Source organism: Rhinatrema bivittatum, chromosome 14 (assembly GCF_901001135.1).
Source record: "Rhinatrema bivittatum chromosome 14, aRhiBiv1.1, whole genome shotgun sequence".
Lineage (NCBI taxonomy): Eukaryota > Metazoa > Chordata > Amphibia > Gymnophiona > Rhinatrematidae > Rhinatrema > Rhinatrema bivittatum.
In genome coordinates, this window is record NC_042628.1 from 40,281,575 (window position 1) to 40,415,614 (window position 134,040).

Genomic DNA, 134,040 nt, shown 5'->3' on the forward strand with positions numbered 1-134,040 from the left:
TTGAGCATGGGGCGCCAAATGAATTGTGAAATGACAACCCAGATTATTTGCTGGTGCGCTGTCCGTGTTACATGCATGTGATTGTAGGTTTTGTTCACTTTCTGTTATGTTTGCCATGCTGGGGTTTATGGGTTTCATTCTGCTCTTCTGTGTTGCTCATCCACATGTAGTCTTTGTAGTGTTGCTAGCTTATCTCTCCTCTCTTGCTAAATATTTGGATATGTTTGGTTGTAATTTTATATCTCCTCCAAACTTACTATAGCCCAGTCATTGTGGTGACAGTCCTTGCTCTGGAGCCATGCACCAGGTCTTTTTTTTTTAAATCCTGCAGCCACCAAATGCCGTCATTGTACAATGACCATGACTCCTTCCCAGGGCCAGATTTAGGCAGAGGCAACGTAGGCACCTGCCTGGGGCACCAGATTCTGAAGGTGCCCCCCAAACCTGGGACTCCTTCAGCTATTTTTTTTTTCTAGGGGTACAACCCCTTCGCCCCAGGCCTCTGCCTGTGGGCGCCCTACTATTAAATCCAGCCCTGCTCCTTCCCCAGCATGGGCTGTGTGAACACTGCCTCCACAGCAACCCTGGCTGACCCGGGAATCAGACCCCAGTCCCTCCACGCAGCAATGCACAGCGCTGCCACGGAGTCACCGAGCCAGTCCAAATGCTCTCATTTTTAAAGAAAAACAACCATTCTTGGAAGAATCTTTTACCCTTTCTGTTTTGTAAGTTTTTTAAGTAACCTCCCCCCACCCATTCTGCCCCAAATTCTTCCATCCCTCTGCCTAAAAGTTAAAAATATATATGCATATATAGCCAGAGATAGAGACCTGAGTTCTTTTCACTATACGGTATTTCTTCCTGACAATGTTGTATTCTTCTGCATTTCTGTGTTTGTGCATGGTTTGGAATCTTGATATATTTGTCCTAGCTTGATAGCCTCTTTTAAGTTACTGTGTGTAAAGTTTAAAAAAAAAAAAAAAAAAAAGCTTCTATTCTCTGGGTCTGGTGAGTCACAGGGCACTCCAGGGCGTCATCAAGAACTACTTGCAGGTCAAATCCACGAGTTTGTGGCCAGATAAATTGAATATTAATTTTCTAGCCATAATATAGATTGATTTCTTGCTGTCATTGTTCTGTTTTCTGCATTTCTGTGTTTGAGCATCATTTGAAATCTTGATATATTTGTCCTAGCTTGATGGTGTCCTTTAATTCTTTGCTAGTGTGTATTTAATTTGTTGTGTTTGTTAATTTAAAAAAAGGGGCTGGTATCTACAAAAGTTGATCTATCAAGTACTAGCCTGAAGGGACTGAATACTTATGCAAGCAGCATTTTCAGTTTTTCATTTTATTTTACAAAAAAAATGCAGAAAAATAATGAATTGTAACTTTGAAATTTTACTTTAAGATCATACTGTCTGGAGCAATCTATGTGTCATTTGTAATCCACACAAAGCTGCTGACTTTTTAGGGGTTTGAATACTTTTGCAAGCCACTGTATCAAGTCACAGACATCAACACCACCAATCCTAAATCAAATAACATCATGATATATTCAAACAGCATCCTGGGCGAAAATCATTGATGGCATCTCCCATGCCCCAGTAGTTGGCAATGAAGTAGCATGGCTGGGGGTATACACAAGCTTTATCTACAAGTGAGCAGAGGGGATGGTGCTCCTCCTCCCCAGTATCTGCATCACCCACCTCCTTACCACCCTTCTCCAGCATCTATCCCCTGCCTTTTACCCCCATCCAACAACCTCTCTCCTTTTACCCCCTCCCCTAGTATCTGCTTCTGCCTCTTACCCCTCCAGTCCCAGCATATTTCTCTCATCTCCTGCATCCATGCCTGTTTCTTAAACCCCATTCCCAGCCTTCTCTGCCCTATTAACCCCCCTCCTCTAACCTCAGCATTTGCCTCCTGACTTTCCCTTATTCTCACCCCTCCCATCTTGGCATCTGTGCCTGTTCCTTTTGCCTCCTCCCTAGGTGAAATGCATGTTTAGCAGCAGAGCTTCTGCTGCCTTCCACCCTGTCTGTGCTGGCACTGCAAGCACGTTCAAAACTCATGGGTTGGCACTTCCTGTATGTTCATCTCACAGCCAGTGGCATACCGAGGGGGACAGGAGGAGCCAATGCCCCTGGACGCAGGGCTATAGGATGGCCGACATAGGTAAGCCCAAGTGGCTGCCAGTGGACCTCATCCCACCGGCGGCTGAGCAGGGAAGCGTGCTGCTCCTATGCTGTGTGTTGGCTACTGTTTTCTCTAAGCTGTGCGTGTGCATGGCTATGCATGATTTTTCTCATAGCCGCGTACAGCAGGAAGAGTGGCGGGGCCATGATGGAGCTCATCCCACCATGGCTCGAAGAAAATAAGTCACCTCCAAATCTCCAAGTGCTTCTTCTCCTTCTTGCGGCCCTGGAAGAAAAATGTTACCAGAGCTGCGCAGGCAGGAAGGAGGATGAGCATTGGCCTGCATGCAGAAGATGTGCAGCGTTTGTGCTGACCCGAGAAAAGGAGGCCCGGAAGCAGATCCCACCTCTCAGTGGCCCGAGAAAATCCCGGCTGCTGCGCAGCCCATCCCGTGGCGACCCTTGAAGAGGAGGCCCAGAGGAGAGAGGGAGGCTGAGGCCTGTAGATTGTGTGTGTCTGAGAGAGAGAGTTGAGAGACTGTTTGTAGGAGTGAGAGCCTGTATGTTCGGAGAGACAGCATGTGAGAGCCTTTGTAGTGTGTGAGAGAGCCTGTGTGTTTGTGTGACAGCATGTGGTAGTGAGAAAGCCTGTATGAGTGAGATAGCATGTGAAAGAGAGAGCCACTATGCATGTATGAGATAGCATGTGAGAGTGAGAGCTGTGTGTGTAAGAGACAGCGTGTGACAATGAGAGCCTATGTATGTGTGTATATATGTGCAAAAGAGACAGTTTGTGAGAATGAGAGCCTCTGTGTGTGTGTGTGTGTGTGAGAGAGAGAGAGACACATGAGAATGAGACCCTGAGTGTGTGTTTGAGGGAGGAAGGGAAGAATAGAGGTGGAGAGAGAAGTGTTATTGTTTGTAAGGTTTTGGGTGGACCCTTGGACATTTTGGCAGCTGACCACGCCCACGGGGGGAGTCCCATGAGGGGCCACAGGTCAGGCTCGGCTTTGGGACACACAACACAGAGTTATATCTTTTATTAGACAGATTTGAGAAGCCACCAGAGGTGGCAGTAGTGAGTAGAGATGAAGCCCGGCTGGGCTAGGGTTCCTCAAGATACTGGAACAGCGATTCCCTCTATGGCTGTGCTGTAGTGGAGAAAACTGAGATAGTGAGTACAGTGGAGCATACACAGAGTTCTGGTATAGAGCCTCGTTGGTAAAGTTATTCACACAGCGGTTTCTCCCGGAAGGTGACACAGAAGCTGGAATAGAGGCAGGCCCTCGAGGAGCGAGTACCTGGTTCCAGGGAACAGCTCTGAGGAAATAAAATTGGTAACTCACTGATGATGTAGGCAGCGGCTTCTTCCAAGCAGAAGCGATAAGTTCAGGCAGCGAGTCAGGGAACATGGGCCCTCGAGGAGCGAGTACTGGTTCCTGATAGCGACCTGAAAGAAATGAGCGGGTACCCTGTTAGGATAAAGTCCAAAGGTTGGAGAGGCAAAGTAGCTAGGTAAGGAGAGCGAATCCCATCCGTAAGGAGATCCCTTGCTAACTCGATTAGCTAGCAAAAAGTGTAGGCTTTTGTATCCGGGATGCGTGATGTCATCACAGGGGGACGCCCCTGAGGTTTGCGCCAAAGAGAGAATAAGAAGCAGGGCCATGCGGTGCGCGCGCCCTATGGTACCTGGACAACATGGCGGGATGCAGTGCCCAAGGCAGACCGGGGACGCCGGAGTGGACGGCAGACAGACGCCGCGGCAGCCAGACGTCCATCAACCGCGGGAGGAGTCACAAAAAAAGGTAAGGTGGGCGGAGTGGAGACGTTGGGCAGCGACAGTCGTAACAAGAAGAAACAGAAAAAAAAGTCGTAACAAAAAGAAACAAAAAAAAAGGGAACTGGCAAAACACCAAGATAGGGAACGTGGAAAAAAAAAAGCCTGTGACCAACTGATTAGAAAACTAAAATCAGACAGCAAAGGTAAAAAAAAAGTGTGAATTTTTAGTGATTGGCATATGTTATCTTTGGGAATGTGTAAGAGTAGCACTTTCTCTATACTGATCTCGCAATGTATGAGATCAGCATGGAGGAACTGGAAGCCCTGCAAATTTTTAATTCCGCAGGGCCTGCAAAGAGGAGGCAACAGAATGGGCTTCAGTGTCAGTAGCAGCGATCGACGCCTCCCCAATAGCCACACGGCAGCAATGACAGTGGCAGCAGAGGAATGAGAGAGGTTCCGAGGTTGCTGGCAAAAGAAAGTGAGGGAGTCTGCCTTCAGTGTGTGCTTGTGTATGAATGGGACTCTGCCTGGGGGGGGGGGGGGTGTGAAGAAATGAATGCGTACCTGCCTGGGGGTCTGTGTGTGAGTGAGAATGAATGTGTGCATGCCTGGGGGGTGGAGAGGAGCAGTGTGAGAATGAATAGGAGCCTGCCTGGGGGTCTGTGTGTGAGAACGAATGGGAGCTTGCCTGAGTGTGTGTGTGTGTATATGTGAGGGAGCCAGTGAGAGTGAGAACAGTGTATGTGTATGAGAGAATCTGGGGAAGTAAGAGCTTGTGTGTAGGGGTTGGGGAGAGAGAGAGCCTGAGAGTGTGTCTGTGTCTGTAAGAGAGAGAGGTTGTGGTTGTGTATGAGAGCATGTATGTGGGAGAGAGAATGAACATGCGAGTATGTGTGAGAGAGGATAAAATTATGCACCCCCCGAACCCCCTAAACCTCGATAATCTCAGGGTGACTGGAAATCAAGATTTCCCAGGTATGGACAGCAGGGGCTTTTTTTTTTTTTTAATCCTTTATTAGTTTTAATTATTGGATGTTATTAGATATTTTTTCTGTTTTTAAATATTTTATTGGTGCTTGGGAAATTTTAAAAAAAGTAAATATGATTTTAATTTGTAGAAGTTATTCTCTATGTCAGTAGTTTAAAAATGTTCTTTTATTAGTATGGTTTTATTACTATAACTGATGCTTTATGTTTCTTGATTTTATTTGTTTATGAGGAATGGTGGTTCTGTTTTTCCATTGTTACACACAGTCTGACTTCTTGGGGTTTCCATTTCACTTTTTGTCTAGTTTGTGATCCTTTATTCTGTATTTAGTGAGGGTCTGTCTGCTCTGTGCATGTGGCCAAGATGAGAGATTCTGCTAGTGTGTAGTGTCTGTGTAGGGATCTATAGCAATCGGGTTTGTTTTGTTTCCCCAGTGTTGCGACCGTCGCTGCCCGACATTTCCACTCCGCCCACCTTACCTCTTTGGCGACTCCCTCTTCGCTTGTTGGATGTTTGGCTGCTGCGGCGTCATCTTGCCAACCTCCTCCGGCGTCCCTGGACCGGCTAGACGCTGCAATCCGCCATGTTTCCCAGAAGCCTAAGGGTGCACGCGCAGAGCGGCCCTGACTCAAGTACCAGCAGTGGCGCGAACCTCAGATGCGTCCCCCTGAGATGACGTCATCATCACCAGATATTTAAAGGTCTCTGAAATCGCTAACTATCGAGTTAGCAAGGGTTCGCTTCCTCCAGGGATCGTTGCGGATGGGATTCGCTCTCTGCATACCTTGCTACTCTGCCTCCTCGTACTTTACCAGGGGTACCCGCTCCTTGGGGACCTCACTTTCTCTTTTGCCTTTCAGGTCACAGTCTGGAACCGGTACTCGCTCTTCGAGGGCCCACATTCTCGGACCTGCTTCTGAATACTTCTGCCAGGAAGTCATCGCTGCCTACAACACCAGTGAGTTACCATCTCTCTCTCCGAGCCTTCCCTGAACCAGGTACTCGCTCCTCGAGGGCCTAATTCATTCCAGTTCCTGGGCTGCTTCTAAGAGACTATTATGTGAGTGTTACCATCCAGGTTCTGTTCCTGAACTCTGCATACCCTGCCTACTCACTATACTTAGTTTCTCTACAGCTCTGCCATCCTGGGATCACTGTTCCAGTATCTGAGGGACTACAGCCCAGCCGGGCGCATCCAGCTCACTACTGCCACCTCTGGTGGTTTAATAATAAAAGAGCTAGTGTATGCCTGTCTCCAAACTCTGTGCCTGACCTGTGGTCCCTCTCGGGATCTTCGCCCGGGGGCGGTGTCATCTGCCTCCGGCCCAAGAATCCACCCACAACTATCCCAAACAATAACACCCATTCCCTGTACGTACTAGGATCAGTCCAGACCGTGGGTTATGTCCCCCGTCCAGCAGATGGAGTCAGAGCAAACTTCCAAGGGTGCTGACATATAAGCCTGTGCACCTCCTAGGGATCCTCAGTATCTCTCTGACTCCAGCAGATGTGAGTGGGGGAACCTTTGCTTCCCCAGTGTGTGGCCTCTGCTACACTTTTTTCTATCATCTTTTCTTCTTTCGGGACAGGATCAAGCAGACCTGGGCTTCTAAATTAATAAATAGGCAAAAAAATAAAAAATAAATAAATTTTTCTTCTCACTTCAGTGAGGCTTGAGCCCCTGCCCGGGTCTCTCAGCCCTGGTTAGCTTGCCAGCGGGACTGGGTAATTTCTCTTACCTGCCCTTTTTTTTTCTCTCTTCTCCTCTCTTCCGGCGGTGAGTTTTGCTGTTGTTATCTTTCCTTCACAGTTTCGCCGTCGGACGGCTTAGGTGGATGCTGGTGGGGCCAGCCTCTCCCCTTCGGCGCGCCGCGATTCGAACCCCCTCCCCCTCGGCCCCGCAACGTTCCCATTCCCCGGGGCCGCGGCAGCAGGGAAGTCTCATTCCCCTGCTGCTCCTGAGGGGAGGGTTTGGTTGTTGGAGCCTGGGCGGACGAGCCCGCTCCTCCCGCGGCGCGCAGTGCTCGGCTCCGGCCTAGGGGCGGGCGCTGAGGGGACTCTTCTTCCCGGCCGCGCGCCATGCAGCGCCTTAAGGGGTCTCCCGGCGCCGACCCGGGGCAGGGCGGATCGCGAGACGTGTCCTCCGGGGTTGGTCTCCCCGGGGGAGAGATCGGACCAGCTTCCCCGCCGTTTTCGCCGTCAGGCTCGGATCGCCGCGGCTCCAGGGGAAGGGCCCCGCCCCCTTCTTTGGCGGGAGCGGCGGCCATTTTAGAGCTGGAGAGCGCGGCGGACTCGGAGGCGGAGGAGTCTCCACATGGTTTTTCGCCGCGTTTCAGGCCGATTCTAGCTCCATCGTCCCCCCCCATCGCTGCGGGCCCCCCCAAGGACCTCTCGCTCGCCGTTCCTCCACCAGCGGGGGGGTTCACGGCGGACTTTGTCCTTTTGATGCATCAGGCGTACCTCCAGAGCCTGCAGCCGGCGGGGGGGGGTCCCCAGGTGGTGCTCCAGCGAACCCCACGCCCGCGAAGATGCCTCGACTGGTGGGGGTGGGCCAATCCAGCGCCCTCAGGGGGCGGCCTATAAGACGCTCCTGGCTCTCCCACCCAGCGGAGTGGCTCCAACGCAGGATCCTGGGAGTGACCCGGCTTCGGCGGCTGACGATGATTCGCTCCTGGCAGCGCACCTGGAGTGTGACGACCCAAGGGTGCTCCGGATCTTCCGTAAGGAGGAGCTGTCTGACCTCATCCCACACGTCCTCCAGGAATTGGATCTCGATCTGCCCGTCGAACCGCCAGGGCCCCCAGCCCCCTCCGTAGCCTCAGCTAGCTCAAAAGGGGACCCTGTCCTGGCGGGCTTACGTCCCCTGGCGCGAACGTTCCCGATTCACGAGTCTTTCCTCCATCTTTTAGTGCGGGAGTGGGACACGCTGGAGGCATCTCTTAGAGTGGGCAGAGCGATGGACAAGCTCTACCCTCTCCCCGGCGATTTCTTGGACCTGCTTAAAGTACCCAAGGTCGACTCGGCAGTCTCTGCCGTCACTAAGAGGACCACGATTCCCGTGACAGGGGGAACGGCCCTCCGAGATGTACAGGACAGAAAGCTAGAAGTCTGCCTCAAAAAGATTTTCGAGGTCGCGGCGCTGGGGGTCCGTGCGGCTATTTGTGGCTCTCTTACCCAGCGAGCCGGTCTTCGGTGGGTGCAGCAGCTCCTCACTTCACAGCAACTACCACCGGAGGAAGCGGCGCAAGCGGACCGGCTGGAGGCCATCATTGCCTACGGGGCCGATGCCCTCCACGATTTACTGCGAGTCCTGGCAAGGACCATGGTTTCGGCTGTTTCCGCCAGGCGCCTGCTGTGGCTTCGAAATTGGGCGGCGGACGCCTCGTCCAAATCCAGCCTAGGGTCTCTACCTTTCAAGGGTAGGTTCCTCTTCGGTGAGGATCTTGACCAGATCATCAAATCCCTGGGGGAAAATTCCGTACATAGGTTGCCCGAGGACCGCCAGCGGTCTTATCGTCCGACTACTTCCTTCTCCAGGAATCGGTACCGCTCTCAACGGCGATTTCGGGGCTCCAGGTGTCAGGGTCCGAGAAACCCCTCGAACAGGTCTCAGTCATGGACCCGGTCCTTTCGGGGCCATAGACCACCCAGGGACTCTTCGGCGCAGGGCTCCTCCGGCAAGTCTACCCAATGATGTCAGGCCGGCTCACTCCTCCCTCCCGAGGATCGGAGGACGACTAGCCTGGTTTTACGAGGAGTGGGCCAACATCACCACGGACCAATGGGTCCTAGATATTCTAAGGCACGGCTACGCTTTGGATTTGCGGTATCTCCCCAAAGAAAGATTCGTCTTCTCACCCTGCGGGTCAAGTCACAAGCGTCTGGGAGTACAAAGCACACTGGACCGGCTCCTAGCCCTGGGGGCCATTTCACCCGTCCCCTCCGGAGAAGTGGGCTCGGGTCATTATTCCATTTACTTCGTGGTGCCCAAGAAGGATGGAGCCTTTCGTCCCATCTTAGACCTCAAGGAAGTCAACAAGGTCCTCCGGATACCCCGGTTCCGCATGGAAACCCTTCGCTCGGTCATCACGGCAGTTCATCAGGGGGAGTTCCTGGCCTCTCTGGATCTGACGGAGGCCTACTTACACATTCCGATACACCCGGACCATCACAGGCTCCTCCGCTTCAAGATACTGGGACAACACTTCCAGTTCCAGGCCCTCCCCTTCGGGTTGGCAACGGCACCCAGGACGTTCACCAAGATCATGGTGGTTGTGGCGGCCGCGCTCCGAAGAGAGGGGATTTTAGTACATCCATACCTGGACGACTGGCTCATCCGGGCGAAGACCTTCTCTCAAGGGCAGCAAGCAGTCGACAGGGTGGTCGAATTTCTTCAGTCTCTCGGCTGGGTTGTCAACTTCGGCAAGAGCAGTCTCCTCCCGTCGCGGCAGTTGGACTTCCTAGGAGCGCGCTTCGACACCGCTCAAGGCAAGGTCTTCTTGCGGCCGGACAAGGCCCAGTCGCTCAGGGAGCAGATTTGCCACTTTGCCTCTCTTCCAGTCCCAACAGCGAGGGATTATCTTCAGATCCTGGGATCGATGGCTTTCGCCATCAACCTAGTGCCGTGGGCCTTTGCACACCTGAGCCTCTACAGATGGCGCTACTCTCGCGATGGAAACCGGTCTCGCAGGACTATCAGGCGATACTACCTCTTCCGCCGGCGGCCAGACTCAGCCTTCGTTGGTGGCTAGACCCCAGGAACTTGGCACAGGGGTGTCCCCTGGAGTCGCCGGAGTGGATTGTGGTCACTACCGATGCCAGTTTGACTGGCTGGGGGGCCGTGTGTCTCCGAAGCTCGGCCCAGGGGCAGTGGACACAGGAAGAGACGGCCTGGTCGATCAACCGCCTGGAGACCAGGGCAGTACGTTTGGCGCTCATTCAATTCCTGCCCCTCATCCGACAACGGGCGGTCCGCGTTCTCTCGGACAATGCGACCACGGTAGCCTACATCAACCGTCAGGGAGGCACCAAGAGCCCGGGTGTGGCCATCGAAGCGGCCCGTCTCATGGCCTGGGTGGAGCGGTTCCTCGACCGCCTGGCGGCCTCCCACATCGCAGGCGTGGACAATATTCAGGCGGACTACCTGAGTCGGCAGACGCTGGACCCAGGGGAATGGACTCTCTCCGACGAGGCAATGTCGCTCATCACTCGGTGCTGGGGAACACCCGCCATGGACCTCATGGCAACGTCTTGCAATGCAAAGGATCCGCGGTTCTACAGTCGGAGAAGAGACCACGGGGCGGAAGGAGTGGACGCCCTGGTGCTACCCTGGCCCCCTCGTCTTCGGCTGTACGTCTTCCCTCCGTGGCCTCTGGTGGGCAAGGTGGTGCGGAAGATAGAAGATCATCCAGGGCAGGTCATCCTGGTGGCGCCAGAGTGGCTGCGGCGTCCGTGGTTTGCGGATCTACTCAACCTGGTAGTGGACGGACCTCTGCGATTGTCACACCTTCCGCGGCTGCTCCATCAGGGCCCGGTATTTTCGGACCAGGCGGAACACTTTTGTCTCGCGGCTTGGCTTTTGAAAGGCAGAGTCTCCTGCGCAAAGGATACGAAGTGACCGTGGTAGACACTCTTCTCAAGGCACGTAAGACCTCCACTTCAGTCGCCTATGTACGGGTCTGGAAGGTGTTTGAGGTCTGGTGTGCTGGGCGTGGAGCATCCGCGACCGCACCTTCGCTCCGTCAGGTCCTGGCCTTCCTCCAGGAGGGCTTGGAGAAGGGTCTCTCCTACAACTCCCTGCGTGTGCAAGTCTCTGCTCTAGCCTCCCTGGCTCGTACCACGGGAAATCCAGATCCTTCGTCACATCCGGACGTCTCGCGCTTCCTCAAGGGAGTCAAGCACCTGCGGCCGCCGGTGCGACACCCCTATCCCTCCTGGAATCTCAACCTGGTTCTCCGGCTCCTTGGTCAGGCTCCCTACGAACCACTGCGGCAGGCCTCCCTCAAGGACGTCACACTTAAGACGGTGTTCCTGGTTGCCATAGCCTCGGCGAGGCGCATCTCCGAGCTTCAGGCGCTCTCGTGCCGGGAACCGTTTCTACGCTTCACGGACTCGGGAGTTTCCATTCGTACGGTCCCTTCGTTCCTACCTAAAGTGGTGTCCTCCTTCCACTTGAACCAGTGGGTGGAGCTGCCGGCCTTCCCGTCGGATGCGCCCCAGGCCCTCCGGCGTCTCGACGTGAAGCGCTCTCTGCTACACTACTTGGAAATGACCAATGAGTTCCGGGCGTCCGACCATCTCTTTGTGCTTTGGTCCGGTAACAAGAAAGGACTGCAAGCGTCTAAGACGACTATCGCACGGTGGCTCAAGGAAGCGGTGTCCTCGGCCTACATCGGCGCCGGGAAGGCGCCCCCGGAGGGAGTCCGGGCTCATTCGTTGCGTGCCCTGGCCACGTCCCGGGCGGAGTCTCAACATGTTCCCATTCAGGAAATCTGTCGCGCGGCGACATGGAAGTCGCTGCACACCTTCTCGAAGCATTACCGGTTGCAACTACCGGTAGGTGATTCGGGTTCCTTTGGAGACAGGGTTCTCCGAGCAGGGTCTTCAGGGACCCACCCGGTTTAGGGAAGCTTTGGTACATCCCACGGTCTGGACTGATCCTAGTACGTACAGGGAAAAGAAAATTATTCCTTACCTGCTAATTTTCGTTCCTGTAGTACTTAGGATCAGTCCAGACGCCCACCCGGATTTGCTAAGTGCTGGTCAGACGCCTGCTCGTGTACGTTCTGTTCCCTGTCTCTCATACTTCTACATCCTGATGTTTGTGTTGTTGCTTAGTTCTTTCACAGTTCTCCTTGCAAGTTGCATTGGTTATTGGTTTTATGTGGTTACAATTTCATTGGTGCTTGATCCATCCTACTTTCCTGTCAAGTGTGTTGTCTCTGGGCTTTGATATTCTCGATACTGAGGATCCCTAGGGGGTGCACAGGCTTATATGTCAGCACCCTTGGAAGTTTGCTCTGACTCCATCTGCTGGACGGGGGACATAACCCACGGTCTGGACTGATCCTAAGTACTACAGGAACGAAAATTAGCAGGTAAGGAATAATTTTCTTGTAGGTGGTGTATTGGTATTCTGAGACCCAGTGTAATATTTGCCTGTGCTTTTTCACAGGTAGGGTTATTGTTGTTTGAGTCCTTGGTGTTACTAATGTTACATAATGATAGATCTGCATTGATTTTTGTCACCTTTTGATTTCGCTACACCACTTCGGACCTTTATCGGGTATATCTGAAAAATGTTTTGTCACCTTGCCTTACCTTTTTGGAAATCCTTTCTTCTGCCTGACTTCCTTTCTTTCTTTGTCTCCCTCAGTTTCACCAGATATTCTTCCCTTTGTTCCTCTTTTTGGGATCCTTTATATTTCTTGAACACTGACTTTTTGCTTTTATTTTATCAGCCACCTCCTTTGAGAACCAGATCGATTTCTTATTTCTCTTTGTTTTCTTTTCTAACATATAGATTTGTTGCCTTTGTAATAGCTCCTTTTAGTTTGGCCCACTGTTGTTCCACCTTTTCACATACCTCTCACATTTTCTCCCAGTCTTCTAGTTCTACTTCCAGGTATGTCCCCATTTCGACAAAGTCCGTATTTTCAAAATTCAAACCTCAGGTCTGTGTGTGACCTCTCTGTATCCTATTTGTAATATCAAACCATATCGTTTGATGATCACTGGTGCTCAGGAGGGCACCCACATGGACATTAGAGACATTCTCCCCATTAGTGAACACTAGGTTGAATATAGCTTCCTCCCTCATGGGTTCCATTACCATTTGTTTGAACAGAGACCATTGAAGGGCATCCACTATCTCTCTACTTCTGGTAGATTCCACAGAGGGGATTCTATAATCTACATCCGGCAGATTAAAATCTCCAGCAATCAACACTTCACCTTCTTAACCACCTTTTGGATATCTTTGACCAGATCTCTGACTTGTTCTGCCTTTTGAGTCCAAGGCCTGTAAACCACGCCAGTAAAAATGGATACACCATCATCCTTTTTTAGGACAGCCCATAATGCTTCTTCTCTACCCCACATTCCCTGCAATTCAGTTGCTTGGATATTGTTTTTGACATAAAGAGCTACTCCTGCCCCTTTTCTATTCTCTCTGTCCTTCCTTAACAAGTTATAGTCTGGTATGGCTCTATCCCAATCATGAGAATCCGTGAACCATGGTTCCATGACAGCAACAACGTCCAAGTCCGCCTCCACCATTAAGGCCTGCAGGTCTGGGATTTTATTGCCCAAACTATGAGCATTTGTAATCATTAGCTTTCCAGCTCATCTCCCTAGGTTTGCTGCCCTTCTTAGGCATCTTTTCTGCTTTTTTGAGCTAATTGATTTTGTTATTTTCTCCTCCCACTTCCTGTCTTGCTTGGGGATAACACGTCAATTCACTGGCCATCTCCTGCCTTCTAGTTTAAAAGCCTCATAGTATAATGCTCTGAATTTCTCACTTAGCATCCTCTTTCCAGTCAAGGACAAATGTAGACCTGGGTTTATGAATCCTGGATGTCTGACTTCTCTGTGGGAGTGGGGTTGGATTTTCAAGATGCTGCTGTTAGGGAAATTGGGTGTCGTATAGTCACACATCTTGTTCTACCAGAGCCCACTGTAAACCATTTATTCATGGGTTTCTTAATCCTCTATGGGAGCTGGGGGAGATAGTCTGGATGCTGCGAGGGAGAGAAGGTTTTCTGAAACTTGAGCAATTCCTTTTTCAGATATGTCAACTGCTTTTTCATTATAGACAGCTAAAAGCAAATTGGACTTCTCTTAAGTCTCCAAAAGTCAGGCCTTGGGACATAAGCACCACAATTATATCACTGAATTAAAGACATTCTGTTAATACTGACTAATATACAATTTATTAGATAGGTAAAGTTGTTAGATTTAAGTACCAAAGTCCTTGGATGAACTATTTAACAAGAAATCACCCTAGGGGTGGGAAGGAACAAACAACTGTTGTAGATACCCAGCCTTTTTAAATTAACAAACACAGCTAATCCAGACTAGCAATATCAAAACTTGGAAAAATAGAGATTTCAAAGCATGTAATACAGAAATTCAGAAGAGTATCACCAAGAAAGCAAGCTATAATATGGCTAACTTTATAATATGACTTGTTGCCGGCATTAGTTGCATGGGATTTATTTAATGTCTCCAACAGTGGATTGGCCACTGTTGGAGACAGGATGCTGGGCTTGATAGACCCTTGGTCTGATCCAGTATGGCATATCTTATGTTCACAGGGAACAGTGTGGGTAGTGATACCATGCTGTCGGCAACCGTTGTTGCAGAGTGTTCTGGAAGACTGTCCTCACTTTACCCAAAAATTGGTCCTGAGCCAAAACAATAATAAACATTTAGAACATGTTGTTGTGTTTCGCGGCCGCGGGCTGCCGTGGCAGCACCAGAGTAGCGGGGCCGTTCGTCTCCCGCACCCAGATGAAGCTTCCCGCGCTGGCTCATGGCAGGGGAGGCACCGCCAGGCTTCCTCTCGCGGCGTCGGGCCGCTCTGCACAGACTCCCGGATCCAAAATGGCTGCCCTGCCCTTAGGCGCAAGGCCGCGCCTCCTCTCTAGATTTAAAGGGCCCTCGCCCTCCTAATTGCCTGCACCTACTCCTATGGGCTAGGCACAGGGGAAGTATAAAGGGAGACTTTCTCCGCTCACTCTTCGACTTGGCAACATCGTTGTTCGAGGCTGCTTCCTTCGGTGAGTCTTCTGATGCTTCGGATTCTTGATTCCTGGTTCCTGCTTCTTCTTGGCGATTCCTCGGTGTGTAACTTCGGACTGGCAAGCGGTGATCTCTCGGCGTGTGACCTCGGACTGGTAAGTGACGACCCTCTGGTACTCAACCTCGGACTTTTTCCGGACCATCATCTCCAAGGGCCCACCTAAGTCCCAGCGGCCCGGGTCCCTACGGGCTCCTCCTGGGGGGGACCACGGGCTTCCAGTGGCGAAGATCCAGTCGGTCCTTGCACCGACCTCACGACTCCTCGACCTCTCAAAGGTCCACCTAAGTCCCAGCAGCCCGGGTCCCTACGGGTCCTCCCGGGGGGACCGCGGGCTTCCAGTGGCGAAGACCCAGTTGGCTTCTCCGATGTCACGACTCTTCGCTCTCTCAGCGGCCGTCTCAGTCTTCAGTGCCGAGGGTCAGCCAGTCCCATCTTCTGTTCCGCCTCGCCACCCGACGGGAGAACTTAAGGACCCACCTCCTAAGGTATACCTTCCTCCCGTCGGTCCAAGGGTTCACAAGCCTGATCATAACACATGTCTAATATATAGCTCTAAAATGTTTCATCAAATGTGGTGTTTGATATGAAGTTAGGAATGGAGGAGTAGCCTAGTGGTAGTGCAGACCAGGTTCAAGTCCCACTGTTGCTCCTTGTGACCTTAGGCAAGTCACTTTACCCTCCATTGCCTCAGATACAAACTTAGACTGTAAGCCCTCGGGGGAATTATTTACTTAAGGCTTTTTTTTACCGACATTCATCAGAGACATCATGCCGGTTTACAATGCAAAAACAGGGAGAAATAGAAAGAGAAATCAGTTACAAAATAATATGGATCCGCAGAATGGGAGAAGAGAGTGTTCAAAGGATAGAGAGATAGTGCTAGATGCATAGAGAGGTAGGAATAGATGCATACATAGGAGATCATAAATAACTAAAAAAACTAAGACAGCATTTTTACAGCAGCAGTAGAGTTATAACAGTATAATCAATATAACAATATAATAGTAGATAACTATTTACAAATCTTGTGTCAATGTCTTGGTTGGTGAATGGGAGAGGTAGGTGAAAATTTAGCTAGGGTGTTCAACACGTTATGTGTAAATAGATTGTAATGGGCAGGAAACATCCAGGGTGTGCAGGTGAGGTTGTGTGAAGATGATCCAACGGACATTAAGTTGCATGTGATTAGGGATAGGCTTCTTTGAATAACCATGTTTTGAGGTTTTTTTTTATTTCTGTGCACATTGCTCCAGTCTGAGTTCAGGTGGCAAGAAGTTCCAGGCATAGGGACCAGCTATGGATATGGCCCGCTCTTTGGTAGACTTGAGGTGCAAAAGATTTGGAGGAGTGTAAAGGGTACCTTTATATAATGATCTGGTAGGTCTATTGGAGGTGTGGAAGTGGATCGTATCTTTCAACCAGTGCATGTTCTGGTTGTGGAGTGTTTTATGTAAAATGGTGAGTGTTTTATAGGATATGCGGTGGTGGATAGGGAGCCAATGCAGATCTTTGAGGATCGGGATGATATGGTCGAATTTGCGTGAGTTGGTGAGTATTCTGGCAGTGGCATTCTGAAGGAGTTAAAGGGGTTTAATCATGGCTTTGGGTAGACCAAGTAGTAGGGAGTTGCAATAATCTATAGTATAGGGAAATACCTACAGTACCTGAATGTAATCCACTTTGAAGTGCTGAAAAAAAAAAGTGCAAAAAAATTTTTGTACCCTTGCTAATATTTCTCAAGAGCATGCTAGTGTGTAAAATGTTAAAATGTTTATTTAAACCATGCTAGTCCTTGCACGTGTCAAACATGCACCACAGATTTCCAATTAAATTACCTTAAATACAAGATCAGTACAGAAATAATGCACTGATTGAATCACATACAGTGAAGGGTGGCAGTGAGAAAAGAAAATAACGTTTACAGTGAACAGATACAGATTTGAATTTACTGCTTATACTGCTGTTTTAACATATTCCTCCTGAGGATCACTAAAACCAAAGCGTTTTAGTTTCTGGGTCTCTGGGTCTCCTCTCTTAACCCCTCGTAGATGCAACATCTGTAAGGAAGGCTACTAAACAAACCGTCCTACTCCCACCAATAAACTAACAGTTATTTGGTTTAATAAACTACCACCGCGAACTTCTGAATTATTTGAAACGCTGGGACGGTAGGAACAAGCCCTCTGACGTAATTGACCGCTAAAAGTTCCAACCAATGCCCTAGCTAGCTGGGACACGGCACTGCGGCTGCGCAGGAAAAATTTCACTTTACCGTGCGAGGGTCACGCCGCTCAAAAGCTCGTTGGGCTTCTTATAGCAATATTTCATTATAGGCCAAATCCAAACCATTTCAAGTGACTATGGAAAAAAAAGAGCTTTTTACAGCTACAAAGTAGGCTGGGGAGTAGTGGGTATAACTTCACTGTGATTCCTTGTAAGGACAGCTACGGCCACCAATAGAACAGACTGTCTATTCCCAGTTCAGACTCCGGCTTTTTTTTTTTTTTTTTAAAGGGCGCCTCTCCGTGTGCAAACGAGCCAATCCACAAGCACGCGTGTTTCGAATTCGTATCCAGCCGCCACCAATAGCGTCAAGCGCTCCAAATTCTAACGACCTCCCCTTCGCCTATTCTGTCTGACCGTCCCACTCCCACCTTTCCCGGCCCCTTTTCCCCCTCAGCCCCGCCTCTCCGTTGTCTAAACTAACCATTCACAGCCCGGGTTAAATTTAAAAAAGTGCGCGGGGCGGAGCGCGAGGACCAGAATTTGGAGGTAGTAGGGGCGTGGCTTGTGCTGGGCTATTTTATTTCGTCTTAGGTGGCTATCCCTCGCTTTTTTTCTTCCCTCTCTACCTCCGTACAGTTTAATATCAAATATCGAATATTATATTTTATAATAAAAAATAAGTACAGCTACCTAAACTCTATAAATTCCATCGACTTGGCCTGGAACTTGTCCTTCCTGGTCTTTAAAAGTTAAACCACCCTGAAGCGTGAGGAGCTTAAGTAAAAGATGAAAGGTGGTAAGTGTTCCATATTTCTAATTTTCTCTTTATTGGTTTTGTTTTCTGATGATATTTCTGGTTATTTTTTCGGCGGGATTTGTAACTAACTGGGAAGAGAGGACCCTGAGCTCGGTCGTGTGGCTTCCCTCCTAAACTCACTGACTTTATTTATAAATACTGTGGTGTTGGGAAATCAACAGGAAACATGATAACTTATTAAGATATGCTATTATTTGTCACTTAGATGTATTTAAACTGTTGGAAACGTTGCTCTACTTCTGGGACATTGCACGTTGTTAGCGCTGATCTAATAGGCTCTATAGGATCCTGGTCAATTTTTTTTAGCTATTAAAGATCTACCGCACAATCTAATATATAATGTATTAAATAGGTATATATATAAATACGTATTTTTTGAAAGCTGTATACATACAGCTTTGGTTCTGCTTGTAGCTTCCCTCCTTTAAGTAAATTTTTCCGCAGGTAATATGACTTGTTACACGGAGATTCAGTTAAGTATCTGTAGCGGTTAACTTCTTAAAGCCATGTCTTTAAAAGCATATTAAGATATTGGTTGCTAATGCTAAGTCTCTTTTTATCATGTTTTAGGAACATCGGCTTTACCTGTAGTTATTTATCGGTTCTCTATACGTTTTTATTGGAAGGGTCCACCTCGCCCCAAGAAAGGGATTACTGGTGCTCTGTAACGTGTCTGAAAAATGTTACAGTTTAAACTCTGTAATAGTTAAACGCAATAAAATAACCAGAGTAACATTCTTCTGATTGGGAGAAATTCTTGTCCTGGTTTTTTCTTGACTAGCCTTTTCAGATTTTTCCATCCATTTACTTCCGTTTCCCTTCCTTGGGTTTCTTTGCCTCCCCTCCCTCCTTTTAATAAACGTAACTTATATTTTTGGAGGTTAAGTAGGAAAGGAAGTTAGATGAAGTGCCAGCCACACAAGACTTGACTATGGTCATAGATGTACTTATTATTTTGTACATTTGAGTCTGGGGCAGATCTAATTTTTTTTTGTGTGTGTGTAAACTTATTAGGACTCAGTAAATTATAAATCATAGTTTTGATTCTGTTCCTGAACGATCTGACATAGTTTGAAGTGGTGTAAGAAACGAAAAGGTTTTATAACTTTGCATAATCTTAAATGATGCAAATGAGCGATGATAAATATTATTCTGTCAGTTTAAGCTGCAGGCTTATTTTGTGATAGCTTTCATGCAGTAGCTTAAAATGCATCCCATGTTCATTTGTTTTCTGGGCAGTAGGCCTTTTCAATAACATTCATGGCTTTTAGACCAGGAGTCCCCAAACTATGACCCAAGGGCTGGCTGTAGCTTTCAGCTGAATTTCATCATCACCAACAGAAGGAGCTTGATTTGGCCTGCAGTGGTGGTAACAGGAGGGTGTCTGCCACTGCCACGAGCTGAGTTGAAACTAGGGGGTGGGGCATACCAGTACAAGGCCAGCACTGATTGGTTGCCTCCTTCATTGCTGGAGTTAGCGCTGCTTACATGGCGGAGCCACTTGGGCTGATGAGGAGAGAGGCTGAGGTGTGGCCATCAGTAGTTTTCTGCCATTGTAGAGGGCAGTGCAGGCAATGGGGAGGAAGGCACTGGTGGTACTGAGCTGTGCGGTTACAGTGGACAGCCAGGTAAAGATGGTATTTCCTGGAATGTCCCATTGTGCTGCCATCTCTTTGGAGCTGGGTGAAGGGCATGGGCATTGCCCTCTAAAGATGCCAGCTTTGAAGGTGCACAGTGTAAAAATCCTCCCTGTAACCTAGATTCCAAGTTGGTGTCTTTCCCTCAATTGGGGGTTGATTTTGATCATATCACGAGCTGGGCATGTTGCAAGAGAGGAAAGGAGAGAGAGAAGGTGTGAGGGGAGAAGGGAGCAAGAGTGCACTATGCAGGCAAACAGGCCATCCACTCCTCCTAAGAGGACAATTATTGGGGAAGGCAAGAAAGCAAGGCGCAAGGTTTCTTTTGGGGGTATGGTAGTATTGACAACTTCTGGAGAAATCTAGAAATAATACCGACACTATATCTGCCACAGCCCTGCACCCTGGAAACTCTGCCCCTGCTTCCGCCCTTTCCCCAGCATTTTAAATTCCTGCAAAGGCCGGACATGGTCTCAACTCAGACCTTTCCCAGCAAACAACTCTAGGGGGGGGGGCTTTCCCCATCCTCCTCATCCTTCTCTCCCCTCTAGCTCAGCAAACTCAGTGAGGGGACTCACCCTGGCCCTTTAAACGTTCTTTGTAGCCCTTGAAAAGTTTGGGGACCCCAGGTTTACACCCTTGAAATATGACATTTTATTAAGATTCATTGCTCTCAGATTTTCTGTTGGCGTAAAACTTGTCTTCAGATGGTCACGTTTTAGTCCATGACTGTTTGGTTTGTCTCTGGGCCGTAATACTAATAGTCTAGTCTGTCTAGCCTAGCATTTTAAATGGCATGAAATCCTCTTCCTCCTCCTCCTCATTTTTGTGTGCAGTGCTGTAGAGAATCGCGTAAGACACCGACCCTGTTGTGTGGTGCTTATGATCTGGAGATAGTAAACTCTGGTAAAACCCTAAGTGAAAGCCTTGCTTAGATTTTGAAATGTTAATAAACTTTACTATGATCATTTGGACAGGTTTCATCTATTCTGCATCCTTTATATATTGGAGGGGTGTGCTTTGACCACTTGATTGTAAGCACAAAAGTCAATCTAGCGAATCCAGTCAAAATAAGTTTTCAGGAAAAATATTTGTTACAGTGAACATGGTTACAATTTGAAAAGGCTAAGATCTGGAAGACTCAAAGTTTGATTTGAAAGCACTCTCAGAAAAAATGGAATGGAGACTTGGGCCTCAGATTGGTTGCAGTTAGGGGAAAACATGGAAGGCATCTCATAAAACATTTGGGTTTTAGGAGGGTTGCATTAGTCATCAGGATATTACTTTGAACCTAAAGAACTTGGAATTTGTTGCCAGAGGGTTTGGACATACCTAGTTATTAACCTGGTGACTCAGGGAGACCCAGCACTTGTCGCACGGAGCGAGCAGCAAGAAACTGGATCTACTTTTTGGGATTGGCCACTCTGAGACAGGATGGGCTTGATGAATCTTTGATCTGAGCCAGCATGGCATTTCTTATGTAACTTCTATTTTTGTTAAATTTGATGCTGGGGCTTCTAAAATGTGTTGCTTGCCACCCCAATTTCAGGTATTTCCCATCCGCTCTGCTTCCTGGCCTAGCACCAATGACAAACCGGCACCTCCAAGTTGCTTTTCTTCCTATCTCCAGTGTTGGCATGTCTTCCGATTTCTGCCCTTGCGGATCAGTCAGCTGATTAATGTGAACTGTGCGAGAAGCACAGGCACTGGAAACAGGAAGAAGAGCAAGTTAAAAGCCTGATTTGGGGGATGGAGTTCTGCTCTATTCCCTGCCTGTGCTTGGGAAGCTGCCTACCCAAGCCTCCGCTGTGCACTTTGTGTGGCTCTGATCTAGCAGCCACTGATGCCGGAGGGTTGTTGCGGGAGGCTGAGGGATAAGTGGTGGAGGCAGCAGCTGCCCTCTTCTGGGCCCACCAGTGCAGCTTTTCCTTCTCCTGCAGCTGCTTCTGCATTTGGCAGCAGCTTCAGCCTGCACCTTCTTGGTGGTAGGAGCAGGGATCCAGGCCATGGCCACTTGTAAACCGGAGAACGTTTGAGTAGCTGCAGCCCAGGTGGGAACTTTACTGCAAGCTGTTAGTTGTATCTGCCGTCACCTAGTTCTGACACCAGGGTAACGTTACACCATGAGAACAGCACACCACTAATAACCCAGCGCCATACACAGAGCTTGGGGCTATTGATAAGCTAAAGCCTGTACTAGTATTATACCCAGCACACAGGGCAGAGGGACTCTGTAGTCCCCGCTAATCCACTTGCTTATCCCACCCACACTTGCCTGCCGCCGCAGTGCATGTGAATATTTTTTTACTCTGCCACCTTGTGTTATCTTAGAATCATTGCCTAGTTATATTCTCTACGTGTTGCATAGCTCTTTTTCTTTTTGGACATTGTTTGAAAGTAGCTGAACCCTTATTGGATATGTTCTGGTTTGCCCTCTTATTTCTCTCTGTTTGCTTTCTTCTCTTCCAGTCCTTTTGACTCAAAAAAAATCTGGTGTTGTCTAATTTCCTGCCAAGATTCCAGTTAGAATCGGGTTCTTGCAAGCTCTCCTTTCTCCTCTTCAAGCTCCTAGAAAGCCGCCATGCTTTCACCTCGCATTCTCACTATTTCCCTCGTGCTGCTAGTCTGCTTTATGTACTAGTAGCCACAACTTCTACTTGGGCTGCAGTGATCTTATTCTGATTGCTGAGTCCAGAAACTCATAACAGCCACCATCTGTACAGTTATTTTTCTCACCTTGCAAGTTATTGAAAGTGTTTTCATTCTAATAATTTGTCGTTTTCTGATAGCAAATTTTGAGGACCAATTGTGAGTTGGTGAGGGTTAGGAGAGTATAAAAAGATAGTGGGTAGGCAGGTGGGAAGTTTAGAGAAATAGGTGTTAGTGGTTGGGGGGGGGGGGGGGAGATGAGCTTAGCCTAGTGGGATGGGGACTGTCCTTGGGGATTGAGTAGATGGTTGGGGTTGGGGGGGCATGGTGAGTGGTGGGGGGAAGGCATGGAGAGAAAATAGGTGGGGATGGATTAGAGCAGAGCTTTCCAAACTTTTCATGTTGGTGACACACTTTTTAGACAAACATAATTTCGTGACACAGTAATTCAGTCTACCAGCAAACCAGAAGTTAAAGGTTAAACGAACAAAATGTATTTCAACAATTTATGTATGTTTCCTTAAATATGTACATAAATAAAATGTTTCACAACACAACCTATCTCATAATAAATATTTGCAGGCTTCCACTTCCTCCATGCTGATCTCGTACATTGTGAGATCGGCATAGAGAAAGTGCTACTCTTGCACATTCCCAAAGATTACATGTGCCAATCACTAAAAAGTAATTTTTTTTTTACCTTTGCTGTCTGATCTTAGTTTTCTAATTGGTTGGTCACAGGCTTTTTTTTCCACCTTTCCTTTCTTGTTTTTTTGCCAATTCCTTTTACAGGGTCTTTTTTTCTATTTCTTTTCTCTCCATCTGTCTTCCCTCAAACACACAATCAGGTTCTCATTCTCACACGCTATCTCACACATTCTCACACACACAGGCTCTCACTCACATGCAATCTCACACATCCACAGCTCTCACTCTCACATGCCTCTCTCTCATACATACATACATACATACATACATACTGTCTCTCTCGTGCACATGCTGTCTCACTCTCACACACACAGGCTCTCTCACTCCTACATGCTCTCTTGCTCAAGCACAGACTCTCACTGGCACATGCTGTCCCTCTGCACGGGTTGCCAAAGGATGGGCTCTTCAGAGGCCTTGATCTTCCCTGGCCGTGACATGGGATCTGCAGCGGCCCTGCTATCGGGTTTCCTCCTCTTCTCGGGCCGTCGCGACGTGGGATCCGCAACGGCCCATTAATGCTGCTCTTCTTCTGTATGCAGCAGATGCTCCTCCTCCTTCCTGCCCACGCGGCTCCGGCAACGTTTTTCTTCCAGGGCTGCACAGGCAGGAAGGAGTGAACGTGACCCTTTTCTTCGGGCCGTGGTGATGTAAGCTCCACCACTGCCCGCCGATCTTCCTGCTATAGTTCCCTGCTTCCGCCGGCCCTGTGGACCAGGCGACACACCTCCACACTACAGGCGACACACTAATGTGTCCAGACACACACTTTGGAAAGCTCTGGATTAGAGGGTGTGGGGGGTGACTCTGTCGGGTAGTCCTTAACGTAGGTGGGTGGTTGGCTGATCCTTTAGTTTTCATTCAGCAAACCTTATTGGCATGACAATTTTACATATGTTACCAAAATAAATTATAGAATGATTAGAATAAAGGATAAGAAAAGAGGGGAAAAAATGCATAATAAAATTACAAGTTACAGAAAATACAATATCAAGGACAAGCCTCAGGTTTTAGTGTTCTGTATTGTCCCTGGTCAGACTTCATTTCTGGCTTGGTGAAAGGATACAACACACTTTGCTGCTGTTTTTCCAGCTTCTTCCAGAGGTAGTTTTTTTCCTTTTGTGAGAAATTTTTTTTCTATTGATAAGCAGGCTGAATTAGCCATGCTGAATGGGTGACGTCATCTGGCGGCAGAGCATGGAGCTTTCTCTCGGTCTTAGTTTTTGTACACAGAGTGTGCTTGTGCATTCCCATGTGATTGTAGGTTCCAGAACTTCAGATTTGTTTTCATCCACATTGCGCACGGATGCAGGAGATTCACTTTCTCATCACTTGGTTCTTATTCTAATTTCATCACTATTAGAGAACCACCAAAAGCACTCTTCAGTGCTACCATGGCCTCTCGACCATCTGGCTTCAAATCTTGCTCATGTGGACATATAACGTCCATCATGGATGGCCATAATTATTGCTACATATACCTAGGCCCAGATCATGACCAGGCTAATTATAGGGATAGTGGCTGCATGTCCTCAAGACTCAGTGACAGAGTAAAGAAAATAACCTGATTCTGGATGGAGACCGAGCCCCCAACAGGTAGCAGCACCTCTGGCAGCAGCTGGAATACAGAGGAGAGAAGAGAAAATCCTCCCATATCTCCCTGACTGACAAGGATGACTCAGTCCCCAAGAAATGGCGCAATGAGCCTTCTGAATCATCAGGTAGGCTTCCGGTGCAGAAAGCGTTGCGCCCTCCTCAGAGCACCATGACACAGAAAAAGAAGCAAGCGCTGAAACAAAGTGCCAGGACAACGGCACATGCTGTGCAAAAGTGCAAGCCCGATGCACAGAAAAACTGCTTCTCCTGTGGCACTTCAAAATCCCATGGCACGCCCTCTATGTCACAGGGAGATTTTTCTGCAATGGCACACACAGGGCGCCACATGACAAGATGGCACCATGCAAAACTATGCAGGTGTCATTTGTCTCCAAGTTGGCAAGAGACAAGCAGTATGAAAGTCAAAGGATCACAGACACATCACATTGACCTTCCAGCTCAACCGACCTCTTCCCAATTGGGTAAGCGTCAGCCAATCCATCTCCCACAAAAGGATATGGAATCTGATATTTTACAAGCAGCATTGACTCCACCCAAGTTATCCACAAGTACCTATCAGGCATTTAACCCAATAAGGGGAATGGAACAACTCCCCTATGAGGAAAGTCTAAAGAGGTTAGGACTTTTCAGCTTGGAGAAGAGACAGCTGAGGGGGGATATGATAGAGATTTTAAAATCATGAGAGGTCTAGAACGGGTAGATGTGAATCTGTTATTTACTCTTTCAGATAGTAAGAACATAAGAAAATGCCATACTGGGTCAGACCAAGGGTCCATCAAGCCCAGCATCCTGTTTCCAACAGTGGCCAATCCAGGCCATAAGAACCTGGCAAGTACCCAAAAACTAAAGTCTATTCCATGTTACCATTGCTAATGGCAGTGGCTATTCACTAAGTGAACTTAATAGCAGGTAATGGACTTCTCCTCCAAGAACTTATCCAATCCTTTTTTAAACACAGCTATACTAACTGCACTAACCACATCCTCTGGCAACAAATTCCAGAGTTTAATTGTGCGTTGAGTAAAAAAGAACTTTCTCCGATTAGTTTTAAATGTGCCCCATGCTAACTTCATGGAGTGCCCCCTAGTCTTTCTACTATCCGAAAGAGTAAATAACAGATTCACATCTACCCGTTCTAGACCTCTCATGATTTTAAACACCTCTATCATATCCCCCCTCAGTCGTCTCTTCTCCAAGCTGAAAAGTCCTAACCTCTTTAGTCTTTCCTCATAGGGGAGTTGTTCCATTCCCCTTATCATTTTGATAGCCCTTCTCTGTACCTTCTCCATCGCAATTATATCTTTTTTGAGATGCGGCGACCAGAATTGTACACAGTATTCAAGGTGCAGTCTCACCATGGAGCAATACAGAGGCATTATGACATTTTCCGTTTTATACACCATTCCCTTTCTAATAATTCCCAACATTGTTTGTTTGCTTTTTTGACTGCCGCAGCACACTGAACTGACGATTTCAATGTGTTATCCACTATGACGCCTAGATCTCTTTCTTGGGTTGTAGCATCTAATATGGAACCCAACATTGTGTAATTATAGCATGGGTTACTTTTCCCTATATGCATAACCTTGCACTTATCCACATTAAATTTCATATCCCATTTGGATGCCCAATTTTCCAGTCTCACAAGGTCTTCCTGCAATTTATCACAATCTGCTTGTGATTTAACTACTCTGAACAATTTTGTGTCATCTGCAAATTTGATTATCTCACTCGTATTTCTTTCCAGATCATTTATAAATATATTGAAAAGTAGAAAGACTAGGGGGCACTCCATGAAGTTAGCATGGGGCACATTTAAAACTAATCGGAGAAAGTTCTTTTTTACTCAACGCACAATTAAACTCTGGAATTTGTTGCCAGAGGATGTGGTTAGTGCAGTTAGTATAGCTGTGTTTAAAAAAGGATTGGATAAGTTCTTGGAGGAGAAGTCCATTACCTGCTATTAAGTTCACTTAGTGAATAGCCACTGCCATTAGCAATGGTAACATGGAATAGACTTTAGTTTTTGGGTACTTGCCAGGTTCTTATGGCCTGGATTGGCCACTGTTGGAAACAGGATGCTGGGCTTGATGGACCCTTGGTCTGACCCAGTATGGCATTTTCTTATGTTATGTTCTCCCTGCTACCCATGCTCCCAGATCGATGCTAACCTCAGCCTTCAAGCCCCAGAATCAATCAGCTCAATTACTCCCATTACAAGACCTCCAGGTTTTGATCCAGACCAAATTTGATTCCTGAGGAAGATGCTTCTCAACTATCACTGGGGCAAAGATCACAAGAAGCAGTAGAGCAGATCATATTTTAGATTTTTCTGCAATCTCAGGTACCACCTGTTGGCGCTACCTCTGTTTCAGAGTTGAACAAATTCATACCAATACAAAATGATGCCAGTAAGACTCTCATCTGCCCAAGAGTCTTCACAAAATGTCTACCAGTGGCTGTGGCATCTCTATCGTATTGGGATATGCCTCTTTCCTTACCTTGATGATTGATTAATAGTGGCTCCAGATGAACACGCATTACATGCACATTCAGAGGTGACAGTTCACTGCCTAGAGGATTTGGGTTTCTCATCAACTATGAAAAATCGATGTTCAAACCAACGCAATAACTAATTGAGTTCCTTACCACACACTTAAACATCTCTAAACCAACCATAGTGCTAGGAGATTTTAATCTTCACATGGACGCCCACCCTTTAACAAATGCTTGCCAAACACTATTAGACGCTATGACAGCATTAGGCTTCTCACTAATAACTAACAAACCAACACATAAAGCTGGACATTCACTGGATCTCACCTTCATCAACCACAACTGTTTAGAACACTGTAAAACTGAATACACACAAATTCCATGGTATTCATTCCGATGTAAAATTCCTTAAACCTAAATTCAAACAAAATCATAAACCCATAGAATTTAAATACAGACCACCTTTTAATACTGAAAAACTAAACGACAAACTAGAGGAAAAACTAACTGATATTGACTAAAACAACTGTAGTTCTGCCACAGAAACATGGTTAGAAACAACCAAAAAAATAGCTGACGAAATAAACCCCATCAAATCAATACATGAAAAAGAAGCAAGACAAAATAACCCCTGGCATAATGTAAAAGTAAAAGATGCAAAAAGGACTCTCAGATCAATAGAAAAAAGATGGCGAAAACACAAAACAGATAACCTAACCAAATACAGAAAACATCTAGCTTTTTACAAACATTTAATACTCAATGCTAAGAGAGAATATTTCAGCAATAAAATAGAAAAGTTTGCGAACAATCCAAGAACACTATTCTCAATAGTTTCAAACCTTACCAGTGACGAGCAACAATCACCACAAAACCTACCAGAAGCAAAATGTAATGAAATCGCCAAATTTTTCAGTGACAAAATTACTAAATTAAGAGACAAACTTCCAAACGCTGCCAACCAAGAAATCAAAATGCAAAAAAGAGATGTCAACCAATGGACATCATTCACTGAGATATCTGAAATGGAAGTGGAACAAATGCTAAAAAATGTAAACCCCGCCCCACACAAAATTGACGCAATACCAACAATTGAACTTAAGAAATCAGCTAACAGTCACCCACACACTGACTAAAATCATAAACCTATCCCTTGAAGAAGGAACAATGCCAGATATACTGAAAGGAGCAATGATAAAACCAATCATTAAGAAAAAAAACAATGATCCCCTTATCCTGAATAATTACAGGCCAGTATCAAATCTTCCCTTATTAGCTAAACTAATTGAGAAAACAGTACAGAAACAGCTAGCTGAACACCTGGATGACAATAACATACTGATTCATCTCAACATGGATTTCGAAAACACTACAGCACAGAGACATTGCTCCTCTCTCTAACAGATAACATTCTAAGAGGTTTTGATAGGTCGAACATTATTAGAATATAGTGTTTACTGCTATCGGCAGCCTTAGACACAGTTAACCATAAAATACTACTAAATAGACTAGAAGAAATCTGACTACAAGGCAAAACATTAAACTGGGTCAGTTCATATCTAAAAAACAGCTTTTTCCAAGTTCAGATCAATAACACATTATCAGAAAAAATCAATCTCAAAACAGGAGTTCCGCAGGGATCAGCCCTGTCTGCGACCCTTTTTAACATATACATGCTGCCATTATGCCACTTACTGGCAGGACTAGGAATTATACATTACATTTATGCTGATGATATCCAACTAATTCTACCTATAGATGACACAATAGAGAAAACATTAAATCTAGCTAACATGTACCTAAGCATTATAAAACAGCTACTAACCCAAATGGAACTTGTAATTAATATTGATAAAACAGAATTTCTACACCTAGAACGGAAAAATACTGAAATCAGCCAAACCTCAATAAACCTCAAAGATAACCAGAAAATTGAACTAGCTAGAAAAGTACGTAACCTTGGAATAATAATGGACCCTGAAATCAATCTAAAACAGCACATATCACTAAAAGTAAAGAAAGGATATGCAAAACTCATGGTACTCAGAAAACTAAAACCACTACTAACTCAAAAGGACTTCCGAACAATTCTACAGGCACTAATTTTCTCCAGCACGGATTACTGTACTGCCCTGCTGCTAGGACTACCAAATACAACATTAAAAACAAAAAAAAACGTGGCTTTTTATGAAAGCATTTCCTGACCTAAACTGAACCTTAATCAGTCTTTGACTAATCACTCTGACTTTACCTTAACATAGCAATTAACTCCACAGCATTAGGGCAATTCGTTATTACTTCAAATGCATTGATAGGCATATATGTATCATATGTATCTAGTTAAAAAACCCCAGCTTCTTTTCTCTGTTCCAAGTTATATTACTACCTTTACTATACTATTACTATTTATATATTTATCTCTCTCTAATCGTTTCTTAGTTTAAACTCTGTACTGTCTTCCATTGCCCAGGTTTTATGCTCCCTGTTAAAGTAACTTTACTTTCTACCTTGATGTTAATTGGTTTCCCCTCAGTTACATTGTAAACCGGTACGATAAGACCTAGTCTTGAGCATCGGTATAGTAAAAGAAACTAAATAAATAAAATACCTTGTTTTATTGTAACTGCAACCCTTAACTTTCACTTGTATATTGTTTACTATTACTACTATGTTTATAATTTGTTATTTATTGTTATTTATGACCTCTTGTTACCTCTTCACTTGTTAATTGTAAACCGACATGATGCGATACCCATCGCGAATGCCGGTATAGAAAAACTTAAAATAAATAAATAAAAATAAATTAAGACCACTTCAGAACAGCTAGAATACTAACCGGAAAAAGGAGGAGGGACCATATAACCGAAACCCTAGCGGAACTACATTGGTTACCGATTGAACACAGAATTAAATACAAAACCCCATGTACCATCCATAAATTAATTCATGATGAGAAATCAGACTGGCTAAACACAGCATTAAGTGTACACGTCCCACACAGAAACCTTGGATCAGCAAATAAAGCACTCCTAACCATTCCTTCAGTAAAAACAGCAAGACTAACCCAAGTGAGGGAAAGGGCCTTATCATTGGCAGGACCCACAATATGGAACACAATGCCTCCAGAGATCAGATTACAAAGTGATCTCAAGGCATTTAAGAAAAGTTTAAAAACATGGCTTTTTAAACAAGCATTTTACAAAGAGACGGGAGAATAGAAATTATTCAGGAATAAGCAGATAAACACCGACACACAGTACTTAGGACGGTACAGTAGAGTAGTCCATGAACTACACATCACAATAAGCATATTGATAACACCATGTATGATAAATTTACCCGTGAAAATACCTTCGGTAAACTCTGTCATGACCCACTTCTCTAAAAATTATTTTGTCTAATGATATATTGTAACCGAACCTTTGATGGCACCTGTTAGAATGTACTATAGTACACATTTACCTACATTAAATATGTGCCTACATGTAAACCGTTGCGATGGTATATAACTTAGCGACAGTATAGAAAAGATTTTAAATAAATAACTCCAATTCATAGGAGCACAAATAAACTTCATCAGATCCAAGGCTTATTTCTCTCATGAAAAGACTCTCTTTAAAACTTCACATCATAGGGGAAGGATTTCTACAAAGCAAATCAATGACAGTTTGCTCTCTTCTAGTGATACTCAGTTATATGGCAGCTGCCATACATGTAGTTCCCTTAAAAAGACTCTACATGTGCCGCTTGCAGTTGGGCCTAAAAAGTCAGTGATGCCAATTCCTTTAACCACTATCAACATGAGTTCAAATAACTCAGTGGCACAGGTCATAAACTGGTTTCTATAAAGAAACATATTGGAAGAGGGTTGCCCTCACACCAGCTGATCCTAACCACAGATGCTTCTACACTGAGGCGGGGGCTCACCTCTAGTACAAGATGCAGGGCCTTTGGAATCGCGAAGAACGTTCCTACTCCATCAATCTAGCATTAATAAGCTTAACTGACACACAGTTTTTGACACTAAATTGTTAGTTCTATGATGGCACATGGTTAATTTGTAATCTATACCACTCATTTTTCGTTAACGTGCCTTTTTGTAAACATTTGTGATGGTTATCTAAACGGCAGTATAGAAGAGTTTTTAAATAAATAAATAAAATAAATCTACTGGAGCTTTGCTCACAGATGGGGCCAATACAGTAAAAGTCACGGGAGAGCGGGCGAGGCACACACAGGCCACTCTCCTGCGCGTGCAATTCTGTATTCAAATGAGGGCCTGCGGCAAAAAGAAGCGCTAGGAACACTAGCACGTCCCTAGCACCTCTTTTTGGACAGGAGTGGCGGCTTCAGCGGGTTTGACAGCCAACGCTCAATTTTGCCGGCGTCAGTTCTCAAACCCGCTGACAGCACGGGTTTGGAAACTGGACGCCGGCAAAATTGAGCGTCTGGTTTTCAAGCAATGGCCGATTTCAAATTTTTTTTTTGTTGTTGTTTTACTTTTTTTACTTTAACTTTCAGGATCTCCGACTTAATATCGCCATGATATTAAGTCGGAGGGTGCACAGAAAAGCAGTTTTTACTGCTTTTCTATGCACTTTCCCAGTGCCCGGAGAAATTAACGCCTACCTTTGGGTAGGCGCTAATTTATGAAAGTAAAATGTGCGGCTTGGCTGCACATTTTGCTTTCCGATGCGCGCGGGAATGACTAATAGGGCCATCAACATGCATTTGCATGTTGATGGCCCTATTAGGTTCGGGAGGGGGGGGGGATTGGACATGCGTTTTTGACGTGCTATTACCCCTTACTGAATAAGGGGTAAAGCTAGCGCGTCAAACGCGTGTCCAATCATGGGTTAAAAGTGCTCTCTGCCGGAGCACACTGTACTGTATCGGCCTGAGAATTATAAGTTTTACAGCAAGGAATCTACTATGGACAATTGGTAATGCACCACTCCGGCTGTTTTCGAAAACCTGCTTGAAAAGAGCTTTCTACCCACAAAGATTTTAAGGACATTGTATCCGCATGAGTGCTGCAAACACTGCTTTCATTATTTTTTTTTTCACTTTTATTATGAATTATATCCAAAACCATAGTGGAGTCAGAAACATCCAGAACATTGTATCAAACCGAACTAACATTGAGTGCCTGCCCTGTAACTCCAAATATCCCCCCCAACCCTCCCCTCCCTCCCCACCATCCATGAGCTCATTTAAGCTGAACCTTCAGCAACACTGAAAACAAATTGGGCACTTCCCTCTCACGGTTTCTAAATTGTCCATGAGTATATGCAGGTAGATGTCAGAAGTTGAGGGTTACTACAAATTGGCGTATTGATGCTCCCAGGTGATGAAAGGTGTCCATATCGCTTGAAACTTAGACTGTGAGTCGTGAGTCTCCCCTGCGATAGCTGCCATTTTGCAAAAGAAGTGTACTTTTTGTTGTACCAGGTGAATAGAGGGTGTTATAGCCAATTTCCAATGCTGTGCAATAGCCATCTTTGTCGCAATAAAGACCTGTTGACAAAACAACGTGTGTATTTTATTCATATGTGGGAGAGGGATATTAAGCAACATAAAAACCAATGTCACCGCTTTCATTATTTAACAGCCCCTGAATCAGCTCCAAATAAAGCGAAACTCGGCCTGAGTCTGGCTTTTTATGACTAATTACAATAATAAACTCCTTGGTGTTTACCGATCTTCTTCTTCTTCTCCTTCTCCTTCTCCTTCTCCTTCTCCTTCACCTTCACCTTCACCGTAAGTAGTGAAATAGGATGATAGGCAGTAGCAGCCAAGGCCCTACCAGGATCAGGGAAGACCATTACCTGCTATTAAGTTCACTTAGAATAGCCACTGCCATTAGCAACAGTATTTATGAAAGTGCATAGCAGTTGATTAACAGCCAATTTGGGTTCAATCTAGCTTAAGCTTTTGTTCTATAGACACTTAAGAACATAAGAAAATGCCATACTGGGTCAGACCAAGGGTCCATCAAGCCCAGCATCCTGTTTCCAACAGTGGCCAATCCAGGCCATAAGAACCTGGCAAGTACCCAAAAACTAAGTCTATGCCATGTTACCGTGGCTAATCTCTAGGTGAACTTAATAGCAGGTAATGGACTTCTCCTCCAAGAACTTATCCAATCCTTTTTTAAACACAGCTACACTAACTGCACTAACCACATCCTCTGGCAACAAATTCCAGAGTTTAATTGTGTGTTGAGTGAAAAAGAACTTTCTCCGATTAGTTTTAAATGTGCCACATGCTAACTTCATGGAGTGCCCCCTAGTCTATTATCTGGGTGGTGGAAACTGCCAGGTATGTGTTTATTGCACGGAAGGTCCTTGGGACTCTCTCTCTCTCTCTTTTTTTTTTTTTTTTTTGGGTGGGAGGAGAAAAGGGATCTTAATGATTGATAAGGGGAAACATAGGGGCATGGGGAGGGATGATTCTTCAAGCCACCATCCATCTGGTGCCATTATGCACACATTCCTCTCACACAGCACCTGTCTTATCTCCTGTCTCCTTCCTTCCTTGCCACTAATCTTCTGACAGAAGACAACATTAGTGCCTCAGGCTTCATCATCCTGAGCCACATGGCGGCACTAGTGCTGTGCTGTTCAAACCCCAAGTCATGTCTCTAGCAGCATAGGAGGACGCCGACACACTGTGGCACCACTGCACTCTTCCCACTGCTGAGTTAGTGAATGGTATGGGAAGTCCAGTTGTATTTCCTATTCATGGTCTGCCCCAGCCACTTCCTAGCACCCCTCATACCTGCCCCTGATCTCTTGCAGGGTACACGGCAGTTTGGCACTTACCATGGAACGCTGGAAGACCAAGGGTCCTGGCTATAATGCACAAACTTATTTATAACCCGCAATCCTGGTGTAATAGAACCGATTCCTTTTATAATACATAGTTTAAGAAAAGCCAGAGCCTTGTAAGGCCTGCCTTATTAAGCTGGCAAGGGCTTCATTTTATTCTAATTCCCTGGCCTGTCTTGTTGATTTATTAAGATGTCAAGAGCAATGTAGATTAATATCTATCTGCTGCTGTCTTCCTCTCTCTAAATTAAAGTGGAAATAATTGCTCAGGGGATAATGAGGAATTTGAGTGCTGTTACATACACAACTGCTCATTAATGTTTAAAATGCAAGTAGATCAGAGCTGGTTTCTGCTTGCTATCCAGCAATACTGTATGCAGGAAAGGCAAAAAATTTGACGGGCTAGGCTCTTAATAGCTCTCTTCGGTTTGTAATCTTGGCTCTGGACTGAAGTGGCATGTAGTAATTAAATAACGCACTTCAGGGTACAACATGAGTGATATTAGTACCAGATAATGTGATTGATCTGTGTGTAGCTTTACTTTTTAGTTTTTCAGTTGAATAACAATCTCCTTCAAAACACAATTTTGCCAAAGGCATAAACATTGGAGAAAACAGTTTATGTACAGCGATTTTTTTTTTTTTTTTTTTTTTTTTTTTTGAAAGAGAGAACATTCTAAATTTATCAGGTTTTGACTGCTGAGTTTACAATATAAAAAACAAAACCTCTCCTTTTTGACTTTAGTATTTAATTCTTGACGCGGTAGTGTCTGTGTGTGTGGGGGGGGGCTGTGGAGCTGATCCTTACTGGGATCCTAGGCAGACACCTCTAAAGTGCCCACTTCTCTTCCAAGACATGTGCAGGTCATAACTGAACTTGGAGCTGGACTGGATTTTTATGTGCACTAGATTGGAACTAAGGAACATTTTTGGAGGTGTACATAAGCCACTATTTGTTTCTGATTAAATATGGCTAGGGACCTTCGTTTTCAGTTTTTATCTTATTTTGTCAGGGATTTTCAATTTTATAACAGGAGAAAAATCAGTGGAAAAGAGTTGTGGTATTTTGGTTTTGTTTTTTTTTTTTGTTTCCCCTCCCCACTGATTTCGTTTTTGTTACTACATTGAAATTCCCAGGCAAAATTTAAAATAAAAACTGAAAACAAAGGTCCCTCCCTATCCATTGCCTGGAACCTGAGCCTGGATAAGTGATCTAAATATTTAGGAATAATATGCGTACAAATCTGTATGCCACTTGTCATATATCTTGTATGTACCAATAAAAAGGTTCTCTCCCACATCTTTTATATTAGTCAGAAGGATCTGGTAAGTTGTCAGTCTTGAGGCAAATACATAGTTTACTAGAAGGTTTCACTTGGCTTTTTCTCTCCAATTTTTTTATATTCCATCCTTGCGCTCTTGTCTCTATTTTCAAGTGGAGCCCACGTTTTCACATTAGCCAGTTCTTACAGAGCTGACGGGATAAGGAGGATAATGTATGGTGTAATATTGCATTGCTGCTAGTACCTTTTTGGAGATCTCTTTTCAGCAGTACTCTATATGATGATGCGTCTCGCCTGCATGATACTGCTACCAGACATCATATAGTGACACCTTCTGACATCCAAAAACTTTTGGATGTCAGATTCCTGCAGTTTTTTCCTGTCCCAAGATGCACAGGGGGCAGATCTATTGGCAATGACAGAAAATAGCTGTTTGTTCCCTTACCTGTGTCGTTGCAGGATTAAATCAGCTAGTGAACGAGGTCATCCGATGATGCCAACTTGAGCTTTCAGCTCAGAAGTGTGGCTGCTACCGCATGAGCCTTTCGGTCTTTCTTCATCAGAGTGCCTGCATGGAAAGATTACTTCTCTCTTTTTGGCTGCCTTTTTTCGGGGGAGGGGACCTGCCTCGACAGCACCTCCAAAAAGAACTTTTTAAGTATTACCTCTGGGAGGAAAAAAAATATCAAAATGGAAAAGTCTAAATCCAAGAAGACCTCAGCAGCTTCAAGGCTTGCGCATGTGGGTGCTGCCTCTTCATCGGACACCCAGGCCATCTGCTGCTGGGATCGGGACCCTGGGCTGTGGCATTGCCTCTCCTGCAGTGGCAGGGAGGCTTCCTGCTTCTTATAGCCCTAGTGCACTACGTTTTGCTTTCCTGTATCAGAAATGGTGCTGGTGCTGGGCCACCCACCACCTCTCCTGGTCTGGGTGGAGAAGAGGGAGGGTGTCTTGCTATTGCTGCACCCCTGGTGCACTGCCTTCTGCCCTATTTTTTTTTCTGAAAAAAATGGAGAACAGTACAAAAACAGGTTAAAAGTACACATCTGTTCTATGCAGCGTATTAATAGTAAATATAAAGAACATAAGAAATTGCCATGCTGGGTCAGACCAAGGGTCCATCAAGCCCAGCATCCTGTTTCCAACCGAGGCCAAACCAGGCCACAAGAACCTGGCAATTACCCAAACACTAAGAAGATCCCATGTCACTGATGCAATTAATAGCTGTGGCTATTCCCTAAGTAAATTTGATTAATAGCAGTTAATGGACTTCTCCTCCAAGAACTTATCCAAACCTTTTTTGAACCCAGCTACACTAACTGCACTAACCACATCCTCTGGCAACAAATTCCAGGGCTTTATTGTGCGTTGAGTGAAAAAGAATTTTCTCCGATTAGTCTTAAATGTGCTACTTGCTAACTTCATGGAATGCCCCCTAGTCCTATTATTTGAAAGTGTAAATAACCGATTAACATCTACATGTTCAAGCCCTGTCATGATCTTAAAGACCTCTATCATATCCCTCCTCAGCCAAAAATCATCGGGGAAAAATCACTTGACTATCTTCACTGCTCCCCCATTGTGTTTCTCTCCCCATCCCCCCAGGTATGTTCCTTCACACTGTTCCCTATGGCACCACTAACCGGCCACTTCTTGACAGTCAGTGGCAGCCTGATTTTCTGCCAAGCTTCTGTCTCAGCATTTCTTGCTGGTAGTGAAAATCAACTCGCCTGAGGCAAACAAGTTTTCAGTTCCTGCTTCTGGCTGATATGATTTATAAAAACTATAAATGCTGACAGATATGTTCCTTACATTGTGCGACAAGCACTAGTCAGGTTTCTCATGAGTCAGTCATGGTCTTAAATGTACTGACATTTATAGGAAACCCTCCATGCATGATGCTTTAGTATCTTTTTGTATCCACAGCCTATACAGAATGTTTTGTTTGCCCCATTGAAGAATATCAGTTCAACAATCTGCCTGAAATTTTTGTTTCAGCCTAAGATTTATGCTAATGACTATAGCTGAGGATCTAGTGAGATGGATCAAAACACTGGGAAAGACTGATTCCCCCATCTGACAAAGTGGACTCCATCCTGGAAAGCTCACTCTTTAATAAATTAGTTTATAAGGTGCCACTCGACTCCTCTCTCTTAATTCCCCCCCCCCCCCCCCCCCCCCGTCTTCCTATAAATTTTTTTCCAAATAATGCTATCCCTCCCATGTGCTCTTTGAGACCTGGCGTTAGATTATATCGATGTGTGTTTGTATGCGCTATAACTATTTTTCTTTTCTCCGGATGACTCTCACTTGCAGGACGTGGAAGAGAACCTCCTTTTGTATACAAATTTTCAGTTTTTCTTGTATTTTGCAGTCCTTCACTGTAGATGTTCCAAATGTTTTTCTCTGCCCTCGAAGCGAAGAATAAGAAAACGGCCTCAGGTGATGAGCCTACTGAGTCTTCCTGAAGATGTTCTCTTGTATGTACTGAAATGCCTTCCTGCTGAGGATATCCTCTCTATGCGATCTGTAAGTACTAGAGGCTGGTTTTCTATTCTCTTTAGTTACCAATCTAAAGAACAGAACATCAAGTAGATGACTCCTAGGGAGCTCTCTTGTGCTAAATGAAATATGTCAAGTAGACTTCTGTACTCTTTGCAGAAGTACCTTTTTACTTTTTCAATGTTTTTGGCTTAGTTTGTCTTTTGCCATGCCTTTTGACCCTTGCTGGGCCAGAGAGCACACACTCCTGCTAATCCCAGTAAGGGATGAAAGTGCCAGTGCAGAGGAAACTGTTCTTAGTAAATGAGGACCCTGACATGACATCACAGTAAGAATATTTTAACTTCATTTAGTAAAAGGTGTATAATTGAAATACAAATCCATCTAGTTTTTGTATTGTAAAAGTTAGTGCTGCTTGAGTACAGTTTTTCAGACATTTTTATAAAATCATCCTGGAAAATAAAAAATTAATTTTCCATCAATTTGGTCAAACTCCCTCTGTCCACAATCAAGAAAGGGGGAACAGCAGAAAACTTAGGTGCATGAGCATGGCAAGATGGAAAGAAAAACTAGACAGGCAGACCTGAGCCTTGAGTGGTCCTAGAACCATGGATTTCAGACACTGAAGCCTCTCCAGTGTGACCTTTACCACCATCCCTTTAGTCAGACAAGCAAGGAGACACCATAAAGGTGTTGGAAATAGGCGTGGTGAATTCTAAGGAAAAAACATTCTGCACAATATCCAGGACTCGTGGTCCACTCCCTCTTGGAGGCCATCTGTCTCCTCTTCCTTTCCTTTGAGGAAAGTCCAAAACCTCAGCCATCTGTTTAGGACTAAGACTCTGCAAGGAGAGTCTAGGCAAGGTTGCTGTCCATGGAGACCCTGAGGTCTCCCTCCATCAGGCTTCTGCATGGCACAGAAGACCTAGGACACTACCAATACGAATTCTGGAGAGGGAGGAAGACTGCTGATGAGGCTCACAGACACCCCCCCTGCCTTATGGGGCCAAAACTGAAGAGCCTTAGGTTCCAGATTGGGAAGAATTAGGAACCACAAAGTGAGAAAAGCCTGTAGAAACAAAAATGGTAGGTGTTCTGCCAGTACACTGCTGGAAATGGGGGGGGGGGGGGGGGGAGTTTCTGTATTGTTTGCTTCCCTGAAGAAACTCCTGAGCTAATGTTGCAGATGGGACAAAAGGAGCTAGTTGCACTGTATATGCGCTGGCTCCTACACTGCCGCCTTCAGCAGCCTCTCTGCCATGAGCCCACAAAGGCTGCCCGTCTTCCAGGATCAACCCCCTACCCTGCCCCGCAAAGAAAATGTTGGTTGAAGTCACTTGTTGCCACTCGACCACAAGACGAAGGCTGTCAGATTGGCTGAAATAACCCACATGTTGAAGAGCCTCTGCTGCAGCAGCTGGCAAATTCCCTTCTGCTTTTACCAGTGCTGACAGAGAAGAAAGCTAAGGCAGATAGGCAGTGGAAAGGCTCAGGAGGAATGAAGAGGTAACAGATCCCAGGGAGGAAACACCTGCCTGGGAGATCTTTTCCTGCTACACCCAAAAAAAAACCCCCAGCTCAGCCAGTACCAGCTGGAATCTGGGAGCTGCTAGGGGAATAATTGCAAGAAAAAAGACCATCTCAACCAGAGGAATCAATCTGAATCCAGTTGCCCTGGCAGCAAACAAACTATGTGAAATTAGCTCTACCAGGAAAGACCTGGAGAGTAAAAGAATCCTGCTGCACCAGTCCAGTACGTGCCTGAATACGGAGACAAGTATCTGTGCTACATCACTCCTTATAGCAATGATGTTGCTGAAAAGTCGTGGTCTTCTATCTCCATGATGGCACAGGTTTGGACAGATCTGGCAGGATAAGGAATGTGTATTTATAAAACTCAGGTATTTCATTAATTGAATTGTATGGCATATTCTGAAAATGCATCAGGTGCTCCACCACAGAAACAAATGTTTAATGCAAGCTAAGTGATATTTAAACCTGGGGATGCTCCCTGAGGAAGCTTTACAGAATGTTTTTAATGATTATCCATTGTTCAGGCTTTCCCTATATTTGGCTTGCAGTAGAGTTGATCAATTTTGCTATACCTATGGTGGGGCCTGTGCTGCCATTTGAAATTGCCCTGGAATTGTTCATTGCCCCAATTTTCCTCAAGAGTTGCACAACTTGAATTAATTTGGAAATGTTTCCTTGTTTCTGCTGAAAGGCTCTTGTTTGCCAGTTGGGTTTGCATCTCATTTGTCTGTCTTGGGTGCTGCTTTGACATGGTTTTAGGAAAGCATGTGAATCTTACAAATGCAGCTACTTTAACCCTTTCCTAGTTCCAGGTTGTTGATAGGACAAAGCAGCTTACTATAAGAGTTTTTGTTTTGATGCTTTTATTTTCCAGGTGCACTCTCACTTTAAATACCTTGTAGATAATCACACTAGTGTCTGGGCCTGTGCATGTTTTCAAGATGTGTGGCCCTCTCTTGACAACTTAAGGCTCTTTGAAAGGTAAGAGTTATGATGGGCTGATATGTTTTGGATGTATGTTTACATCTTGTAGTAAGGTACATTTTCCTGTTCTTTCTCCTAGAAAAGTCATTATTTATGGGATTTCCCTTCTTCACAGCTGATGGAGACAGAGGGTATACCTCATAGAAATGACGGCACAAAAGAACCAAATGATCCACACAGTCTGCCAAGCAAGCTTATGCCAGTATTAACTGCTTGTGCCCAGGAAGGAAGGGTTAGAACAGCCATTTCAGTGGGTGATTCAGTCATTGGAAATATAGCTAGGAGGCTGGTAGGCATGAGGATCATCTGGTAACTTGCCTGCCTGGTGTGAAGGTGGCGAATCTCGTGTGCCACGTAGATAAGATTTTAGAATGTTGGGGAGCAGTCGTGTTTTATGGAACATGTTGGGTGCCAATGACTTAGGAAGATGCAGGAAGGAGGTGCTGGAGGCAAAGCTTAGGCTTTTAGATAGGAAACTGAAATCCAGAACCTTCAGGGTTGCATTCTCAGAAATGCTCCCTATTCCATGTGCAGGATCCCAGAGGCAGATTGAGCCCCAGTGTCTAAAATAGCCTTTCACCTCTTCTCTTAACCATGCCAGCAGTTATTTGGCTTTCATTCCCCCACTTTTTTCATGCATGGAATACATCTGGACTGGTATTTTTAAACAATGACCAGGCCTAATGTAAACTCTTAAGCTTTGCAGCTGCACCTTTTAGTTTGTTTTCCATTTTCCCTATTTTATTAATCTCCCTTTTGAAAGTTTAAGCAAATCAACAGCTCTAGCATTAATGTCCTCCCTACATTCATTAAGTCAAATTTGATTGCACTATAACTGTTACTGAGCAGCCCCACCACCATTAACTGTCATGTCAAATCCTGTCATCCACTAAGAATTTGGTTTAAAACTGCTCCCCTTCTTGTCTGTTCCCAAACCAATTACTCCATGAAGCAGTCATTTATTTAATTTAGAAATTTTACCTCCTTAAGGGGCACTCCAGAAGGTTAGCAAGTAGCACGTTTTAAAACAAATCGAAGAATTGTTTTCATTCAATGCACCATTTCCTAGCATGCAGCCAGATGGACTAGGGACCAATGGGTCACGCTCCCCTGCCAGCAGAAGGAGACTGAGTCAAGGTTGCAAAGCTGACTTCACCGAACATATACCCCTGCAGTGACCTCGGCTCTTGAGTATTCTGTCTCCAGCAGATGGATGAACCTCTCCCTTGGGGATTGCTGTACTTCTTGGAAGGAGACAGCCTACATTCTAAATTGAAGGAAATTGAGCCCTGCTCTCCTGCGGTGATACCTAAAGGTCCCTCCCACAGTTGAGAATTCTTGAGGCAATTTCCGATCAGACTCCCCTCTGTCTCCATGCTCAGCATGCCATACCACCGTTGTTCCCTCTTCCATTGGGGGTAAGAGGAATTGGGCCTCTCAGGGGATTGAGCAGCCCCCAGTGCGCTAGCCCCCACTATAGACTTGGTCAGCACATCGCGTGGTAGGCCGTGGCGGCACCATCTTGCGCACGTTTGTGTGTGTAGCAAATTGCCTTCCACAGGATGTCAGCATGAACAATGTCAGCTCTGCGCATGTGCTGTGCGTGTAACATTGGGTGCGTCCGTACACGAACAACTTTGAAAGCGTGTGATACAGGAAGAGCTGTGCGCACAGGCTGTGTGCGCCTTGCTGCGCCCCACTCACACTCGAAATTTGTACACATTTTTAAGCGCGAGCTGAGAGAACACACAACTACCGCTGCCAATGGCGCCACCAACCAAGAAACCTAAGAGCCTTGCTCTCCACAATACTTGCCATATTAGAGCCTCACTGACCTGGACTCCAGCTTATGTCGGCACTGTGAGGAAGCCCAAGGAGAATTGGCCTCCTTGGACTTTGCTAAGCCAGGCTTCTCCCATTCAGATGACTGGCTGGTCACTGCCTTACTGAGGCCCAGTGTACTTCCAGTTATCCCCTTGACTGGGTCATCCATGGGAGAAGGAAATTCAACTGATCCCACCCCAGTACCTCCTAGATTAGGCATGGACCTGGCTATATTTTCCTGGGTGGAGTTTTTTCAGGGCTACAAGTCCTCGTACAGCGTAGTCTACTACCTTACTTGCCCCTGTCCGGACGGAACCTCAGCCGGTGACCCCCTCCCTCTCCCATTCCTACCGGTAGACCTTGAGGTATGCTTCTCCTTACGAAGGGTATCCCTGGCAGGGACCCAGATGGTACAGATGAAGAGGATCCAGATTCCTTGGAAGATGGGGGAAGTATCCCCTGGGTTAGAACTGTATCTGATCATGTTACGGTTCTTTCATTGAGATGAATTGCTGGCCCTTGTTTCCCAGACCCTGAAGATGCTGTGAGAGTTCTTGGGCGCAGCTTCTATGATGGAACCAAAGAATCCCATTCTGATTTCCCTATGGAAGGCATCCAGGAGTTGACTGATCTGGACTGGGATGCCCCAGAAGCAAGTTTTAAAGGGGGCAGGGCGTTGGAAGCTCTATACCCTCTGGACCTAGCAGTAAGAGAATGTTTGTTTTTCCCTAAAGTGGATGCACTAGTCTGTGCCCTCTCTAAGTGAACATCTATCCCAGTGGAGGGAGGAATGGCCTTGAAGGACGTGCATGATAGACTCAATCCATCTATCTTTAAGCAAGCCTTTGACGCTGTAGCGATGACCTTACAGATTGCTTCTTGTTGTGCTCTGGTGGCTCGTTCATGTCTGCTTCTCTCTCAGGTTGTTGATGACTCAGGGGAAGGGGGGGATTTCAGCAGTTATGGAACCCATTTTAGCAGATGTAGGCTCTGATTTAGTCTGTACTTCGGCCAGAGGAATAGCCTTTATCGTGGCAACCAGAGCTATTTCTGTGGAACTGGTCAGCTGATGCAGCCTCCAAAGCTAATCTTACAAAGATGCCCTTTTAAAGGATCCCTCCTATTCGGATTAGAGTTGGAAAAGCTGGCCAGTAAATGGGGTGAATCTCCAGTTCCCCAGTTATCAGAAGATAGGTTGAGGGGCGCTGTAGTTGGCTTCATCCTATGAGGGGTCGTTCCAGGGGATCCCAGCATTTTTGCTTCTACAGAAACTCATCATTTCCAAAGTCTCAACCCCCATGGGAATTCCCAGTCCTTTCATACCCGGCAGCCCAGGAGAGGGTATGGGCCTCGAATCCAAGGGATCGTGGGTAAGTGTTCATCCAGTCCCTAGATTAAGGTATCCATATTCTTACTGGAGTTCAGTGTTTATGGTTGGTTGAATACAGTTACGGTTATCCTTTTTTAGTCACCTTCAATTAAGTCCTTTCACTAGTATGTCTGCAGTGGCTTTTGGAGAGAATACTGGAGAGCTGAGGTCACTGCAGGGGGTGTATGTTTGGCGATGTTAGCTTTGCAACCTGACTCCATCTTCATTTGGCAGGGGAGCATAACCCATTGGTCATGAGTCCATCTGTCTACACTAAGGAAAACGAAGTTATCAGGTAAGTAATTTCTCCTTTAAGCTCTGGAATTCTTGCCGGAGGATGTGGTTAGGGAAGTTAGTGTAGTTTGGTTTAAAAAAGGTTTGGATAAGATCCTGGAGGAGAAATTCATAAACTGCTATTAAACAAGTTGATTTAAGGAATAGCCACTGCTTATTACTGGCATTAGTAGCATGGGGTCTATTTAATGTTTGGGTGATGCCAGGTAATTGTGACCTGGATTGGCCACTGTTGAAAACAGGATGCTGGGCTTGATGGACTCTCGGTCTGACCCAGTATGGCAACTTTTTTTCTTATGTTGCGTTTACCCAGTCAATATTGGGGTATTTTGAAGTCTCCCATTATAACTGCTTCCACATGTGTTAGCATTTCATCATCCATCTGTTTATTTTGGCCAAGTGGATGGTAATATACCTCTCTCTCGAATTTCCATCCATAAAGATTCTATTGTGCATGTAATTTCCAGAAGGATCTTTATCCTGTTGACTCTATGCCGTCGCTAACAAAAGCCCCACCCTATCATTGTGATTTGTTCCTTGGTATAGCGTTGTCCCATTGGTTATCCCCCTTCCACCAGGTTTCTGAGATGCCAATTATGTCTACCTCTTGATTCAGTGCTATAGATGCTTCTCTCCCATCTTACTACTTTAAACTTATGGTATTAGCATACAGAGGTTTCAAAGTATTTGTTTTGTATTAACAATCTGCTTATCAGTTGATGGGGGGTAATTTGGAATCTTTAACTCGGGTGGTTCGTTACTTCATAGACACATGGGCTACCTTTTTTTTTTTTTTTTTATTGTATCCTATCAGGATATCAAAACTCCTCTGTTTTAGTATCCTTTGAATTCCCCCCCCCCCCCCTCCCCCCAATGTTCTGGTTTAAAAGCTGCTTACCGTAAATAATCAAACATGCTATTAATTGAGTTGACTTAGAAAATAGCCACTGCTATTACTAGCAACAGTAACATGGAATAGACTTAGTTTTTGGGTACTTGCCAGGTTCTTATGGCCTGGATTGGCCACTGTTGGAAACAGGATGCTGGGCTTGATGGACCCTTGGTCTGACCCAGTATGGCATGTTCTTATGTTCTTAAGATGGGGATGCAGCCATAATAGTTATAAAAAGTAAGATATTAGGAAAATGTTTCTTTTCTCATTCTTCTTTTGTTGTGATAAAGGAAATAACTTAATATAGTTCTGTTTTGTAGGGCTGCTGAATGTGGTAATTTTGAAGCTGCTGTGAAGCTTGGAATTGCTTACCTCTACAATGAAGGCTGTAAGTAGCAGGGCTTTGTTGGGGAACATGCATTTGGGCTTTTTACTTTGATTTCTGGCGCACATGAACCTGTGGCACTATTTGCATGGGCTAAAGTAAAGCTATAAAAGTTTCCCATACAGTTTTGCCAGTGTACCTGAGTTTTGACGTGTAAAGCCTTTTGCTATTCCAGTTCAGAGATTCCACACCTAGCCCTGCCGGTGTAAGTCTATCCTGACTTGCAGCACCACCCCATCATTCCAGTACTGAAATTCCTGATTTTGCTTTGAGATATCAAACATGCACATTAATAAAGTATTCAAAATCTGAGTATTGAAGTCCATTTGCAGTCATACTGAGTAACTGTTTGTGGGACACTCTCTCAGTAGCTCAGGCTTTTCGCATTGCAGTGCAGGAGACTTGAATACAAGTGCCAGTGCATCAATATTTGGTATATCTACCTTTGGCCAGCTCTTTGAATAGCTTGCCAGATGAATATTAATACAAAATTACAATTCCTGAGAGCCTTGCCAGGTAACATTCAGTAACACAGATGTATTTGTCTCTGCTGGCTCCCAGCTAAGTGACCATACCTAAGCCAATTGATTGGGGACAGAGGAGCGTGGTGAATAGAAATGTTATGACCTTTTGTAATTTTAACCATTTCAAGCTTTTGGAAGCTTGGAAAGGAGAGTTAAAAGAATGGTGCTGGAAGAACTCATAATGGGATTGGGCAGCAACTTTTACTTTCAGCAAATTCATATCAGCAGTTGAAAGGAAAGCTTCTACCTCTTAAACGATAGGGTAGATGTTGGTGCAGCTGGAGGAAGGTAAAGAGGCTCCATTTGTCAGAGGAAAATGTATTCTTTTGGGGGGGGGGGGGAAAAAAAAGGGGGCTGCCTTGGCAATCTAGCCTTCCCTCACCACCTTTGGAGCAAAGCTATATGTCAATATGCAAGTGAGGAGGAATAGCCTAGTGGTTAGAGCAGTGGACTATGAACCAGGAGACCAGCGTTTGAGTCCTGCTGTCGCTCCTTGTGACCTTGGGCAAGTCACTTTACCCTCCATTGCCTCAGGTACAAAAACTTAGATTGTAAGCCCTCTGGGGATAGAGAAATACCTACAGTACCTGAATATCTCAATTGAGATGAATGTCGGTATATAAAAATAATAAATAAATAAAATAATATATATCACCTGGGAGGTTTTGTTTGTGATGAACAGGACAAGCTTGCTGCGGACGTCTGAGCTTGTCAGATGTTGGTGTATAAGTTGTGCCTTGGACATAGGATATGTGGATCCTTATTCATGTTTTACTTCAAGTTCTAGCAAACTGCCTTTTCCTAGTGTGTAGCCAGATGGACTCAGGACCAATAGGTTTTGCTCCCCTGCCAGCAGATGGAAACTCCATCTCCAGCAGATGCGGATAATGCTTTCTCTAAGGTGGTCACTGTACCTTTTTTTGAAGAAGAAATTCTACTTTTAAATTGGAGAAAAGTTTGAGCCCTGCTCTCCTGTGGTGATACCTAAAGGTCCCTCCACCAGTTGAGAATCCCTGAGGTGATTTCGAAGATCCATCAGAGGTGTGCATTAGTCTGGTAGCCAGTTCCCAGTGTGGTCTTTGCTGCTCAAGCCGAGCGTGGCGGTGATGCCCAAAGCCCTCTTCCCCCCCACAGCCAGAGACAGTCTCTATACACATTCAGTAAGCGCTGAGCCCAGGTAAGTTTAAAAAAAAAATAAATTTACCTTTAGAGAAGAAAAGTTCTGTAAGACTTCCTTCATTCTCCTTGCTCAGCGCGCCGTACAGATGTCATTTCTGATCCCGTTGGGACACAGGGAAATGGGCTTACAAGTGGGTTGAGCAGCCCCCTGGAGGGCTAGGCCCCACTTTTAGCTTGGTCGGCACACCGCGTGGTAGGCCATGGCGGCACCTTGTGTGTCTTTGTGTCTCGATTTGCCCGCCATAGGACGGCGCACACGCCGAATGACACTTTTATGGAGCAATTGGTTCAGGAACCGACAAGAGGGAGCAATTTTAGATCTAATTCTCAGTGGAGCACAGGATTTGGTGAGAGAGGTAACAGTGGTGGGGCTGCTTGGCAATAGTGATCATAATTATGATCAAATTTGAATTAACTGGAAAGGGGACAGTAAGCAAATCCACGGCTCTCGTGCTAAACTTTCAAAAGGGAAACTTTGATAAAATGAGAAAAATTGTTAGAAAAAAACTGAAAGGAGCAGCTACAAAGGTAAAAAGTGTGCAAGAGGCGTGGTCATTGTTAAAAAATACCATTCTAGAAGCACAGTCCAGATGTATTCCACCAATTAAAAAAGTGGAAAGAAGGCAAACGATTACCGGCATGTTTAAAAGGGCCAAAAGATCTTCATTCAAAAATTGGAAGGATCCAACAGAAGAAAATAGGATAATGCATAAGCATTGGCAAGTTAAATGTAAGACATTGATAAGATAGGCTAAGAGAGAATTTGAAAAGAAGTTGGCCATAGAGGCAAAAACTCACAGTAAAATCTTTTTTAAATATATCCAAAGTAGAAAGCCTGTGAGGGAGTCAGTAGGACCGTTAGATGATCGAGGGGTTAAATAGGCACTTAGAGAAGATAAGGCCATCGCAGAAAGATTAAATGATTTCTTTGCTTCGATGTTTACTGAAGAGGATGTTGGGGAGGTACCTGACTGGAGAAGGTTCTCATGGGTAATGATTCAGATGGACTGAACCAAATCATGGTGAACCTAGAAGAGTAGTAAATCACCTGGACCGGATGGTATACACTCCAGAGTTCTGAAGGAACTCAAAAATGAAATTTCAGACCTATTAGTAAAAATTTGTAACCTATCATTAAAATCATCCATTATACCTGAAGACGTCCGGCTGGACGTCGGAGGTCATGGCGTGTGCGCATGCGCCTTCGCTGCCTTGAGCGCCCATATTGGACCTGCAGGGGTGCACGTATTCATCTTCGCCGGCGGGGCTGCTGAAGCCGCTCTCTCTCGCCGCTCTCTCTCGCCGCCCTTCTACTGCTGCTGCTGGGGGCTTGCGTGGCCGCGGCCAGGGCAGGTGAGCAGGGGCTGAGGGAAAGTTTGGGACTGTGAAATTTCATCTTTCTCTGCTGGGGCTTGGATTGGGTTGGTTTGGTTTGGGACTGGGCGGCTAAATTTCGTGTCTCTGCTGGGGCTTGGATTGGGTTGGTTTGGGACTGTAGGAGAGCCATCCACTTCCTGGTACCTGACATTTGAAATGACAGGTACCAGCGCACCCAGGATACTGTATAGGCGCTGTATAGCGCCTATACAGTAAAATGGATTGCGCTTCATGGACGCGGCTTGCATTTGCATGCCATTTAAATACAGTATCGAGCGGTAGGTGATTCGAACTTTGCGTGCAGCAAACGCGGGTGCGCCGGGTACTAACGCACCTCTTTCTACCGCCCCTTACTGTATCGGCCCGTGAGTGTGTCAGACCCGACTCAGATCAAACCAGTCTAAAATTCAATTTCCATAGTGATGTTATACCTTTTTTATTTTTTTTTCTCCCTCTGGTTGTAGTGTCAGTCTCGGATGAGGGTCGTGCAGAAGTGAATGGGTTAAAGGCATCTCATTTTTTCAGCTTGACTGAGCGCCTGAACGTTTGCATGACACCTTTCATCTGGCTGTTCATCCGACCCCCATGGTCTTTGAATGGGAGCTGCTGCAAAGCCGTAGTATTTGACAGCCTGAAAGAGGAATGCCAGCTGCAGAATGTAAGTCCTATAGGTTAATGCAGCAGGGTGCTCCTTGGCTATGCTGCAGAATACAAAGTCACTTTGTTACAACTAGCTTACTCATTTGTGCAGCTTGTATTAGCATAAGATGTGAACAGGGCGCATAATGCAAATTAATACAGCAGAATGTTCAGCCTACTTTCTGAAGGAAAACAAGGCTTATGAGAGTGTCTGGTGTTCTGTCCACACAAATTTCAGGACTTGAGGATCTATGCAGACGTGCCTTTGGTCCTGGGTGGAACATCTTGTTATACTGACAGTTTTACAGATGGAAACAGATGTGATGATTTCCTAACGAATGTTGGTATATAAAAAAACTTTAAATAAAATAAATTTAGCATAAACAATCCAGCCAGTTTAGGAGAGTTGTAGTAAATGTGACAATGCCACTGTTAAAGAACTATTTCGCACTGAACCTGAATTAACATGTAAATTGAAAGTCAGTCATTGTAAATGTTATGTTTATATTCTTATCTGAAGAAAATACACTTCTGAATTTTGACTTTTCAGAAACAAATGCAGCCACTTCAAATGTGGATAGAATGGCAGAACATTACTGTCATTTGAAGAATATAAAACATTCAGGCAGTGGGAAGGAACAATGTTAACACCCAATTCCATCCAACAGAGGTGCAAACTGATAGTGATAATGGGGATTTGCGCGTGCATTCCTCAAACTTTCCTAATTCAGTAAAATGCCTTAACTATATTGGTCCTCACAATCTCCTTACTACAATGGAGAGAGTATTCTTAATATCTGGAATTTCTATGCATAATTTACCCATTCTAAAAACTAATTGTGAACTAAATCACAGTGATGGCATGAAGCCCACAACTTGTCTTCAGCCATAGTTTGTTTATTTTTATTTATTTATTTATTTAGAGGTTTTATATACCATCGTTCCATGTGAAAATCATTAGATCACCACGGTTTACAGTATTGACATTCACTAATTATATACTACATAACACAAATTGCTTTATTGCATTGGACCCCAATTTGTACAATTTGTCTTGGCTTTGGTAACATCTTAGATTTGTGGTTTTTTGTTTGTTTTTTTTCAGGCTCAGAAAGGATCTATTCTTTATTGCCTAGCTAAAGTTCTAAATCTGTTTGAGGTAAGTAGATCACATTTCCTCAATGGGAATGAAGCAAGGATTTGAGCATTATACAATAATGATGTAGTTGCAATATAATGCAAAAATTTGTACTGTGTATTTTGACTTCCTTATTTTGTTCAGGTATCTTAATTACAATAGTATTTTCTCTTTATATAAAGTTGCAATTTAACTTTGCTGGAAGGAAAAAATCCACTAGACAATTTTAGATGTTAGGAAAACTGCAAAGTAACATTTTTATCTTTGAATAAATAGTAATTTATTTTACTGATTCAAAAATATTTTCCATTTCATTCTATAAATCAGACCAGTCCAAACAGGTGTGTTGTGTCCACCAACCAGCAGATGGAGACAAAGCACACTGAATTCTCCAATGACATCTTGCCACAGGAAGAATCCAGCATTCTCTGCCTCTAGCAGATGGTTGGACAAATTGGTGGTGCAGCAGGATTTTTTTTGGAAGACTTTCTTCCTTTTCCTTAGGACTTGGCCATAGAAGTAGTCCTGTGCTTTTTCCCTTACATCTGCATAACAGAATCCCAGCCCATGGAAGTCCGGAATCTCTGTAGTCAGAATCCAATTTTTTTCCCCCTGCTGTCTAAACGGGGAGCAATGTTGCGGTTGCATTAACCAATATGCTTTAAAGTGTAGTAATTTCTATGCCTTCTGCTAAGGGTAATAACAGCCATACCAATAAGTTACACCCCCACCCCCACACACTTATCTCATTTCTATTGTCTAGCCTTTAGAAATCCACAGTGCTTATCCCATGCCCCTTTGAATTTTTGGACTGTTTTCTTCTTCACTACCTCCTCTGGAAGGGCATTCCAGGCCTCCACCACTCTCTCCATGGAAAAAAATTTCCTGACATTGGTTCTGAATTGTCTCCTGTGGAGCTTCATTTCATGACCCCCTAGTTCTGTTTTCTTTCCAACAGAAAAGGTTCAAAGTCCATACATTGAAACCTTTTAGTGCTCTTGGACAGGCGAGAAATCATGAGGATTTATTTGCTAAATTGAGAATTGTATGAATGTTATCTTGTATGTATTTGACATAAGGATACTAAATTCTTCCTGTGCTGTACCACCTATATGTACATGGTTGCATGTTCCTGTTCATACCCAGATCAGTCCAGATAAGTGAGTTTTGCATTCTTAACAGCAGATGGAGTCAGAGTACAAAATCTTTGAGGCACTGCTACATATCCGAGAGTGTCACCTGCAGTCCCTCAATATTCTGTCTCCAGCAGATGGTTGAGGTGTAAACCTGCACACGCACACACGAGAAGGGAAGGCAGAATTTGGACTGGGACTCCCTGAGGTGTTAAATACCTTTATGGACCATCCCTCAGGTAGAGCCAGGTGACCGGGGGATTAGAAATCCCTGTATGGCTGCAGCCCACTACTTCTGGAGATTCTGATAGCCAGGGGACTGGCCCCCTCGTTGCCTCAGATCATCTCCTCCTTTATGCTGTTTGCCTCCTTCAACGAAGTATTCCTGTCTTTGTATTAAGTAAAAAAAACCCCAAAAAACAAAACTTCAGGAGATTCAATCTGTATGTTCCCAGTACGTACCAGGATCAGTCCAGACAGCTGGGTTATGCCTCCCCTCCAGCAGATGGAGTCAGAGAGAAAACTGAAAGCACCCCCTATATACACTGGTGTGCCACCTGCGACCCTTCAGTATAATCTCTGACTCCAGCAGATTGAGAGGCATAACCTGCGGTCCTGCTCCTGGGAAAATTAAAATGAAATAAATTAAATACAATATAAAGTGTAAGGTAGGACAGGGGATAAGATCATTGGATGCTTCCTTTCTCTCCTCTGTCTGTCTGTCGGTCTGTGTGACTGTTTCTGTGAGTGTCTTGCGCTGCGCTGCGCAGCTAGGGATTAGTGTGAGGCAGGCTCGGAGGGTAGTACCCTTCTGATATTCCCGGGTTAGTGTGTCCGCAGGCTGGGGGAGAGCTTACCGGTGGGCCGGTCACCCTCCCCCCCCCCCAATTCCAGGCTTTAGTCCTGAAGGGGGTTTAAAAAGAAAAAAAAAAAAAAAAAAGTTTAAATTTTTTACTTACAGAGCCATTTAAGTCCTGTTGGGGACAGGCAGTGTGCTCATTCCTACTGACCCCGGCCTGCCCGTGCCTGCTCGGACCCCGGAGGGGGTGGCTAGCTCACCCGGCGCGCGTTTGCTGTGGGGCTCTCCTCTCTGAGCGTTTTTGGCGCCATTTTTTTTAGTGCTGCTCCGTTCGCGGTGCCGATGCCGCGATCTTCGGTCTGCCTGACCTGTGGAGAGGCGGGGGCGCGACTCTCCCGCGGGGGTCTCTGCCCCCGATGTGTTCCCGGGGGCGAGGGACCCTCGGGGGGGGCCGAGCGCTGCCCGCAGCCGATCTTCTCTCCTCTCTCCGGAGCGGCACAGCAGCGTTTCTGGCAGTCGTCCTCCGGCCCCTCCTCCACCGGGGAGGAGTGCGGCGGCCATTTTGGCCACGCGGCAGGCTGCCTGTTCAGCATCGGAGGAGGAAATCTCCCCTCCTCCTTCTCCTGAGGCACAGAGCCCGTGCTCCCAGGCCGATTCGGGGTCTCCTCGCGGCCCCCCTTCCTCGGATGGTCCGAAGAAAGATCTAAAACGGTCAGTGCCATTTTCTTCCGATTTTGTGCTTTTAATGCACAAAGCCTTTTTGCAGGCAGAATCCGGCTGGGAGGCAGAGGCTCCCGCTCCCCCGAAGGTTCCCAAGATCGCCCCCATCTCAAGGGGCAGCCCACCGGACGTGGGGTCCTCCGGGACCAAGGGTCCCCGCCCGAGGGGGGGTGGGGCCGAGGACCTGGGAGACACAGGAGCCGCGCCGGAATCCCCGGGGGCTCCGGACTTGCTGTTGGCCGACGACCCGGGGGCTGTAGCTGGGGATGATCCCCAGGTACTCCGCTTGTTTGGAAAGGAAGAATTAAGCTTCCTTATTCTCCACGTGTTGCAGGAGCTGGAGTTGACGACTCCGCCTCAGGAGGCGGACACGTCTACAGGGGATATCGCAATGGCAGGGATTAGAGCTCCCCCGCAGACCTTTCCCTTTCACCACAAGGTCTTACAGATCGTTTCCAAGGAATGGGAGCTCCCGGAGGCTTCCCTGCGGGTGAATCGAGCCATGGAAAGGCTATATCCCTTACCCAAGGATTCCTTGGAGCTTTTGAAGACACCCGCGGTAGATTCGGCTGTCACGGCTGTGGTAAAGCATACAACTATCCCAGTGACGGGAGGTATAGCGTTGAAGGACCTCCAAGACCGCAAGCTTGAGGTTTTATTAAAACGCATTTTTGACGTGGCGGCACTGGGGGTTCGAGCGGCGGCTTGCAGCAGCCTTGTGCAGAGGGCCAACCTCCGCTGGGTTCAGCAGCTGCTGACCATGCAGGAGCTCCCTCCGGGCGAGGCTGAGCAGGCGAATTGTGTTGAAGCGGCGGTCGCTTACACAGCGGATGCCTTGTATGACTTGTTGCGCACATCGGCTCGCATTATGTCCTCGGCGGTCTCAGCCAGGAGGTTGCTCTGGCTCCGTCGTTGGTCGGCGGATGCCAACTCTAAGGCGAGGTTAGGTTCCTTCCCCTTTAAGGGCAAGCTGCTGTTTGGCGAGGAGCTGGACCAGCTCATTAAGGACCTGGGTGACAACAACGTTTACAAGTTGCCTGAGGATAAGCCTCGGCAACCTCGGACGTTTGGTAACGCCAGGGCTCGCTTTCGGGGGCAACGGCGTTTCCGTGGGGGACGAGGGGGTTCCCTTCCCCAGCGGCAGCAGGCGACAAGATCCCAGGCCTGGTCTTCTTCTTCCTTTCGCGGCAGGAGGCCTATACGCGGGGGCTCTTCCCAAGGCTTTCCTGCTATCAAGCCCGCACAATGAAGGTGCGCGGGTCCACTCCTCCGTGCCCGTTATCGGAGGTCGGTTGTCCCGGTTCTGGGAGGAGTGGGCCGCAATTACTTCGGATCAATGGGTCCTCGACGTGGTTCGGTACGGCTACGAGTTGGATTTTGTACGTCCCCTCCGGGATCTCTTCCTGGTATCGCCGTGCGGCCCCGTAGAAAAACAGGTAGCTATAGCCCAAACGGTCGCCCATCTACAGGCTCTGGGGGCGGTGGTTCCGGTTCCCCGGGACCAGCTCAGGACGGGTCGGTATTCCATATACTTCCTGGTGCCCAAGAAGGAGGGCACCTTCCGACCCATTCTGGATCTCAAAGGAGTAAACAAGGCGTTGCGTGTGCCCCGCTTCCGGATGGAGACCCTCCGGTCTGTTATTGCGGCCGTCCACAAGGGAGAATTCTTGGCTTCTTTGGATCTGACAGAGGCCTATCTGCACATCGGAATAAGAGAACGGCATCAAAGGTACTTGAGGTTCATGGTAATGGGGGACCACTACCAGTTTTGCGCCCTCCCCTTCGGGTTGGCCACCGCGCCGAGGGTGTTCACCAAAGTTCTCGTGGTGGTAGCGGCTTCCCTCCGCCGGCAAGGCGTCCTGGTACATCCCTATCTCGACGATTGGCTCATTCGAGCGAAGTCGCACGCGGCATGCACCCGGGCGGTCTCCTTAGTGGTGCGCCAGCTGCAGAGGTTGGGTTGGGTAGTCAACTTCGCGAAGAGCAGACTCGAACCAACCCAACAGCTGGAGTTCCTGGGAGCTCGGTTCGACACCTTGGTGGGCAAGGTTTTTCTTCCGCAGCAACGCATGCTCAATCTTATGACTCAGGTACAACGCCTGTTAGAGCTCGAGATTCCCACGGTCTGGGATTATTTACAAGTCATTGGTCATATGGTGTCTACTATGGAAATGGTACAATGGGCTTTTGCGCATATGCGTCCGTTACAAAGAGCGCTTCTATCTCGCTGGGATCCCCGCTCGGAGGAGTACGGGATGGAATTGCCTTTGCTGGAGCCGGCTCACTCCAGTCTCTCTTGGTGGTTGATTCCGGCCAATCTCCTACAGGGGGTGGACCTCGAACCCCCGCCTTGGTTGGTGGTGACGACGGATGCCAGCCTGTCGGGCTGGGGTGCGGTCTGCCAGTCCCGTGCAGTCCAGGGAACCTGGTCGGCACTCCAGGCGACTTGGTCCATAAACCGCTTGGAGACCAGAGCGGTCCGCCTGGCCTTGCGTTGTCTCCTTCCACTGGTACGCGGACGAGCAGTAAGAGTTCTGTCGGACAATGCGACCACAGTGGCGTACATAAATCGACAAGGAGGCACGAAAAGCCAAGCAGTAGCGACAGAGGCGGCGCTGTTGATGTCCTGGGCGGAAAGGCACATAGAGCGTCTCGCGGCCACCCACATTGCCGGCGTGGACAACGTTCAGGCGGATTACCTCAGCCGGCAGCACCTGGATCCAGGAGAATGGGAGATCTCGTTGGAGGCGATGGCTCTCATCGCGCGGCGTTGGGGGACTCCGCGCTTGGACCTCATGGTGACCTGTCAAAATGCAAAGGCGGCACGCTTCTTCAGTCGGAGAAGGGAGCACGCGTCAGAAGGGGTGGACGCGCTAGCCCTTCCGTGGCCTCGTCACATTCTTCTTTATGTGTTCCCTCCGTGGCCTCTGGTGGGGAAAGTGCTAAGGCGCATAGAGTCCCATCACGGTCCGGTGATTCTCGTGGCTCCGGAATGGCCGCGGCGCCCGTGGTTCGCGGATCTGGTCAACTTGGCAGTCGACGGCCCACTGCGTCTCGGTCATCTTCCCAAGCTCCTTCGGCAGGGTCCAGTATTTTTCGATCTGGCGGATCGTTTTTGTCTGGCGGCTTGGCTTTTGAGAGGAAGCGGTTGAAGAAGAGAGGTTATTCGGACGCGGTGGTGTCTACTCTCCTTCGGGCGCGTCGATCTTCCACTACACTCGCCTACGCGAGGGTTTGGAAGGTTTTCCATGATTGGTGTGACACGGCAGGTACTTCGGCCAGACGTTCGTCAGTGGCGGATATCCTTATGTTCTTACAGGATGGATTGAAGAAGGGGTTGGCGTATAATTCGCTTCGAGTTCAGGTGGCGGCTTTGGGCTGCTTGAGAGGTAAGGTCGAAGGTTCTTCCCTTGCGAGTCATCCAGATGTGGCTCGTTTTTTGCGAGGGGTTAGAAACTTACGTCCTCCCGTCAGGCTTCCCTGTCCGTCTTGGAACTTGAACTTGGTACTCCGCGGATTGTGTGCGGCTCCGTTTGAACCTCTTAAGGCGGCTTCTTTGAAGGATCTCACCCTCAAGACTGTTTTCCTTGTCGCCATTTCCTCGGCTCGTCGGGTGTCGGAGCTTCAGGCTCTCTTGCAGGGAACCGTTTTTGCGCATTTCGGCGTCGGGGGTTTCCCTACGAACTGTTCCTTCCTTCCTACCTAAGGTGGTCTCCACGTTTCATGTCAACCAAACGGTGGAATTACCTTCCTTTTCGGACGAGGACCTACAGTCTGCTCAGGGTCGGGACTTGAGGCGTTTGGATGTCCGTCGGATTCTCTTACGCTATTTGGAGGTTACGAATGACTTTAGAAAGTCAGATCACCTTTTCGTGTTGTGGAGTGGACCCAGGAAGGGTCTTCAAGCGTCCAAAGCTACGATTGCACGCTGGTTAAAAGGTGCTATTGCGTCCACGTATGTTGGCTGTGGTAAGCCTGTTCCCGCTGGACTTAAGGCTCATTCTCTGCGTTCTCAAGCGACTTCATGGGCAGAGAATCACTTGGTTTCGTGCCAAGAGATATGCAGGGCGGCCACATGGAAATCCTGGCATACTTTTTCCAGGCATTATCGCCTGGATGTCCGGGGACCTCCTGCAGAGTCCTTTGGGAGCAGTGTGCTTCGAGCTGGACTCTCAGGGTCCCACCCCAGTTAAGGCGGCTCGGGTACATCCCAGCTGTCTGGACTGATCCTGGTACGTACTGGGAAAGGAAAATTAGGTTCTTACCTTTGCTAATTTTCATTCCAGTAGTACCATGGATCAGTCCAGACGCCCGCCCACAGGGTTCTGGGAGTCCGCTCGTATTCTCGGAATTTTTCCGTTTCAGTGGTTTTATGTCTGTTTCCGCACGTTTGTGGTTTCCTTGACTGTTATACCAGTGTATCGTGTGTTGTTGTACACTGTTGGTGTTCTATTTGTTGTGTCTGGTTTTATCTGTTTTCAAGGATGTTCTCCGTGATCTGGTCACTTGTTTTAAAAAAAAAAAAAAAAACCAAAACAAAACAAAGGGGGCTTCTTGAGGGCAGTGTTGAAAGGGCTTCCTTCATTACTTCTGCTTTGATATCACATATACTGAAGGGTCGCAGGTGGCACACCAGTGTATATAGGGGGTGCTTTCAGTTTTCTCTCTGACTCCATCTGCTGGAGGGGAGGCATAACCCAGCTGTCTGGACTGATCCATGGTACTACTGGAATGAAAATTAGCAAAGGTAAGAACCTAATTTTCCTGCATAGCAGTGGGGGTGCTTGTTTTAAGCAGAAGCTGTTGGCGCCAAGGAGAGAAAAAGGAGCCTTTTTCCAGTTGCAGGGGATCTAGGTGAGGAAAGTTTGCCACGTGCTGGTCGGGCCTGTGTGTTTCGGCAGGTAGACCACATGTTCAGCCTGTTTTTGCGTATTTGGGCAGACTTGCTTCTTGTAGCGCTGCCGCGTTTTGCCTTGTGGGCAATGGTGCAGAAACTGTGCATGGCAGCTTTCAAGGCTTGCGGTCTTTGTTCGGGGTGGCTAAATGCACGTTCCCTTTGTACCAGCTGTGCGTCGGGAGGACCAAGGCAGGGGAGGAGAGTCTGATGGGAGCATGCATGAGAGGGTTCCAATGATCCGGAGGTGTGTTCGACTGAATTAGGCCTTATGCAGGAGAAGGACATTCTGGTGAGAGGGAGCAGGGGGGAAGCAGCCCAGAGAGTGACAGCCATGTCATCCTTCCAAGAGAATGAGGGTGGTCTCTTCAGGAGGGTCTGGGGACATACTCGGGTATCTGGGCCTTGGTCGCTCTGAAGAATTTGGATGACTGACGTGGATATGGATGCAAATCTGAATGCTGACCCTATTGCAAATAAGGATGACCCTGATCCAGATGAGATGCTGGTGGCAGAGGGAGATGACCCAAGGGTGGTCCACTGCTTATTCTCCAGGTTTTGGAGGAGTTTAGGGGTCAAGGTCACTCAGGAAGAGTCTGATAAGGGGTGAATCCGGTCCCGGATGGGCTGAGAGGTCCTTCTAGTGCCTTCCCGTTGCCTAAGAAGATCAATTGGTATACTGGGAATGTGATTTCCCAGAGGTGGGCTTGAAGGTCAGTAGGGCAATGTGAAGCTTTATCCATTGATGGAGTCCCTGGACCTGCTGAGGCTTCCAAAAGTGGATGCGGCAGTTTCCACCATGACCAAGAAAACTATTCCAGTAGTGTGGACTCAGTCGCCCTGAAAGAAGTGCAGGATCATAAACTGCAAATACTGTTGAAGTGGATGTTTGAGGTTTCTGCCTTAAGCCTCCGGGCAGTGATCTGTGGCAGTATGATGCAGAGGGCCTCTTTATGCTGGGTTCAGAAAGCACAGTAACAGGCCTCTGCCAGTTCTATCAGCCCCATACAGTCAATGTGATTGGAAACTGGAGTTGCTTACGTGGTAGATGCGCTGTATGATTTAGTTCGTACTTTGGCTAGAGCAGCTCCACAGGCTTTGGTGGCAGCTCCACAGGCTTTTGTGGTTACATAACTGGTCGGCTGACATGATCCAAGTCCCAGCTGTGTAATCTCTCCCGTAAAAGGAAGCTCCTATTTGAAGAGGATTTGGATCAGCTGAAGACATTGGAGGAGTCAAACGGGAATAGATTTCATGAGGATAAAAAAAAAAAGCAGCAAGAACTTTCCCTTCCCATTTTTGGGATACATGATTGTTCTGTTCAAGCAAGAGTTCCTCTTCTTCAGGACCAGAGTGGTCTTTAGGATGGTGGCAGCCCTTTCAAGGTACCTGCAGATCCTCCAGGGATCCTTTCAGTCAGGGAACCGGATGAGGAAAGTCAACACAATGAAACCAGTGGGGGGGGCGGGGTTCCATTCCTCCATGGAAGCAGTAGGGGGAAGATTAACCCACTTTTGGGAGGAATGGACCAAGGTCACCTCTGACCGTGGGTTCTGGAGATGGTAAAAGATGGCTATGCCTTAGAATTTTCTTGCCCCATCAAGGAAGCCTTTCTAGAGTCCTACTGCTAATCTCGAAGCAAGCAGGAAGCTGTGCAGGATATGCTGCAGAAGTTACTAAGTTTAGACTCAATTGTTCCAGACCAGCTGCCCAAGCAGGGACAGGGAAGGTACTCTGCTTATTTTATGGTCCCCAAAAAGGAGGGCACCTTCCAGCCCATTCTAGATCTGCAAAAGGTGAACTTGGCCTTGCAGGTTCCACGTTTTTGCATGGAAACATTGCGCACAGTGATAGCGACAGTCCGCAAAGGGGAGTTCCTAGCATCGTTAGATCTAACAGAGGTCTACCTCCATATTCCTATTCGGGTGGACCATCAGAAGTTTCTACGGTTCATGTGCTGGGCAGCACTTTCAGTTCTGGGCTCTCCCCTTCAGTTTAGCCACAACACCTCAAACCTTCACAAAGGTGATGGTGGTGGTGGCAGCAGCCCTAAGACGAGAGGGGATTTTGGTCCGGGCAAAGACAGAGTTATGGACAAGTTGAGATCGCTGGGTTGGTTAATAGGTTTGGCAAAGAGTCATCTGGTTCTGACCCACTCATTAGATAATCTGGGAGCCCGATTCGATACTCAGAGGCAGGGTGTTCCTGACCACTAACAAAGTAAAGACGTAGCAGGTGATGTGGCTGTTTCTGTCAGTACCCAAAGTCTGGGATTATTTGCAGGTCCTGGACTCCATGGCTTCCATGCTCGACTTGGTTCCGTGGGGCTTTGCTCACATGTGACCTTTGCAAAAGGCGTCGTTCCACCTGGAATAATGCATTCTGCAACTTCAGGGGAATCCAGGTCCAGTCCTTTCTGGTGGCTCTCTCTCCACGACTTGGATAAGGGAGAGGATCTGTAGGCCCCAGACTTGGGTGGTGGTGACCACAGATGTCAGCCTCAATAGTTGGGGGATGGTCTGCCAGGGGTGGTCTGCCCAAGGTCTTTGGTCGATAGTGGAGACGTCCTGGTCCATCAGTTGCCTGGAAATAAGAGCCCTGGAGGCATTTCTGGCCTGGATCAAGAGTCTGGTGAGGACCTTTTTTCCAATGTGACAACTGTGGTGTACATCATTCGTCAAGGAGGGATGAAGAGTCACGCTGTGGCTCTTTAGGCTCAGCAGTTGTTTGCTTGGGCAGAGTGTCATCTAAAGGGAATAGCGGCTCCTCACTTCGTGGGAGTGGACAACATGAAAGCGAATTTCCTCAGCAGGCAGCATCTAGATCTGGGGGAATGGGAGTTGTCCCCAGAAGCCTGGGATTGCATTTGCGCCTGGTGGGGTGTTCCCCAGTTGGACCTCATGGTGGCACATTTCAACACAAAGATGGCACAATTTTTCAGTTGCAGATGGGAAATTGGGTCAGAAGGTCTAGATCAGGGATGGTGAACTCCAGTCCTTGAGGGTCGCAAACAGGCCAGGTTTTCAGGATATCGACTGAGCACGCATGAGAAAGATTTGCATCCAATGGAGGCAGTGCATGCAGATCTTTCTCATGCATATTCATTGTGGATATCTTGAAAACCTGGCCTGTTTACAGCCCTCGAGGACTGGAGTTCGCCATCCCTGATCTAGATGCTCTAGTGTGCCCATGGCAGACGGGAGTCTTGCTACACATGTTTCCTTCCTGGCCACTCATTGGCAGAGTATTTTGACGTAGAGATGTCCAGGGAAGGTAGTTTTAGTGGTACCGGAGTGACTGCGTCGACTGTGGTTTGCTGATCTAGTGGATATTGCAATACATTGGCCTCTCAGGTGGACTCATCTGCCAGGGGTTCTTCAACAAGGACTCGTATTTTTAGATTGGGAGGATTGCTTTTGTATTGTGGCTTGGCTTCTGAGAGGTGGCAATTTGTGCCTAAAAGTATACCAGTTATTTCCACATTGCTACAGGCTAGGTGGCCTTCTACTTCTCTGGAAGTTTGAGTCTTGGTGTTTGGAGCAGTGCCTGAATCCCTTCATATTTTGGCCTTTTTACTTCAGGGGTTGTCAAAGGGCCTAGCCTATAGCTCGCTTCGTGAACAGATTTCAGCTTTGGGTTGCCTTCGGGGCAAGTTGCAGGGGAGTTCTTTGGCCTCTCATTCGGATGTCATTCAACTTCTGAAGGGAATCTAGCATTTGCGTCCTCCATATGGAAGTTATGTCCAGATTGGAACCTCAGCTTGGTGCTGCGAATACTCTGTGGACTTCCGTTTGAACCCTTACGGGGATGTCTCTGAAGGTCCTGACTTTAAAGGTAGTGTTTCTGGTAGCCATATGTTCAGCCAGATGGATTTCGGAGCCTCAGGATCTGACTAACAGAGACCCCTTTTTTGCATATTTTGAATGACATGGTAACATTGTGAATGGTCCCCTCCTTTTTACCAAAGGTGGTTTCCTCTTTTCATGTGAATCAGATGGTGGAACTTCCGGCTTTTCCAGCATGGAGTAAGGGATTCACATCCGGTAAAGGAGCTTCATCTTTTGGATGTGCATCGGACTCTTACGATATCTTAAGGTCATTAATGGTTTTTAGCAGTCTGATCATCTTTGGGTGTTTGGAGCAAAGAAGGGAGATAAAGCTTCTAAAGCCATGATTTCTTATTGGCTGAAGGAGACCATTTGCTCTGCTTATATTTGTAGGGGTTGAGAAATTCTGGTAGTTCTGCGTGTGCATTCTACTAAGGCGCAAGCATTCTCCTGGACGAAGAGTCTGTCATCCCAGGAGATATGCAGAGCAGTGACATGTTTTCACTTCATACTTTCACCATGCATTATTGATTGGATGTTCAGATGCAGGAAGATGTGACCTTTGAGAGTGTATTGTGAGCAGGTCTTTTGGGTTCCTGCCAAGTCTAGGGGTGCTTAGGTACATGATACTTGTCTGGACTGATCTGGGTATTAACAGGAAAGGAAAAGTGGTCCTTACCTGCTAATATTCGATCCTGTAATACCACAGATAAGTCCAGAGACCTGTCCCTTTGCTGCCAAAAGACTGACTTTTCTATATTTAGAATCTTATGTCAGAAATGTTCAAACTGTAAAATAGCATGAGATGCTGAGGTTAAGCGGTTATTAGTGTCTTTCCTGGAAGTGGGGGAGGCTCAGTTCAGGGGGCTCCAACCCTGAGCTGTTCGCCCTGGATGGGGGGGAGATTTCTGTACATTGGATTGGGTGCAGGTCAAGACTGAGTGACTGCAGATGGCACTCTGATATGTAGCAGTGCCTCAAAGTTTTTGTTCTCTGCCTCTATCTGCTGGTAGGGAAGGCAAGACCCACTTGTCTGGACTGATCTGTGGTATTGCAGGAATGAAAATTAGCAGGTAAGAACCAATTTTCCTATGTCACTGGAGAAATTGGTGTACTCTTACTCCATCTGCAGGTAGGGGGATAACTCACTTGTTTGGACTGGACTGGTGTAGCAGGAATCTGGAAAGAAAATTAACAGGTACATTTTTTCTCTCGCTCTCTCTGACACCTGCAAGGTCCTTTTTTACTGAAGCAAAACTTTAGCCTTGTCTCCAGCATTGGAAACTTGCATAACGAGGATCAGTCCAACCTCGTTGAACATGTTTGAAATCTCTGCCAATTTTCAATATGTATATGGTGCATACTATATTTAGGAAGCTTTATTTTGGCATTTTCTTGAAAGATTTAATATTTTAATGTGATTCTTAAATCAACATTCTTATGTTCATTGGCATGTAGTGCAACTGCTTCGGCTTCAACAAACATTTTTAACTTTTCCAGGATGAAGAGAAAAAAAAGGAAGCCCTTGAAATGTTTGAAGAATCATCAAAACAGGGTTGTTTAATCAGCTCGTACCTAATCTGGGAAAGGAACAGAAGAGTTGCTGTGCGTAAACTTTTTGTTTTTTTGTTGCTTTAGCTGGTGAGAGGAGTTGGACATTAAATTGTCTCCAAGAACATTTTTTACTATGGGAGACAGAAGATAACAGAGGCTGAAGTACAAATGCACGTAAACATAATTGACACAACACCTTATGGATAATTTTTTGTTCCCTCTGAATCTTGGGATCTCTTGCCATTCCTTTGGACATGGTGATATGTCTTGAAGTGTCTCTTCATTGATCTTTGCTGAAATGCTGTAGAGCTCAGGAAAAGTTTAGGAGTTTATATCAGGCTGTAGGATGCATTTGTTTAATGTCAGCTCCTGAAATCATTCATTCAGTTTGCTCCAATATGGTTCCTAATCTTGAACTTGAATAAATAGGGCCAGAAATTAGATCAGTCACACATTGGCAACCAAAAGTTCTCATTTTTGCAGAAATTTTTACTACTCAAGGACCAGTTTAAGGAAGCTTGTTCTAGAACTGTCAGTCTGGTTGTACATTATCCCTTTTGTGTGTGTGTTGATTACATAGAGACTGCTAAGGACTAGTTGGTCAACCTGTTTCTGTCTACTGTGCTTCCATATATCTTACTTTAGCTGGTCTCTACCTTTCCTTGTTACAAGAATACCGTGTGTCTGTCCAAGCATGCTTGAATTTTTTAATTGGTTGACGTTCTTCTCTGCCCTTGTTTCCTACTCGCAGATGACTGATCCTGGCAGATATCTCCAGAGCCTCAGGAAACTCCGTGATTATGCAGCTAAGGGCTGCTGGGAAGCACAGGTCAGACATTTAACTCCTATCTTCTTACCTTTATTTTTTTAAAAACTGTCCGCCCCCCCCCCCCCCCCCCCCCAAACAGCTTTCCTATTTCCTGTAATTAAAATCTTCAGCCATATTTGAAAATAGATGAAGACTTCAAGGCCCATCTAGTCTGCCTATTTTCTCTTGCTGGGTATCTTAAGGCTTTTTTTTCCAATGATAAGTAGGATTAAATCAGCCATAACCAGTGATGTGACACCATCTTATTGCACAGACATGGATCCAGCTCTCAGATGTCTATCTGAACATGTGCGGACGTTCCAGTGCATAGCTGCTGCCTTGTGAGTCCCTCAGTCTCTTCATCCGTGCTACCGAAAGACAGATTTTCTAGTCTCAAATTTTTCCTGTATTTGCATGGATTGGATTTGCAAGTGGCAAATATTTTCATGCTTCTCAACATAAGAACATAAGAAATTGCCATGCTGGGTCAGACCAAGGGTCCATCAAGCCCAGTATCCTGTTTCCAACAGAGGCCAAACCAGGCCACAAGAACCTGGCTATTACCCAAACATTAAGAAGATCCCATGCTACTGATGCAATTAATAGCAGTGGATATTCCCTAAGTAAACTTAATAGCTGTTAATGGACTTCTCCTCCAAGATCTTATCCAAACCTTTTTTGAACCCAGCTACACTAACTGCACTAACCACATCCTCTGGCAACAAATTCCAGAGCTTTATTGTGCGTTGAGTGAAAAAACACATTTAAGACTAATCTGAGAAAATTCTAATTGTGCCCCCTAGTCCTTCTATTATTCGAAAGTGTAAATAACAGATTCACATCTACTCGTTCAAGACCTCTCATGATCTTAAATACCTCTATCATATCCCCCTTCAGCCGTCTCTTCTCCAAGCTCCTCAAAGAACCAAGTTCTAAACAAAATTCGAAGAAGAGGAGGAGAAACGTAGAGAAGTCAAAGATGAAAAAACCCATGGTTAGTGGTTCAAGGCCTATGGGTGTGGGCTCAAGATATTCATCATGAACAAGCACACTGTGTGCTACCACTGCCTAGGTCTGGACAGCATTGCCCTGAATTGCCCTAGCTGTGGAAGATGACCCCACAGGTGCATTAGACTCATGCCTGGCAGATTGTAGACTTGAGTAAGCCCCTGAAACCTTTGGCACAAGGGCAAACAGCACAGCCACTCCATCTCCTGAAGCGAGGCTTTAACTCTGCACCATACAAAGTGAGTTGGCCTTCCCTTCCTGCAAATCGACTGAGACTGCTTCCCCTCTATCCCATTGGCAGCAGGGTCTAAGCTTGCTGCAGAAGCCTAAGGTGTCAGAGGAGGTACAGAGAAGAGTACCTAATCTTAATGAAAAATCCCCTCGCGGGGGGGGGGGGGGGGGGCAGTCTTCCTCAGCACCACAAAAGTTGGTGCTGTTGACGCAGAGTTCTGCTGGGAAGAATCCTGGCTGAATGCTAAGAAGAGAGCTTTCAGTATCCTCTGAGATGGTGTCATCCTCCATGGTGCAAAGGATCTTAATAGCACCTGGCAGCTTATTCTTCCCAGATGCACTAGCAAGGGCACTTTAATTTTTATCACTGCAGAGTGTGCGGACAGGCCAAGTTTGTCAGTTCCCTCAGTATTAAGAAGCAAACTACCATCCATTATGGAGAGCAGAACTTGGGCACAAACAGAATAGTATGTATGCCAATGGGAGCAGCTGGTCTCTGCAAAAGGTATGACATGCATCGCTGTTAAGATTGTTTTGGGGTTTTTTTCTTCTTTTTCGGTAGCCACATGGTGCATCGAAGCATTTGATTTTCCTGTGATAATTTTTTATTCACTGCTCCAGGAGGAGGAGAAAGCCAGTGGCGTTGAAAAGTGTTCCTTGTGTGAAAGGTAATGTCCCTTGCCTGGGGGCTGACCATGGCGTCTGAGATATTCTCTCTGCGTAACTGAGCCCTAGAGGTCATCCCTGGATTTACTTCATGGAAAGGCCCTTTGAGTACTAAATGATAAGCCTATTGGTATTTTCATTGGAGACACTGACATTGAGGGACCCAGGAGGTGCATCAACACGGGAGAGGCATCATTTTCCCTCAACATTGAGGAGAGAAGCCATCATCTTCTTCCTTCCACCTGAAGAGAGCAGAGTGTTTAGCCTCTTTACTACCAACACCATAGAGCTCTGATGTCTATTGGGTGAAAGCCAAGAAGTCTCTGTTGCTGTGGGATGCTGAAAGTGGCAGCCTTTAATCCCCTGAAGCATTCCTGAGGATTGGAAAGCTCACTCTCCATGCCATCTGAGGAATCGCAACAATCTGAGGGTCCATGCATTAGCCACCAATATACCTCTGATGTCCTAGAAAGATGCAGTCTCTCCTACCACCCAGGTCATGTTGGCATTGCAATATTTTAGGAATTGCTGGATATGAAGATCCAGGAGGCCCTGAATTGGGAAGATATTTTTATTTCCAGACTTTTATATACCATTCATCCAGTACTGGAGTGACCAGAATGGTGTACAATTCATTTTACAAATATAATGGTACATAAAAATCATCCCAATAAACAGGCAACAATAAAAACCATAAAACTAAAACTCATGTGTGTAATCTAAGCTGCTAAAGAGGTGGGTAAAAAGCCCCGATACACTCATACTTCTATGTCAACAAATCAAGTTGGCCAAATAACCATTCTTTCACTTTCTTTCTGAATGCCAAATAGTTGACTTCAGACGTAATAGTGTTAAATGCCACAATTCGGGTCTGATCACAGAAAATGATCTCTTCCTACAGACTGCTGAGCGTACTTCCCTAAATGTTGGCACATGAAACAAAACCCACTGAGCATGTCTCACTAGGTTTCTAAGATATTCAGCCCCAGTGCCCTAGTTAATTTTAAATAGAATCATAATCTTAAACAATATTTGCTCCTTAATTGGTAATCAATTTAATTGTACCAGAAGAGGTCTTGGGACACGGAAAAACTAACCTGACTGCCATATTTTGCATGATGTATAATCAAAACACTTCTCAGGGAGGTCTACCAACACGCTATTACAGAAATTAGAGATGTGAATCGTGTCCTCGATCGTCTTAACGATCGATTTCGGCTGGGAGGGGGAGGGAATCGTATCGTCGCCGTTTGGGTGTTTAGAGTATCGTGAAAATCGTTAAAATCGTGAACCGGCACACTAAAACCCCCTAAAACCCACCCCCGACCCTTTAAATTAAATCCCCCACCCTCCCGAACCCCCCCCCAATGCCTTAAATTACCTGGGGGTCCAGCGGCACACTAAAACACGGCACACTAAAACCCCCTGAACCCCCCCCCCAAATGCCTTAAATTACCTGGGGGTCCGTAGCGGCGGTCCGTAGCTTAAATTACCTGGGGGTCCATAGCGGCGGTCCGTAGCTAAATCGGGGGAAGGGGGAGAGCAGGAAAACCGGCACACTAAATCGTGTAGTCTTCAGCCGGCGCCATTTTGCAAAATGGCGGCGGCCATAGACCAACACAATTCGACGCAGGAGGTCGTTCCGGACCCCCGCTGGACTTTTGGCAAGTCTTGTGGGGGTCAGGAGGCCCCCCCAAGCTGGCCAAAAGTTCCTGGGGGTCCAGCGGGGGTCCGGGAGCGATCTCCTGCCGCGAATCGTTTTCCGTACGGAAAATGGCGCCGGCAGGAGATCGACTGCAGGAGGTCGTTCAGCGAGGGTTCCCGCTGAACGACCTCCTGCAGTCGATCTCCTGCCGGCGGACCCCCAGGTAATTTAAGGCATTTGGGGGGGGGGGTGCGGGAGGGTGGGGGATTTAATTTAAAGGGTCGGGGTTGGGTTTTAGGGTGTTTTAGTGTGCCGGTTTTCCTGCCCTCCCCCTTCCCCCGATTTACGATTTTTTGACGATAAATCGGGGGAATTGGTATTGTATCGTGGCCCTAACGATTTTTGACGATTTAAAATATATCGGACGATATTTTAAATCGTCAAAAAACGATTCACATCCCTAACAGAAATCAAACACAGGGGACAAAGCCTGAACCACCTTTCAGAATACTTTCCGACTCAAAAATTATTTCACTTTGCAAAGTTGGCACAGTTTAAAAAAACTTGTTTAACCAATGCGTGGGATCAAAAGAAACCCCTTCATCAAAAATAACTCCCAAGTCTTCCTAACTTTCTGCGCATGATTAATAAAAACGTCTTTAATCCTAAGGGACAAAGGTGAAGATGTAACCTCTTTCTGGGGATATAAACCCATTCTATTACCCTCTTTTAAAATGAGTTTGTTTCTCTCCAACCAAAGTACAATCACTTTTAATCTATCCTGGGCGTGTTCCAAGAATAAGTTTATATCCAGTCCAATAGGCCAAATCGGTTGAACATAATCTGTGTAAAAAAAAAAAACCACTTCAAAACCGAAAGAGTGGATGAATAGTAATGATGCTAGTGACCACCAATGTGGGGTCATGAATTACTGCAAAAGGGATAATCCCCACATTGAAACACAAATCTAATTTCTAACCTTTACCTCTGCAGTCCTATCCAAGAGAAACAAGGCGATCCATTGCAGGGCTTGCCCCATAATTCCCATAGCCCTGCAGTGATCCAACAAAATGCTGTGACTCATCAAGTCAAAAGCACTGGTTAGATCAAAGAGGATCAAAAGCACAGAACTACCCTTGTCCCTCTTCCACCAAAACTGTCTCAGGACTGTAGCTTTTTCTGAAACCTGATTGACTGACAGCTGTCCAACCCCCCACCTCAAAGTATGATGTTTATTGTTTGCATCTTGCACCTTCTTCACAATCTTAGCAAGAAATGGGCTATTGGCAACTGGCCTGTAACTAGCCCATTTTCACAATCCAAGGTTGACTTTTTTTCAATTTGCTTCAGTTGTTCAGGTAAACAGCTCTCCTGCAAATATGCATTTACAGTTTGCAAAATTCCACCTTTAAGATCATCTGGGCCCTGCTTTATCAAATAAGATGGATAAAATGAACATGTCCCTTTGAATGAAGATAAAATCCCCTGCAACTCAGTCAAACCTAATGGGGGGGGGGGAACAGTTTAAACCATTTGTAACAGTGCTCATTAAATCTACCTCCTCCCTCTTCCCCTTCTTCAACTACACCAGCAACTGAGGAGCAGATAGTCTCAGCCTCTCTGATAACCATCAGTCTTACCCTTCAAAAGTGTACAGAATCTTCTCCATTTAACAAGTCTGGTATCCTGTCAGCTGGGCAACAGGCCTTACCCAACATCTCCTGCAATACCCCAAAAATTTCTAGTGACTTCTCCACCTTCTCAATCTGACCTTCCCAAAAGCCCTTCTTGGCTTGTCTAATTTAAAAATAAATAAATTAAAAATAAAATAAACATTAGCTGACAATGCCACTTTAACTTTTCTGTCCAACTGAGATTTAATCCATTTTCTTTCCAATTTCCTAAACTCTCTGCTCTTTCCCTAACTCTAAAGTAAACCATGGGGCTAAAAATAACCTCTTCCCTCACTTTTTTTTTTTTTTTTTTTTTTTAAAGGGGGCTATCATTTAAAATTGTCTCCAATTCTTGAACCTATTGTTCAACATTCTTCTTTTTTCCCAACAAATATCTCCATTTATAGAAATGCTCCAGATCAATCTTGCTGCTGCTTTCTACTTTGCCCTGAACCTCCTCCAAACTCTCTTCCTAGAACAAAAATGTGAATAAAATCGCCTTATGATCAGACTATATACAACTTCCTCCTTCCTTTATTAACTTATCTGAGCCAATAATCAAACCCAATACGTAACCTTTCCTGTGTGAAGGGAAATGTACCAATTTAGAGAGAAAACATTACTAAAGCATCTACCAAGTTTTGAAGAAATCTGCACTGTACATCCTCCATATGACAATCAAAATCCCCTAATAAAATCTGAAAATGGCAATGCCACTTCCCCCAATAAACTCAGTAAGATCCTCCGCTCTCCTCATACTAAATCCCAGAGTGGAATAAACTACTAAAATCCCCACCGGAACCTTCTCCCCTACTACCAATAGGATATATTCAAATTCTGATATAGAACACATACCACTGTTGCCACCCCTCACATAGATACAGAGCATTGGTGCACCAGGAACTATGTGCTATCATCAACCACATTGGTGTGTCTGCAGCTGGATGTCCAGCTCCTGCTGGAATCTTTATTGGCGAGGGCCTAGATGATTCTGGAAAAGAATCTACCTCCTGGTTCCACTCCATCCATGATGATGATCTCTCCTGATGGGCTGGAGGAAGGTTCACCAATATGTAGATAAAGGTCTAGGGCCTAACAAGTGCTGCCCTCTCTGAGGCCTTGTCTGCTAGCAACGTGAGGTCCAAGTCCACACCTTGACATAGCTGTTGGGCTCACTCGGAATTCTTGTGGGGTTACAGCTGAGGACTTCTCTGATCAAGAGTCTATGGGGATCGGTCTCTTCCAGAGGACCTTTTCCTTTACTGACCCAAAGAAAATGATATATGCTGTTCTATTTACTTTGCAAAAAAGGAAGAGTCCAGGGCAGAATTGCTTGGCAGCCCTCAAATGATATTGTGGCACTGTCTGCTCATGAGATCCTTGAAGCACAGATGAGAATGTGGGAGAGGCCCCTCTGTGGCTCCAGTTAATGATATATCTTATCCAGAAGGTGCTCTGATTAAAAAAAAAAAAAAAAAAAGCAGCAGTTGGTAGTTGGATCTGCCCTCAAGATGGCCAAGAGATCTAGAACCTATTTGTCTGCCCCCAGGAAGAGGCTTTTGTATCTGGACCGCTTAAGAGAAACTCCCAGAAAATATATGCTCAGTGCCTACATAGTGGTGTTCCGGCTCGTCATAAGCCAATGAATGTAGAACATACCAAAAAGCATGATACCTTATTCACTGGTGGACAAGGATATGAAGTGTGGAAAACCCATGGTCTGGTCAACTTTTTTTGATGTTTTTGAAGCTGCAATCAGTCTCTGCAGTCGATATTGGTACCTTGTAGACTCTTCCTGGCTGTGAGCCTCAGACTCTTCCTGGCTGTGAGCCTCAGACTTCCAACCGGATGTCCAGGAAAAGCTTGCTGACCTAGCTTATAATAGAGAGAATCTCTTTGGAGATGAGATGGTTAAGGATTATTGTGTGACTTCAGATTCTCTCTTCTTCCAGACCATATCCACTCACCAAGAGGTACCTGAGTGGGGTGCTGAGGTGTTTTCCTCCACCCCCTTAGTCTCATCAGTAATGCAGTCCTCAAGCTTGCCCTAGACAGCAGACAACTCCAAAACCATGAGCAGGGTTTTGACTGGATTTGGGAAGCATTAGCCAAGATCCCAGTATCTGTGCCAGAAAACCTTTCTGTTAGGAGGAGACTAAGGTTTTACTTAAAACAGTTGTCACAGAATAACTTCAGACACTTGGGTCCTCTACATAATTCAGAGGATACAGATTTACATTATTGGCTGTGCCTTTAAATTGCCCACTGAAATCTGGTTGGTAGTGGTCTCAGCATCATGAATTACTGCAAAAGGGATAATCCTCTCTTGTGGGAGGAGGGTTCTTGCCTGAGTCATGTCTCTCAATGCTAGTGGAGGAACAAGGATCAAATGCTGCAACCACACTGTAGCACGGCCTTGAAACATAGAAATGACGGCAGAAGAAGACCAATCGGCCCATCCAGTCTGCCCAGCAAGCCTCACACTTCTTTTTTTTTTTTTTTTTTTTTTCTCATACTTATCTGTTTCTCATAGTAACCTTTGGTTCTATTTCCCTTTCACCCCCACCATTAATGCAGAGAGCAGTGATGGAGCTGCATCCAAGTGAAATATCAAGCTCGATTAGTTAGGGGTAGTAACCGCCGCAATAAGCAAGCTACACCCATGCTTGAGATGTGCTCTTGACCCAGCCAGTCTTCCAAGTAGGGAAACACATGCACCCCCAATCTGCAAAGATACATTGGCACCACTGCAAGATATTCTGTGAATACATGTGGCGCTGACCCCAGGCTAGAGAGCAATGCACGATATTGAAGGTGGTGGCTCCCTACTACAAATTAGATATTTTCTGTGACCTGGAAAAGGTCTATGTGGGTGTAAGCATCCTTCAGATCCAGACAGCTTAGCCAGTCCCCTTTTTCAAGGAAGGGAATCAGGGTGCCTAGGGAACCCAATCTAAATCTTCCCTCTTTGGTACTTGTTCAGAGCCTTCAGGTCTAGGATAGGACTGAGTCCCCCTGTTAGTCCAATACAGTCAAACCCATTCCACCAGACGAAAGAGTGGAGATTTTACTCTAAGTACCTGCAGATCAGGAAACGAGTTGTTGGAATTACTTTCTAAGAATCTTTTCAGATGACATAATCTTATTCAAATGCATGGTGATCAATTATGGAATGCTGTTAAATTTGCTTTTATTCCTGACTGACCTTTTCAGTTCTTGAGGATATATCCCACACAATGTAGCATTTTATATAAACTGAACTCTGGCTCTCTTTCTTTAAAGAGGTGGTGTAATCTAGACCAGTGCTTCTCAATCAAGTCCTGGAGACACACCTAGCCGAGGTTTTCAGGATATCAGCAATGAATATGTATATGAGAGAGTTGCATGTACGGCTTCCATGGTATGCAAATCTATCTCATGCGTATTCATTGTGGATATCCTGAAATCCTGACTGGTTATGTGTGCCCCCAGGATTAGGTTGAGAATCACTGTCCTAAACTTCCAGTAAAGGTTCAAAGCGCAATGATGAACTGGCACTCTGCTCTCCGAATGAGTCCTCACGCTACATAGGTCTGGTGCCTTCTAAAGCAGTGCCTCCTAACCAATGTGCTGTCAGACCTGATTAGGTGGGTCCTGGAAATGTCACCACTGCTTGATGCTCGGATAGACTAGCACCTAGGTTCTCTTCTCAGCACCTTGCAGCAACAAGAGAAACCCAGTGGTGGCTGGCTGTTAAAGCTCCAGCAGCTTCTCTAGGACAACATGCAAAATCCTGCATACCTCCACTTTCTAGCTACAGCATGAGTCCTGAAGCGAAGTAATCAATAGGCAGCATATGTGCAGCACACACATTTCACATAGCACCTTCTCTTTCCTCTCCTGAGCCTTTCCAGCCTCTGTCCTATCCTTACTGAGTGAGATGGGGAGAGTGCACTGCATACTGGATGTGACTTATTCTGAATGTTGGGAGGAGCAGCAGCAGCAGCCGAGGTAACAGAGTTGGCTGCCCTCACCACACAGACCTTTCTGTTGTACTGCATATAGAGGGAGTTGGTCCATTATGTCAGCTTCACATGCATCTCTGCCCCCTCTCTCCATGCATATTTTTTTTTTTAATTTGGGAGAGAGACTGGTGTGGCTTTCAGTGCTTCTCTAGCTCTTTTGACTGTGTTCTCTCTGTGCATTACAACCACATTTCTGTTAAAATAAGTGTGCCTTGAGTTTGAAAAGGGAAATGCTGCTCTAAAGAGTCTCTCACCTCTCCCTTCTCCCTTCTTCCTTCACCTTTCCTCATCTGTAATACATTGACAGTTTTGGAGACCCTCTTGGTAATTCTGTTCTTTAGAAATCAAAATTAGATTTGCTGTTCTTAAATTTTGAAGTGTAAGTCTTCAGATAACACCAATACATATTATATATGGCTCAATTGTGTATTTTCCCCTTTTTAAAGCTTTGTAAATTCTTCAGAGGACAGTCTTTAATATGACAGTTCAGAGCCCCCTTTCTGATTTTTGTGTCTCTACTCTGCCTTAGATATCTCTGGCCAAAGCTTGTGGGAACAGGAACCAGCTGGGCCTGGAACCCAAAGCTTCCAGTGAGCTGGTGTCTCAGATCTTTCAGTCCTCTCATCCAGTCAACAAGCAAAGCATCTACACTGTGCAGAGGGGAATGAATGATACAATGAGGTAACTATGGATCGGGCTGTCGGGTAGGGGGAAAAAGTGTGTTCAGTTTTGGGGGGTGGGGGGGGTTTAAGAAGAGATTTGATGTAATAAAAAAGCATTTCATGATGAAGAACCTCACAAACAGGTTATTTCAACAGCAGTATCACTTAAGGGAAGAAACTTAATTTTCAAACATGAAGGCACAATTTCTGTATAAAGCAGTAAATTAGTGAGAAATATGTACCTACTGTATTAAGAACATAAGTATCAGGCTGAGTCACAGCAATGATCAATTAAGCCCAGCATCCTGTCTGACAGTGGCTAATCTGAGATCTGCTGAGTACTTGGAGAGAGACATCCAATTGTTGCCTGCTCCCAGGAATAAGCAATGGCTTTCTCCAAGTCTGCCTAGCTAATATTTAGAAATGTTTTGGGGTTTTTTCCCCAGTTTCTATCTGCTACTCAGTGTCATGGAGAAGTCTCCTAGTCCTTGTGCTATCTGAAGGCATAAATAACCATTCCTGTTCATACCCCAGAGCAGTCCAGATGAGTGGGCTTTTCATCCCTACCAGCAGATGGAGGCAGAGAACTAAAAACTGAGGCACTGCTACATAACTGAGTGCCTCCTGCAGTCCCTCAGTATTTCTCTGTCTGCAGCAGATGGTGGCCTGGTGGCTCAAATGATTTGAACCTGGATGACCAGAAGATGGTCTTGGGGTTAGTCTGGAGATGGATCAGGATGACCCAGCAGATATCACAGTGGATGTTGATCAGGCTGATCTTGAAGAGGTCCCGATAACAGAGGGAGATGAGCCATGGCTGGTTCTTTTCTTCCGTAAGGAGAAGTTGAGGCCCCTTATTTCCCATGTTTGGAAGGAACTGGGTATTAAGTTGGTCCAGGAGGAGTCTGACAATGAAGGGGTAGATTCAGTGTTTGGACTTTTGAGGCCCACTGAGAGCCTTTCCTCTCCCTAAAAGGATCAAGAGGCTGATGAACTAGGAATGGGACTTCCCAGAGGCGAGCCCCAAGGTGGCTAGAGCCAAAGTAAAATTGTATTCCCTCATGGAGGATATCCTGCAGCTGCTGATATTGCTGAAGGTGCATGCTTTGGTCTTGGCGATCACTAACAAGTCGACCATTCTGGTTGCGGGTTTGGCAGGACTATAAGCTAGAGATTCCTCGGGAGAGGATGTTTGAAGTCTTGGCGCTGAGTCTGCGATCGGCGATCTGTGGAAGTCTGATGCAGAGGGCCTGTTTATGCTGGATCCAGAAGTCTCAGGATACGTCTTCAGCAGACACTGGTGGTGTTAATAGCCAGGCCACTCAGGTGGAGTTCGGGATTGCATGAGGTTGACGCGCTTTGATGTGAGCTGGACTTCGGCCAGGAATATGCCCATGGCAGTCTCTGTGCGACGTCTACTGTGGTTGCAGAATTGTTCAGCTGATATGTGCTCCAAGTCTCAGCTCTGTAATCTTCCTTTAAAGGAAGGAAAACTGTTTGGGGAGGACCTGAAACAATTGAAGGTTTTGGGGGAGTCAAAAGGGAATAAACTGCCAGAGCATAAGATAACAGGAAGTCTTTTCCACTTTGCTCTAGGTTTCGGGAGTTGGGACGGTTTTTTGTCCCAACACTATCTTCGGGGTTCTGGTAGGCAGCAATCGTTTTGCAGTGTCTGTAGACTTCCCTGAGGGGGCTCCGACCAGGGTGCCTGTGGCGGTAAGGTTTCACAATGAAGCCAGGCTGGTCCACTGTCTATCACAATCTTACAAAGAGTGGACTAGGATTACCTTGGACCAATGGGTCCTAGAGGTAACAAGGGTCGGCTATGCATCACAGAAGCTTTCATGGCTCATTGCAGTGTCCGAGGCAAGCAAGTGGTGATTCGGGACATGTTGTTGCCTTCAGTTGCTGGCGTGATAGTGCCGGTAGCAGCCAGGGATCGCAGTCGCGGGAAGTACTTTTTTTTTTTTTTTACTGTTGTACCAAAAAAGGAGCCTACAAAAAGGTGAAATGTGATGTTGTGGATGGTGATAACAGTAGTTTGCCTCAGTTTTTTGGGCCTCGCTGGAATTGATGGAAGTCTACCTGCATATACCCATTCAGTAAGAACATCCAAAGTTTCTTTGTGTTACGGTTCTGGGGTAACTTTTCCAGTTTTGGGCCCTCCCATTTTGGTTTAACTACACCTCACACGTTCACAAAGGTGATGGTGGTGGCAGCAGTTCTCCTCTGGGAGGGGATCTCCGTTCATACTTACCCAGATGACTGGCTTATCTGAGGGAAATTGGAGGAGGTATGCTGGTACTGTGCACACCGTGATGGATATGTTGTGGTCCTTGAGCTGGGTGGTGGATTTGGTAAAGTCACCTGAGCCCTACCTAGATAGTGGAATACTTGGGGGCAAAGTTCAATACTCAGCTCGGCAGAGTGTTTCTCATCTTGGAGAGGATTTGGGATTTAGGATTATCTTCAGGTCCTGAGTTCAATGGCATCTATGTTGAATTTGGCGCCATGGGCTCTTGCCCACATGCACTCTCTACAGGAGGCATTGCTGTCACGCTGGAATCTGTCATCAGAGGAGTTTCATCGGCCTTTACCACTGCAGAGTATTTTCAGGTCTAGTCTCTCATAGCTATGTAGGCCCAATTTAAAGGAAGGGATGGGCTTGAAGGTTCTGGACTGGGTTATAGGGATCACAGATGCCAACCTCAAGGGTTGGGAGGTGATCTGTCAAGAACTGGCACAAGGACTGTGGTTGCCAGTGGAAGTATCCTGGTCTATCAATCGCTTGGAAATAAGAGCAGTATGCAGGGCATTGGTGGAATTCCTTCCATAAGTCAAGGTCGAATGGTCAGTGTTTTTGGACAATGGAACAATGGTGGCTTATATCTATCGGCAAGGGTTGCCCAAGATGTCCAGGACCTTTTTGCCTGGGCAAAGTGACATTTACAGGGGATAGCCGCTTCACATGTTGTGGCAGTGGACAATGAGCAAGCGGACTTATCTCAGCAGGAAACAGTTGGACTTGGGAGAATGGGAGCTGTCGAAGGAGGTATTTGGTTTTATCCAGCCTCGTTTCGAGGTAGTTCTCATCTGGATCTGATGGCATCAAACAACGCCAGGGCAGCAAGTTTCTTCAGCTGCAGTTGCTATGACGGCATAGACTTGATTTGTCAGCATAAACATGGCCGACAAATATCCTGCTATGTGTTTCCTCCGTGGTCATTAATAGGTCGAGTGTTTAGGCACATCAAAAGGCATCCAGGTCAGGGGGTGCTGGAGAGGCTGCATCATCCGTGGTTCGTGGATGTCTTTCAGCATGCAATTGATGGGTCCCTGAGTGGCTCATTTGCAGGGGCTCTTAGGCAAGGTCCTATTTTCTTGGATTGGGCAAATCTCTTGTCTTGCGACTTGACTTTTGAGAGCAAGTGCTTGTGACAGGATGCTCTGAGCCCACCATTTTCAAGGGCTTAGTTTGATTTCTTGCGGGTTCAGGTGGCAGCCTTGGGGTCTCTGAGATATACGCCAGGGAAAAGATTGTTGGTCTCATATCCAAATGTCAAGTTTTTGAAGGGAGTCTAGCATCTGTGGCCACTGGTGCATAGATTGGGTCCGGCAGGGAGTTTAAACTTTGGTCTTGCGAGTGCTTTGTGGTAGGGATGTGAAGCGGGCTTCGGACAATTGAAAATATCGATATTTTCAAAATTGTCAGAAATCGGGGGCTCCCCCAAAACGATAGGAAAACCCCACGATATTGTTCGTGGGGGGTTCTCTTATCGTTTTGGGGGAGGGCGGGAAAAACGGCACACAAATAACCCCTAAACCCACCCCAACCCTTTAAAACTAATCCCTTAGCACCCCCCCCCCCCCCCCCCCCGAAAAACATTTTACAGGTACCTGGTGGTCCAGTGGGGGTCCCGGGAGCGATCTCCCGCTCCCGGGTCGTCGGCTGCCACTAATAAAAATGGCGCCGATGGCCCTTTGCCCTTACCATGTGACAGGGTATACGTGCCATTGGCCGGCCATCCAGTGCTCCCTCCATGTGACAGGGGCCGGCCAATGGCACGGATACCCTGTCACATGGTAAGAGCAAAGGCCATCCGCCATTTTTATTAGTGGCAGCCGACGGCCCGAGAGCGGGAGATCACTCCCGGAACCCCACTGGACCACCAGGTAGCTGTAAAACGTTTTGGGGGGGGGGGTTGGGAGGGTGGGGGAAGCTAAGGGATTAGTTTTAAAGGGTCAGGGCGCAGCCGATAAACAAAACCTCAATCGGGCCGGATGAAAAAAAAAAACCATGATGTGAATCTGAACCGGAATCCGAACAGATTACGGTTCCGATTCACATCTCTACTTTGTGGGCCTCTGTTTTTAGCCATTGAGGAAGGCATCATTAAAGGACCTCACACTGAAGGTGCATCCCTGATTTTGTTTGTGTTGCCCCAGATGATGGTATTTGTGACTACTTTGAGACTTCTCGTAAATGATTTTTTGAATAAGCCACGGTATAAATATTGCACAGTTTGAAATTGGTGCATGGAGATTCTTGGTTCAACCATCGCTGACTGCATTACTTTTTGTTTTTGCCCACTATGTCTGGCAGCTTTCCCTCTGGGAAGGGGGAGGAGTGTTAGACTAAAAGACTTTAATTTTTTGCACGTTTTAGAGCTGCTTCCACCATCATGGAGTCGAGGATGCTGTCCTCTTGTGTACTGGCACTTAGACTTCATTTACATTTATTAAATTTATAGACTGCCTAACACACAGGTCTAGGCAGTTAACAATAAAACACGCATAAAATACGTTAAATGATTATAAAATAAGACACAATTACAATGAATATTAAAATAAACTAAAATTTCAAGCCATTAAACTCAAGAATAACTCAGGTATAACTCCAGGTATAAAGTTCATTTTTTGTCTACTGATGTGCTATTTTTTATTTTTTTATTTTTTTATAGTAAGTTCCTGCCAGATTTAAAGTTGGAAATCCTGGAGCTTTTTATGTATTGGAATGGCTGTAATCAGTTTTGGAAGCTGAATGAATGTTAATACTCCAGGAAACACTCTAGTGATAGCTTTTCATCTTCTAAATTAAAAGGAATGGCAGCTGACCTCTCTTAAATAAAAGTAGGCTATGTCAAGTCACCTAGTGCTGGTATACTCTTTATTTCTGGAGCACGAGAGCCAGAAGAGATCAATGTCATTTTTGTAACTTAAGATAGGCAGTCCTCTAAGACTCAACTAGAAATCTCTTGAAGAACCATTGTTGGTTATCTACTGATAGTGGAGGTCACTGAAGAGGTTTTATGGAGGATTGCTTGCTTCAAACATTTCTAAAATGGGTTGTGCCATTATTGCTGGAGGTGTTGTAGGAAGATGCTTCACATAAGAATGGACAAAATCCATCCACATTCTTAGAACAAAAGGATGACATTTAGTAGGGGCTGAACAGTGTTGAAAATGAAGCAGTAGATTCTGGTGCTATAATTGGAGATTTATGATTCCAAAGTGGCGCATCAGCACTGAAGATTTTTTGTGCCAATGATATCTATGCCAGAGTTAATGGTGCAGGCAGCACCGACATTTTGAGGACTCTTTGGCGCTCGCTCTTCACATCCCCAGTTTTCAGCTTGGTAGATTGGTGCAGTGTCTCTTGGAAGAGGATGGTGTCCATGGAGACTCCCTCCCCCGGATATGAGAATTCTGATCTATTAATAAAGTTTACTTAGGGAATAACCACTGCTATTAATTGCATCAGTAGCATGGGTCTTCTTGGTGTTTGGGTAATTGCCAGGTTCTTGTGGCCTGGTTTGGCCTCTTTTGGAAACGGGCTTGATGGATCCATGGTCTGACCCAGCATGGCAATTTCTTATGTTCTTATCTAAGAGTGATCTCCTAGATGACTCTGACCTTTTGAAGCTACGACTGGGGTATCTGAAGAAGCCCCTTTCTTATCCAGTGGGGAAGAAAAAATGTCACCTTCAGTTTTTTTAATTTGAGCTTGTGGGGACATTTTTATACAGGCCGAGCGGGCAGATATATGTGAATGCCCAAACAATGAAAACACAAGTTATGGAGATCTGGCTAGACATCTTATGATGATAGTGGGAACATCATTTGAAAAGCATTTTATCTGAATGAGATCCTTTGTCAGACATAAGGAATAATCAAGAAAATGTAGAATATTAAACTTTTTTTGGAGGCTTGAAGAACAGAAAAGAATTGAAATGAGAGCAAAAAAATATAAACTAAGTGAAAGCTCACCAAAAAATTTACAAAAAGAAAACTGCAGCAGCTAAAAACTGCAATACTTTGCTTTGGTAGATAAAAGACTGAGGAGGCTCACATGGGGACAATTCTACATGAATTCCCATGCATGCTTGCACACTATTTTGAGCTAGAAGACCGCAGATTCCATGTTGGCGCCATCAGATGTCATCTACTTATGTGAATGGCTTTGTCCTACTTGTCCACACAAAATTAAATGGTCTAAATCTTTTGAAAATATTTACTTAATGACAGTGCTAAAAGCATTTCTTTAGAAAATGTCACTTGTTTTAGGCAGAGTATTTTGCAGTACTTACTTTGTGGATGTCACCTTAATGTCCACCTGCTAGAATACAATTCATATCTCACTGATTCAGCTCTGCACTCTTGCTGGGGGTGGAGCATTAGGGTCTGAGGGATAGAAACCTATACAGAAGAAGGAAATCTTGGATTTTGAGTGACTGGAGAGAGTAAATTAAAAAAAAAAATCAGTTCATCATTACAAGAGTTAGGACTTTGTTTCAGCTTGAGTTTCACTTAGTTTCTTTCCTTTTAGGTACATTCTGATAGACTGGCTAGTGGAAGTTGCTACCATGAAAGATTTTTCCAGTTTATGCCTTCACATGACGGTGAGCTGTGTGGATCGGTACTTGAAGCTGAGGTCTGTGCCTCGGGCTAGGCTGCAGCTAGTAGGAATCACCGGTATGGTCATCTGCACACGGTGAGTGCTCGGACTGATCTGCTCCTGTGGACTGGCTGCATTATTCCTCTTTGGTGTCTGTTCCATTTGAAACCTGTTCAGTGCCTTTCACCACTCTATCAATGGGAGCAAATCAGAAGTTGATGCACAATTGGTGGTGGTACATTGCTTGATAGTTTTACCATCTCTAAACAACCATTATGCTGATATAAATCTGGGAGGACTCCTGTAATTGGGTCAGAAGCTTTAGAGGAAGCTATAGAAGATAGGGGACACACTTGCATTTTGTGAAAGGTTGTGGTCTATGAATGCATTTGAAATAAACTTAAGCTTTCAAGTACTATCCTGCATTGCATATCGGAGGGGAATTATGGTTATTTGAAGCTAAGGTTGAATGAATAGCTGAAGCTATTGTGATGCTGGATGTTCCATCTCGTAATGAGGGGTCTCAAAACACCTACTAAATTTAGTGACAATAGTACTAACTTATTTAACATGGGAGAGGAAGTTATTACCCAAGACCATTACAGCCTCTCTGCCCTGCCCTCCCCATCTCTTACCAGCCTAAGATCAGGCTGATCAGTCCTGATTTTATTCTGTTGAATAGATGGAGATGTAGCCCAGTTTTTCTTAAGAAAAACTACATTTTTATGCATTCGTTAGCATAAAGAACTAAATCTGCCTGTTAGGGGAGGGGAAATGAGATAGCTGACAATGCCTGGATTTTAGTGAATGAGCGTAGTGCTTGGTTTAGGAGATTCTATAATTTTTTATTTTTTTTTTTTGTGGATTTTCATTCCAGTTTCATTAGTAAAGATATTCTAACAATACGAGAAGCTGTATGGCTGACGGACAACACCTATAAATATGAAGATCTGGTGAGGATGATGGGAGAGATCATCTCAGCCCTGGAAGGGAAGATAAGGGTGAGCGTGCTTGGGGGAATTGGGGTTGTTTTTATAGGAGTTATAGTGACACCTGCATCAGTGGTAAGTTCTGTGCCTTCACTGTAGCCATAAACTGGATCTAGTTTTCCATCACAGGTATGGTTTTGGGGTTCCCCCCGCGCCCCCTCCCTTACGTGAGTGCTTGTGCACACATTCTAGAGGGTAGGATTTACAATCCAAGGCCTGCACCCATTTTTATTGATCTCATATGTACTGTAAATATAAATTCAACAATAGTGCACAGAACTTAAATTTATTATTTAAGTTTGTGCACTATTGTTGAGTGCACAAATTAAAATATTAGCGTTCTGGTTAAAGTGGTATTGTCCAGTTTAATTGTTTGCCGCACATTATTCTGCTGTGATTTATTTAAGTGTGTGCCTTTTACTCCGCCCCCTCTGTATGCTTGCTGTAAATATAAATGACATCTTTAGTTCAGCTAGCCATCCATTTAGACTGCTTCAGAACAGCCATGTAAAATTCAGCTGCACGTGTTTGGATAAGGTAAAAAGACAGCAAGCTGTTGCCTTTAAAATTACATGGATTTATTCTTGCTAATAGAACTTGCAGAAGGTACTAGGAGCACAAATATAGCTAACTTTTTTTTTTTTTTTTTTAAAGTATCATTAAAATTTGTGGTCAATGAGGTAAGCGTGGGAAAACTCTCGTGAAATTAAAACATTTTGAGTTGCTTATTCTGATCTTCTCTACTTTCAGATTCCTACACTTGTGGACTACAAAGAGATGCTGTTGAATATAATGCCATTGGAAAGAAAAGCCATGCACCTGTGTAGCTACATCTGTGAGCTTTCTCTGCTCTATACAGACCTCTCGATGTACTCCCCTGCCCAACTGTGTACTGCAGCACTGCTACTTGCAAAGATACTACATAATCAGGGTAAAGCATAGGCTACAACTATTGTCCAACATCCAGGTGTCTGCATGAGCAAAAGGGCATTGGGAGAAATGGTTTAATATTAGCTATAAATTAATGAACAATCTCACTCACAATCTGGATAAAAATCTTTAGACAAATATTTGAATGACCATCATAAGGCACTGGGTAGGCACTCATAAATCTGTGCATCAATCCCCATCAGTGTGTTGACACTTATATTCATCACCATTTGTGTGTGAATCTCAAATTTTCTGAGACTTTTTTTTTTTTTATATATTGCTTTTAAAACTACATGGTTCATTTAGAAATGTACTTATCATGGGAAACAAGCCCCACTTAGGGAACGTTCGTGTGTCTGAAATTCACGTCTCTTTCAAAGATTTTTTTCTGCACCCAACATTGCAATGTTTCAGAAGGCGAAACTGACTTCCTCCTTCAGCGGTTATTCAGATCACACAACCAATTAATCTGAGTCCAGGTATTTTGTTAATTACATATCTTGAGAGAACCATAGAACAGCGTTGATGCTCTCAAAACGGTGGAGTTTAAAAGTCTCAGAAAATTTGAAACTCACACACACACACACACACCCCGAATAACTGACTGACTGATTATAAATGTCAGCACACTGATGGGGATTGATGCACAGATTTGAGTCCCTACCCAGTGCCTTATGATGGTCATTTAAATATTTATCTAAAGACTCAAGTTTATCCTCTTGATTATGAGTGAGATTGTTCATTAATTTGTGTGAATACATTTGTATAAGTTTGGGGTTTTGATTTTGTATTAATATTAGTTACAGCAGAGTGGACTACTTCAATGGTGCAGTTCTCAATCGCGTCAAGAAATTGCACTGTGGGAAGGTACAAAGTCCAACCTCAGAGTAAATGGGTTCCATAAAGAGATCCCAGGTGATCCCTAAACAGTCTTTTAGCTCTATCAAAAATAGTGTGGTAGATTACTATCTCAGTAATTGGGAGCTTTGGGCAAGACCCCTTCTCAGTCTTCCTCATTGCATATGTGTGCTTGTGTAGACGTATGTTTTGTCCCCCTGAGCTCATGCAATGTGAATCTGAAAGTGTGCATGGTGTGAAGCATGCTTGTTTTACTTGTATGGTTTGTGGTGGTGGGTTGTTAAAAATAAAAATTTGAAATTGGTGCAAAAGTAGCTTGAGGGAAGGGAGTCTGTTGTTGGTTAAGACTCACCTATTTGCTGGGCTCTGGAAGGAATAGCGACCCTGCTTGTCAACTGGATGATTACTACTGCAATGTATGCTGAACTGAAAATAGGGGGAAACCCCTGGATAGCAGTGGACAAAGTTCCATAGTGTCCAGACTGTCAATCCTTGTCATGGATGGCAGTGAGCTGGGCAGGTTTTTTAATCTGGCTGTAATCCAATGGAATATGCAGTGAACCATCAAAAAAACTGGAAAGCCTGTGTGGCCTCTGAGTATTTTCTAAGGTCCTAATCTTAAAAAGAATTTACACATGTAAATGGCTTTTGAAAATTGCTACCACAGTATGTTACATTTATGCATGTAATGCCTTTGAAAACTACCTCCTAAGAGTGCTGCAACACTGAACTCTTAGATCATTAAGCTTACTGTCCCTTTCTCCCTTAGTTTGAAAGATGGACAGTTTGGCTAGGTGCATTTTTTTTTAACTAGTTAGTGCTCTAATTTAGAAACACTTGGATACAAAGTAGGATGTATAGGAACATTTAAACTATCACTTGCTGTGATTCATTGTCAGGAATTCTACTGTTGCCCTTAGCTGCGTCTTGAGCTTGGTTTTGTCCTGTCTTTGCAGTACTCTCTTGGTCCAGTCAGCTGGCCGAGTATACTGGATTTTCCCTGGAAGACCTGACCCCCTGCATGCTGAGCCTTCATAAGAAATGGTAAAACATGCTAATTGTGAAGAAGACAGAAGGTCTTGTGCTTCTTGTCAAATGTATAATATGGTTTTTAATACGTTTGTATTGCTTAAACTTTGTGGCCGAGATTAGTTTAAAACTCAGATTTACAATCCCTTTATGCCAGTGTCTAGTTGCTGGCTATGGCTGGGATGATGGATTTCAGGGAGATGGGCAGGGTTGGGAAGAGAGGCAATTAGTGAACACAACACTCCCTGCAAAGGGTATCTAATGTGTTCAGACAACAAGTGCCAGCCCACAGTTTTAGGAGCAGGAGACTCTCTAGCTTCTCTAACTCTATTTTATTTTAAATGTTTGGGTTTTTTTTTTTTCCCTTCTCTTCTGCTGTGGTTCCTCAGCCTGGGCCCTGACTTCAGCAGCTTCTCCTTGGCTCTGGCTGGTAGTGGGAACCCGACACTGAATTTTAGGCAACCTGGTGCCCAGAGTCCTATCCCCTCCGGCCCAAAAACAGCAGGTGATTGCGAAATACTGCAGGGCGTAGAGCAAACAGAAGTAGAGCACTGGCACCCCTCCACTGTCAGTTGTTAAACTTTAGAATTTGGTTATTTTATTTTTAAACTTTCAACCTACAACTCTCAAATCACATGACATTTTTGTACTTTTATCTGTTATCTGCCTGTCTGACCTCCAGCTCTAGTGTGTAGCTGTCTTGTCTCTTATCTTCTGTGTAGCTGTCTGACCTTTTGCAGCCAGGGGGAGCTGCAGTCTGTCCCAGAAGCTTCATTATTCTAAACCATCTGCAGGAGACACTGTTGCCTTTCAAAGCAAGCCCCAACCCTGTGAGGAGGAAAGTGCCGGCAGGTGGGACTCGCAACAAACAGAAGATACATAGTCTGTCAAAGTGCATATCAGTGGATGGAAAGCCATTCTCCATCCATCATCTATCTAAGTTCATGAAGGATTTGTGCAATATGAGACTTGGGTTGTAAAGCCACTGGTGCCATGGATCTTGATGTCTCTTGGTGCAATTGATGAAGCCTTCCTCTGAGCCACAGGAGTCACCTTCCTTTAAAGTTCTACTTAGTGGTATTTCTAGATGCCATCACTTCAGCCAGCTACAAACATTAGTTCATTACGCTCTCTGCCTAGAATTTCTCCACAACAGTATTGTGCTCTGCATTCACCCTAAGTTATTGCCAAAAGTTTTCCCAGATATTAAATCGACATCACTTCCATTCTGTTAGGACCCAGCTCCAGATACCATTGTAGATCTGGATATATCTGGACCTGCATCTTCCTCTGACCTAACAAGATCTGCCAAAGGCTGGGTGTACAAATTTAAAAAGCATGAGGATAAAATGGATCCCTGTTGTACTTTAAAGGGAGTAGGATTAAATGGACAATTTTCTCAGTGGAAAAGGGTAAACAGTGGAGTGCCTCAGGGATCTGTACTTTGACCGATGCTTTTCAATATATTTATTAATGTTCTGGAAAGGAATACGATGAGTGAGATAATTTTGTATCATCCGCAAATTTTATTTAGAGAAGCTATATCACAAGCGGATTGTGACGTTACAGAAGGACCTTGCAAGACTGGATGATTGGGTATCTAAATGGCAGATGAAATCCAAGTGCAAGGTGTTGCATATAGGGAAAAATAACCCTTGCTGTAGTTACATGATGTTAGGTTCCATATTAGGAGCTACCACCCAGGAAAAAGATCATAGTGGATAATACTTTGAAATAGTCGGCTCAGTGTGCTGCAGCAGTCAAAAAAGCAATCAATGTTAGGAAGGGAATGGTTAATAAAATGGAAAATGTCATAATGCCTCTTTCGCTCCATGGTGAGACCGCACCTTGAATACTGTGTACAATTTTGGTCACCGCATCTCAGATACAGTTGCGATGGAGAAGGTACAGAGAAGCGTTACCAAAATGATAAAGGGGATGTAACAGCTCCCCTATGAGGAAAGGCTGAAGAGGTTAGGGCTGTTCAGCTTGGAGAAGAGACGGCTGAGGGGGAATATGATAGAGGTCTTTAAGATCATGAGAGGTCTTGAACGAGTAGATATGAATTGGTTATTTACGCTTTCGGATAATAGGACTAGGGGGCATTCCATGAAGTTAGCTAGTAGCACATTTAAGATTAATCGGAGAAAATTCTTTCACTCAACGCACAGTTAAGCTCTTGAAAAATCTTGGTTTCCATTCCTTTGAAAATTATTCAGTAGAAAACTGATCAGGCTGAGCATTACTCCCACATAGATCACTAGTAGTAAAAGCCCATCCAAGGATTTATTTATTTATTTAATTCTTTTATATACCGACCTTCATGACGGGAGTCATATCAAATCGGTTTACATGGAACGAAGGGGTAACATTCTTATCAACCGTTTAACAGTAAAATAATCAGAGGAGGTAAAAAAGTTACATATAACAAGGAAATCAAACTTGGGAATAGAAGAAAGGAGGACAGAGATAACCATTGTGATTAAAGGGTTTCGCTATGTAAGTTGTCAGGAAGGCTTGAGATGTAGAGTTTCTAAAGTGAAAAGATTAAGGGAAAGCTTGGCTAAATAGCCAGGTTTTAAGTTTTTTTCAAAATGTTTGTAGACAGGGTTCCTGCCTGAGGTCCGGCGGTAAATTGTTCCAGATAGTGGGTCCTGCTATCGAGAATGCTCGTTCTTTGGTTGCGGTGAGGCGTGAAGTTTTGTTTGGAGGCACATGGAGAGATCCTTTGTATGATTCTCTGATGGGTCTGGATGAGGAGTGGAATTTGAGGGGGAACTGGAGATCCAACGGGTATTGTTTGTGGATCGTTTTGTGGATTATGGTGAGGGATTTGTGTAAGATTCTATAGTTTATTGGTAGCCAATGTAGGTTCTTTAAGATGGGGGAGATGTGATCTCTGCAGTTTGTATTAGACAAGACTCTAGCTGCTGCATTCTGGAGCATCTGTAATGGTTTTGTGGAGGAGAGTGGAAGCCCCAGAAGGAGTGAGTTGCAGTAGTCAATCTTGGCAAAGAGCGTGGCTTGGAGGACTGTCCTGAAGTCATGGAAAAACAGGAGGGGTTTGAGCCTTTTTAGGACTTGCAGTTTGTAGAAGCCGTCCTTTATCGTGGTGTTAATGGATTTATTTAAATTTAAGCGATTGTCAAGGATTACTCCGAGGTCTCTAGCATGAGAGATTTGGGTTGTATGAGGGAGCTGAAGCGAGGAATCTGAATGGTCGGTTGAAATGATGAGTAGTTCGGTCTTGGACGTATTTAGGACTAGATTCAGATTGTTGAGGAGTTGGTTAATGGATTGAAGGCAATTTTCCCAGTATAGGAGAGTTTTTGAGAGTGACTCTTTTATGGGGATTAATATCTGAACATCATTTGCGTAGAGATAATGTGTTAATCTTAGGTTGGTAAGCAGTTGACAGAGGGGGAGGAGGTAGATGTTAAATAGGGTGGGGGATAAGGAGGATCCTTGAGGAACTCCTACTGAAGATTTAATACTGGATGATTCTTTGTTGTTAATTTTGACTTTGTAGGTTCTGTTGCTTAGGAATGAAATAAACCATCTGTGTACAGAACCTGAAATACCGATGTCTGAGAGACGGCTTAGCAGAGTGGAGTGATTCACCGTATCAAATGCTGCCGAGATGTCAAGAAGAGCTAACAGAAATGCTTGACCTTTGTCTAGTCCTAAGATGATGTGATCCGTAAGGGAGAGGAGGAGGGTTTCTGTGCTGTAGGATTTGCGAAACCCATATTGATTAGGATAGAGAATATTATGATCAACTAGGAAATCCGAGAGTTGGGAATTGACCAATTTTTCAGTGATTTTTGCAACAAAAGGAAGGTTGGAAATTGGGCGGAAATTAGAGAGATCTTGAGTGTCTAGGTTTGGTTTCTTCAGAAGAGGTTTGAGTGATGCAGATTTTAGAGAGTCAGGATATATTCCTTGAGATAAGGTGCAGTTTATGATGTCTGCCAAGGGACTGGCTATGGTGTCTGGGATATGAAGGAGGAGTTTTGTAGGTATATTGTCTGAAGGGTGGCTTGATGGGGAAATACTGTGACATGTAGGAAGCGCATAACTGAGATGTGAGGGTAGTATATGCTATTCAGATAGAGGGGTGGAGCTCATTTTTTACACCTGATAGGAGAGAGTGGATTGAATATTAGAGGGGGTGGAGTGGAGCTGAAGAGTACAGAGGTGCAGAGCTCAGTTCTCCTATAAAAAGGAGGGGTGGAGCTGGAGAGTGCAGGGAGGGAGAGGGCAGAGCTCAGTTCACATACAGATACACAGGTATGGGGCAACTTTCCTGTGAGTTGGATGTGGTAACAAGGGACACAATTTCATTTTAACATTTAGTCCCTGGCCCTCACAACCTGGATCTTGAAAAGGAATTGATTGTTCCTTGAAGCATCTATGCCTAGTCTTTAGATGTCAGAAATATATGGAGCTTGCATCAGCTGAAGTCTCTCAAGTCACCCACTGTCATGGGACTTCAGTGTAATCTTACTCATCTGATAAAAACCCCTTTTGAGCCTCTAAACTTTCATGGGCTTAAGTACCTGACCTGGAATGTCATATTTTTTTATGGCAGCCACTTTGACCCACAGTGTTAGTTAGTTACAGGCTCTAATAACTTATCTTCCTTATACTAAGTTTCATCTTAACAGGGTGGTGGTGTGCGTTTATCCAAATTTCTGCCTTAACCAGCCTTTAGTCCTTCCAGTTTTTTCCCTAGGCTACAAGTTCATATAGGTCAGTGGTGGTCATCTCAAGAGCCACAAACAGGCCAGGTTTTTAGGAGATCCACAATAAATATACAGGATATGGATTTGCATACAATGGAGCCCAGTGCATGCAAATCTGTCTCGTGCATATTCATTGTGGATATCCTGAAAACCTGGCCTGTTTGTGGCTCTCTAGGACCAGAGGTGGCCACATCTGATATAGGTGAACAATCCATACAGCATTTACATTGCATAGAGCTGTTACCTTCTAATTGTAGGGGACTAAGGCCTATAGAAGATCTGTTCAGCTTTTCAACAGTCCTGGGATTTCTGTAATCAAACGAACGATTTCTAATTGCTAGCAGATTGCATTATCATATTATGCCCAAGCAGGTCTGACTCTAGAAAGACATCAAAGTGCAAAATGTTAGACCCATGAATGTGTTGGTGGTTCAGTCTATACATTTACTTCCCTTTTATTCTCTGGGTACTGACTCCCAATACAACAGTAATCTGTCTGTCTTCCAGAGACTCTGAAGGGTAGATTAACTCTATACCTCCCAGGGCCCATTTTTATTTTGCAGTTTCCTAAAAATGAACTAAAAAATATAAAGGGCTTTCCCTTTAAAAATATATCACCAGCCGAGGGCAGCCCTTTAGATAGGGATCCCCACTTGTGTGGCTCATTAATCTTGGAGAGAGTGATTTAGATTGCTTGCCACTGACCTCCATTTTGATATCAGTTTGCCCCTCAGACTTGCTTCACTCCTCCTCTTGCTTTTAGTGCTCCTAATGTTACCCATTTACACGTTTTCTAAATCACTCTCCATACATCCACAAAGCTCAATGAAATATTGAGTTTCTTTGATGACAAATTCAAACTTAAATGTTGAAAATGGTTTTTACATTGGTTGAAAAATGTATCCTTTTAAACATGCAAGTGTTGAACATTAGTTTCTTCTTTGCTTTTTTTGTTCTTAGCATATAGTTAAGTGATGTAAAATTGTCACAATCTGAAAAGGTGGTGCAGAGTTTGCTGTAGAATCAAACATGAACTGCCACAGAAAAGTGAGGGGCCTTGCTTATGTTCCCTATTCCACCTTCTGTGTGCCTTCACCTTGTCTTATCCTTTGTTTTTCTAGTTTCCATGACGATGCCCCAAAAGATTACCGTCAAGTCTACCTCACTGCTGTGAAGCAGCGATTTGAAGATTATTGTTACGATGGAATCAGTAAGGAAAAGGTGACTTGGAATCTGAATTCTGCCTGCCTATGCTTCATAGATTCACATAAAAAGAATGGTGGTTTTTTGTATGTGATGATGATTGTACTATGAGAAACTGGGAAAACCAAAATAACTCCGTTTTTGACAATTGCTGTACAGTCTTCTATTCCCAGTTCATCCCCTTCCACTTATTCTCTTTATTTTAAATTCCCCATCCACTGCAGGCAGATTGATCGAGCAGGTGCTTTTTGTCTCCATCTGGATGAGGTAAAGTCCCAGGAGACCATGGTGTGGCATCTCAAGGGGATGAGAAAATCCACTATAGCCTTTCCTTCTCACCCTGAAGTGAGATGATGCTAACGAAGTGGGAGTCCCCGGAGTCTGTACTACAGGGAGATGAAACTCCTATAGAAATTGTATCTGCTGCTGAGTGTTTTTCAGACTCCGACATGGGTGCCCTGGTCATGACAGTAACGTGATGTACCACTATCCCAGTGAAAGGAGGTGCTTCGTTGAAGGATCTTCAGGATGGAGGTCCCCTTGAAGAGCTTGTTTACCTCTTCGACAATAGATGTCCAGATCTCTATTTGTTCTGCCTTGGTGGTGTGTATGCTTCTTTGCTGGATTCAGCAGCTCCCGGAGAGTGAAGAAGTGGTGAGGATGAAGTCCACCGCCACATTTTTGGCAGATGCTCTCTACAGTTTGTTGTGGAGTTCTTCTTGTTCAGTGGTTCTCTGTTGCTGTTATGGCTGCACAGTGGGCAGCGGACTCATGGTCCAAAACACAAATGGCATGCTGCCTTTCAAGGGAAGGTTGCTGTTTGGGAAAGACCTGGGTCAATTGACTGACCTTAAGCTCTAGCGATTCCCGTAGGTTAAGGGTCAGTCTTTTTATTTATTTATTTCGAGGCTTTTTTATACCGAAGTATAGCGGGATGCCTTCACTCCGGTTTACAGGATAAACAACTTATACATAGTGGTGACCAATTGGTAACTTATACAAATATGAATATAACATCTTATACAACTTAAATAACTTGGTAAACAGATTGGTGACTAAAACAGTCACTGGGGCACTCTAGCAGGGAGCTGAGTTAGGGTGGGGGGGGCCAGGGGGAATCAGCTGAGGCGGGCTGGATAGAGGGCTGTGTAGCAAAAATTGAAGAACAAGTGACAAGGAGGAGAGGGCGGGAGGGGGGGGGGTGAAGGAGGATGGGGTGCCAAAGGGGTGGTAGGGAGACGGGAGGGGTGGGAGGTCAGGGAGGGGTTGGGGGAGGGTAGGACAGGGGAAGTAGGTGGAGGTGTGCGGGTATTAGTTAGGGAGGGGGGGTGGTAGAAGAAAGGGAGGGGGAAGAGGTGGGAAGAGGGATGTGGAAAGGCTTAGCCGACTCAGTCGCGGAAGGGTAGGTTGAAATACCAGGTTTTGAGTTCTTTTTTGAAAGATACTGTCATTGAGTGATCTTAAGTAATGGGGAAGGGTGTTCCATAATTTGGGTCCTGCGACGGAGAATGCTCTGTTCCTCGTGGCTGGCTGTTTGGCTATGCTGGGGGAAGGTATGTCTAGGGTCATTTTGCCTCTTGTTCTGGTGGCCCGTTGTGCTTTGTGAAGGTGAATCATGTCAATTAGGGCAGGGTTGGCTGCATTGTAGATTGAAGATTGAGGGCCAGCAGAGATTGGGGGCAGTTGCATGACTTCCGGGCATTACAGACTGAGGTAAGCAGTTCTCTGGCTCCTCCTCCCATAGTTTCCACTCTGCAAGAGGCAGGAATCTGTTCTTTCATGCCTTCTGAAAGTTGGGGTCCGGAAGGCCTGCTTCATGAAGGGCAGTAGGACCACTCGCTCTAAACCCCAATGGGCAGTCAATTGCAGGGATCTACAGAGAGTGAACCTAACTTATTTCAGAACAGAGGATACTAGAGATTATCCGCTCAGTATATGCACTGGATCTGCGGCAGTCTGTCTGCAATGCCTTCAAGGTTTCCCCATGTTCTTCAGCCAGGCAGCCGGCAGTCTGCAAAATCCTATTGGTTACAGCTTTTGCAAGCAGTGGTTCCTGTTTTCCTTTGGAAAGGAGACCATGTGACAGGGTAACCGTGCCATTGGCCGGCCCTTGTCACATGGTAGGAGCACTGGATGGCCTGCGCCATTTTTAAAGATGGCGCTGGCCGTCCAGTGCTCCTACCATGTGACAGGGGCTGGCCAATGGCACGGTTACCCTGTCACATGGTAAGGGCAAAGGGCCATCGGTGCCATTTTTATTAGTGGCAGCCGACGGCCCGAGAGCGGGAGATCACTCCCGGGGCCCACTGGACCACCAGGTCATATTTTAAAACCGTTTTTGGGGGGGGTCAGGAGGGTGGTGGAGGCTAAGGGAGCGGTTTTAAAAGGTCGGGTGGGTTTTTTGTTTTTCGGATCGGGCGCAGCCGGTTTAAAAAAAAAAAAAGAAAACCAGGCCGGGCAAAAAAAAAATGCACGATTTGAATCTGGACCGATTCCGGTTCCGATTCACATCTCTACTGGGCAGCATGGTTCTAGGTTTCTTAGAGGGCTTAAAAGATTGTGGCCTCTTTTTCGACCAGTTGTGCCTTCCTGGGACCTTAATTTGGTGTTGAAGGCCCTTTCAGGATCTCCCTTCAAACCTTTAAGGAAGGGCATCTCTGAAGGATCTCTTCTTGAACACAGCCACCTTAGTGTCTCTGCTCTGCTAGGTGAATTTCAGAGCTTCAAGCCCTATCTTGTTGAGATTCTTTTCTGACCATCTCTATGGATGCTGTCCTTTGTTGCAAAGGTTAGCTCCGTTTTTCATATTAATCTGATATCTCTTCCCTTTTCTCGGGAAGAGAATGGAAATGACTATCTGTCCCTTAGGTTTTTGGGATGCACAGAGGCTACCCATCAGGATCTAGAAGTTGCAAGTCAGACGAGCTGTTTGTGCTCTTCGGGGGATCGTGTAAGGGGGAGGCGGCCTCGAAAGTTACTCTGGCTTGCTGGATAAAGGCAGCTATTGACACTTATGTGCTGAGGGATAGAAAGCCTCCAGACTTGATTCGAGCACAGTCATCCTCTTGGGCTGAGGTGCAGGCACTTCCTCCCATGGCCACTTGGGTCTTCCTTGCATACTTTTGTGAATCATTACAGGCTAGATGTTCTGGTGCCAGCGTTCTCAGGGCAGCCCTTTCATTCCCCCACCTGAATAAGTAGGGCTTTGGTACTTCCCACCTGTTTGGGAGTGGACTGGTGTAGCAGGATGAGGTGGAAGGAGAAATTTTCTTACCTATTAATTTCCTTTCCATTAGTCTTACTACACCAGTCCAAGACCCTCCTGGAAAGCAGGGCGACATCATATTAGAGACTAGGTAGTTATTCTGTCTGTTAACTAGCTGTACATAGTTGTGTTCCTTCCTGGGATCTCTTCTGCTTTCCTTTATTCCCTACTTAGGTTGGAAGCTGCAAGAAGTCATCTTCTCGAGTTCATTTGGAAGTTTTATTATGGCATTCAGTTTATGGGCTCTGATCCAGAGCTTTGTCAGAGGTATACTGGGTTCCTGCTGTGATGTCACATGAGGAAAACATTGTTCTCTGCTTCTATCTGCTGGTAGGGGCAAACAACCCACTTGTTTGGGACTGACTGGTGTAAAAGATGGAAAAAATATTAAAAGATAGGAGAATTTCCCCTTGATTTTTGTATTTAGTTCTTGCTTTCTCAATGTTAGCTAAAGGTGAGTTCCCTGTACATACCAGGATCAGTCCAGACTGCTGGGTTATGCCTCCCTTCCAGCAGATGGAGTCAGAGAAAAGCTGAAAAGGCACCTCCCATATACCCTGGTGGGCCACCTGCGATCCTCCAGTATTTCTCTGACCCCAGCAGATGAAAGAGAGCATAACCTGCAGTCCTGATCCTTGCTAAATTCAGTGATTATTCGCTACCTTCAGTAAAAGGTTTGGCATTTAGGATATTCCCTTTCACCCTTGGCTAGATCAATCTTGGTTTAAAAAAAAAAATTAATTAAAATTATTAAATTCGGTCAGCAAAGGTGTGTGTATTGGGAGCGTCCTGAAGGCAAGGCAGGGCACTACCCTCATGCCATTTTTTCCCCAGAGATTGTGTCCCTGCCCAGTGAGCTGGGGAGAGGATTTACCAGTGGGCTGGTCACTCTCCCCCCACAAGCCCTCTGGGTGCTGAATTTATTACAGGGAAGTCTTTGCCTCTGTTTGCTGGCTGAATTGAAAAAAAAATAAAGTAAGAAGATGACTAAATCGGCTTTTACCATTAGCATCTGTTCTTCGGCTCTAGCCTGCCCTGGTCTCCCAGGCCTCCTGAGGGGGTGGAATCCTTCACCCAGCTGTCTTTTCTTTTTTTGTGCGCTTTGAATGCCACATGGGTCGTGCTGCGGGGCTTGTGGGGAGCCGGCGTCTTGGCTCTCCCGCAATGGTCTCTGTATTCCCGGGAGCGAGGGACCTTCCCGGAGGCCAAATTCGGAGCGGGGGAGCTCCCTGCCGTGACCGCGCAGCTCGGGGAACGATTCGGCAGCTCGCAGGCAGAGGCCTGTCTCCTTCCTGCGCAGCTCAGGGGCGGCGGCCATCTTGCCTGCTCGATTTCTGATGCTGTGCCAGCTTCAGAGGGAGAAGATCTCCCTTCTCTCTCCCCGCCAGCCTTGAGCCCTCAGCCCCACGGCTGGCAGCCAGACGCAGACCGTCCCTCCACTTTGCCTCCGGGGGGGTCCTTAAAGCGAAAGCACCCATTTTCGTCTCAATTTGTATTACTCCTTCATAGGGCATATCTAGAAGCGGAGGCTAACTTGAGACGCGCAGTATCCTGCCCCGGCAAAGCAATTCAGGCCGGCTGCAGACCCGGGAGGTGCTGGGCCTCTGCTTTCTTCCTCTGTTCCACTTGGGGATTTTCCTGGGCCCTCCATCCCTTTAAATCCAGTGCCTCCGGACCCCTCCATGCCAGATTTGGGCGATGATGTTGATAATGCCGCTCTGCTGGAGGGAGATGATCCATAGGTATTCCGCCTGTTCCGTAAGGAGGAACTGGATCTGTTAATCCCACATGTGCTTCAGGAGCTGGAGATCCTGGCTCCACATGCAGTGTCTGATGCTTCTCTGGGGGATTCGGTATTATCGGGACTTCGAGATCCACCTCAAATATTTTTCCTTTTCATCCCAAGCTTTTCCAGATTCTGTCCCGGGAATGGGATGCGCCTGAAGCCACCTTGCGAGTCGTCAGGGCCATGAAAAAGCTTTATCCGCTACCAAGTGAATCCTTGGATCTTCTTAAGGTATTGAAGGTGGACTTGGCCGTCACGGCCATAGCTAAGCACGCCACAATTCCCGTAAGGGGAGGAGCAGCTCTTAAGGATCTTCAAGATCGAAAACTGGAAATTTTGCTTAAGCGGATATTTGAGGTGTCCGCACTGGGAGTGCAGGCTGCCGTTTGTAGCAGCCTTATGCAGAGGGCTACTCTCCACTGGATTCAGCAGCTGCTCACATCCCAGGAACTTCCTCCAGGGGAGACGGAGCAGGCGAACCACATGGAATCTATGGTTGCCTATACGGCGGATGCGCTATATGATCTTCTCCGTACCTCTGTACATGCCTTGCGGAAACCGAAGACATGGTGACGGCTGTGGTTCCGCAATTGGTCGGCTGATGCCTCTTCTAAGTCTCAGCTAGGTTCCTTTCCTTTCAAGGGGAAACTGATGTTTGGAGAAAATCTGGAACAACTTCTCAAGGCCTTGGGAGACAAAGTTTACAAATTACCTGAGGACAAGCACAGACCATTGCGACCCTTTGGTGCCTCCCGAGGTCGTTTCCAAGGTCCACGCTGCTTCCGTTCTGGCCAGGGGTGCTTCCTTTGGCCCTCTGTAAACGTCGGTACGGTGGCAGGCATGGGCGCATTCCTTTCGTTGCAGGTGGCCTCAGCGCAATGGATCCTCTTGCGGTTTCACCGCTAACAAAGCTCCCCAATGAAGGTGCGCCGGCCCGTTCCTCCGTGCCGAAGATAGGGGGACGGCTCTCCCTTTTTCGCGAGGAATGGGTCAAGATCACATCGGACCAATGGGTACTAGATATTATAAATCAGTTACGCTTTGGATTTTGCTCGGTCCCTTCGGGATCTGTTTCTCATGTCTCCCGGTGGGGTGCCAGCAAAGCATCAGGTCATTCTTCAAACCCTGTCTCAGTTGAAGGACCTGGGAGCGATTGTCCCGATCCCGCCAGACGAATGTCGAACCGGTCGGTACTCCATTTACTTTGTAGTCCCCAAAAAGGAGGGCTCGTTCCAACCGATCTTTGATTTAAAGAAGGTCAACAAAGCATTGCGAGTCCCTCGGTTTGGAATGGAGACGTTGATATCAGTCATTGCGGCTGTGCACAAAGGCAAATTTTTGGCCTCTTTGGATCTGACGGACGCTTACCTTCACATAGGAATCCAAGAGCACCATCAGAGGTTCCTGAGGTTCATGATTCTGGGGGAGCACTACCAGTTTTGCACCCTTCTGTTCAGGCTGGCGACGGCTCCCCGAGTCTTCACCAAGGTGATGGTAGTAGTCGCAGCCTGCCTTCAGCGCGATGGCATATTAGTACATCCCTATCTGGACGACTGGCTCATTCGAGCAAAATCAGAGGAGCTTTGCAAGGCGGCGGTGCAGTCGGTCTTGCACAGTCTGCATTCACTAGACATGGTTTAATGGAACACAGTCAACATGGATTTACCCAAGGGAAATCTTGCCTAACAAATCTGCTTCATTTTTTTTTAAGGGGTTAATAAACATGTGGATAAAGGTGAACCGGTAGATGTAGTGTACTTGGATGTTCAGAAGGCGTTTGACAAAGTCCCTCATGAGAAGCTTCTACGAAAACTAAAAAGTCATGGGATAGGAGGCGATGTCCTTTCATGGATTAAAAACTGGTTAAAAGACAGGAAACATAGAAATGACGGCAGAAGAAGACCAAACGGCCCATCCAGTCTGCCCAGCAAGTTTCGCACTTTTTTTTTCTCATACTTATGTTACTCTTGGCTCTTAGTAACCTTTTGGTTCTATTTCCCTTCCACCCCCACCATTTAATGTAGAGAGCAGTGTTGGAACTGCATCTAAGTGAAATATCTAGCTTAATTAGTTAGGGGTAGTAACAGCTGCAATAAGCAAGCTACACCCATGCTTATTTGTTTACCCAGACTATGTAATTCAGTCCTTGTTGGTTGTCTGTATATAGATCCACTTTTCTTCATTCCCCCTGCCGTTGAAGCAGAGAGCTATGCTGGATATGCATTGAAAGTGAAGTATCAGGTTTATTTGGTTTGGGGTGTAACCGCCATAACAAGCAAGCTACTCCCTGCTTTTTTGTGAATACAAATCCTTTTTTCCACATTTCCTCTTGCCGTTGAAGCTTAGAGCAATGTTGGAGTCGCATTAACTGTGTGTATGTTTATTGAATAAGGGTACTATCTCTAGGCAGTAGCTGTCATTCCCGCGAGCCACCCACTCTTCATTCACGTCCTCTAGACTTTTATGGATCCACAGTGTTTATCCAACATAGGATTATTTGGTCAATTTTCTGAGTGGAAAAGGGTAAACGGTGGAGTGCCTCAGGGATCTGTACTTGGACCTGTGCTTTTCAATATATATATAAATGATCTGGAAAGGAATACGACGAGTGAGGTTATCAAATTTGCGGATGATACAAAATTATTCAGAGTAGTTAAATCACAAGCAGACTGTGATACATTTCAGGAGGACCTTGCAAGCCTGGAAGATTGGGCATCCAAATGGCGGATGAAATTTAGTGTGGACAAGTGCATATAGGGAAAAATAACCCTTGCTGTAGTTACACAATGTTAGGTTCCATATTAGGAGCTACCACCCAGGAAAAAGATCTAGGCATCATAGTGGATAATACTTTAAAATCTTCGGCTCAGTGTGCTGCAGCAGTCAAAAAAGCAAACAATGTTAGGAATTATTAGGAAGGGAATGGTTAATAAAACAGGAAATGTCATAATGCCTCTATCGCTCCATAGTGAGACCGCATCTCGAATACTGTGTACAATTCTGGTCGCCGCATCTCAAAAAAGATATAGTTGCGATGGAGAAGGTACAGAGAAGGGCAACCAAAATGATAAAGGGGAAGGAACATCTCCCCTATGAGGAAAGGCTGAAGAAGTTGGGGCTGTTCAGCTTGGAGAAGAGACGGCTGAGGGGGGGATATGATAGAGGTTTTTAAGATCATGAGAGGTCTTGAACGAGTAGATGTGACTCTGTTATTTACACTCTCGATTAATAGGACTAGGGGGCATTCCATGAAGTTAGCAAGTAGCACATTTAAGACTAATCGGATAACGTTTTTTTTCACTCAACACACAATAAAGCTCTGGAATTTGTTGCCAGAGGATGTTGTTAGTGCAGTTAGTGTAGCTGGGTTCAAAAAAGGTTTGGATAAGTTCTTGAAGGAGAAGTCCATTAACAGCTATTAATTAAGTTTACTTAGGGAATAGCCACTGCTATTAATTGCATCAGTAGCATGGGATCTTCTTAGTGTTTAGGTAATTGCCAGGTTCTTGTGGCCTAGTTTGGCCTCTGTTGGAAACAGGATGCTGGGTTTGATGAACCCTTGGTCTTGACCCAGCATGGCAACTTATGTTCTTATGGTTCGTCAATTACGCCAAAAGCCAGCTGATCCCATCTCAGATACTGAAGTTTCTGGGAGCTCTTTTCAACACATCTGTGGGCAAGGTTTCCCTGCCTCTGTTAAGGATGGAGAAGCTAATGGTTCAAGTACGCCCTCTGTTGGCCCTCCTTTGCCCACGGTGTGGGACTATTTACAAGTTCTTGGTTCTATGGCATCTACCCTGGAATTGGTTCCTTGGGCCTTTCCTCATATGAGACCATTGCAGAGGGTGTAGCTTTCCTGTTGGGATCCCAAGTCTGAGGAGTTCCACCTGCTCTTGCCGTTACTGGAGCCAGCCCGAGCTAGCCTGGATTGCTGGTTGGTATCTGATCACTTGCTTCAGGGAGTGGACCTGGAAAACCTGCAGTGGCTGATCATGACGACTGATGCCAGCCTGTCCGGGTGGGGGGCGGTCTGTCAATCGCGAATGGCACAGGGTCAGTGGACGCCTCTGCAGACCAAGTGTCCATCAATCGGTTGGAAACCAGAGCAGTTCGTTTAGCGCTACGCCAGTTTCTTCCGGTAATCCGACACCGGTCGGTCCGGATTCTTTCCGACAACGCGACCACCATGGCTTACATAAACCATCAAGGGGGAACAAGGAGTCTGCCAGTAGCCTCTGAGGCAGACAAGTTGATGACCTGGGCGGAACGCCATCTGGCCCGCATAGCGGCATCTCATATAATCGGAGTGGACAACGTCCAGGTGGATTTTCTCAGCCGTCAGTGGCTAGATCCCGGCGAATGGGAATTGTCAGAGGAGGCACTGCAGCTCGTGATGTGCCGTTGGGAGACTCCTCGATTGGACTTGATGGTGACTCGACTGAGCACGAAAGCGGCTCGGTTCTTCAGCCGCAGAAGTGAGCATGAGTTGAAGGAGTGGATGTCCTAGTCCTTCCACGGCCTCCCGACATTCTCCTCTGTGTTTCCTCCTTGACCGTTGGTGGGAAAGGTTTTAAGACTAATAGTCCCACTGGGGGCTGGTCATCCTTATGGCCGCAGAGGCCTTGGTTCGCAGATTTGATCAATCTCGCGATCGAGGGCCCCTTACATCTAAGTCATCTTCCGAATCTGCTGAGACAGGGTCCCATATTTTTCGATCAGGCGGCTCACTTTTATCTAGCGGCTTGGTTTTATGAGAGGAAGCAATTGAGAAAGAGGCTGTTCAGAGGCGGTGATCACTACTCTCCTACGCGCACAAAAGACTTCTACTTCCCTCACTTATGTTCGGGTTTGGAAACTATTTGAATCCTGGTGCAGCGGGTTGAAAGTGTCCCGTGACAGGCCACTATAGTCCACATTCTTGCCTTTTTGCAGGAAGGTTTAAAGAAAGGTTTGGCGTACAGCTTGCTCCGGGTCCAGGTAGCAGCCTTAGGCTGTTTGAGATGTAAGGTTGATGGTTCTTCTATTGCGGAACATCCGGATGTAGTGCATTTTTTGAAAGGGGCCAAACACTTACACCTGCCGGTGCGCGCGATATGACTCTTGTGGAGTTTGAATTGGATTCTCAGTTGGCTTTGCGGTTCTCCTTTTGAGCCTATCAAACGGGCTACATTGAAAGATTTAATACTCAAGACTGTGTTTCTTGTGGCTATTTGTTCAGCTAGACGAGTTTCCGAACTTCAGGCGTTGTCATGTAGAGAGTCGTTTTTGCGAATTTCAAACTCTGGGGTCTCGCTTCGGACAGTACCCTCTTTTTTGCCAAAGGTGGTATCTGCTTTTTACATCAACCAGTCAGTTGAGTTGCCGGCTTTTCCAGATGTGGATCGGAATTCTCCTCAGGCCCAGGATCTGAGGAGATTGGATGTTCGCCGGATTCTTTTGCAGTACTTGGTGCCTAATCCTTTTCGATTGTCTGATCTGTTTGTCTTATGGAGCAGACCTAAGAAGGGGTGTAAGGTTTCTAAGACTACTATTGCCCGATGGTTGAAAGAGGCTGTTGCCTCGACATACATATGTCACGGGCAGCAAGTACCGGATGGTCTTAAAGCGCATTCCATCAGGTCGCAAGCAGTGTCCTGGGCAGAAAGCCAATGTGTGTCTCCTCAAGAGATTTGTAGGGCAGCTACATGGAAATCTTTGCACACGTTTGCTAAGCATTACCATTTGGACGTCTGGGATCCACAAATGGATTCTTTTGGCGGCAGTGTGCTTCGAGCGGGACTCTGTGTCCCACCCCTCTTAGGGCAGCTTGGGTACAACCCAGCAGTCTGGACTGATCCTGGTACGTACAGGGAAAGGAAAATTGGCTCTTACCTGCTAATTTTCGTTCCTGTAGTACCAAGGATCAGTCCAGATGCCCGCCCATGGATATCTATGCAGGTGAGTCTGCTCGGTTACTTGTATTTTCTCTTTACAGATTTTAAGAAGATTAAACACCTAAACTACGTAGTTTTCTTCACAAGTTATGGTTTCTTAGAGATTAATGTTCGGGTTGATCTAGTCATTGGTTGTTCAATATCAAAGCAGAATGAGGTAAATTTATTATACTGAAGGATCGCAGGTGGCACACCAGGTTTTCTATTGGGTGCTTTTCAGCTTTTCTCTGACTCCATCTGCTGGAAGGGAGGCATAACCCAGCAGTCTGGACTGATCCTTGGTACTACAGGAATGAAAATTAGCAGGCAAGAACCAATTTTCCTTTTCATTTGGGTACAACAGGCCCACCAGAGGGCTCGCAATCTGACTTTGTACCTGAGACAAAGGAGGGTGAAGTGACTTGCTTAAGGTCACAAGAAACATTAGGATTTGAACCCTGGCTTTCTTGGTTTCAGCCTTCTGCTCTAACTACACTCTTTCCTTTATGTAAGAAAAGGTTTTATTCCAGAAACATCATGTACTGTTACTTATTTAGGGTGTATGTTTCTCCTAGGTGATGGATTATAGCCAACTCTGCATGCTCCTAGGAGTGAAACAAGACAATGAACCGGAGCCCAGCAGCCCACTTGCCAGTGCTGTGGAAGTCCAAGCTTTCCTTTGCTCTCCATCTGGAAATAAAACAAAAAGGCAAGTAAATCCATCTGGTTCTAGACTTTTAACCCCTATAATTTATCTGAAGCATTAGGCTGTTCTCGCCTATTTACCTTCCTGAGAAGTCTGCAGGGTACATATTTCATTGGTACTTAAGCACTGTTCCACCTGCAGTCTCTCTCAGTAACCGTGTAACAAAGCTAAGTCCGTTCCCCCATAATGATCAGGGGAAGGAATCAAACATATATAGATACATACGTTTACATTTACACACACCTAGAAACAGAGGTGCCAGTACGCGAATGCAGGGCCACCCATGGGAGGGGAAATTGAGGTAACCGCACCACTCCCTGCAACTGGCGGCAAGTTTCAATCGCAGCGCGATCATCTCCCCTTTCTCCTTTCAGCCAGTGAGATGTACTAGTGGGAGACATTTGAGAGAGAGAAGCTCTATGGATACCTCTCTCCCCACTGCTTACTGGTCCTTTGCTCAGATTTAGATTCAAGAAATTGTGCATGTGTTGCTAAAGTAATATATTGAGTAGTTAAAAGGAGAAAAACAAAGACAAAATATATAATAGTGCTAATAACAGTAATTAAGAATGCAGGGTATAGAATGGATAACAGGATGGCCCTTACCAGGTTCTGGTGCTGTTCTGTATTGTCCCTGGTCATGGCAAATGGGATTGGTACCCCAACTCATTTGGCCCATGCCTTGCAGAGAACAGCCCTCTGCTGCTTGTTCCATCTGGCCCCTCCCCACCCAAGCAGCAACCTACATTAACAAATCTATAACCTGCCAATCCTCAATTCTTGCTAGGTAACATTGTTACATCCATAATCTGTTACCAGAACCTCGGTATATAAAAACGTTTAAATAAAATAAATAATCAAATAAAACACAAAGGGGTCCATATTCAGTAAGACGTTTAGTGGACAAGTTATCCAGCTACAGTTAGCCGGATAACTTGTCCTGTATATTCAGCGGGATAAATGTCCCGCTGAATATATTTAAAGTTGTCTGACTAATTATAGCCGGATAACTTTAAACATAATCAGATACTTTCTTTTTTTTTTTTTTTAATATATCCGGTTAAGTTACTTTCCATTTAAAAAAAAAAAAAAAAAAAATTTTGTAGCCTGTCCCCTGCCTCTCTCCCACCTGTGTTGCCAAGGCCCTATGGAATTGAATTAGCCGCCCCCCCCCCCTTGCTTTTGAAAATGGGCCATTTCAGCCAGAAAACTTTTGTGACTGGGAGTCGTCTCCCCGCTCAGACTTCTATTATTTTTTTCCAATGTGCTCGCCAATCCTGGCGAGCACATTGGAAAAAAAGATATGGGGTGGGGAAGGGAAGGGGTTAGGGTGAATGTTGGGGGGGGGGGGAGTTATAAGTAAGTTTAGGGGTGCGGGGACCTGTCTGCTACAGGACACTTCCATTTGCCCTCCCACTTTACGTCACAAACCTAAGTTCAGGAAAAAGTCACGCGTTCTCCTCAGAAATAGACTTATTTATCAGATTTGGCAGGATTTAGCATTTAGAAGATAATTCCTGTCTCTAACATCCTGGCTACTAAGCATCAGTTTACCCTAAAGATTTGAACCATGAGTGGTTTCAAGCATGCCATAAACCTTAGCCTGCTTAATATATTAATACTTATGGCTAATTTACTTAACCTTGTTCCCAGCTTCAGACAATATTAGAGATGTGAATCGGAACTGAAATCGGATCCGATTCTGGTTCCGATTCACATCTCTAGACAATATCCCTTTGTTCACCTCTGAAGCAGACACTGGCTGGAGGTCTGGAGAATGTGTGCAGGGGAGAGAAGGCTTGCTTTAGGGTCTAGTACTTGCCAGGCTGTCTCTAGGGCTTGTTCTCTGCCCCTCACCGTCTCAGACTCTGTCTCACTCTCCAATCCCAAGCAGGGCATCTCTTTTCTCCAGTCTCTTGGCCACACCTAGTCTTCTCCTTCCTCGATAGCAAGGGGTACTGGGCTGTTTCAGGTTTGCTTAGTTGTTTTCTCCTTATTTTGCCCCCTGTTTTGTACTTTCCAGCTGATAAATATACATAAGCTCGTGCATAATCATATAGTGGCTGAAGGGTCTTTGCCGCATTGCAGGTCTTTTTTCCCCTCCCCATTTCTTTGGGGGGGGGGGGGTCTTGCTATGTCAGTATGCCAAGCTGTATGCCACAGTTTGGAGTTCCCTTGGCTGGTCTGTGACTTCTGCTTATGAGCTTAAATCATTGCATTGTCCCTCTGCCTTGGTTTTACTTACACAGGCTCTTACAAACAAGCAGATCTTAATAAATATCGTTTGGTGCTAGTTTACAGTTCTCATCTGGCCAAAGTTTTCTTTTCTTGAGCTGTGACAAGTGTTTTTGGGGCCTGTCAGCATGTTTCTCTGCATCTTTGGCTATTATGATTCATATTAGGTGCTTTCAGTGGTAAAACATGGGATATCTCCCTACAGGGTGGGGGGAACCAGAGGCTGTGATTTTGACACTTTGGCACTGTAGAGGGAAGTTGGGGCAGGTTTGGGGGAGACTCCCAGCTGCAAAATGTTTTCTGGATGAAATGGCCCATTTTCAGGGGGTGGCTAGTTCGGCCCCTTAGGGCCTTGGCCACACAGGTGGGGGATAGGCCGCAATTCTTTTTTTTTTTTTTTTTTTTTAATAGAAAGTAACTTAACTTGATATTCATTTTTTTTTTTTTTTAATATTATCCGGTTAAGTTTAAAGTTATATGGCCACACAAGGCCAGATAACTTAGCCAGATATACCCTATGTTTGCCGGATAACAGGATCCCTCCCCAAAATGACCCTTTTATATCCAGCTAAATTATATGCGTCCCAGCAGCAACACACTTTCCAGCACCTGGAGCCCCTTGGCTGCTACAAACCCTGCTGCTCACTTGTTTTTTTTTTTAACTTTTAATAAAATGCAAGAATATTTTCCTGTGCAGCAGAAGAGGTGCAGGACTCCAAACATTCTCCTGGGTGCGAGGGAACTGGCCCTGCCAGCTATGAACCCCTGGCGGCGAAAAGAGTGAGCCAGGCAAGGGTCCTCATCACCGCCCCCCCCCCCCCCCTTGCATATCTACCTCAGAAACCAGGAGGGATAGCCCCACCAGGGCCTCAAGACCTCTCAGGAGGAATTGCTCAAAATAATGTCCCTTTTTTTTTTCTCTTTTTTTGGACTGCAGGGATTTGCCCCTCTACCATCTGCTGGAGACAGAGAAATACCACACCATTTTATATGCCAGTGTCGTTGAAACCTTCTCTGTCTCCATCTGCTGGAAGGGAGGGAAAACCCCGACTGATCCAGGTATGCACAGGAAAAAGGAATTAAACATGCCTGTACATTGAATTGAAAATAGAAACAATAGGCAACTTTTTACACACATCCTTTAAAACAGGCTCATAAACCTATCTTGTAATACAAGCAAGAAAATGTTTTTCTGATGAAAAAGATATAAAGTCAGGTCAACAACACCCATACATCCTTGCCAAACCAGTCCAGCTGCTAGTAAATGAAGAAAAAAAACCTGTCATATGTTGGAAAGGGAGTAATGAGACAAGTAAACAGAATAGAGAAGAACTCTGCTCTCCAGTCCAGCCCCTCTTGTCTTTTCCCATGGAATGATACAGAGGAGGAAAAATGTAAGTACAAAGTATTGCTGTGAGATTTTATTAGAGGAGTTAATGTATAAAGATTTTGAAAGCTCCTCCTAAGCTGTCCTCACTTATATCCAGAATGCTTACCAGAACCCTATGCATAATGGATACATGAGAGGGAAAAATATAGTATGAACTGTGGTTTTAAAACAGATGTGACTGATTCATACTCTTTATTTCAGAAAATTGAAATATTAGAATTTGGGATAAAAGGAGGTAACAGAGCTGAGAAACGCTATGGCTTCCAGCTCAAGGGGGGTATGGCAGTGCTCATGCTGAGGGCCTAGATTTGATTCCTGGGTCAGGCCCTTCCATTCCTTGGGCTGGCTAGGGTTAAGAATACTGCAGAGGCAGCATTCAGAGCATCTGTGAGGAGGAAATCCCAGTTGCCATGCAATGTTGATAGTTAATGGCTGGACTCCGGGGCACCATATGGAGCTCTGGGGTATGGTACCAGCCAAGAATTGTTGCTGCAGTTTTCACAGCTGCAGTGAATATTCATGAGACTTTGCGTACATTGGGTCACCCATCTGTTCAAATCTTACATGCATATTCTTTACGGATATCCTGAAAACCAGACTAGGTGGATGTGCCTCCAGGAAGAGGGTTGTAAGGAAGCCCAAGGAATCAAGAGGAAACTGCCAAGACACACAGATGTCCAGCTAGTGCTGACGTATTAATAACTTCTTTTTTTTTTTTTTTTTTTTTTTTAATAGGCGAAGGGAAGACAGCATTCATGAAGACAGGGGCAGCTTTGTTACCACACCAACCGCTGAGCTGTCCAATCAGGAGGAGACTCTACTTGGTAATTTCCTAGACTGGAGTTTGGACTCCTGCTCAGGTTATGAAGGGGATCAGGAAAGCGAAGGGGAGAGAGAGGAAGATGGTGAGGCTTCTTTTTTTTTCCTTCTCTCTTAATCTAAGTGTAATGGCATGCATTATGACAGTCTGAGAGAATGATTCGGGAGATCCGTTTCTTTGCTTGGATTATACCAAAACCTTTGATAGTGGATTATGCTTAATAAGCAAAATGAAGAAACAGGAAAGCTAAAAATTCTGGGAATTATAAGGCATTCTGTGGGAAAACCTATATTTTAAAAGAAAAGGCTACTGTGCACATTTTCTCCAAAGGTAGGATGTGAAGTGAAACATGGATGTAAATTTAACCCTACCGTGGGGTTTGTTATCAACTTCCCCAAGTTGCACCTCTGTCCATCCCCCACAGCTGGACTTCATAGGCGCCAGGCTGGACACTGTGCAAGCAAAAGCATTTCTGTCCAGAGAAGGGGCAATTGCCCTTGCCTCGCTGCCTACCCTCGTCCGCAACAGCGGGAGGGTACCAGCCCGTCTTCTGCTCTGCCTACTGGGCCATATGGCGGCTTCTGTCCATGTGACTTCCTTGCCCCGCCTCCGCATGAGGAGCCCCAGTGGGCCTTCCAGTGACAGTGGCAGCAGGCATCTCAGAATCTAGAGGCTCTGGTCACTGTCGCTGATTCTCTGAAGATAATCTCTCTGGCCTGGTGAGAAGCTCTCTCCAATCTGGAATGTGGACTTCACTTCCAGCCCGCATCTCCCCAGGTGATTTTTACCACACAAACTGCCTACACACACAAGGCCTTTGGCCCACCACCAAAATCTTGTGGACGTTTTAAGGATCAGTTGTCGTCTAAGGAAATTCTGATCAGGATGGATAACCAAGTTGCGATGTGGCACATGAACAGGGTAGCATGGGCTCATTCCTCTGTCAAGAGACTGTGCAGGTCTGGAACTGGGTCCTCTCCCAAGGGATGTATCTGCGGACAACCTACCTACCAGACCACTTCAGCCGGTCCTTCCAACCACACAAGCAGTCCCTCAACCCAGCGGTGGCGGCCGACCTGTTCCGCTGATGGGGTATGCCAGATGTGGACCTGTTCGCCTTCCCTCTCAACCACAAGGGCAGCAGGTTCTGCTCCCTAGTGGCGGGGAACGGCCATCTGGCCTGCGATGCCTTCACTGGGGGCAGGGCCTTCTGTATACGTACCCCCCTCTACCGCTCCTCTTGAAGGCACTCAAAGCTTTAGCAGGACGAGGGGACCATGATTCTAGTGGCACTCTCCTGGCCTCTGCAGGTTTAGTTCCCACTTCTCCCAGGACCTGTTGATGCATGCGCCCATTCCACTGGGGACAGCACCCGACCTCATCTCACAGAACCAGGGCACCCTGCGCCACCCAAACCTCAGGCACTGGCCCTCACAGTTTGGATGTTGAGCGCATAATCCTCCAGCCATTACGCTCTTGGACTGTTTTTTCTGGGTTCTGGTAGAGTCCCGAAAACCTTCAACCAGGAAGTCCTCAGCTCGAAATGGAAGCTTTTTTCCATCTGGTATGGAGGGTATGGGTTAGACCTCTTCTTCTTGTGCCCTCTCCCCCGGCTGCTGGATGTCTTGTGGCATTTGTCAGAGTCTGGGCTTCAGACCATTTCTGTCGGGGAGCATCTCAACTCTGTTATCGCATATCACCGAGGTGTCGCTGGTATGTCCATTTTTCGGTTCAGCCCCTAGTTGGCTGTTTCATGTGGGGGTCTCCTTTAGCTGAAGCCCCCTCTTCAGCCACCGGTGGTGTCCTGGGTCCTCAATATTGTTCTGGCAAGACTGATCAGTCCTCCTTTTGAGCTGCTGTAGTCCTGTGACCTGAAGTTCCTCACCTGGGAAATCATATTCTTGGTGGCGATGACTTCAGTTTGCAGGGTCAGTGAGCTTCAGGCTCTGGTTACGTATGGTACCGTACATGAAGTTCTTCCATGTCCATGTGGTTCTGCGTATGCATCCTAAGGTGTTCTGCCCAAGATTGTGACTGATTTCCATATCAACCAGTCTATCATTCTGCTCACTTTTTTCCCGAGGCCTAATTCCTACTCAGGGGAACGGGCTCTCCACACCCTGGACTGTAAATGGGCTTTGGCCTTCTACCTAGATCACACGGCGAGCCACAGGCAGTCCACCCGCTCTTCATGTCATTTGTCTTCAACAGACTGGGAGTGGTGGTGGGTAAACAGATCTTGTCTAACTGGCTAGCAGACTGCATTGCCTTCTGCTACATGCAGGCAGACCTTCAGCTATAGCCAGCAGGGTAAAGGCTTGCTCTGTGCGGGCTATGGCTACTTCAGTGGCTCATTTGCATGCAATCCCGGTGGCAGAAATGTCTGGCCGCAACCTGGAGCTCTTTTCACATGTTTGCAACCCAATACTGCCTTGACAGGGATGATTGTCAGGAAAGTGCCTTCGGTCAGTCCGTCCTGCGTAACCTGTTCCAGACCTGAACCTAACTCTCTCTGCTCGTGCTTCTTGTGGGATCCAGACTGTTTCCTGTAACCCACAGTGCCGCAGTTGGGTTATTCCTGTTGGCATCGTGTTCGGTTGCTGTTGGTCTCTCTAACTGACCGTGACTGTCTGGAGCTCTGTACTCACCCACATGTGAGGACTACTATCCTGCTTGTCCTAGGAGAAAGTGCAGTTGCTTACCTATAACAGGTATTCCCTGTACGTACCCAGATACGTCCAGACTCCTGGGTTTTGCCCCTCCTCTAGCAGAGGGAGACAGAGCAGTTATCAAAACAAACTCCGCCTATATATAGGCTGGTGCCACCTACAGTCCGGCAATATTCCTCTGTCTCCAGCAGATGGTGGATGTGCAAAACCTACAGTCTAGGCTGTGTGCTTAGTTGGTATCTTGTGTTTAGTTAGTTTAGGGGACTTTTTTGTCTTTTTTTTGTCTTTGCTCATATGAAGCCTTTACGGTCCACCTTGCTTTCCCGATGGAACCCAGTCTCCGAGCTTTTTCATCTACCTTGGCGGCGGGATCCAGTCTCGATTGGTGGTTGGTGATGGACAATTTAACCCAAGGAGTTCCCCTGGAGGTCCCCAACTAGGCAGTGGTCACCAAGGATGCAGGTCACTCTGGTTGGGGAGCGGTATGCCCTGGGAAATTGGTGCAAGGACTCTGGTCTCCCGTCAAATCGCTCTGGTCGATCAATCAACTGGAAACCAGGGCGGTATGGTTGACATTGCAAGCATGCCATCCTCTTCTCCAGGGAAAGTGGAGCCGGCCTCTCCAGATCTCATCCCAGGTAAGAAAACTCTGGTACATCCCAGGAGTCTGGACTGATCCAGGTACGTACAGGGAAAGGAAAATTAGTTTTGTTTTTTTTTCTATTTATTCATTTTTACATAATTTCAAGAATCACTTGAATTGAAATATACATGCTTTGCGGCTTGAACAATCAAAGGGAAAAAATATACAATTAGGGCAAAAATCCCCCTAAAAGAAAAAGATCAGCTACAAAGCATCTAAATCAAGCCCTCAAACAGAGATCCAATGATGTTCACAATCTCAGGAAATATTACACAAAGAGGAAATTAAGATAAAGGAGTAGCATTTACAATCTTTGATATACCCGTTACACATATTAGAAGTGCACAATCACTTTACACAAGCAGGAGACACCACTTTATCTTTCTTACTAGTTATAAAGGAAATTAATTGAGAGGGTTGAGAAAAAATATAAGAATTGCCCTGGAATTTAATCAGGCATTTACAGGAGAATTTCAATAAGAATAACCCTCCCAATTCCAAAATTTGAGGTTTCAAAAGAAGGAATTGTCTTCTCTGCGTCGCTCTTGCCAGGTCAGGGAAAATCTGGAGTCTACAGCCCAGGAAAGATTCTGTACGATGGGAAAAATATTTTTTAAAAATCCATTCCCTATCAGATTCCATCAAAAATACCACAATTAAAGTGGATGGTACAGTGATGTTCTCATCAGACTGCTCAAGGATTGCAGATATATCCAGATTAGGAGTTTCTCTAGGTTGCAAAATCTGAAAGTTATCAGAGTCAGTACCAGAATTTTTTCATCGGCGGGGTAAAGTAGACTTTTGAAACTATAGGAAGAGTTTCTTCTGTTGTTTTCAAAATTTCCATCATGTACTTTCGCCAAAGTTCCTTAGGAGTCAAATAAGATACCTTAGGGAAATTTATACATCTTAAATTTCTAGCCCTCGCCTGGTTTTCCAAGTTCTCAATTCTCTGCTGAATAACTTGGTTTTCTTTAATAATATTACATTGCATATCCTTAAAACTTTCCAGTTTTACCTCCAAAGAATGTAACTTGAGTATTTTCTGCCGCTTCCTTTTCAACAGTTGTCATTCTTACTTCCAACTTTCCTACTTTATTAACTGTTATTTGACAGGATATATTTTTATTAGTCTCTTATAGCTTCCCATATTGACTCAAGTGTAAAGGTAACCGGACTTACCAGCTCACAGGTTATCCCAGTTCCTTCCGAGTCTCCAGGGGTTTGTTCTAGCATGTCCCCTGCTTGCAATTGCTGTGCTGCTTCATGTGGAACTGCTTCCACCTCTCGGTCCAGTTGGTGTTGCGCTGAGACCCTTCCCCCCATCCCCCATCAACTCTTGCTCCGGGGGAGTCTCCCAGGAGGCACTCATCTCCAGGGCCTCCTGTTCCTCCCGAGTTTCGGCGGTTTGTCTCTGCTCTGGATTCTCGGGGGGGGGGAGGGTGTCTATCTTCCGGCGATGATAGAATTACTTGCTCAGGAATGGCTTCAGGCTCTTCCTCCCTCCGAAGGTCGTTCAGCGAGCCTATCGCCGGGCACTCTGCTCCCCGGCGCAGACGAGCGTCCATTGGACCAACGACCGTAGGAGTCGAGGAGGGCGCCGGAGCTGACCGCTCCCTTGCTCTCATTTTCCGGCCGGAATGTGGCATTAGGAAAAAGTTTCGAGGTAAACTAGAGAGAGACGCTCATATGCGTCTTATCTCTGCGCCATCTTGATCCAGGAAAATTAGTTTCTTACCTGATAATTTTCGTTCCTGTAGTATCACGGATCAGTCCAGAAGCCCGCCCGTCAGAGACATGGAAGAAAGGGAGAGTCTGCTCGTTTCTTATGTATTTTGTTATTTCAGATTGGCAAAGATTTGAATTTTTTGTCTTCAAGTGGTTCTCAAAGTTCAGGTCCCAGGAGGGTTCAGTGGACCGGTTTGTTTTATTATATGTAGTTAAGATGGTTTTGAGAGTTCCATTCTGCTTTGATATTGAGTAATACTGCCAGACTGTAAGTGGCACCAGTCTCTATATATAGGCGGAGTTTGTTTTGATAACTGCTCTGTCTCCATCTACTAGAGGAGGGGGGTGCAAAACCCAGGAGTCTGAACTGATCCCTGGTACTACAGGAACGAAAATTATCAGGTAAGAAACTAATTTTCCTTTCTCCTAGGACAGAGGGATGTTAGTCCTCAGGAATCCCGCCCGCCACCTCATGATGTTGGGTTCACCTCCAGTTTCTTGTGTTTGTTTTTCGCTCGTAGTTTTGCTATATTACGAGACTGAACAGGGACCTCACGTGGCCTGCAGATAGTGGCAGGCTGGGCATGCTGGGTCTACTGGCCAAAGTTTTTTCCGTGCAGGGCTCGGATGGTGTCACCCACATGTGAGGACTAACATCCTGCTGTCCTAGGAGAACTCCTGTTACAGGAAAGCAACTGTGCTTTCTCAATATAATCAGAAATTACCATAAGATTGCATCAATTGGAAACACAAATTGTCCACAGAGAAGCTCTCTGTCTGCTTGGCATTGAGAACTGCTCCAAAAAGAGCTTCCCTCCCTCTTTAGAAGCCAATGTGATTTAACCCATTCCACCAGGGAAAGAGGTTGGATGTTTACTCAAATATTTCCTGATCCAGAAAAGGACAGGGAAATTCTGTTCCATCTTAGACCAGAGGGCTTTGAACAAATTCCTAGGGAAGGAAATTCAAGATGGTTTTCTTCAGCACCTTAATCCTTAAGATTGGCTATGCTCACACCTACAAAAGATATTTCCAGGTCACAGGAAATACCTGATTTGTAGTAGGGGAATACCAGCTCCAATATTGTGGATTGCCTTTTGGGCTCTAGTCAGCACTAAGGATGTTGACACAAGGTCTTGCGATGGTGGAGTGCACTTATTATCCTACCTGGACAATTGGCTGGTTAAGGGCACGTCTCAAGGAGGTGCCGCAGAATCAATAAGCAAAACTTCCCAGGTGTTGGAGTTGCCAGTGTTGATGATAAACTACCCCAAATCCCATTTGAACCTGTCTTCTCAACTGGCATTCATATTAGTTGTGCAAGACTAGACTTGGACAAAGGCCTTCCTTCAGCAGGAGAGAGAAGTACATTGTCTGTAGCGGAAGGGATAAGAACGTGTTGTTGGGCATCAGCATGGTATCCCATGGTTGAGGTGGTTGAGGTGGTTGCGCTCCATGCCATCCAACAGTGCATTTCACTCCCTGGGCATGTGAGGAGAGCCCAATTGACTTTAATATCAGTGGACTCAAGCCACACAAGATCTCAGAGACTGCATCGGCATTACCTGGTGGCTGATTTCACCCAGTCTGGCCATGGGAATACACTTCCAAATTCTTCAGGTGCAAATTGTCCTTATTACAGCTGCATCCAACCTAGGCTGGAGATTTTGTCTGCATGGTATGCATGTCCAAGTAATGAGCATTTTTCAGTGTCGTTACTTACCCATTGTCAAGACTTTTTTTTCCTTTTGTACTATTGCTAAAGTAATATTGTAGGTATTTTCTCTGGCAGAAAATATTATCTTTCATTTGAAATATTCTAACTTGAATATATTTAACTGCATTTCACTATTTACAGAGTAGGGCTGATGTATCTTTGGAATTTAGCCTTATAAATTGTCTGAAACACTGCATGTTGAATGTTGGCTACTAGTATCAATGAAACCATGCATTTTGAAATGTTATTTTTAAGGATTGGTAAACTGCTTTGATTTTATAAGTTAAAATTAGTTTGAGAACATTTATTAGTAAATGACCTTGCCTCATTTTGCTGTTGCATGCAAAAAGGCGATTTATGCCATATTCTGAAGTTGGTGTCCCTCTGTCTTCTAGTTACGGCACCCAGTGGAATCGTAGATGTGTCTGAGATGTGTGTGGACTGTGAGCCCCACTGCTGCCAGGAATCTAGTGATGAAGAGAGCCTCCTTAAGGACCAGTGTTTACAGGGACCATCTGTACACAACTCAGATTGCAGACACCTAGCCGAGCAGGGTATGGGGCAAAAGCACTGGTCTACATTTAAAACACCGAGGGAACCCTTAGCTGAACCCAGCTCTGGTTACTCTTCTGTCAGCAGTGGAAGCCCCACTTCCTTCATGGAGAACAACTTTGGAAGACCTCTTACTACCTCTGGACTGTCCCAGTTGGGCATTGATGGCACTGAATCGCCTTTCCTCACCCATTACTTGAAATCATGTTTACAGCCTGTCCATCCAACTGAGGGGAAAAACCACAGGAGACAAGTGAAACGGAAAAACATAGCCGAACACAGCGAAGAGGACGAAATAAATTTAGGGGTTTTGAAACATCTAGTTGAGTGTAATTTTTATCATTTAAAGTTTACATTTAAACAGTATTTTGTGTAATCCTCTCATTGGGAAAAAGTGAAAGATTCTAAGAACTTGGAATTCTCGAGTCATGTTTACAGATGGGAAACAGAGCTGGCTGTTGGTTGCAATAGTGCTAGGCACTTCTTGCTTAAACTTGTTTTTCTTAGTCTGGTACAGAAATTCACATGAAGCATAGTATCAAGGATTTTTCTCACCTTTTTTTTTCCCCCCCCCCCAAAAGGGAACAAATTGTTTGTTTGCACCATGCATGAATCCTAATCTTTCTAGCATAAACCAAGCTGTACAAGCTGGATTTGCATCTCGGCGGAAGGGGAGGTTAGCAGCAGTTCTGTAGTGCTGGCAGCTTTTCTATTGAGTGCTGAGGAAGAGATTGAGCAGTTGAGGCATTCTTGTCATAAAGGACCCTAACCTAAACTCCCAAATGAAGTAGAGTTAAGGAACCTGCAGATGGTGGTGTTCAACATGTGAGTAGGAGCCTAAGTCTCAGTTGAAAAAGAGGGTGCACAGTTAAACAATACTAAACTATGCAGGAACCCAAACCAAGCACACAAATTATAAAGTGTTTAATCCAGATTTTACTTACAAAACTTTATAAACAAATGTTAGATTAAACCCTTCAGTATGATATGGGAGCGCCTTGCATGACCTTTCTCGGTTAAGGATCAGATTCCTTTCACTTTGCTAAATTCCTTTGCCTGCTTTGTTGCCTGTGGCTGCTCCTCTTTGCACCATCCTTAACAGAATCATCACTATTTTCCCAGTCTCTGGAGGATGGTTTCAAGGTTTTGTCCTTCAGGCTGCAGGAAGCACCCCTCAGGCTACACTCCACCCCTCCAAACTGGAAGCAGTAGAAATTTGATTTGAATAAACAGAATAAGAAAGATGAGGAAACAAAAAATGGAAAGAATTCCAAAGATAACACAATATACTTAATCTTGAAAAGCCTGCTGATCCTGGTCTCTGTTCCAGCCTGCTCAGCTGAAAGGGCTGTGCCTCACCTGCAGTAACTGGCAATAATATAGTAAGCCGGGAACGATTTGCTTATTGTAAGCAACATTCAGTCCGGTAATTATAGCACTCCCTGGCTTGGAGCAGAGTTCATACATACCCAACTACGTAAATCAGGTACAGTACTATAATCACTGCTGGCTGTAAAACTTTCATTCCTAGTGTCTAATTGGGCGCTTTTTGTTTATAATCTTTTAAGCAGTTACAAAGACTAGTTACATGGTTGTGAAGCCACGTGGTCACGGGAACTTGTGACCAATAGCATGACTTTAATTCTGAGCCATTTTCTAACAATATCTTGTCTGCTATTGAATATATTTGGTACCAGTTGGGTGAGAGGCTTCAGAAGCAAGAGCAGCTCTTTTGACTGACAGAATTATATCCGAATGTCTTAAAACTGAAAGATGTTAACTTCAGAACATGTTTGATTGTTATAGTTTACAGATCATCATTTTCATTCCCCTTCATGTTTATAAGATTAGAAAAATAGAATTGTCCAAAAAGCGAACCATTTAGAATGTTAAGGGAACATTCTGTGTAGAAAATATTTTGTAGAACAGACCTTGAAGGTTGGTTAAGGTGTCCGATGACGTATAGGACACACTGGCTTAAGTAATGGCATTATGCCTCCTTTAGGAGTGGGTTAACAGTGATCTATTTAGCTCTAGGCTGCCTCCACTACCTCCAGCACCCCTACTTCTTGCCTGCTATCCCAACATCCAATTTCTCACCTCTCTCCTTGGGACCTCTGATGCTATTCCATAGCCACCAGTTTTTCTGACAGGTCTCTTCCTTACACCTGTTGCTGCCACTACATTCTTCCCCTCCCTACCAGATGTACCTCTGGTGCTGCCTTATCCCCTTGCCCCTTTAGATTTCATGGCTCACAGCTTCCTGCATGGCTATGCCATCTCCCACAGCCAGATCTTCAGCCTGGCGGTGGTTTGGGAGCAGGTGCCTGTTTTTGGCCTCATAACCGGGGAGCAATGTTGAGAAGAAGTGGGTCTTCCGTCCCACCGCCCACTAGGACCAACACGAAATAGCTTTGGTCCTGGAGCCTTTACAGAGCTAGAAGCATCATGGTAGCTGACGTAGCTATAGCCCTGTGTGCTGCTGCTAGAAATGTGATGCCCTAGGCACAGGCCTAGTGTGCCTGTGCGGAACTATAGGCTGCATGTGTGGCACAAGGTGAAGGCTGAAGATTCTGGTTATCAAAGAAGATAACATGCCGTACTGGGTCAGACCAAGAGCCCATCAAGCCCAGCATCCTGTTTCCAACAGTGGCCAATCCAGGCCATAAGAACCTGGCAATTACCCAAAGGTGCCTTATCTGGTTTTAGATAATAAGCAGCTAAAGTTGCGATGAAAGATTAGGTAAAGTACCAGGGCTTAATTTGTGGAGGAATGGCCAGAAACACAATTCTGCCACTTCTTTTCAGGCCTATGAGGCAGAGAAGCCAGGGTGTTTTTCTCCAGCTCCCCTCTCCAGGCAAGCCTGCGGGGAGGGGTGAGTAGTCCCCTAATCCAGGCCCTCTCCTCTTGTTCCTTCCTCCCTACACCACTTCTGAACTTTTTGTGCCCATTCCAGAGGCCTTCATTTCTAGCAGAACGACTCTGACCCATGTTCTACCACTTTTTTTTTTTTATGGGGCCCATGTAAGCGGAGCAGAGCCACCAGTGTACATCAATGCTGGTTCTGCTGCAAAAAACAAAAGGGAGTTAGTTGCATGGATCATCTATGAGCTCCCAACTCTTGGAGAAAGCAGAGAACAGAGTGTGTTGGAATTGTTTACCCTGAGACAAGGGCAGCTACATGGCTTTGATTTTTGTGCAGTTTCCCCAGCACAGTCAAGGTAAAAACACAAAAAGACACAGGGCCAACGCCTGTCAGGCCTGTTGCTTCTGCCACTGGGGATGTCTGTTTCCTGCTTATGATGCCATCATCCCAGGTCCTGCTGCCTCTGCTACTGATGACCACACTCATGAGAGCAAAAGGGCCAAGAGTGAATTGGGGGGGGGGGGGGTGCAATGAGGCACGAGTGATGGGATGTGGGAGAGGCTGGGGGTTTGTATGGGGGAAACAGTGAAAGACTGAGTTGGGATCAAAGGTGCTGTGGGGGGGGGGGGGTGAAGGGATTAGAGAAACTGAGATGATGGGAGAGGGCTAGAGAGAGTGAAGGAAGAGAGAAGACAGGATTGGGTGTGGTGGGGAGAAGGTGGGTGAAGAGAGCTTGTGGCATTGCTCCCTTCCACTCCCAAGGAGTCCAAGGGCAGATCATGCTTTTGAATGCCAGGCTCCACACCCCTGTCCTAGGAGTCTGAAAACAGCAGCCTGTGCACACCAAAGCAGAGGTAGACCAGCTGATTCTCTCTTGGAGAGGAGGATTTTCCAGGGAGTGGGTGGGCTTGAGGATCAGCAAGGAGAGGGGATTAGGACCACTGTGTGTGTGTGGGGGGGGGGGGGGGGGCGCAGAGAGACAAGGACCACTAGGATATTAATGGGGAGGGGTTGGAGATGGAGGATTAGAATAGGAGGATTGAGGTTAACGAGAGCCCCAATCTTTCTGTCCACCTTCTCCTTATCCCAGTGATCTGCATCCCCAGCCCCCAGCTTTCCTTTGCCTATTGGTACTCATCAAGCATGTTAAGAGTAGGAAGAGTGTTGGGGTATGGATGTGTAAATGTTCTCATGCCTGGCCCCACTCAGCTCTCCCCTTCTACAGTTCCACTTCCATGTTGTCTACAAATTATGCCCTGTAAAGTGCTAGCTACAGTGGGAGGGATGTGCTTTCATTTTTAACATTGTCTGTTTCATAGTGTTTCAGACTTGAAACATTATAGTTAAAATTAATTTAAGTTCATCAAATAAGAGCCGGTGCTATCTGCATTTTTTCCAAGGGTGTCCGGCTTTTTCTGACTACTGCCATTTAGGTTAGTGGGTCAAAAGCTGAGGCTGCAGGCTCTTTTTATTTGTGGCAGTAGTGCGGTGGAGGAGGGGGACTTACCCCTATAGTGTTCACCTCTCAACTATCTTGGCGTCTCTCTGATTTTCTCATCTTCGGTTTCTCTGGAAAGGAGGAGAGGGTGAGCTGCTGGGGGCTATGGTCTGTCTCCATACTGTGTTTTAGAAATACTAGAATCATTTGACTGTACATATTTTGCTTTCTAAATGGGCTATGAGTTTTGAGCCAACTGTATTGTAAAATGGCTATGGCTTTACATACTTCATTCAAGAAAGCCTTTTAATAGAAGTACATTACTCCTGGTGTGTAGCACTTTGCTCGCTTGGTAGATTTTGCTGCATCTTTAAAAATGAGAAGTAATGTTAATTTGGCAAACGATTGATGCACACCCTTCTTAAATTGTAAGGGTCTCTGCTGAAATATTTAATAGCTCTAACGGTCCTGACATTTGACATCAATATAGGAACAGCTTGGACCTCCTTATTTCCTAATGCATTCTAATTGACAGAAGCTTGATTTTTCCAATACTAATTAAAGCTAAAGAACACTGTGTGCATATAGGACAGTTACAAAATATTTAAACCATTCCCCCAAAATGTCTGACGAGCAAGTGATAAAGATGCAGGCTGTAGTCGGGTTACTACTGACTTAATGCAGCAGGGAGGCCAGCATAGGCCTGTGATGACAAAATCTGTCTGATTATCACAGCAATAGCTATAGATGAATACATTTCAAAATATTTGGGAGATTGGGGGAGGAAAAACTAGCATGCGGTTAGTGCTTGCTGCTCCAGCTCTTGTGCAATAGGTCAATAGATATCCAGACAATGGGGCAATTGAATAAGACTGGAATACCTGCATTGCTTACTTGTAGCTAAATCTTTAAATGTGTGTCCACTCCAGTGACCTTGGGTAACCTGTTTTGATCAAGTGATTTCAGGCAATACATAAACCATACCAGCTCTGCTTTTAAAACGCCTTAAAAAAATCTTTTTTTTAACAATTTCTTCTGCTTGTTTCATAATTGAATTCCTATTCAAAATATTGTACTACCCTTGCATCTCTTACAGAGAATGCTGTAGGGGAGGAAGACTCCTTTTTCCACTTGTCTGGTTGCTAGGTCAGGTATTTTCTAGCTGTACAGCTAATGAGAGATTATTTCTTGACCCAAGGCACTCTTGATCTGCCCTGAAATCTCATACTGAAACAAGAAAGGGATAGTTGATGACCCAGTGGCTCCATGGCAAGGGCTATATGCTGATATACAGAGGACCTAGGCCTGACCTCTGCTCCCTGGGTCAGCTGAGGTTGCAGAGTCCAGTAACTGCATTAGCAACACTCACTGGCTGGTCCTAGAGCCTCTGACGGTGAGTTTCTGTGGGCCGCCAGCCAAGGATGGTTGCTGCATTGACTGGGTTTGAGTGAGTTGGAAGGGGATATAAAATAAGGGATACCCAATGGGTAGTTGTGAGTGAATGCACCTGGGGCTTTGTAGCCCAACAAAGGTTAGCTCAATTTAAGCTGGGAGCCCCAAGAACAGGAAAAACCAAGCCAAAACGATTTATCTGCCCCTTTCAACCACTTTGAAAGGGTTTCTGTTTAATATAGAAACTTAGAAATGACAGCAGAAGAAGATCAAACTGTCCATCCAGTCTGCCCAGCAAGCTTTCACTTTTTTTTTTCCCCATACTTATCTTTTTCTCTTGTCCCTTGTAAGTGACTTTTTGTTCTATTCCCCTTCCACCCTGCCATCGATGTAGTTAGCAGTGCTGGAGCTGCATCTAAGTGAAGTATCTAGCTAATTGTTTAGGGGTAGTAACCGTCATCATAGCAAGCTACTCCCACGCATGTTTATCCAGCCTGTGCAACTCAGTCCTTGGTTGTTGTCTGAATATAAATCTTTTCATCATTCCCCCTGCCATTGAAGCAGAGATCTTTTCCTCATTCCCCCTGCTGTTGAAGCAGAGAACTATGCTGGATATCATTGAAAGTGAAGTATCAGGCATTATTTGGTTTGGGGTAGTAACCACCATGTCAAGCAAGCTACTCCCCTCTTTTTTTTGTGATTGCAAATCCTTTTTTTTCCATTTCCTCTTGCCGTTGAAGCATAGAGCAATGTTTGAGTCGCATTAACCGTGTGTATTTATTTAGTTAGGATATTAATCTCCAGGTAGTCTCCATTATTCCCACAAGCCGCCCCCATGCCTCTTCACTTCATTCACATCCTCTAGACTTTATGGATCCACAGTGTTGCACTGATTCTTAACATGTTTTATTTCCTTTTCATACCTTGCTTTTTTTTTTTAATTTAAAATCCGGATAAGGTTGGTTAACCAATCAGTAAAAGGAAATAATGGGATGGTAAAGTTCTATAGCTTTATTTTTGTACTGTATTCCTGAAAGAGGAGGTGGTGGTTGAATATGACGGAGCTGTTTCTTCCAGCGTCTGCTAGTATAAGTAAAGCTTGTGCAAAGAAGAGGCAGGATTTTTGCATATTGTGCTGTTGGTTTCAGTGTTTGGTACCTAAACCGTTTCATGCTCGTCTTTCATGGAAACCTAAGACAGTGATGCAGCTTCTGAACACCAACAGGCCTTAGCACTGCTCCAGCCATGCAGTTTTAGGCATAAAGCAGCTCGGACTAGAACTGAAGAGTGTGCATCTGGAATTAGCAGATCTAATCCTTCCTCTTCCAGTAATTGCAGGCTTTAGACCAGCCCTTAGCTGCAACCTATACCTCAGGTTACCTAGCTTAATTGGGTAATAAGATTGACATTATCCTTTTCGCTTAAAGTGGTATAAAGTGCTAAAAAAAACAGTGATTTGACAGTCACACGGGGGTTAGCTGCTTCCATGTTTCTCTACCCTGAGAAAAGTGCTGGCAACTATTTGGCTGACATGTGGGAAAGAAATATGCTATCAGCTACTGTGGCTGCTATTGAGCAGGAGGGGATTCCGCCCTAACATTTTAAATCTGAACGTTGTTCAGCAACTGGTAACCTGCATACTTGAAGCTAGCTAGAAAACATGCTAGGGTATCTTTAAGCACCAGTGTATGAAATGTTTTCATATTCTTGTATTGATTTCTTGCATTAGAACTGTCCAGTAAGTAATATATATATATTTTATAAATGTTATGGAACCCAATGCTAATGTATAGAATGTGGGGTGTTTGGGGGGTCAGAGTGACTGAACGAACAAACTGCTTACACTGGACATGTAACAATGTTTTCCCTTCCTTTAGTATGCAAACGATGATGAACTCTTTATGCTGTTTATCCATTTTATATAAAATCTTTTTATATGTTGCATTAAAAAAAAAAAAAAAGTCTGTCTTTGAAAAACAAGCAATAAGTACATTGTGGAAACAACTAGGCTGTTCCATCTTTCTTTGAGTGAACATTGATTTTTATAGTTCTAGGCTGCTTCTAGCTTGGATTTCAGGAGTAAAGAGGAGAGCATTTATGTGCTGGCTACCAGCCTGCCTGGAACTAGACCCATTTTTCCCCCCCTATTACTGTGCTACTCAAATTATCATCCACTTAAACAATGCTAGCTACCTGAACACTGGTTTGAGGGTGGGAGAACTAGAATATGAACATTTAATATTTATTTATTTAAGGTTTTTATATACTGGCAATCATGAGGACATATCTTGCTGGTTTACATGAAACGGGGTGCATTAAATACATCAAACTAAAACTGTGCTGATCGAAGGAAACAGTTACAATTAACAAGGGTCACAGAACTTGGAGAAGAAGGAAGAGATAGGAAAGAATAACTGGTTAGACAAAATACAAATTAAATTAATTAAATACTATGTACAAATGGTATTGTTAATGGATTAATTATACTAATTATTAATAATAATGGCTTATTATTAATTATACATTAATAGGAGAGCCGGACTGGTTACTTTTATTTGTAGAGGTTCCTACATACAGTAAGGATAAAAACACTTAGACAAACTGGCACAATCAGTGCACACGTGGACACTTTACAGGCAACGACATTCCACTTGTAATTTTAGAACAGAAGGACACATGTAGGAGGACCTGGTGGAGATAGCTGGGCCCTGCCAGGTGCAGAGTGAAGGAGCTGCTGTTTGCCGGCTCTGGCCCTTGCCAGCTGAAGGAAAGGATGGAGAAGCTGCTGCCCAGAGCAATAGGACTAGTAGGGCGCCCTGGGCCCTGGCAACTGAAGAACTATGGGAATTGACCAGGTCCTGGAAAAAGTGCCGGAGGTAAGTGGGAAGAGTATTAAAGCAGAGAGCATAGAGGGGCTGGGGCAAAAGAGAGCTAGAGCCAATGCAGGCAGGAGGATGGGAAGTGAGAGGGAGAGGATGGGGCAAGAGAGCTTATGTGCACTTAGAAGGAATGTGTATACCCCTATACCTATTAAATTATGGGAGAGAAAGGTGGCAGATGTGGAAGTAGGTGTGCATTTCATCCCTGGTTTGTACAGGCTAGAGGTAAATACTTAAGGACATTTTTGTGTATTCCATGACTACATCTTTTCAAAAAAAAATTTTAAGCAGGATGAAGTTAGTCAGCAATATTTTGCATACATGTACTTCTACTCTAACTACATCACTTGGAAAGCTTTCTGATTTTTATTTGAAGCTGCTTGATAAATATAAGTATGAAATCTCAAGTGGCTTAAAGATTGAACAACTTCTCATATCTACAACTGAATAATTTTTTTTAAATCAATTTAGTGTAATGGATGCTCCTGCCCATGGGCTAGTGTTTAGCAGCAGGGTCACAGCAGGGCCCCTGCATAAAATCAGTTTAGCACGGAGGCAAAACAAGCAAAAGCTTTGAATATTGCTAAATGCATTTTTTTTCTTTTCTTTTTCTGAAGGTGCTGAAATATCTATGCTTGATGCTTAGTGAATAAAAACAAACACATTTCTTCTATGTGGATAAACAAGCATAAAAACAGCCCCACCAGTGGGTGATGTCAGCCAGTGCCATGCAAGAGAAAAAAGTGTGCTCTCATACCTTAGTAAGATTAATACAAACAGTCGTCCTGAGCATGCATGGCTGTCACTGCCCAACTTTCTTCAGTCTGTTTTGGTTCTCCCTATCACTGTTGGTCCCCTTTTTTTTTCTTCTTCTTCTTCCTGTGAGCGGCTGCACCAACCTGTATCCTTTCTCTAATTTGTTTGGTAGTTCATAAGATGAAAAGAAAATTAACACACTTCAAGTTACTTTGCTACCTTGGCAGCCATTCAACACCACTTTTCACTGCTACTAAATAAGAAAAATGTAAAATATCCAGCTCCAAGAAAGCCATATCCATGGCTTCAAGGAGTGCATGTGTGGCCGAAATGGCCATTGCTGCTGCCTCCAATATTTGCTACAACTATCTGGTGCCAGACTCCAACACTAGCTGCTAGGACTAGCAGAGGAACAGGGATGATGGAAGAACATTGCAGGTCAGTGAAAATTTAGTAGTTCCTCTTTGAAGCAGGACCTTTTCCAGCTGCTTCCAGACTCAGTTGAGTAGGAGCTCCTCAAGCAATGCTCCTCCATCTGGGATGCTGGTTCTTGGAGCTCCTGCTTAGCTGAGGTTGAGCAAGGAATGAAAAGTACTATAAACAAGGTTTGGTGAGCTTTTCACAGGCACAGCAAGGCTTGTCAATGCATAAGAAAAAGAAGCACCATGCTTTGCAGCTGGCAGTTGAAGCAGTAGCACGGAAGTTGCAGTCCTATTGATGTATAGGTTACTAGCACTGGTCCATACTCCAAGCCTTGGTGCTGCTTGTGCACAGGACTTTGGTGCTGTTGATGCAGCAGGCCTCTACCCCTACTCCATTGACATAGTGGGCCTTGATTCAGCCCATGCAGCTACTGGCTCTGTCAATGCATTCAGTCTTATCTATTGATCCGTGCCCTAGTGTAGAGTACCAATCCCCAGCCCTGTTGGTGCACTAGCCCCATTCGGGTGGAAATGATCATTGGAGGAGTCTTTGAGGGTGATTCATTACACTTAACTCATTCCACCTCATTGTCCTTATCTGTCTCATCTCTTTGAGCAAAGACTTCATTTGGAGATACCAGATAAGCTCTGCTCTGTGGTGCTTCTAATCTCCATGCATCCTAGTTCAGTTGATACAGAAGGGGGAGGCTCCCTTCTAGAGTTCCTTGGGAGCTACTCAAGAGAATGAACCTATACTGGTCTAAACAGCTTTTCTCTTCCCCTTACACCTGGTCAGAGTTTAGGGCACTTCATAGACCAAGTAAAGACAGTAGTGAAGACTTTCTTTGCCTGACTGGCAGCCAGTAAGAAGGAGAGTACCTTTCAACCTCTCCCATCCAGCATAACAGATTTGTTCCCACAAGGCAGAGTCCGCCTTGCCCCTACACTTCAGGAGCTTCCAGCAGAAGTCCCATTGGTGGGATTCAGCTCCCAATCATCCTATCTCTGTGGAGGGAGCATAGGACTGCCCCAGGACTATTCTCCCTCAGATGACCAAGTTAAATCACAAGCGGATTGTGATACATTACAGGAAGACCTTGCAAGACTGGAAGATTGGGCATCCAAATGGCAGATGAAATTTAATGTGGACAAGTGCAAGATGTTGCATATAGGGAGAAATAACCATTGCTGTAGTTACATGATGTTAGGTTCCATAGTAGGAGCTACCACCCAGGAAAAAGATCTAGGCATCATAGTGGATGATACTTTGGAATTGTCAGCTCAGTGTGCTGCAGCAGTCAAAAAAGCAAACAGAATGTTAGGCATTATTAGGAAGGGAATGGTTAATAAAACGGAAAATGTCATAATGCCTCTGTATCGCTCCATGGTTAGACCACACCTTGAATTCTGTGTACAATTCTGGTCGCCGCATCTCAAAAAAGATATAGTTGCGCTGGAGAAGGTACAGAGATGGGCAACTAAAATGATAAAGGGGATGGAACAGCTCCCCTATGAGGAAAGGCTGAAGAGGTTAGGCCTGTTCAGCTTGGAGAAGAGATGGCTGAGGGGGGATATGATAGAGGTCTTGAACGAGTAGATGTGAATCGGTTATTTACACTTTTGAATAATAGAAGGACTAGGGGGCATTCCATGAAGTCAGCAAGTAGCACATTTAAGACTAATTGGAGAAAATTCTTTTTCACTCAATGCACAATAAAGCTCTGGAATTTGTTGCCAGAGTATGTGGTTAGTGCAGTTAGTGTAGCTGGGTTCAAAAAAGGTTTGGATACGTTCTTGGAGAAGAAGTCCATTAACTGCTATTAATCAAGTTTACTTAGGGAATAGCCACTGCTATTAATTGCATCAGTGGCATGGGATCTTCTTAGTGTTTGGGCAATTGCCAGGTTCTTATGGCCTGGATTGGCCTCTGTTGGAAACAGGATGCTGGAGTTGATGGACCCTTGTTCTGACCCAGCATGGCAGTTTCTTATGTTCCTCTCCTCTTCCATGCAGGCTCCCTGAAGAGAAAGGGCTGGACCAGAATAACCCTGCTGCTCTTCCACTTTAGCATGAAAAGAAGGGCAGGGACTGCGTTCCACCCTGTTCCCCCCACCAATTAAGCCCTGATACTAAGCATAATTTATAAAATTTGCCAGAATTAAATTTAAACTGTTGATGCTTATTTTTAAAGGTCTTGTTTAAGAAGGATCTGGTTATATTTGAGAGTTATTAGTTTGTTATACCCCCAGGAGAGCCTTACAGTTAGAAGGTACATGTTTATTAGCTGTTCCCGGAGTTAAAACAGCTGAATTACAAGAGACCAGGAAGAGGGCTTGTTCCAGTCGTGTAGTGGAAATGTGGCAGCTGCAGGGCTATGGAGTTTTCATAAACAGGTTCAGGCATATTTGCTCCGGGAAGCTTTTAACTGAGTTGTTTTAATGTTTTATATTGTGTATGTTAATGTGTGAACTGCACTTAACGTATGTCTGGCAATTAGGAAAGATATGTTACTATAAATAAACAAAATGCTTTAGATACCTTTCTGATATGAGAATCCAATATCATACCTAAATTTCGTACTTCCTGTCAATACTATTGGATATCCATAAACAGTTATTGGCCAGGTAGACTTGGTCAACCAACATGTGTCCCTGGGCATGAGATACAAGAACTAGATCAACTATTGGGAAGCTATCTGCCAGGTACTGGTGCCCCAGCTTGGCCATGGCTCAATGGACCTTGGTCTGACCTAGTATGGCACTTCTTTGTGTTCTTATGATTAGCATATCTCAGCTGCAGTCTTCAGAGAGAACTGGATAGGTGCGACTGGAATACTGGACCTCAGGCTTACACCAATGAAGAGAGAGAAGTGAATCATAAAAGGCATTTCCATCAAATTCCCCTCACCCCTATACTTACATAATTCACTTATATTTTCTGGTAAGGTCACATTTTGCTCATTCTATTCTGAACCTGAGCTCTTGAAAGCTAGCCAAGAAATGCATTAAGTTATCCCCTTATATTTTTTTTTTCTTGTTGTTTTAACCTTTATTTCTGTATATTTAAGTGGACTAACAGGGCAACCAGGCTGCTTTATCCAAGAGGGTATTAAGGGAACAGGGAGGTTCTGGCAGCTCCGTTGTCTGGCCTTTTCAATGCTGCTTTAGGGTAAAGCAGGATTGTAAAGGACTAGAGAGAGGTTCAAGTGCTGCCTCTTCACAAAAGTAATATGGTGGAGCTTAAGCAGTTTGTGAACTGAGTCGGTTGCTCTGCTTGGCCTAGTGCATGATATCACTTTAAAATATTTTTACATAAAAGATCATTTTATGTAAAAATATTGATACAAAGTTTTGATACTTTGTAGTATACAACACCGTATGTTGTTTCTCATCTTTGTTTTATTACTAGAACATAAATACCATCCAAGGTCATAATGGTTCATTCTATCCAGCATCTGAGCAAGGCCAGTCCAGATCACTTGGAAGTACCCAACAACTCCCACTACAAAAGTTTGATTCATGTTGCTTTCCCCAAGAATTCAGAGGTGAAGAAAGCAAAGTTTATCTGGCTAATCAAAATTATTTATGGAACTAGCCTTAACCACATTTCCTGCCAATGCATTTCATAGCTTAATTATGCACTGCCTGAAAAAAATAACTTAAATTTATTTTGAATCTGTTAACTTCAAATAGTAGCCTGTAGTCCTAGTCTTATTTGATACTGTAAATAACTATTCACCTAATGATAATCCATACCACACATTTTTGTAAATCTCCATCGTAGCTCCTTTAAATCATCTTTTCTCCAAGCTGACTAGCCCTGACCAGTTTAGCCTTTGCAGAAATGTAGAACAGCAGGTAAACACCAAACGACCCATCCACAGCTCCTACTTAGCTTTATAGTCCTTTGCTCTCCCTCAGCAATTCTTTGGGGCCCATGCAAAAAAAAAAAATGTGGTGAAAGTGGGCACTGAGTGTTCAGTGCCCACTTTCCTAATACGCCCCCAGGCACCTCACCTGGGGGTGCCATGCAATATTAAAATTAGGGGTCGCACTGTTAAGGAAGTGCTAGGGTCAATTGTGTGCCCCTAGCGCCTCCTTCACAGCAGGTGCCCGGGAGTAGTCGGCCGTCTGTTGATTAAGAAAATGGATGCTGAATTTATCGGCATCCTTTTTCCTAATCAGTCCACAGCCACGGGTTTGGAAAACGGTTGCTGTTTAATTGAGCGTCCGTTTCCCGAACCTGACCGCCAGCACTCTAACAATTTTTTTTTTTTTTTTAAATCTTTTGGTCCTCTGACTTAATATTGTCATGATATTAAGTCAGAGGATGTACAGAAAAGCAGTATTCTCTGCTTTTCTGTACAACCTTTTGGGGGGCTCAGAAATTGTGTTAATTTCTGAGTGCAAAAATGTGTTAGATGCACTTTTTTTTTTTTTTTTGCTGCATTGGAGACTCGAGGTGCCTACACAACCCACATCCAACTGCAGGTAAACAGTGCACTCTGCTAAGCACACTGTAGTGCATCGGTCCCAATGTGCTTAGCCCATACTCTCTTGAATTTCAGCTGGACTACTATTCCATGCATTCACCAACTTGCTGAAAAGAAATAGTTGCTTTGATTATCCTCTTTCACCCTCTTCCCATAATCCCTTATTCCAGAGCCTCCTTTTCATTGAAAGAGGCCCCACTCTCTGTTCATCTATTCCTTGGATGTATTTAAATATCTCCTTTCTTCCAGGATATACATGTTTATATCTTTAAATCTGTCTCTCTAATGCTTTATTATGAAGACCATTGACCATGTTAGTAACTGCATTCGGTGTATATCCTTTGGTGTATTCCGAAGTGTATATAGTATTTGAAATAAATTCTTACTAAAGACGGTTGTATATCATCTCCCTTTTCCTCTCTCTCTCAGGCCGATTGAAATACTGTGAGCTGTGGCCAAGCACGGTTTAGCATGCGATTGGACATGCATCCATAACCCCTGATGCAATATGGGGATTAGCATGTTCAATCAGGTGCATAGCTAATAGCGCTCATCACATGTACATTCCATGTAGATGAGGTTATTAGCTATTACCCTGCCATTCAAAAAATTTCCCGTGTAGCCAATACAGCCATTGCAATGTGGCAAATTTTATGCCAACCTGGGACTGGTATAAAGGGTACGCTGCACTCAAGGGTGCACTGGAAAAAGAAAAATTCCTGCTTTCTGTGAGTCCTCCATTTAGTATCATCGTGGTGCTAAGTACAAGGAACCACAGAAACTAGACTGAAGTTAAAAAAAAAAAAGTCTTGGAAAAGAAATTCTGGGTGCACAATGTAGACTGTCCAGGCTGTGTAGCTTGTGCTGGTATCTTGAGCAGGTGGCGGGGGAAAATGTATTGAGCTCATACTGAGCATCCATTTTCCCAGCCAGCAATCCTGTGTGCCTGATGGCAAGGAGGTGATAGGGGTGCACAATTTTTCCTTAGCACCTCCTTTTAAGCATGACCCCCACCCCCCCTCATTTAAATGCATTGCCTGCCCAGGAGCGGTGACGGCACGGGTTAGGAGAGTGGGTGCTCAATCATGAGCACCCGTTTTCCAGGAGCCGATACTGCATTGGCCTGTCTATGCACCCAAGCATCCTTCTGACTTTGGCTGTTGCCTTCTTATTACTATTACATGCCACTGGAATTCAAATATGATTTACAAAATAAAATCATAAACAAAAACATAAGGAAGAAAAGATGAAACAGTCACAAATCCATATAAAAGTAATAGTATTACAAGAAGGGCTCCCTACAGGACAAGGCCTGAAGCTCCGATATCTGGCATGCAGAAGTGATAGCCATCAAAAATAAAATTTTTAACGTGAGATCCTTCAAGGTTGCTCTCCGAATGGGTTCAAAAGGTGCCAAACACAAGGTTTTAAGCACCAAATTCAGATTCCAAAACGGATACAGCTGTCTCACCGGCGGTTGCAAGTGCTTCGCCCCACCCATAGAAAACGCAAGACGTCGGGGTGTGCCGCCAAGCTCGACCCGTGGATGGTACCCTGCAAGGAACCTAGCGCCGCCACTTGTACGCGCAAGGAACTACATGATAATCCCTTAGCTAAACCAGCTTGAAGAAAAGTCAAAATGTCTGGTACAGTCGCCCGGAGAGGTATAATACTCCTGTCGAGACACCACGCCTCAAAAACTTTCCAGACCCGGACATAAGGATGTGGACTCCTCCTGGGAACGTAACAACGTGGTCACCACCGCATCCGAGTAGCCTCTGGACTTCAGTCTCTTCCTCTCAAAAGCCATGCTGCTAGACAAAAGCAATCTACCTGATCGAAACAGATGGGTCCCTGATGAAGTAAATTTGGCCTGTCTGAAAACTGCAAGGGACCGTCCACAGCCAGATTGACTAGATCCGCAAACCAAGGACGTCGCAGCCACTCGGGAGCTACCAGAATCACTTCTGCTGGGTGTAATTCTATGCGGCAAAGCGTCTGGCCTATAAGAGGCCAAGGAGGAAACACATAAAGCAGAATGTCTGTCGGCTAGGGGAGAACCAGGGCATCCACATCCTCTGCCCCTGTGTCTCTGCGCCAAGCAAAAAATCGTGGAACCTTGGCATTCTAGAATGTTGCCATCGGATCCATGGCTGGAGAGCCCCACTGAGCACAGATGAGCTGAAACGCTTCGTCCTCGAGTTCCCACTCTCAGAGATCCAGACCATGACAACTGAGGAAGTCCGCGTGAACGTTGTCTACCCCGGCAATGTGAGAGGCCGCGATGCTCGATAAATGCTGCTCTGCCCAAGCGATCAGCAGACAAGCCTCCAACTCCACCGATCAACTCCTTGTACCCCCCTGACGGTTGATGCATACCACCGTGGTTGCATGGTCAGAGAGGACTCTGAGCGACTTGCCGCGAAGAATCAGGAGAAAGGCTTGCAGCGCCAATCTCACTGCCCTGGTCTCCAAACGATTTATGGACCACTGTGCCTCCTCCCGGGACCACTGCCCCTGCACTAATTTCCTCTGACAAACTGCTCCCCAACCGTACAGGCTGGCGTCCGTCGTGACTATCGTCCAATCCAGAATTACCAACGGAACCCCACACCGTAAGTTGGTTGGAAGTAGCCACAAACCCAGGCTGGACCACGCGGTCCCCGTCAAAGGCAACAGGAGATGAAATTGTTCTGATAACTGGTCCCAGCGGGTTCGTAATGCCGACTGCAAGGGCTGCATATGTGCGAAGGCCCACAGTACTAATTCTAGAGTCAAAGTCAGAGACCCTAAGACTTGCAAGTAATCCCATACCGTCGGGACAGGCTCGGACAACAAACTTTGTACTTGACCTTGAAGTTTGACCAGCTGATCTTCCGTGAGAGCTACAGTCCCCCAGCAGGTATTGAACAAGGCTCCCAAAAACTCCAGAGAGTGGGAGGGAATGAGACAGCTCTTGTCCAGATTGACTACCCAACCGGGAGACCTCAACAAATGAAGTACCCTATCATTTCCTGACAAAGGGATTCCGACTTCGCCCGGATTAGCCAATCATCCAGATACGGATGGACCAAGAATCTCTCCCTGCGGAGCTGGGCAGCCAGCACCACCATGATATTGGTGAAAGTTCTGGGGGCCGTGGCGAGGCCGAACGGCAATGCCTGGAATTGGTAATAATCCCTTAGGATGGAAAACCGCAGAAACTTTTGATAGTTGGCCCGGATTCATATGTGCAGATACGCCTCCGTGAGATCTACGGATGCCATAAATTCCCCCTGCCAAACTGCACCGATAACCGACCTTAACGTTTCCATTTGAAAATGAGGGATGCGTAGGCATCTATTGACTTGCTTGAGGTCGAGGATAGGACGAAAGGTGCACTCCTTCTTGGGCACTACGAAGTATATGGAATACCTGCCTCTCTGAAGTTCCGGTGGTGGCAGCTGGACAATGGCGCCTAAGGCAAGAAGACGCTGCAGCGTCTCCCTTACTGCCTGGTGTTTTGTGGCATGACCGCAGGGAGAAACCAGAAACCGCTGGTGTGGGGTACGTACAAAATCTAATGCGTAACTGTGTCTTATCACTGAGAGCACCCACTGGTCCAAAGTGATCTTGGCCCACTCTTCGTAAAACAGAGTTAATTTGCCCCCCCACAGCGGGAACTGAGGGATGGGCCGGCCGCCTATCATTCGGAAGGTTTTCCCCCCGCTGAACCCTGGCTGGAACCAGGTCTACCGAAACACCGGCCACGAAAGGACTGGGTGTACGTCTGCTGGCATTGTGACGAAAAGTTGACCCCGATCCTCGAGAGGTCCTCTTCCTCTGACCTGCCCAAAAACGAGATTGAGAACTAAAAGAACCCCTCGACTTCGGCCTGTCCTCTGGCAAATGATGCACTTTATTCTTGCCCAATGACTGAAGGAGGTCCTCCAGCTCTTTACCAAAGAGCAGTTTGCCCTTGAATGGTAAAGATCCGAGTTGGGATTTGGACTACACATTCGTGGCCCAGTAGCGCAACCATAAAAGCCACTGGGCGGACACCGCCGCCAGCATGGATCTGGTCGAGGTGCGGAGCAAATCATGAAAGGCATCCGCACTGTACACAATCACCGACTTGAGTTGCCCCACCTGGAGCGCTTCCTCTTGAGAAAGCGACTCATTAGTCCAGGGGTCGTGAACCTATGGCTCAAGAGCCAGATGTGGCTCTTTTGATGGCTGCATCTGGCTCGCAGACAAATCTTAAATAAAAAAAAAAAAGTAAAATTCTAACAAAACCCCCCTCCCCTCCTGCCCCCCCCCCAAGACCTCCAAAATTAATTTACTACAACCCCCACCCTCCTAACCCCCCCCCCCAAGACCTGCCAAAAGTCCCTGGTGGTCCAGCGGGGGTCTGGGAGCGATCTCCTGGACTTGGGCTGTCGGCCGCCAGTAGTCAAAATGGGGCCGACGGCCTTTTGCCCTCACTATGTCACTGGGGTCGACCAATGGCGGCGGTAGCCCCTGTGACATAGCAAGGGCAAAGGGTCGTCGGCTGTCAGTAATCAAAATGGCGTCGATGGCCCCTTGCCCTTACTATGTCACAGGGGCTACCGCCGCCATCGGTCGACCCCAGTGACATAGTGAGGGCAAAGGGCCGTCGGCGCCATTTTGACTACTGGCAGCCAACAGCCCAAGTCCATGAGATGGCTGCTGGACCACCAGGGACTTTTGGCAGGACTTGGGGCAGCAGGAGGGTTGTAGTAAATTAATTTTGGAGGTCTTGGGGTGGGGGGGTGTTGTAGTTAGTATGGCTCTCACAGAATTACATTTTTAAATATGTGGCGTTCATGGCTCTTTCAGCCAAAAAGTTTCCTGACACCTGCATTAGTCAGAAGCTGCTGTACCCACCGGAGTCCTGCCCTTGAGGAAAAGTTACTATATATCGCTGCCCGTATCCCCAGAGCAGAGACTTCAAAAATCTTCTCAAGTTGAACCTCAAGTTTACGGTCTTGCAGATCCTTAAGGGCCATCCCTCCAGTGACCGGAATGGTAGTTTTCTTCGTGACCGCCGCCACTGCTGATTCCATCTTAGGAACACATAACAGCTCCAATGCCTCTTCAGGGAGCGGCTAGAGCTTATCCATTGCCTTTGCCACTTTAAGACCCAAGTTCAGAGTGTCCCACTCCTTAAAAAGCAAGTCCGTAGAGGAAAAATGGAACTGAAAGGAAGAGGGAGGCCACTGAAGGCCCAACACCACAGGGTCAGTTGCTCAGAGACGAGACTCCTCTTGTGGAAGTGGCATGCTGAGCTCCTGTAAAATAGCCGGACTAAGAAGACCCAATTCATCTCTGTGAAAGAGGCAGACCACGCGCACCTCGTAGACCGTCCTGTAACTGGTCCCCCTCCCTCCCCCGCGGGGGCTGGGAAGGAAGCTCAGAGTCGGCTTGGTCCTCCGACTCCATATCTCCTAAGGTGGGCCTCAAGGAAGAGGGCCTTGTCCTGGACGTGGAACCCATGTCCAGGGCGGCCCATGCCCTCTTCGGAGTCCCGTGCGGTGAGTCCAGAAGAAGGGGCCTCTTCTTGCCTTTTTTCCTTCCCTTAAATGCCTTATGCAGAAGGAGAATAAAATCTGAAGAGAAGGGAGGACTCATCTACATCCCCAGACAGGAGACGCCCCCTCTGTCCTGCCTTCCAACACCCGTGGGAATATTCCCCTCAGAAATTCTCCGCTGTAGAGACAAGCTCAGTGGGAGAATCTCCCTTCCACGATCTGCCCGCACTGCTGCGGTCGGAGCCCCGACTGAATCCAAAATGGTGCCCGCAGCAGAAGCCGGGGATCCCAGGGGACCTAAAATGGCACCCGTTCCTCCACTCAGTGGGAACTTTGCAGCCAACGCAGGAGGCAGATCCCCAAAAGCCCCCGTGACCGTTTGTACCCAAAGAATGACCCTTTTAGGGTCGCTGAGGCTCCCTCTCCCCCTGACACGCAAGAGGAACAGAGATTATCTCTGGACAGGTGAGCCCGCATGACGCTGCAGGCCCGACCCACTGCCTTGCGTGGCAGCAAAAAAACCCCGCCACCCCCCCGAAAACACCCCCACCACGGACAGGAGGCCAGGGAGAGTCAAACTGCACCCAAGAACTTAAAAAAATATATATATATTCTCTTTTAAGTATCTGGCCGGAGCCTCCGGGTCCTGAAACAACTGGGGGCAGTGAGCCGGGCTCCCAGTTATCACCCCCAGTGGCTGCACAAGCTGGAAAGTGGGTCCTCAACCCAACGCCTCAGCTGCCTCTAAAACCAGGCAGGATGGTCCCCTCAGGACCTCACAACTCTCTGGGAGGCGAGAGACAGTAACCTACAGGCACGCACTGCCGTTGTCTCAGAAAGCTTTTCCTCTCTTCTACTATTTTTTTTTTTTTAAACTGACCAAAAATCCTAATAGGCCTTAACACAGACTGTAGGTTTGCACCTGCTGGAGACAGAAGAATACTGCCAGGGTGTAGGTG

The 134,040-nt window shown here is 45.6% G+C and overlaps 1 protein-coding gene across 1 annotated transcript; it reads left to right on the forward strand.

Annotated features, from left to right (window-relative positions):
• Positions 1 to 17,302: 17,302 nt before the first annotated feature.
• On the forward strand, positions 17,303 to 116,669 carry CCNF (cyclin F). The gene is made up of 17 exons (XM_029577188.1): positions 17,303 to 17,730; positions 37,343 to 37,497; positions 39,878 to 39,984; positions 44,687 to 44,754; positions 48,296 to 48,489; positions 49,576 to 49,629; positions 62,482 to 62,586; positions 63,287 to 63,364; positions 73,100 to 73,251; positions 80,059 to 80,223; positions 81,005 to 81,128; positions 81,867 to 82,047; positions 83,861 to 83,948; positions 89,800 to 89,899; positions 101,420 to 101,553; positions 105,911 to 106,080; positions 113,148 to 116,669. Exons 1-17 carry the CDS (start codon positions 17,721 to 17,723, stop codon positions 113,678 to 113,680), a joined length of 2,418 nt encoding a protein of 805 aa, XP_029433048.1. The 5' UTR covers positions 17,303 to 17,720; the 3' UTR covers positions 113,681 to 116,669.
• The last annotated feature ends 17,371 nt before the right edge of the window (positions 116,670 to 134,040 follow it).

Bases quoted from the DNA above. Each gene is read 5' to 3' on its own strand.
- CCNF (XM_029577188.1), top strand. The intron at 44,755-48,295 runs GTAAGTAGCAGG...CTCTGGTTGTAG, and splicing joins TTACCTCTACAATGAAGGCT to TGTCAGTCTCGGATGAGGGT. The intron at 80,224-81,004 runs GTGAGTGCTCGG...TTTTCATTCCAG, and splicing joins GGTATGGTCATCTGCACACG to TTTCATTAGTAAAGATATTC.